Below are 121,896 nucleotides of genomic sequence, written 5' to 3' on the forward strand. Positions count from 1 at the left end.
CTTTCAAATGAATATATTTTTAAAACAATACCCAATATTGTCCTCAATGTCAAGGCTTGGAAAAGTGAAAACACAGGATGAAGCAAAGAGACACATGAGCAAACAAACGGGGATAGTACAATATGGATAGTGCCTCAGTTGAGTGAATTCTGAAAGAAATACTGAGAATAGGAATGAACCAATGATGACTGCTGTGGAGGATGAGAAAGAATCACTGTCACAGAAAAGGGGTTGATAAATCTGAGACTCACAGGTAGAATATAAGGATACTGAGCAGACGTTCTAGGGAACATAATGTGAAAAGGGAAGGAAATTGTGAAATAACATGGCCCACTTGGAGGAGAGCAGGTGTGTGGAATGACACAAAGCATGTGGTCACTGGCAGTTTGGGCGTGAGGGAGGAGGATCACAAGGTTGAGGCATGAAGTGCTTTGTGCCTGCCAAGGAAGCCAAGATCTGCATGTCCCGATGACTATTCTGACACTGTTGTGGACACTGGATGGAAGGGAGGCAAGCCTGGGGCATGAGTGTCTGGTATGAGGAGCCATGTATTGAGGACAGCAGCAGGAGTATAGGTAAAAATGCCTGAACATACGAAACCAGTACTGCGAGATGCAGCTGTGAGTGGGTAGGCCAGAGGAATGAAGCAGCATGTATTTTAACAGACACAAGGAATTTAGTTTACCTTCATCTTGAATGGTTTTAATTTTGCAAATAATCTATTGGTAATGACAGCCTGAAAGCTAAGTATAAAATACGAACCACCAAAAATCTAGAGCTAATGGGAGTTAAACTCCTATTGAGGATCCTTTAAGATACTGTCTCGTATAAAGATACTCGCCCTTAATCATTGTAAATTGTTTTTTTCCCTGTGTGAAGGGGACATGCATGGTAAGTCAAGGTAAGCAGTGAGCAAACTGTGGGCAGAAACTTTAGGCATTTACGGTGCTTGGGATGACCTAGTGAGATCTGAGAGTAGAAAACTGAAATGGTACCACAATGTGCAGACCATAGGACATACCTATCGGCCTATAGGAGAAAACAGAAGAAATCTGAAAGTTTGTGCTAGGACTGAATCTGAAGCAATCTGGTTTAATCAAATCAGTGATGAGTATGTCAAATGTGTATGCAGCTGGTATACCAGGTTATAACCCATTGTATAACAGAAGTAACTGGACTTTCCCTAGGAATTGGAGATTGTTGGTGAAGAATCTTGCTTGGGTCTGATGCAGGAGGGTCAGGCAAATCCCTGGACCTGATGTTCAAAGCTTTCTATCATCAGCCACAACCTACTGATTAAAAATTCCTTTTACTTGGATCTTAGTCTATTTGTGCTACTATAACCGAGATTGAGTAGTTTATAAAACATTGCAAGTTCCCTTTCTCTCAGTGCTTATGCCAGGAAGTCCAAGCTCAAGGGCCTACTGGTTTGCCGTCTGGTGAGGGCCTCTCTGTTTCCAGATGGCATTTTGTGGCTGTAACCTCCAGAAGGGACAAATGCTGTGGCCTCACACAGTGCAACAGTTCTAATTCCACCCATGAAGACCCCATATCCCAATGTAATTACTCACTAAAGGCTCTACTTCTTAATACTATCACATTAATAATTAAATATCAACATGTCTGTACAACTTTCTGTGACATACACAGCACCTTTGCACATCCTGTTTTATAGTCACAAGAATCCAATGGGACTGTCGGGTGGCTATTCTGCCATCTGCAACAATTAAAAAAAAAAAAGCAACTGAGAATGAAAAAACCTCTGACCAAACAACCATTAACAGGTAGCACTAGGACTGAACACTTTGTGCATTTATTTTCCAGATTTGTACTCACTATGATGCAGCCTTTGGATTCTTGGTAGTGGAATGCATCCTATCCTTCTTTCCTTCCTTCTTTCCTCCGTGTTTGCTCACACTTTTCTTTCTGCCAAGGATTTGCTACATTCCCACCTGTTCACATCTTTCTCAGGGCTCAGTAGCACTTCCTCTCTAAAGCTTTCTCTGCCACACTCCCCAAGTGATCAGCCAGAGCCATCCATCTCTCTATAGCATTTTTTTCTGGGCTTCTCTTTAGGTAACTATCACTTTATAGATTGTTATGATGTACACATCCTGGTTCCTCTACTGGACAGTAAGCACATAGGAAAGGTGCTTTCTTGTCATGGGTACAGGAGGATTTGTTGCCCCAAAACTCATGAGGCTGCTTAAACTCTAACATTTTAATGTTCATGGTCAATTGATTAAGGATGGAGACTTGATCTAATGCAGCGTTTGAGAGCAGGGTCTTATTGGAGGTTAGAGAGTGATTCTTGAAGAAGTATGATTAGCTGCTCTTTCTCTTCCACTGTGTGATCATGCCTCTGTACCCGCTGATGACTAGCCTCCAACTGACATTGCTTCCACCTGATCCTGTAACCTTCATCTGCAAGCGGAAATCTTTTCTTTCAAAAGAAGTTCCTCCCAGGTATGTTAGTTAAAGTGATTACAAAGTAAACCAATACATTTCCCATCTTTGAATCTTCAAAGCATTTAGTAAAGAGCCTTAAAAAATAATAAATTCATTTTATTTTTTATGATGTTTACATAGTTGAGAGGGATACATACTCATGTGGACCACTGATTACAGTGTGGAGGGTTGAGGAGTGGGCGAAAGTGGATGAGACAACTGCCTCCAATCTCTTTCTTGCTGTATCTAGAGAAGATGGGGAGAGGGCTGGTCCTAGCAGCTCATCCGCAGCAGTACTGGGAATGGGAGTTGATTCCAGTGTCATCCCAGGTTCCCCAGTGTGGAGCATTTTCTAAGCATATGGCTGAAGTGGTTTTGATAGTTGTGAGATGCTGTTGATTTCATTGCTCCAAGGTTAGGAAATCATTTCAAGGTCCATTGGCTGACATAGTCCACCTTAGAGTCTCCACTTGCCCACATACTCACTATCAGAGCTTGAGTGGGAGAGTCATCCAATTTGTTCTGCCCTCCATGGTACTAGATGTCCTCTACAGACATCAATGAACTGGTTCTCATGTCCCCATGAGCATCTGGGCATGCTGTCCACAGCACAGGCCTCAGCAACCATAGAGACCCAGTTTTGATACATGCACTCATGGTCAGACCACATATCCTGTGATTTTCACCATGGTTGGAGCTCTGAGTCCAGTGATCCATTGGGTTGTGGGTCCCCCAAAGAAACCTTGCTTAAGGTGACCCTGAGTTGACAACTCTGTGTGCCAGGCAGTGTGAGATCCAGCTCAGTCCATGACCCATATCAAGCTATATACATGTTGGTGGTTGCAGTCACCTGGTCAGTTCTGTCCCCATAGCTCCATCTCATATACAAATCAATGGATGCTATGGCCCAGCCTAACCCTGCCCACTACACACTCGACCCTCACACACACCAGTGGGAACTACAGTCTAGTTGGAGTGACTCCCAATAACCATCCCCTCCCAGGCCTGCCTCCCACCCTGGTTCCTGTACATGCTAATATGTACAGGAGACTGGTCCAGTCATTCTGTCCTACATCCCATTCAAGGGTGCTGCAGCCTAATTCAACCCAACTAACCTCACTATCCTGTCCATAGTTATGCTGTTGGGTGCCATAGCCTGTCCAGCCAGGCCCACCCCCAGCCCTGGTTTTCATGCTTGCCAGTGGAGTTGCAACCCATCAGAGGGGTACCCAAAGATTCCTTACCAAGCCACTACCAGATCTTGCACTATCCAGGTGGTTCTGTGGTCTACCATAACAGGACTTGCCCATGATCCCAGAACCTGCTAGCCAATGCTGTGGCAAAGCCCAACCAGCCTACCCTTACTCTGGCTCATGCATGTACCAGTGCATAAGGTCACTTAGCCCAGCCTGGCTCTCTCCCTAACTCAGCTGACATGCCCCTAGTCCCAGCTCTCATGCTCATCAGTGGGAGCAGTAGCTCAGCACAGGAGCCTCTGTAACCACCTTACTGGGCTCAACCATCCTGGGTTTTATGTGTGCTGGTGGGAACTGGGGCTCAGACTGTCACGGTTCACCTCACCTCAGCATTCACCAGTGGGTGCTGCAGCCTGGTTCAGCCTGGTCTGCTCCCAGTTCCAGCTCATGCTGGCAGGTGCTATAGCCTAGCCCAGCCCAGCCAGCTTCAGTCCCAGCCCTAATGTGAACTGGCTGGTGTTGTGACCCAACCTGGCTTGTCCTGCATCCCATCCTGGTTCTTAATATCTGCCAGTGGGTGCTATAAACCAGCACAACTTGCCCGCCCCCAAACCTGACCCATATTTCTGCTGGGCAGTACTATAAACTGGCATAGTCTGAACTGCTCCCAGCCTTGGTTCTTGCGCTCACCTGCAGGGACTATGTCCTGACAGAGTTGTTAATAGAGCCTTTTTAAATGGAGACCATGGTAGGTATTATTGAATGTTCAAATGAATGAAGTGAGGAAAGTGAAAGTTTCAGGAACATAGTCCTTGGAAAAGAAATGTTTCTAACTCATTCTTCTCTCCACAGTAATTTTTCTTTATTCTGGAGTTGCTACCAGAAAAAAAAAAAGTGCAACGATGTACATGTTGATCCAGCTTCCAGCTAATGCATACCCTGAAAGGTAGCAGAGGATAGCTCAAGTACCTGGTCTTCTACCACTGACGAGGGAGAGATGGACTGAGATCCTTGCTCCCTGTTTGGCCTGGCCAGCTCTGGCTGTCGCACATACATGTGAATAATGGACCAATGGAAGGAATAGACACTCTTCACATCTCTTCCTCACTCTGAATTTCAAACAAAAACAAAAAAGAATAATGACTGTGAGACCATGATGAGGAAAGTGTGATGACATTTTTCCAGTGTTCCTTTTTTTTTTTTTTCTCTACTGCTTCCTATTTTCACCTTTCTCAGCATGCAGGTGTAAGATCTATGAGGATGACTATCTTATAGCCTGGAAGGAAAGATCCCCATTGACAACATCTTTCTGTTTCTGATACCTGAAAAAAAGCAAATGTGTACAGTGCAGTGAGGCATGAAAATTGGGATTAGGTCCCCCAAACACCAGGAAATTTGTTTTCCTCTACTTACTGCAAGGGAATACCACTGCTTTGTAATTCTGAATAGCTCTCTACTAGTTAATGCTTAATCATCACCAAGATCACATGTAGCTAGAAAAGGAAAGGTATGCTTATGTCCTGTGAGAAGTGAGAGGAATTCTTTTTAACCTCATGAATAACCAAAAAACAAGACAAACAAACAAAAAAAACAGGTGATCACTGCAAAGAGCATAGGTCAAAAATATGAATTGTGAGGGTAGCATTTAGCTTAGCGGTGAAAACACCCGCGAGATGGCCCAGGTACGTGGGCCCTGGCCTCTTGTGTGGAAGAGCAAGACGGATTTGCTGCTGACTTTGGCCTGGCCCTGTGTGTTGTAGCCATCTTCAGATGGCTGGCACTATGGCTCAGCAGCTTAAGCTGCTGTCTTCAGTGCCAGCATCCCTATATGGGTGCCAGTGTGAGTCCTGGCTGTTCCTCTACCGATCCAGCTCTCTGCTGATTCACCTGGGGAAGCAGTGCAGCATGGCCCTGAACCCACAGGGGAGATCCGAATGATCTCCTGGCTCTTGGCTCTGAATCAGTTTGGCTATCTGGGGGAGTGAATCACTAAATGGAAGAGCTTTTCTCTCCTTTCCTCTTTTGAATTCTATTTATTTATCTCTTCTCTTCCTAACTCTGCCTTATAATTAATAACAATAAATAAATCTTCCAAAAACAAAGGCACCTGTGTCCTGTATGAAGTACCTGGGTATAAAGCCTGACCATGGCTTCTGACTAGCTTCCTACTAATACAGATCCCTGGAATTCGCTGTGCTTGCTCAAGTAATTGGGTTCCTACAACTCACATGGAGACCTGGATTGTGTTACTAGCTCCCGGCTTCAGCCTTATTCCAGACTGGGGCAGTTGCGGGAATCTGGGGAGTGAACCAACTGATGGAACTCTTGAATAGATAAATAAACTTTAAAAACATCAGAATCACATGTAGGGTTCGTCGCGATAGCATAGCATAGTCCTTGCTTTGAACACATACGCAGGGATCCCATATGGGTGCCCATTCTAATCCCGGCAGCCCTGCTACCCGTCCAGCTCCCTGCCTGTGGCCTGGGAAAGCAGTTGAGAATGGACCAAAGCGTTGGGACCCTGTATCCACGTGGGAGATCCAGAAGAGCTCCTGGCTCCTGGCTTCGGATTGGCTCAGCACCGGGCGTTGTGGCCACTTGGGGAATGAGCCAGTGGACAGAATATCTTCCTCTCTGTCTCCCCTCCTCTCTGCAAATCTGCCTTTCCAGTAAAAAAAAAAAAAAAAAAAAAAAATCTTTAAAAAAAAGAATATAGCTGGACATGTAGATATTGTTGCTGGATAAATGAGGGCAAAGGCATGTTGTTTCTCACGGTTCCATGTGCAGATCAATGGCAAGGCTTAGAAGGTCTTCACTTTCTAAAAAGATTTATTCATTTATTTAAAAAGTTACTGAGGGAGACGGTGTGTGTGAGAGAGACTAAGAGACAGAGAGAGAACTGCTATCCACCGGTTCACTCCCCAGGTAGCCTCAATGGCCAGACTAGGCCAGACTAGGCCAGACGAAAGCTAGGAGCCAGGAACTTCCTCCAGGTCTCCCACGTGGGTGGCGAGGGCTTCAAATCCATTTAAAATGCCCATTTAAAATGCCCAGATGGCACCTGTAATGAGATCATTCCCTAGTGTTATTTTCTCCCATCGACCTCCCTGGCTGTAGCTTCCCTTTTTCTTCATTTCTTCCGTGTACTGTAACCAGAGGCTAGTGCTTTGTAAACATGAAGAAATATTTTCTGCCCTAAGAACTCTGTGTGTATTAATACTTTTTCATATTTTATAATTTTTAATATTCAAGACATTTTAAATTTAAATTTTGAAGAAATTTAAAAAGCTTTGGCACGTGCACCTGTGTGGGGAACTGAGAAGAAGCTCATGCTTCCTGGGTTCAGACTGACTCAACTCCAGCCATTCCGGCAGCTTGGGGAGTGAACCATTAGATGAAAGATTTTCCTCTCTGTCTCTCTTCCTCTATATATATCTGCCTGTCCAATAAAAATAAATAAATCTTTTAAAAAATGAACAACAGGAAGAAAAATAGAAGTTTACACTGCCATGAAGTTAAATAACATGATGCTAGATTTGATATTCCCCATTGCAGTTCCTATAAATCTCCTTAAACGAAAAGCCACACACAAAATCAACAGGAAGAAACACAAAATAAACACCAGCATGAATTTAAAGAACATGCTACCAAATGACTGATGTGTCACTGAAGAAATAAAAAAAGAAATCAAGAACCTTCTTGAAGAAAATTATCCCACTGTATATGCATCAAGAAGAATTTAATCAGAAGAAAGTGTTTTGAAGAGATGAAATTAATAACAAAAAATGTCAAAATTCATGAGATATAGTTTCCGCTGATCTTTGTTGGTGAGATATGTGTCTTGTAGGCAACAAATAGATGGGTTTTGTTTTTTTAATCCAGTCTACTAATCTATGATGCTTGATTGATGAGCTTAACCCGTTTAATTTCAGGTTTAATACAAATGGGTGGTTTAATACAAATTTGGTTCTATCATTTTAGCAATGGGTTGCTCACTGAACTAGCCTTCTGTTGTTATTTTACTGTGATGTTTTTTATGTTTGCCTTTGGGTTTGGTGGGCGCTATTCCTCTTCTCTGTCAAGAGAACACCTTTAAGCATCATTTGTAGGGCAGGTTTGGAAGAGACATACTCTTTCAACTTTTCTTTACTGTGGAAGAATTTTATTTCATTTTCAAAGACAAAAAAAAAAGTTTTGCTGGGTACGTTATCCTGGGCCGACAATTTCTTGCTTTTAGAATCTGGAGTATGTCGCTCCATTCTCTTCTGGCCTGTAGAGTTTCCTGGGAGAGGTCTCCTGTCGGTTTAACTGGCATTCCTTTATATGTCAGTTGATTTTTTTCACGTGCACATTTAAAGATCTTTTCCTTATGTTCAATTGAAGTGAGCTTGATTACCACGTGTCTTGGTGAAGATCGCTTTTGGTCAAGCCTGTTGGGAGTTCTGTGCCCCTCCTGGATCTTGTTTCCCACTTCTTTCTCTACATTAGGGAAATTTTCCCTTACTACTTCATTGAATACACCTTTAATCCCAGTTTCTCTTTCTGCACCTTCTGCGACTCCCGAAACTTTACATAAGACGTCTTAATAGTGTCTTTCAATTGTTGAATACTTTTGTTGGCCTGGTCCAGCTCTGCCTCCAGCTTTCTGTTTGTTTCCCCTGGTGACAGAAATACTTTCTAATTGTGAGATTCTTTCTTCTGCCTCCTCCATTCTAGTTTGGAGACTCTCCACTGTACTTTTCATTTGCTCCACTGTACTCTTCTTTTCTGATATATCAGCTTTCATTTGATTCATTTCCAGTGCAACATATTCCTTAAATTCCTTGACCACTTGTTTTAGGTGCTTCTCATTCTTCAGAAGAAAGTTATATAGCAAGTGTTTTGAATTCTGTATCCTCCATTTTCTCGATGTCTTCCTCAGTTAACTCTGAAGTTGACAAAGGGTTTTGCTCCTTTGCAGAGGAGTCTTCAGTAATATTCACTGTGCCTCTTTTTTTTTTCTCTTGATCATTGTACTTCTGGTTATCAGAGTCTTCTCCTTGGGGCAGGTTTCTAAGCTCTGTCACCCACAGGTCTACAGTTTGATTTCACTTCTTGCAGTTGGTACATAGCTCTTTGTTTGCAGTCACTTGTGCCACTCCCTCTAGCGAGTGCCAGGTCTGGGTTCTTATGTTAGATTTCCACCATGGTCTCCATAGCCCCAGCTCCTGGCTCACCAGTCTCCACCTCCTGTGATCCCGTGCTGAGGCTGCACAGTTGTCTCTGCAACCTTTCTCCCACTTCCGGTTGGAGCAGCTCCCAGGATTAGAGAGGCAGACGCCAGGAAGGTGTCCTCTACAGCCAGGTTGTTGGTGGTGCTGACCTTGCTGGAATTTGTTGGCCGTTAGATCTGAGGGCCACACAGACCTATTTTGATCCATACGATGCCATACTAGGTATCATTTTCCTGCAGGACCAGTGCAATGCACTGAGCTCAGTGAGTCTCGCCAAGCTCAGCTCATGTGCAGCTCACTGTTGTCCCCTGCAATTGTAGAGCCTTTGCCACACTACAAAATGGCCTGATGTGCCACCACTAGAGTTCTTGATCTGCTGGCTGTCAGGTCTGAGGGGTACCTAGACCTGTCTTGAGTGGAACCTGTAGGATGCCACATTGTTGCAGTTCACTGAGTCACAAATGAGTTCACTCCCAGCTCAGTGCATGTGCAGTCCTGCCCCATAGCCCTTGCCTCCTTAACAAAATGGCATCTAACTCTGTCTCTGATCCTGGTCAAATCAAACAGACCGGCAGGACAGGCAGTTCTTTGTCTGGGTTCACCTCTGGAGCTCCCCGTAAACGTTCCTTTCCACTTTGTTGCTGGTGGAGTTCAGAGCGCTGGTGGCTCAATGATGCTTGGGTATCTATCACTGCAACAGCACACCGTTGTTTTCACTGCTTTCCTGTATCTGTCAGTCCCCAGGTACGCATCTGCTGTTGTTCCGTCCTCTCATATTTCCTCCAATGTGTCCCCTTTGCTTCACACTGGCTAATATTTCCCCGTCTGTTTAATGTGTCCTTACCCTATTCAGCCATCTTGATTCTCTAGTATTTACTTTAAAAGAGTATAATAAAACACATAGTCTAAATGTTTAAAAATTAGGGTGGCCTGGTGCAGTGGCCTAGCAGGTAAGTCCTCACCTAACACATGCTGGGATCCCATATGGGCGCCGGTTCTAATCCTGGCAGCCCCGCTTCCCTTCCAGCTCCCTGCCTGTGGCCTGGGAAAGCAGTCGAGGACGGCCCAAAGCCTGGGAAAGCAGTCGAGGACATCCCAAGGCCTTGAAATGTTTTTTTTTTTATTTATTTACATATATTTTTTATTGCATTTCATTTTATAACAACGTTTCTCAGGCTCTGATGATCCCCTCCCCATGCCCTCCCCCCATGGTGGATTGCTCCACCTTATTGCAGTATTACATTTCTTTTTTTTTTTGTAAAGATTCATTTTTATTATTTTCTCGTTGGAAAGGCAGATATACAGAGAGGAGAGACAGAGAGGAAGATCTTCCGTCCGATGATTCACTCCCCAAGTGAGCGCAACGGGCCTATACTATGCCGATCTGAAGCCAGGAGCCTCTTCCGGGTCTCCCACGCGGGTGCAGGTTCCCAAAGCTTTGGGCCGTCCTCGACTGCTTTCCCAGGCCACAGGCAGGGAGCTGGAAGGGAAGCGGGGCTGCCGGGATTAGAACCGGCGCCCATATGGGATCCCGGGCGTGCAAGGCGAGGACCTTTAACCACTTGCGCCACCGCGCCGGGCCTGCAGTATTACATTTCAAATCCAGTCTTGTTTCTTTCAATGCAAGCATGTACCATGCATAGAGTCCAGTATCATATTGCCTACCTGAATTCAAGAGTTTCTTGGGGAGACCAACTCTGATCTGAAGACATAGCTGGCAGAATATCGTTCCAACCAATTAAATGCCATAACATATCATCAACAACAGCTTTCAACATTATGGGGTTAATTAACATTGTATTGAGTGACTGATATGTTAGAAAATGCGAGTTCTTAACCGCATTCTGAGACTACTTCATTAACGTTTCAATTGTAGTTTGTATACAACTGGCTTCTATCTACCTTAAATTGGCTATAGGATACCATTCAGCTATCTCATGTCTATTTTCATTTTAGTATTTAGCAGTTTGTTGTGTTGAAGCATAATTTTTACTGAACTTGGCAGATTTTAGGATAGTCTAACTGGCTTATACCTTTAGCAAGGCATGTGACACCAGTTGAGGCATAGAACACTGTTGGGAGGGGTGTGCAGAGAAATCCTCCATACCCTTGTTAGGAGTAGTTTATTTTCATGTCCTACCTTGTAAGGTATGTGTGAGTTCCTTCTGATAGCTTCCTGTCTAATTCTAAGCTTTCCTTGTTGTTCTCTATTTTAATTTTTTTGTTGTTTTTTGTTTGTTTTGTTTTGTTTTGTTTTGTTTTGGGGAAGGGCTCCAGGGCGACCCTGATGGTCACTGCAAGAGAGGGTGGGGATCCAGTACTGGAACCAAACAAGGACCAGAGAAAGCTCCTCTCCCTGGTCTCGGAGGGAGTTTATTGTCCTTCTGTTTCTGTAGACCGCTCAGGGCTCCTGGCTGTTTTTCAGTGACATTGGGCTCTGCGAGGATGGATTTGGACTTCTTCTATCCCATGTGGGAGTGGATGACCTCAGAGTACTTAGCCTCCAAAGGCACTCCAATTCCCTGTGGTCTCCTTGGCAGTTGGGATGTAGTCCTTGGTGCCCATACTGATAGTACAAGGCCTTGAACTTACAGACAAGTGAGAAACTCAGAAAAGGCTCCAGGCCCCTGCCTTTGTGGGCTCAGCTCCAGCTGTTGCAGCCACTTGGTGAGTGAATGATCAGACAGAAGATCTTCCTTTCTGTCTCTCCTCTTCTCTGAATATCTAACTTTGCAATAAAAATAAATAACTCTTTTTTAAAAATTTAAGAAACTGGTAGTTTAATGTAAAACATTAACCTCTTTTAAGTTAATATTTGGCCATTCATACCACCTTTGTTATTAGTCTAACCAAAATAGAAGGAAATTTGTCAGTTCTTTAATTCTGGCTCTAGAAAATACAGTCCGAGTTTCAATATTTTTAAGGGCAAAAGTCACATATTCTGGATGCTAAAAACTGGTCATTTTTATCTTGAAATATGGTAAAAGACTAAGGACTTCTTTGTAGCATTTTAAATATCTATATTTTTTATTTTTAAACTGTTTTGATTTTACTTGAAAGGCAGAGAGAGAGAAAGAGAGAGGACTTCCATCCACTGTTTCATTTTCCAAATGCTCGTGACAACTAGGACAGGGAGCAGTGAGCCAGGAGCCCAATACAGGTGTTCTTGGGTGCCAGGGATCCAAGGACTTGAACCATCACCTGCTGCCCCCAGGGAGTACATTAGCAGGAAGCTGGACTTGCAAGAGGAATATGGATTCAAGCCTAGGCACTTAGACACAGGACACGGGCCTTCTAAGAGGCAACTTACTCACTGCACCAAACACCTGCCGACTGATTTTTTTAAAAAAGATTTATTTATTTTTATTGCAAAGTCAGATATCCAGAGAGAAGGAGATACAGAAAGATCTTCCATCACTGGTTCATGACCCAAGTGGCTGCAAAGGCCAGAGATGAGCTGACCCAAAGCCAAGAACAGGAGCTTCTTCTGGGTCTCCTATGCATAGGTGCAGGGTCCCAAGGCTTTGTGCCGTCCTCGACTGCTTTCCCAGGCAGGGAAGCAGGGCCGCTGGGATTACAATCGGTGACCATATGGGATACCTGCGTGTGCAAGGTAAGGACTTTAGCCACTAGGCTACTGTGCCAGGCCCGCTATAAATATTTTAAACTACAATATCTTTTAGTTGTTATACAACACTTGGACTTTTGCACTGTCACTCTAGGATGTCTGCCCACCCTTTTTTGGTTCCAATGACCTCTATTAAAAATAACTATTGGAAATTAGGTGGCATGATCTGTGTGCTGCAGGTAAAGGGGCACAGGGAATAAGTGAGACCTCTTACTGTTTTTGAATCACAACTTGAGGCTCATGAAATTGGCAGAATTTTCTTTCTTCTCCTTTTCTTTTTTTCATAAGTCTCCAACTAACCTCCTCATCCCTGCTGGCATCCTTCTCCCAGCATCTTCCTGCTCATATGAAGAAGGAGGAGGAAGAGGAAGAGGGAAATAGACCTTAAGAAGAGAGGAGGCAAGAGACACAGAGAGCAAGAGGAAGATAAAATGTAAAAAAAGATGGGGAAGAAAGAAGAACTGACAGGAAGAAGCTGTGTTAAACAGCTTCTGGCATTCTGTTGAATGTCCATTCATGGGCCACATTCCAGATCCACCCAATTGGCATCTATGAGAGTAGCATCATTTAACAGTAAATAAAAGGGTTTTAAAGAAGATGAGTACTCCCCTTTGTGTTAATATGATTTCCAAATCTGTGATTTTTATTTCAAATGTGCAAAGGCAGTGGTATGTTTAAGGGTGGGATAAAGAAAGAAAGAAGGAAAGAAGGAAAGAAGGAAAGAAGGAAAGAAAGAAAGAAAGAAAGAAAGAAAGAAAGAAAGAAAGAAAGAAAGAAAGAAAGAAAGAAAAGAAAGAAAGAAAGAAAGAAAGAAAGAAAGAAAGAAAGAAAGAAAGAAAAGAAAGGAAGGAAAAAGAAAAGAAAAGAAAATACTGTTTTTGCCTAAAAGGCTTTTTCTTATTTTTTTTCCTACACAACGGTTGATAGCATTGATGGCGTTACTTTACACAGAAAAGTGGGCGTATTTTCACACACATCAAAGCAGCTGAGACATCGCACTTTCCATCAAAAGGATCTGCTCTAATGAGAGTAGCAGGCTAATGTCAAATGTGTTCTCTCCTGCCTCAGGCACAGTGGTGTGGATGCAGGAAAACCCACACTCCACACAAGACAGGGTACTTGGCTTTTCCTTCAGGTGCTTTTGTTAGGATGTTTTTCACAGGTACAGCTCTTTCTTTGATTGTTAGGATTTTTCTTCGGGAGCTTGGTAAGACTTAGACTACTACCTGCCATGCTAGCAGTCCTTTTGAGAGGTCCTATCACTTCTCCCCTGTAGGGCTAAATCTGTTCCCACATTGTCTGTGGTCACATTTCTCTATGGCAGAACTGGCTGTGCCTAAACAACCAGCCTTGCGATGACTGCATCTGAGTGTACATGTGAAGGTAGGTATTACATAACGTGTCCCCAGCTGGCATTTCCTGCAGGGATGGTGGCTGCCGTTTGGAGGAGTGCAAGTTGCCTGGTGAGTTAGTCATGGCCAGGTTAGCAATCCACATTGAAAAGATCCTGCTGTGTACTGATCATGTTGTCTAACCTCACTGAATAGTGTTCCACTGGGTAAGTGATCATGTTGTGTATCCATTCTAGCTGGCTTGCTGTGATAGCGATCACATTGTGTGTAATTGCATCTCTACCCTGGGAATTTATTGATACAGATCAGGTAACATGGCAGAGAAGAAGCCAATAATTGTTCTTACTCAGGGCCATTAGCTGGACTGTGGGGAGGAAGCTTCCATTGCTGTGGTGGGAAACAAATCTTTGTTAAGAGATGGAAATGAAGTTGACATTTTCAATTCTAAGTATTTGGGGGCCAGTTCTCTCCCTTAAAATTTGTTTTTTTTTGGTTTTTTTTTTTTATTATTTGAAAGGCAGATTTTTACACAGAAAGAAGGAGAAACAGAAAGATCTTCTAACTGCTGGCTCACTCCGCAAGTAGCCACAACAGCCACAGCTGAGTTGATCTGAATCTGAGTGCTAAGAAATTCCTCCTAGCCTGCCCCATGGGTGCCAGAGGGTCAGGGGTTTGTGCCATCCTCCACTGCTTTACCAGTCCAGAAGTAGAGAGCTGGATCAGAAGCAGTGCGACCAGCGCATAAACCAGTGCCCATATGGTATGCCAGTTCTTGCAAGAGGAGGATCGGCCTACTATGCCATTATGCTGTCCCCACCATTTCCTTTCTTTTATTTGGTGTGGTGGCAATTAATTTATTAACTATGATAAAGTGACACCAAAAATGATGAATTCTATACAGACTTGAAAAGTTTCTTAAAATTAACAAATGAAACAAAGCTTGATTCAAACTTGCTGAAATAGAATGTCTTCAGAACTGTTCAAACATTGACAAGTTAATAAAGAATGAATATCTTGTCAGAAGATCCAGGATACTTTTTTCTTCCCAGTAAACCCTTGTTTGGAGAATTTTCTCCTTTCTTTATTTCTTCTTCTTTTTAAAAATCTGACTTCTCAATTCTTTATTTTTTGCAGGAAGACACTTTTACGATAAGGTTTATAATCTTAACTGTAAAATAACTGATGGTATATCATGATAAATTCTGAAACAGAAACCTAACAGAGTTGAAATGATTTCTCAAGGGACATTAGTCTCTTTATAGTTAAATATTATACCAAAACAAACACAAATAAAACAAACGCACATTTTTACTCTTACTCTGTATTGAATTTTATTATTTCTTAGAAGTTAGAAAAGATTGATAAGACCAAGATCACCTGTCTTAAATTTCCACAGAAATATCAAAAATATCAATGGATAACAAATAGGAAGGTCATTAGGTGATGGGCCTGGCTTAAAAAGCATACCAAATACACATATCCAAATCATCTTTGAAGTAGAGATGTGGGCAGGCTTCTGGTATTTGGGAAATCAGGCAAGAAGAAAGTCAGTAGAATACCTCCTTTCTTTATGACTCTTCCAAAAGAAGGAGCGCCTTGACTCAGGTGATTCACTCATGTTAGTCAGCAGGCTTGGTGGGTTGATGTCTGGCTTGTTATAAAACCAAGGTGGATGTGCAGAAGGGAGCACAGCAATGATTTGTTGAAAGCAATCACTCAAACATTTTTAATCATTTGTACATCTTTTCCTAAGACCTCCCTGCGGGTTACAGATGCTGTGTTACAACTCTTGGTATATCCTTTATGCTCTCACTTACAAAACAGAAAGAAGCTTCATTAGAACACAACTCAGACACAGCCAGTGCATGGATGGTGATGGGGCTTTACATGGTGATAGCCCATGCATTTCTGATTTTTAACAGGAGCTAACCATGTTGTTTTTCAGATAAAGCTGAAGATTTTTAAATTAGCTGTACAATTTTCTAAAATCAGAAGAATGGAGGAGAAAAGGAAGGAGAGTGGGAGGGGGAGAGGAAAGAAAGCTTCCTTTTAGGTCATATGATTTTTTCTCATCTAAGTTATTGATGAGAACTTGGAAAATAAGCAATACAGGTGACTTTTCAGAGATCCTGCTTAATATTTTGGATATGTTTCTCCTTAATATAACTATGACCTGTATCTGACCTAGCAGTCAAGACATGGGATGAAGAGTTATGTCTCACATTGTAGCAGAACTGAACTGCCTTCTGTTCCTGGATCCAGCCCCTGACTTTGGCCTTCTGCTATTGCACAGCCAGGGAGACAGCAGGTATGAGACAGGTTGACTAGGTTCCAGCTACCCATAGGCGAAACCTGGTTCCTAGCTTTCATGCTGTGCCTCACTTCACTAGCCACTGTGAGCATCTGAGAAACGAACTAGAGGATGGGAGTTCTCTGTCTCTAGAATAAATAAATAGATTAAAAAAAAAAGAGATCTTCCCATTTTTGGAGATCTACTGTCCTCTCTTTGGTATAGCCCTCTGGGCATGATGATTTGAGTAACAGTTCCACTCAAAACTGTGGGTGTTTGGCCAGGGCTTGGGGTATTCACTCAGGATGGTAGGGAGGGATAGTGTTGGTGGAGACACTCCAAAATGCCTTTTTAAAAAGACTTATTATTCTCTAAGATTCATTTATTTTTATTGGGAAGGCAGATTTACAGAGAGAAGGACTACGAAACATCTTCCATCCACTAGCTCACTCCCTAAATGACTGCAGTAGCTGAGCTGAGCTGGTCCAAAGCCAGGAGCCAGGAGCTTTCTCTGGGTCTCTCATGCAGGTACAGGGTTCTAAGCCTTTGTGTCATCCTGTGCTGCTTTTGCAGGCCACAAGCAGGGAGTTGGACGGGAAGTGGAACAGCTAGGACACTAACCAGCACCCACATGGGACACTGGTGCTTTGAAGGGAGAGGATTAACCATTTAGTTTATTTTTTAAATTATAAAAAATTTAAATGAACTGTAAAGAAGAATGGAAACTCAGGGGTTTCCTCATCTATGTGCCATAGTTCTAATTTTATCTAATTTTAATCACCCTGAGCCACGTAAACAAGAAGGCAGAACAAAAAGCAGCAGCCACAGTAGTTTTAATGCTTATTGAGTCTATCTAATTTGCCAGGGATTCTGTGAGCCGATTAGGATGATGTTATCTCATTGGCTTCTCCAAAGGAGCTTGTGATATAGGCAGCCACTGTACCAAGCCACAGAGGTCCACAGCGATGAAGCATCAGAACAAGGGGCGTGGAACACTGCAAGTCCAGCTTTGTTTCTTGGATTGCTCCATTGTCAGATAGTCCTTAAAACTTCACAACAGATTTTTTTTTTTAAGATTTATTTATTTTTATTGCAAAGTCAGATATCCAGAGAGGAGGAGAGACAGAGAGGAATATCTTCCATCTGATGATTCACTCCCCAAGTGAGCCGCAATGGCCGATGCTATGCCTATCCGAAGCCAGGATCCAGGAACTTCTTCCGGGTCTCCCAAACGGGTGCAGGGTCCCAAAGCTTTGGGCCGTCCTTGATTGCTTTCCTAGGCCACAAGCAGGGAGCTGGATGGGAAGTGGAGCAGCCGGGATCAGAACCGGCACCCATATGGAATCCTGGGCATGTTCAAGGCGAGGACTTTAGCTGCTAGGCCACGGTGCCGGGCCCTACATGACAGATTTTTTAAAAGATTTATTTTATTATTATTATTTTTTTATTGGAAAAGCAGATCTACAAGAGAGAACGAAAGAAAGATCTTCCTTCTGCTGGTTCACTCCAGAGCAGATTCGATCTGAAGCCAGGAGTTAGGAGCTTCTTCTGAGTCTCCGACACAGCTGCAGAGTCCCAAGGCTTTGGGCCATGCTCTGCTGCCCTCCCAGGCCACCAGCAGGGAGTTGGGTGGGAAGTGGAACAGCTGGGATAGGAACCAGCACCCATATGGGATCACGGCAGATACAAGGCAAAGATTTAGCCACTAGGCTATCACACCACGCCCATGACAGATTTTTTTAATCCTGTATATAGGACTATTATTTAATCAAATCATAGTTGTTTTTAAGGTAAAAAATAAGTAGTTTGCTTATTCCTGTCCTTTCCACTTGAAATATCATTTCTCTTCCTAAGCAGAATATATTAGTAAGATATTCCAGAGTTGTTCCTATGTCTCAAATAGGTTTTCAATGTTGTTTTCTTTGATTAACCACTCAGGTGCATTTCAAATGACTGGGGCTATTTCATACCTGGGCTGAGACATTATTTAGGCCATTTTCTACTGATGAGATAGAAAAATAATAGCAGAAAGAGTTCTCAAAGGCACTTGGGCCTTCAAACAGCAAGCTACAGTGGCCCCAAACGCAGTAGAGAGCATCAATCAATACAATGGCAAAAACTGACCCTCAAACCAACTCCACTGCAGTTATCTCAACCAGCTGGCTGGGCGAGCTATATGTCCTGGTTTATGTTCCAGCCCTTTTAAAGGACCAATGTGTAAGGCTGGGTAAGTACACACCAACATTATGATTAGGTATATAACATTTCCTGAATTACTCTAAGTGGCAGGGCAGAGGGGCAGTGGTTATTGTCCTTTAAAAGTAGATTTTTCTGGGCGCCAGCGTCATGGTATAGTAGGTTAATCCTCTGCCTATGGCACTGGCATCCCATATACCGGCATCCTATATACTGGCTCATTTACTTGCTGTTCTGCTTGCAATCCAGCTCCCTTTCGAAGGCCCAGGAAAGCAGTGAAGGATGGCTCAAGTCCTGGAACTTCTGCACCCACATGGAGGACTCACAGGATGTTCCTGGACCCTGGCTTCCGATTGGCTCAGCTCTGGCTGTTGCAGCCATGGATGGAAGACCTCTTGCACCAGCGGATGAAAGTCCTCTTTTTCTGTCTTTCCTTCTTTCTATAACTCTTCCTTCCAAATAAAATTTTAAAAAAAATTTTAAGTGGATTTCCTGAAATTCAGCATCATTCAAAACCAGCCTAGGTACAACCAACTTGGATACAAAAGCTGTCCAGAGCAAGGAACAGTCAAGGATAGGACCAATGAATGCACCAGGAGCAAGTCACAGCTAGAAATCAAAGCCAGCAAATAATAGGAACTGCCATCAAATGCAGGACAATATATACCAGAACACTCACTCCCCTCCACCCAAACCCCTTAGTGCCATTTCACCTGAGAAAGCAATGCAGACCTTGTTTACGCAAAGGTCAAATTACCTCTTGGCCCTGCCTATGGCTACCCTGTTAGCTCACTGCAGGGGCAGGGAGGGACAGCTTTCTTTCCAGACATTGGTCCTTGTTAAGTTCCTTTCCTTCCAGAAAAGACTGTTAACTCCATCCTCTACAGCATGGTCATTAAAGGCATGTGGTCATTTAAGGCATATGGCTGTGCCCTTAATTGGGCACTTAGAAGAGCCACACTTCAGGCCATTGTAACAGAGCACAATTTTGAGCTCTCAGCTGCACAGCTTATGTGGAGACAGTCCGGAGATTATTCAGGGAGGACTGCCTAAAGGACACAACGTCCATTCACATGCTCAGCTTTGCAGGGGGTGGGGCTCCAGCCTTGACCATCCAGACTCATTCTAATTTCCACAAGAGTATTTGTGCTGGGCTGCCTCTGCTGCCACTGGTTTAGACGGAGGACAGTTGCAAGACAACAGCCCTGGGAAGCCCCATCTGTGTCTTTTTTAAGGACAGTACGGCAAAACCTGTTAACATTACCTAGTTGTTTGGTTCATGAAGACTCATGCACATTACACTGAGGACTAGGAACAATGACAGATGACAATAACCGTGTTATTCAATGGACAATATGAACTTTGAAGTTGACAAGGTTTTTTGTTTTTTAATTTCATGCTGCTAGAAAATTTGTAGATCAAAGGCCAATTTAAAACACTGTAGCACTCTCACAAGTTACTTGAAGTTCTTTGAGACAAGGTAAGCCCTGCCGATGAACTAGTGAGTATCTAGGTAATGGCTGTGTTTTTTATTCCAACAATTTGTTTCTTCTCCTGCCAAAGTCACCTTTAATAGCTGACCAGAGAAGTAAACCTGTTTTCTAACTTGGAGACACAGAGTTGCTTTCTCTCTTGCTTCCTAACAAAGTCACTCTGGAATTCAGGGCACTCTCAATATGCTAATACCAGAACCTTCTCTTAGGAAATGGTCTATTTCATTCTGGGGAACAACAAAGATAGGATCAATACTGCATGACTCTTCCTGAAACAATTCACCCTTGTTCTTTAATTCAGGATCCCAGCTGCATATTCCATTCACAAATCTGCACTTATCACTTTTAGGCTTTTGTGGGTGGGAGAGAGAGAAAAAAAGCAGGTAAGGGGAATGGCAGCATCTTGGTTTCCTAGCAATAGTCTTCTTTCAGCTAACACTTTGGACCCTGCAAGCTCAGGGCTCTGAACCTGTGTGTGTCTTAGATGTGCCAGCAAATCAGTGAGGTGAGATTGCTTTCAGAGAGAGGGGGAGGAATTACCTTCCCAGTCACCTTTAAGAGATGCTTCAGGAGGAAAGGATAAAGGTGTGGAGCAGGCCAGCGACGGCAGCTGAGAAAATATGAGACCCTTCAAACATTCATGAATATGTGCACCCTGAAAAAAAAAAACATGTACGGTTTTTCAAAAGTATTTTGGCTTGAATGATCCTTTAATTCCATTTCCATAAGCATTTTGAAGTTCTTTCATATACGTCACACAAGACTAAACTGGTTAGGCATTCATAGCACCCAAACCTCAGGGATCTGCTCAGCAAGTCCCCACTGAAACATCAGAGGTCCAGCTCGTGGCATGAAGCTGACAGCGCCTGTGGCTGAAGGGCAGCTGTGTTGAGAACTGGTTTCCTCCAACTCTGGAATTTCTCGAGGGCAAGGTAGCTGGATTCGAAAGGATTCTATTTTACCTCTCACAGCTTTGCTCTAACAATTTCAGACCCAGCCACTTCAAAATCTCCCTATCATGCATTTGACTCAAATAAGATCATATTCCTCACCTCAGTGAAACTCCATGGCTCTCAAGAAGTCCTGAAACTGACTCTGTGGAACTTACCTACCCTTTGGGACAATTTGCCCATCAGCTTCTTTAGCTCCATCACAGGAGATACACTTCTCTCTGGTATTCTCATCTAAAGAACTATCTATTCCACATGGTAGGCTTTGGGTTTTGTTTTCCTGTCAGGGGTCGGGTAACAAACAAGACAGGCTGTCATGTGATTCAAAATTGAGTGTAGTGGACCCTCTGGAACTGTGTGTTTTCAAATCTGTTTCCTTCAATTACATCTGTCTCAGTTTTCCCTTGGTTAATAAAATGCAGAGGTTTGGCTCTGATTATTTTTGAGTCTCTCTGAATGGTTTGTGGAACTGAGAAGTAAATTGTCAGCTTATACACAAGGTGGCACCCTGTGATTCCAACCGGCTCTAGGAAGAGAGATGCTGCTAAAACAGAGCCACAGATACACATTTTTAGTTACCATCTGGTATTCCCACTGTGCTGGATGTAAAGGTGGAAGTCGGTGTTTGGCAGTATTTGGCAAGTCACCTTTCTGTGCCATCTTCGTCCCCAAATCTCCAAGAACAGAGCTATCTCTGTAAAGAGCACCGGAAACGTAGGACTGATTCCAGTTGATGGTGATGAATACAGACCTCCACAGACAGATTACATATGGAAAACAAGGACATTTTATTGGTAGGAGGCTCATTCCAGGGAACACAGGGGGGAGGGGTGGAGATGAAGGGAACACACTAACCCAATTAACTTTCAATTGGGTTTACAGAACTAGGGAGCCAATTAGAAAGAACGTGACATTTACAAAACTCTGAAATAGTTGAATAGCAACTGTGTTTACTAGTTTTAAGGTTTCTTTCAAAAAGCAATTTACCCATTATTTGGAAGCTGCCTGCCCTGACTGTAGTATTGGGAAATGGAAACTGGAATATAATCCTAGTTTCCTTATAGTTACTTGACATTTGTTCTAATTTAGACTACATTCAGATACTTCTTTTTATTTTTTGATATGGTTTGAAAGCTGGTTCTAATTTTGGGGTGTGTATATATCACATTTGATGGGCTAAATGTATACCATTTGGAATTGGTGCTGAACATATTTGAAGTGGATTGATTTAAAAATGATTATACTCAGCGCATTGTACATGGAAATTAAAATAGGCTATTAGACTGAACAACTGCTTGAAACAGATTTTAATAACTACATTTTATACTTTAAAAGTTGAAGATATATTTTCTGTTTCTAACACAATTACACAGGCATTCAACAAGTAGATTATAAAGTTTATGTAAAACAGTACTTATGTACAAATAAAAGCTACTTTCTGAATATGAAACAGAGGTAATTTGGACTTGGGCACTGAATTAGAAGTGAAGAAAACACAGGTCTGGGCTTGGTTGAAAAGAAAATTGTGTTATTTGCCTCTAACTGGTTTTATTCCCAGCTCTATAATCATTGTCTACAGGGCAAGAACAAAATGGAGATTTGGGGAAGGCATTTGTGGCACAGTCACTGTAAAAGAACAAAATTATGACTACAGCAAAAAAGAGTCCCTATAGTTGAATTTCAGGGTTCAAACATTTTCTTCTTTCCACTGTGTTCATTTGTCCTAAAATTCCTACAGCCAAAGGCAGGAATTTAGAGAACAAGGTAGGCCATAACAGCAAATAGGGGTAGCAATAGCTAGGTCAGCAAAGTATATGAAGTCCACACTGGAGTGGAATGGGGTCAGGTATCATTGTATTTTTTTGAGGGTCAGTCAACAAATGTAGTATTCAAAGCTTGCTATATCATGAGGCATAGGCCTTCAGCAAAGAGACAAGCAAAGCAGATGCTGCGCCTGCCTTCCTTGGAGCTCTGGGTTATACCTCTAGTGGTTGAGAGGTTTCAGAAATGAACTTTGGATCAGTCACTGTATTTGAACCTAGAAATTATTAGTAATATTAGTATATCAGTAATGAAACTTGACATTAATAATGGAGTATGAATCAGATGTCTGGGTCTGTTTCCTTATTGATGCAATTAAAACATTTTCTTCATAGTATTATAGAAGGAGTTCAGTAGGATTCATTTAATTGAGCTGGTACCTAGAAGCTAGTATAAGGGCTGACATGGATCAGTTGTTCTTTTCTTGTCTATGGTAACCAAAACAGGAAGTGCAGGAACTAGATGAAAGCTATCCTTGCTGGGCATCCAGAGAAAAGCCCGGATGATTCATTTCTCCAATCACTGCCTCCCCCCCCCCCCCCCCCCCCGCCCCATCAGACTTAAACCCAATGCTAACCCCCTAGCAAGAGCTTCTTTTTCCTCCTTGTGGCGGACTGGCACTGCTCCAGAGCATATAACACTTAGGGCAGAACGCCTGCCTAAGCTGCATGCAGGTACTGCTCACAAGAAGTGCGTCACATCTACCAAGTGGTGGTAAAACACTCAACCCCTATGAAGCAGTGCTCCAAGCTGTGCTGAGCCAAACTGGCTGGACTATTAAAGACACCCGCCATCAAGTCCCACTCACCACTATGCCCTCAAAGGAAAGGGAGAGAAAAGGGGCAGCAGGGAAGGGAGGAAGAGCGAGTTTCGATGTTCTATAAAAATGAATGCAGCGAGTTTAGCTGTCCTATAAAAATGAATGTAGCAGTCAGTGTTTTCACTGTTGGACATCAGTAAGTCGTTCATGTTTCTCCAACTAGGGTTTTGATGATTGGAAAATGGGACACTGGCTCCATGCCTCAGGATTGTGTGAGGAATCCATAATGCTTGAAGAGTAACCTGGAAATCCTTGGTTAAGAGATTGCTGACTCCAATAGCTGGTATTTACTTTAGTCAATTTGTCTTTCTGCCTGAGATTTTCATTTAACCTGTTCAAGTTAATGTCTTCGTTCTCTGAGGTTTCACAGCAATTTCTGGTTGTAGATGTCATTTGATAATTAATCACCAACTATTGTGTGTGTCAACTCCTGGGCAGTTTGCAAGTGTTTACACTTTATTCGGTTGACTCAGCGCCCCCCACCAACTGCTCTTTTATTCAATCTTTTCTGTCGCTTACTCATCACTCGTCTTTCCATCTACTCTAATGTGAAAACTTCATGAGGGCAAGAACCTTCTAGAGTTGCCATACCTTTTTACATACACCTGCCACTTTGGAAACATGGGTTGCTTTAGTTAGACGTCTTAAGCTGCACTTTTAAGGCCCTTTACCATTTTTTGATTTCGGAGAACTATCTATCATCCACTAAATAACTTAGCTGAAGTTTGAGGGACAGGTTCAAGTTCGAAACTTGTTGCATCCCGCAGCTGCATCCAGCGCCCTCACGGCGGCCGGGAGCAGGCGAGGACCAGCGAAGATGCCCTACCTTGGAGAGCTCTTCCGGACAGGTACTGAGGGGCGGATGCAGGGGACAGGGGCTGGGACGCCTAAGCGCTTTTCGGAGGCGGCGAGACAGGGTCAAGGGCTAGGCTTTTCGGAGCCTGCTGAGAGCACCGACCTTCCGCATCACCCGGAGTTGCGCGGCTGCGAAAGGCAAAGCACCCGTGTACGAGGCGCACAGAGATAAGCCCCGTACAAGTACAGGCTCCGGTGGTGCCTGTTAGGGGCTCTGGTCGACATCTTTTTTTTTTTTTTTCCGGGACTCACAGACTTGTGCCCGTACGCACAGCTCGGCGCGGCCGTCCCTGCCGCCCGGCTCCTTCCTCAGGGGCACGGGGCGAGCCGACTGCCGGCGCCGCGGAGGCAGAGACGCACGCTCCGAGGCGCGGGTCAAGTCGCGCACCTGGCACCTGCCACAGCGCGGGAGCGCCGGCCGGCCAGCCGAGGGGGGCCCAGCGCCGCCGCCCCCTCTCCCCGGAGCGGCCCGAGGCCGAGCACGTTCCCGCGGGCCGGCGGCGCCGCGGAGAGAGTGGGTGGGCAGGCGAGGGAGGGGAAGGGAGAGGAAGGAGGGAGGGAGAGGGCGAGGCGCGTGCCCGCGGCGGGGGCGCGCTCTCGCGCGGGCTGCCGGGATCGCTCGCCGCCGCTGTGGTAATGTCCGCCATGTTGGCCATGGCGCAGGGAGCGGATCGGGCGGGCGAGCGGCGGATCTAGTGTGTGGAAGCGGCCGCGGGCGGCGGGGGGCTGTTTTCGGGTGGGGTGGGCGCCCATGCTGTGGCCGGGGGCCTTGAGAAGGAGGAGGAGGAGCGGGCCGGCCGCGCTGCACTGAGGAAGGAGGTGGAGGAGGCGGCGGGAGTGCTCCCCCCCCCTCCCCGCCCGCCCCGCCGCCGCCGCCCGGGCTGTTCCTGTGAGGCGGGGAGACAATGAGTAAACTCTCCTTCCGAGCGCGGGCGCTGGACGCCGCCAAACCGCTGCCTATCTACCGCGGCAAGGACATGCCTGATCTCAACGACTGCGTCTCCATCAACCGGGCCGTGCCCCAGATGCCCACCGGGATGGAGAAGGAGGAGGAATCGGTAGGGACTCGAGTGTTTATTACCCCCCCTCCCTCCTCCCCCCTCCCCTTTGTCAGTCGGGCCTCGCCATTCACAGAGCGCTTTACGCTCGCTGGAGGGCGCCGCTGTCGCTCCAACGCACGGGCCCTTACGCTGGCGGAGTAGCGTAAACCCTCTCGGCCGGCGCAGCGCCCGCCCGCCGCCGCCATGTTGTTGCGTCCCAGTGTTGTGATTAGCTCGCGGCGCCGCTTACGCTGCCGTAAGGGGGCCTTGGCGTAAGCGGCGGCCGGGAATGGCGCAGGGGATGCGCTGGGCGCACTTGGCGTACGGCCTCTGTTTACCTTCAAAAACGTTTTTGTTTGTGCGTGATTTGGGATTAGTTAATAGCTTGGAGCAGGGGAGGAGGGAGGGAAAGTGTCTTCGGCGAGGACATTATATATATGTATATGTATGTTTGTATGCATGTATGTATATTTGCAGTTTTAAGTTTGGCTTAGCATCGGGTTCTTTTTGAAATGATTTAGGGAAAAGTAAAAGCGCTTTGAAAAACAAACCACTGTTCCCCTTCCACCTCCCGACCCCGGGGAGGTAACCGGGGGTTGGCGCGGCGGCGTGAGGCGGTGCAGGGCCGGACGGAGCGGGACGGACGCGGGGCGCCAAGCGGGCGGGCTCGGGCGGCATCGTCGAGGCACGGCGCGCTGCAGCCCAGGAGAGCCGGGGGTGCTCGGAGTCCGCCTCGAGCGAGAGATGGCACCGGAGGAGGGTGCTCCCTGTACAAGTAGAGGATCTAGTGCATCCAGGGTGACAGTTGTGTTTTTGACAGTATCGTGCCTCCGGGCGTAAAGCCTCCGTTCCCCCGGCCTAGAGGTTAATTTTTGCCTAAGGTTGTGTTTTCTGCTGGGCTGACAAGTGCTTAAGACTCCGGAGTGGTATTACTTGCCTGCGAAGTTCATAGTAACTGCATCTCAGAATTTCTTCAATGAACCGACGGTCCCGCCTTATTGTCAACCTCGGGTGTGTGTGGATTGGTTCTCATGCTTCGGTGACTGTCAAAAGAAAGCTCCAGATTTTCGTGATTGGCTTTCTCTTTTGACTGTTAAGATTACAGGAAATGCTTTTATGCCTTTGATTGGCTGTTTGAGTTCTGACCTCATTACGCTGTCCTGTCATTACTACTTCCCTCTGTGATTTAATCACATTTCTCTCTTGTGTTTGCTCACCTGAAAGTCTACTGAAAGTAGAAGATGAATCTGGCTGTGACTTCAGGAGGGATATTCACTTTTTAAAATTAAAAAGTAAATGATATTTTTAAAAACTCAACATTTAAGCTTAAGATTTAGAGCTGAATCGTGGGAATTTTATTTTTAAAAATAAGTTTTGTTCCTAATTAAACTTAGTTTTCCATGGGTACAGTAATTAAAATGAAAGGATAATATGTTAGTTAATTGAATTGAATTGTAAAAATAAAATTTGGGAATTTCTGTTAAATTTTCTTTCATGGATTTTGGCTCAAAAATAAAAGCAACCCCTGAGACTTAACTGATAGTGTGTAGAATTACTTCTATTATTTCAGAACCAGAGTCAGCTCATCCTCTGGGATGAACAGTTAATCCCTGGGACATTGCCTTTTTGCAGTCAGTCCTTACACCACTTCTGAGTTTTGTTACATATGTATTATTTTGTTTTAATTTAGGAAGAAAGTTGGAGGATTTTTTTTTAATGTTTTATTTAAAAATATGCACTTAACAAGCCTTGCCACAATTTGGCCATTAACTTTCAATAAAACGTGTGCTTTTCTCAATCCAACGCTTAAGTGCCTGTGTTTGTCTCAGATCGTCTCAGAAATCTGCTTCTACTGGCCAGTGCTAAGGAAGACGAAATCCAGTGTTGATGGAACTGGAGTTGAAATGGAGGATTCTGCTCACTGTTCTTTTGCCTTGTTTTAATGTTTCAAGTGAAGGTTTCTTTTAAAGCCAAAAGAAAAATGAACTAATCTTAACCCAGTTTTATAGACATTTCTAGAATGTAATTAGATAGGTCTTACTTTTTATTTTTCTTCTTAACCATACCACATGCATTGAAATACTTGAGCTCTTGTGACGGCCTTGATAAAACAGTTCTGAGGTGCAGTAAAGCATCATAAATTTCACAAATACTTTTGCACTTCTCTTCAATCATACTTCAGTTCAGTTTGCGGTATCTGGGTTTTCTTCTGTAAGTTTTTTTTTTTTTTTTTGGCAATCACATAGGATTGGTAATTTTTGCTTGTTGTTTCGGGACCATCCTTTCATGCTTGGTTGACAAAAATCCTTTGACTTTGTTTTGAAGCCTAAACATTTGTAGTGATTTCATTTTGAAGCCTAAGCCTTTGTAGATGGATCCTGTCCACAATACAATTATGGACCCCTCCCCCATAAAAACTAAAGACTCTTCCTCCGTGTAGCTGCTGGACAATAATTAAGACTGTGCAGTCAGTCGTTGACTCAGTTTTGAGTTATGTTTCACGCAGTGCCTGGTGTTGTAGGTGTTGTCCTTGCTTTCGTTGCTGAGTATCATAAGCCCTTTTGGACACGTCCACGTGGTTTACTTGTGCTCTTTCCTTGTTTTCGTCGTCATCTTCATAAGGTCTGCTTTGTCTCTGTAGTGTTCCTCAAGGCGCTTGGAATATGTCAGATACTATAAACATTTGTGTTTAGACTGAACCAGAAAAATTATGTCATCTGTGATCCTGTCACCTCTCCACAAGTGTTGTATATCCACCTTTGATGTTTCTAATAATACCCCTCGTTTATTGATAGTTCTTATGTCCCCAAATATCAACTTTTTGAAGTGTAACTTCTGGACAATTAAGTGCAACCCTTTACAACAGAGTTTAATGGGTTTAGATAAAGGTCTGTGCCCATGGAAATGAAGATACAGAATTTTTCCAAAGCTGGGATAGATCTTGTGTCCTCCTTCGCAATCTCCCCATTGCTAGTCCCAAGCAACTTTTACTGTAAATCAGTTTCTCTTTTCTAGAACCCCATATAAATTAAATCGGACTTACTCTCTTTTTTAAACTGTTTTTGTGTTAGCGTGATACACATTTAAGATTCATCAGTGATGTAGTGTCTCAATTCTTTTTCTTAAAAATAATGTTTATTATTACAAAGAGGAGAAAGGAAGATCTTCTGTCCACTGGTTCACTCTGGAACTGAAATGATCTGAAGCCAGGTGCCTGGAGGCTTTTCCGGTGTTGCAGGCAAGTGCAGGGTCCCAAGGCTTTGGGCCGTCCATGACTCCTTTCTGAGACCACAGTCAGGGAGCTTAATGGGAAGTGGAGCAACCAGGACAGAATGGGTGCCCAAAAGGGATCCTGACACATGCAAGGCAATCATATAGCCACTGAGCTGATGTGCCAGGCCTGTCAATTCCTTTTTATTGCTCAATAATATTCCAGTGGTTTGTCTTTTTTCTTTTTAAGATTTATTTTATTTTTATTACATAGCCAGAGATACAGAGAGGAGGAGAGATAGAAAGGAAGACCTTCCGTCCAATGATTTACTCTCCAAGTGAACACAAGAAGGAAGCTGTTGTGGCCTGGGAAAGCAGTCGAGGACGGCCCAAAGCCTTGGGACCCTGTGCACCCTTGTGGGAGACCCGGAAGAGGTTCCTGGATCCTGGCTTCGGATAGGCGCAGTACCGTCCATTGCGGCTCACTTGGGGAGTGAATTGTCGGACAGAAGATCTTCCTCTCTGTCTTTCCTCCTCTCTGTATATCTGACTTTGTAATAAAAATGAAATAAAATCTTTAAATTAAAAAAAAAAGAAAGAAAAGGAAAGCCAACATAATACCTGCTGTAGGTTTGTGTCTGTCTGTGACTCATTAGCAGGATTTGGTAAACTCTTCCAAGAATTCTCTGGTTGCTTACTTTGGTACCGTTTATGATTAAGTATTAAATGCTTTTTTTTTTCTACTGCTGAGTCAGAGACCTTTTTTTTTTTAAAAAAAAAAGATGTATTTTTATTGAAAAGTCAAATTTACAGGCAGAAGGAGAGACAGAAGGATCTTCCATCCGCCTGTTCGCTTCCCAAGTGACTGCAACGGCCAGAACTCGGCCAGTCTGAAGCCAGGAGCCAGGAGCTTCCTCTGGGTTTCCTGTGCAAGTGCGGGGTCCTAAGGCCCGGGGCCATCCTCAATGCTTTCCTGGGCTATAAACAGGGAGCTGGAAAAGCAGCGGAGCAGCTGGGACACGAACCAGTGTCCATATGGGATCCTGGCGGTTGTAAGGTGAAGACTTCAGCCACTAGGCTATTGCACCAGGGCCAAGTCAACCCCCCCCCTTTTTTTTTTTAAGATTTATTTATTTTATTACAAAGTCAGATGTACAGAGAGGAGGAGAGACAGAGAGCAAGATCTTCTGTCCGATGAATCACTCCCCAAGTGAGCCACAATGGACGGTACTGTGCCGATCCGAAGCCAGGAACTTCTTCCGGGTCTCCCACAAGGGTGCAGGGTCCCAAGGCTTTGGGCTGTCCTCAACTGCTTTCCCAGGCCACAAGCAGGGAGCTGGATGGGAAGTAGAGCTGCCGGGGTTAGAACAGGCCCATATGTGTTCAAGGCAAGGACTTTAGCCGCTGCGCCACGCCACTGGGCCCCAGACCCCTTTTTAAACAGAGGAATTCTTTTAACACAGAAGGAGGCTGCAGTATTAATCCTTATGTTATTCTTATAGAAATCTTTCTTTTCTTTCTCCTTTTGTTTCTTCTTTCCTCTTTTTTTTTTTCTTAAGATTTATTTGTTTTTATTTGAGAGGAGAGGAGATACAGTGAGGTCTTCCATCCTCTGGTGTATTCCCCAAATGGCTGCAACTGCCACAGCTGGTTGATCAAAGCTGGGAGCCAGGAGCGTCTTCCAGGCGTCCCACATAGATTCTGGTGCCCGAGGACTTAGATCCTCCTCTGCTGCCTTCCCAGTAGGGAGCTGGATAGGAAAAGGAGCATCCAGGACATGAACTGGCACCCAAATGGGATGTAGGCTCTATTTATAATGGAGCATTAGCCCATTCTGTCACCTCACCGGCCCCTTGGGATATTTCTTTATACCAGAATGAACAACTGTTTTTATGTCATCCAACTTATTTGTAGGAAATGACCATGAATCTTTTGAATTGTCACCTTTTCACGTCAGGCATTGCCGAATTTTTTCCTCATTATCTTTTATATTTTTGAAAGCAGAGAGAGGCAAAGGTGCCATTTTCTGGTTTCTCTCCCTTCTCCACCCCACGCTGTCCCCGCCTTTCCCCAGTGGCTGCGTTGGTGGCTGCGGGGCTGCAGGAGAGGTGGGATGTTAGAGGTAAGGATGAGGAAGTTGTGGGGCAAGTGAGAAAGCCAGAAATTGGGGATTCAGTCCAGCTTTCTGAAGTGGGCAGTAGGGATCCAGCCCTTGAACCATCAGTGCTACCTTGTAGAGTGAACGATAGCCAGAAGCTGAATCAGGAGCTGAGACCAGAACAGAGGATGATGGCGGTTACCGTGATGTGCAGTGTGGGTTTCACCACTGGTATTTCAGCAATTTGAATGATAGGATGGGGAGGAATATATTCAGTCTTAAGACTTAAAAATGTTACTTTCTGCACACAAAAATTTCATGTTTCAAAATAAAGAGGTTCTTAGAAAATATATAAAATGTAGCTTGGTAAATTGTTACTGTAAAAATATGATGTATTTCTCTGAACAGAAGTAGAGGACATGTCAGGTATTTAATGCCAAGTGCCATCTAAATTAGATACTGGGAGACAATTTAAAGGGATCTGTCAAAAACATACATAAGACTATGACTAAAGGGCCAGGACTAAAAGAAGATAGAGCCTTTGATTTCATGAAACTTATGTGAGTCATTCAGTTATAAAAACGTGCAGTATGTGGAAAGTTAGCAGAAACTGTTGGGCTAAGTCAACTTGATGGACATCAAAAGAGTTAAGTGTCATGATTAAGAGGAGAGAACACTTACTGGCGTGGACTGGTGTAGTAGTCCTGGCAAGAGTAACAACTTGGGCTTTCAGAATTGATTGACAGGTGTATGCTGAAGTAGGTACTTGATTGAGTAAGGGAATATTTCAAAAACGGTTTTGTGGATGTCAAGTCAACTAAAGGAGAGTTCATTGTGTTATGGGTATGCTACGATCCTTCTTCCCTTTTGGAGGAGGACTTCAGGAGGATTTCTTTTGGACACACCTTTTTTTTTTCTTCTCCTTTGTTAACCTGCTATATCTACAGCTCAAACATGGTTTAAAGGATAAAAGGCAGGAAACATTTACAGAATGAATAAATAAAAAATTATGAAGGTTGTATTGGAAAAATGGTAGAATTATCATTTGGAATGTTAGGTACAGGAGTTTTGAGTGAAGTAGAAGAAATATCACTTAGATAGGAGTGTGATGTCTCTGTTCCCAGACAGTATGGTTCTTTCAGCAGTCGTCCAGTTTAATTTGGGAGGTTGCCTCCTTGTTTATTACTACCATCACAGCTGACATTTATTGATCTGCGTTGGTGTATTACGTACGTGCCAGGAATTTTGGTAAATGTAGGAAGACTGAAATTTCACAGGAGTATAAACAAGGACTAAAAGCAGTGAGATGTCACAAGCTGTCTGTTTAAATTATGGAATTATGATTCCTTATGAAGGAATATACTATTGTAGCAACATGGGGAAAATCTGTCGTGGGGGGCAGTTAGGAGTTTTGGGGAGGGAATCCCAGTCTCTACGAAGTTGTACCATAAAATTTAAAAATTCAGTATAAAAATTTAACAAAAAAGATGTTTCTTTCATTTTTTGCAGCGTTTTATAGTCTGTATTAACTGCCACACCAAAACACGTATGGTATTTGTCTTTTGGGGCTGGCTTATTTCACTAAGCATAGTTTCCAGTGTCCATAATTTTCTGTTGTATCCACTTTGTTGCAAAAGATGAGATTCCATTTTTTTAAAATTCTGGTTGAATAGTAGTCCACTGTTTATATCCCACATTTTCTTTATCCAGTCATTAGTTGATGACATCTGGGTTTATTTGGTATTTTAGCTATTATGAATTGAGTTGCAATATGTACAGGGATACAGAATACTCTTTCATATGTTGACTTCATTTCATTTGGGTGAATTCCCAGGAGTGGAATGGCAGAATCATGTTAATCTATTTTCAGATTTCTGAGGAATCTCTCCATACTGTATTCCATCATAGTTGTACTAGTTTACATTCCCATGAATATTGTATTAGGATACCTTCTTCCCCACATTCTCATGAGCGTTTGTTGTTTTGGTTTTTGGATGATTGCCAGTCTAATTGGAGTAAGATGAAGCATTGTGATCTTTTTCTTTAAAGATATATTTATTTATTTTTATTGCAAAGTCAGATATACAGTGAGGAGGAGAGACAGAGAGGAAAATCTTTTGTCCGGTGACTCACTACCCGAGTGGCTGCAATGGCTGGAGCTGAGCCAATCTGAAGCCCGGAGCCAGGAACCTCTTCCACATCTCCCATGTGGATGCAGGGTCCCAAGGCTTTGGGCCGTCCTTGACTGCTTTCCTAGGCCACAAGCAGGGAGCTGGATGGGAAGTGGAGCTGCTGGGATTAGAACCGGTGCCCATATGGGATCCCGGGCTTGTTCAAGGCGAGGACTTTAGCCGCTAGGCCACACCGCTGGGCCCCTCTTTGCCCATTTCTTAACTGAATTGCATTGTTGTAGAGTTTCTTAAATTCTTTGTAGTTCCTCATATTAATTTGTTATCAGTGACATGTTTTTCTCCCATTCTGTTGGTTTTCTCTTCACTTTATTGAAAGTTTCCTTTGCAGTACAGAAGCTTAGTGTGATGTAATCCTGTTTGTCTGTTCTTGCTTTTATTGCCTCTGCTCCTGTGGTATTTCCCAAGAAGTCTTTTGCTTATGCCAGTGCTTTACAGTTTCCCGAATGTTTTCATCCTGCAGTTTGACACAATTTGGTTGTAAATTTAGGTCCTTGAACCATTTGCAGTTGATATTTTTGTACGAAGCATAAGGTACAGGTCTTAAAACCATTTCTCAGCATCATTTGTTGAAAAACTGTCCATTCTCCAGAGATTGGTTTTAGCTCATTTATAAGAGAGTAGTTGTTGTAGATTTATACTTTAATTTTTGGGATTTCTGATGTGTTCGATTGATCTACATGTGTATTTTTGTCAGTGCCAGGCTGTTGTGATTATATTGGCCCTGTATTTTGTCTTGAAATCTGTTTTGATGCCCTTGGCTTTGTTATGTTTTGTAAGATTGCTCTAGCTATTCAGGGTCTCTTGTATTTCCAAATGAATTCTGTCATGGTTTTTTTTTTTCTAGATCTGATAAGAATGTTGTAAGCGTTTTGATTGGGATGCATTGATTGTATGAATTGCCTTGAACAATACAGATATTTTGATATTATTTAATTTAAGAATATGGATTTTTTTTTCTTTTTGGGGGAGTGCTTTCTGATTCTTTAATGTTTTGTAATTACCATTGTAGGAATCTTTCACAGTCCTTCGTTACATTTATTCCAGAGTATTTAAAGTTTTTTGAGATTATGGTGAATGGTATGGATCTTACACGTTTTTTTTCTCAGCCATAACATTGTTTATGCATACAAAGGTTACCGGGTTTTGCCTGTTGATTTTATATGCTGCAGCTTTACCAAACTTTCCTTTGAGTTATAGTATTCTAATACTGGAGTCTTTAGGTTCCCCTTTGTACAGGATCATGTCATCTGTAAATGTGAATAATTTGAGATCCTCCTTTTAAATTTGTGTCTCTGTGATTTCTTTTTCTTGCCACATGGCTCTGGATAAAACTTCTAGAATTATATTGAATAGCAGTGTTGAAAGTGAACATTTGTATTGCTTTTATTTCATACGACTTGAGTTTAATTTTCTCATGCCTCATGCATGGAAGGTATGTGTTGGGGGGGTGTGTGCATGTATTTATTCATCTGAGAGAGAAAGAGAGAGAATGCTGAGAGAACTGAGTACCATAAGGGAAATATCATACCTAGTGCTAGTCAGGATAATTTGTGATAAGGTGTTCACCTGACCACATAGCAATTACGGTTGTATTTATTTTGATTATTCGACAGAATCTGAGTAGGAAAAGGTTAATGCATAGAGGACAACATGCGAAAGACTAATAGGAAAAAACTGTCAAGGAGCCCAGTATAGATAGCAGAAGGTCTGTCTGAATTATTTGGTTTTAATCTTATGCTGATCAAATAATCAATTTGCCTTGTCTATAATTTTTAATGGAGCAGAATTTGAAATTTACCCACCCCATCATTCAAGATTGTTGTGCATGGGATTCATGTTGGTCAACATGGCAGTCATTTCCAGATTCTCTGCAGTACCATTACCTTGTGTCTGTTACCTTTTAGGCTGCTTTTTTCCTGGCAGCAAGTATTGCTGTGAAGTTCCCAGAATGCAGAGTAGAAGAGTTAGCCTGTTTGGCTAACTCACTAGTTTATGTTTTTGGTTCTTGAATGCTTTTGTTTTGTTTTGTTTAAACTTTGGTGAGCAAATGACCTGAGAAATCAAGCAACAGTTTATTGTGCTGCTTATTTGATGAGGTTCGTAGAGTTTTGAAATGTTGTCTAAGGGTCAGATTTTGGGCTTCTGCCATTTTCCCAGTGGGCAAGGTAAATTACTTGAGTTCATTTAGTCCTATTTCTTATCTGTTTCATGAGAAGCATTTCAAAAGGTACTTTTAGAGATTTAAATAACTTAAAAGCCTTGCCAGTGCCTTGTACAGACAATTGCTATTTTTTATTATTAGTCATAGTTCTCTTATAATGGATAACAAATATGGAGTTTGGAAAAAAATTATTCTAAGATATAGTTTCACATTTTTTTCCTTCCAGTTTTCTCCAGTCAGTATTTTTAGCTGTCAAACTACACATTTTTTTCTTTCCTTCCTTCTGTTTTCTGAAAGAGCAGTTAATCAATTAAAGACTGAAAATTAGTGGCTAAGAAGCGAAATCTTTGGCTAATCCTGAGAATAATAATTGGATCCTCAATAATTGATAAGTGAATATTCTATTTGTTTTTCAGAGTTCTTTTTAAGGTTAGACATGTTAGTCATGGGAAGGACATAGATTTTAGTGATAAAAATCTATTCAGCACCTTCTAGTGCTTTGGAGTACCAGCGTGGATGTGGGACGGACTAGGCTAGGTCCCAACCTCAACTGAGCCATATACAAGCTATATGGGGGCATGGACGACCATGGCTGGGCTGAAACACTCTACAGCAAGAACCAGAACGGGATGATGGCCAGTTAGGAAAGGCCACTGTTCCTGCTAGGACAAGAGGCGAACTGGCACATGGACCCACTGATATGCGCGAAACCTGGCACATGGAGGGGATCTGATGGAGGAGCTCAGGCAACTCCTCTGGCAGGACGCAGACCCTGGAGGTCAGCGCAAGGAACATGGAAGGTAACAGCCAAGAGGTCATAGAAAGTGTCCCACTGGCATGCATTTGGCATGGGTCGGGGGCAGACCAGGCTGAATCTGTTCATGTCATCCACTGGTAAATCTGATCGCCAGAACAGAATGTGGGTCGAACCAGGTCCGGTCGTGACAAAAGCAACACACAAGTTGGAATGCCAAGGTGAGGTAGCCTGAGCCGGATGCAGCCGCAGCACCCAACCAACACACGTGAGAACCAGGAAAGGAGGAGGCAGAGCTGATGGGAATAAGGGGAGGTTCCCTAGCTGAACAGCAACTTACACTGAGGAGCGAGAGCTGGGTAGGGGGTAGACCAGACCAGGCAGGGACATAGCACCTGTGTACCTCACGTGGACCAGATTGGGTGAAAACCAGGCTGGGCTGACTATTCCCACTGGTGCAAGCTACAATCAGAGTTGGGGAGGATTGTTGGGGCTTAGTTGTAGCACCAGCTGGTGGAAGCTGGTACAAAGGGTTAGACACGTTGAGTTGAACCACAGGGCCAACTGGAGAGGGCACAACTGGAATGGGAGCGACCTGGGAGGGAAATAGTGGGCTCCTCCCTCGTGGGTCATCACCTTCCACGGGAGGGCATGGGAGCTAGGACAGGGGCTGGGGTGACTAGACAGACACCCAACAATATCCGTTAGGGATGGTAGGAGATGGTTGGATGGAAGTAGGTTGCAACACCTGTTGGCAAGTATATGAACAGAAGGGTATTTGGGTCAGACTGGGCTAGTATGCCATACATACTGGCAAGCCAGGGTAGGGGGTGGGCCTGGTTGGGGTTGCTGTGGGCCGCCCTGACTGGGCTGCAACTCCTACTGGTACATGCGAGGGACAAGTGCGTCCAGGGCGGAACCAGGCGGGACTGCAAGAGGACACGGGTGGAGACAGAACCGACCCAGCAACTACAACCACCAGCTGATGGGGCAATGGACTGTGCCGGGCCCTGTGCTACTAGAACATGCAGGAATCTGGACTGGGAATACCTCAAAATTTCTTCGAGGATCTCCCCATTCGAGACACCGGACTCAGAGTCCTAACCAAGGATAGACAGAACAAGTCAAGCAACAACCTCAGCTATCTGTTGGCAGCAAAACACTGGGCAAATGGAGACTCTAGAAGGGACTGTGTCAATCAATGGACTCTTCAACGACCACATCGTGCTTGGAGTGGTGAGACTGGCAGCGACCCATGAATGGTGAACTATTGGAACCACTTGATCGAGTATCTCAGAGCATGCCCCACATCCGGGACTTAGGGTGGGTGGGAAACTGGGTGGGGCTTCTTCCTCTATATCCCCCTTTAGGCCTTGAACCTTTTTTACCCCAATTAAATTTGTAAGAATTGTCAAAATAAAAAAAAATATATTAAAAAAAAGGAAAAAAAATCTTAAAAAGAAAAAAAAAATCTGTTCAATAGGTGGTACTGGAGAAGTGATTGGAAAAGGAGATTTAATTTATCAATGAACTCTGGAGTGAGCACTTAGCTTTGAAAGCTTTGCAAAGTATGGTACTGATGAGAATGTAGCTATTATTGCATTTAATTGGTTCTTGAGATGTTTGTCAACTGGGACAAAATTAGCATCCTATTTGTAGTTGTTTGTCAATGACTGTATTGGGCAAAATAGGCAGTTTATTTCATGTTTCACCTTGCATTTTTAGTAGCATTCCTGTTGTGATAGTGCAAAAACGCTTCCTTTCTTAATTAAAATGGGAGCTGTTTACCTTTCTAAAGTTTTTTTAAAGTTATTTATCTGAAAAAAAAAAAAACCGAAGTTGAGAGAGAGAGCAATAGAGAGAAATAGATGGTAGATGCAGAATCCAAGTACTTGGCCCATCGTCTGCTGTTTCCCAAGATGCTTTGGCAGAAAACTGAATGGGAAGCAGAGAAAATGCAAATAGTGGCTTGACTCACTGAGTCAGGACACCTTCCCCAGGGGCCTGTTGTTTCTCAACATTGTGTGTATGTGAGTATCCTGCAGTCTTTAGAGGGTTTAGTGAAACTTCTCAGAATGATTCACATATATGAAATAAAAATCAGATGAGCTAATTATTGTGGTGGTTATTAGCTTGGGCTTTGTGATACTATGGATAAGGCTGCTTTATAGGATGACTGCATCTTAGACTATATCCACATGTGAGTTTGAGGATTTGAGTCTGTCTCTGTTTCCATCGTAGCTTCCTGTTAAAGCACTTAGGAGATAGTGGATGTTGCTTTGTGCTTGGTGAAGTAGCTGATACCTTTCTTGTACTCTGCAAGTGAGCAATGTATGGTCTTCAGTTAGCTTCTGAGTCTGGAGTCATAAAGTCAGTCAATTCTGATTTTTAATTTCTTATCTTTAAAATCTCTAAGAAATTGGGAATTGACAGGTTATAGCTGACTGTTGTTTTGGGTTTGGATAGCTAACTTTAATGTGTAATTCCTGTGTTGAAATTGGGTTATCAGTAAAGCCTTGAATTATGCATAGGACTTTTTGTTTATTTTATATATCTTATATATATTAAATACATATTATATATAATACATATATGTATATATAGTGTAAACAAAGTCAGATTAACTGTTAAGAAATTTGTCATTTAGTTTCACCAGTACTCATTTATAGCCTGAAGTAGTAACTTAAAGAGGAAGAGCAACCACAAGGTTCTGTTCTGAAGACAGCTGTCTAATTTTGGGTTTTATGGTGGCAAGCCAGATATCCACACAGACTTCACTTTCTATCCTGTACTATTGTTTCTAATTTTAATTAATGATAGCTTCATAAACATAGGGATTATGTCAGTGTTTCTTTATTTTCCCTGTCATCTGATGTAGGGAAGGGTGTATGGTAGCTGCTCATTAAATATTTGTTGGCTGCGTGAGCAATACCTGCTATATGCTTTAGAGAGCAACTTCTAGTCCATAGAAGAAAGAATTAAACAGAGCAACTTTGTATGAAGTGTAACATAGTCATGTGGAAGTCATAATGGTGTGGAATTTATGTTGTGATGGACATGAGTTAAACTAGAGTACATATGAATTCAGGGATTACTGTAATATGGTGCTGAATTAATTTTTACAATTTGGTCTTAACATGATTTCTGTATACCAGAATGTCATGAGTTTTTAGAGCCATCTCATTACTTTCACAGCCAGAAAGGTGTAGTACCCAGTTAGATAATTGAAATCTTTTAAAAATTTAATGTAGATTTGTCTTTCTGGACATGCAAAATTATAAACAGTGCCTGTTAAGAGTTCTGAGAAGAAACTCTTTTGGAAGATGGCCTGAAAAACAGTGTTGCTAGAGTTTTATGCAAGCTATATGTAGATTTTTACTTACTTTATAATACAGGGGACATTTTCCATGCATTTGGAAGGTACTTGGAAGACGGTTGTCTATAGTAGGTCAATAGGAAATACCCTTCAGTTTTGTTTGAAACAACTCAGCCCAATCAGTAGAATTCATCAGGCTTTCAAAATATCACTAAAAGAAATATCAAAAAAGATTTAGGTCAGGGTTTTTAAACGTTAGCGTGCATCAGACTCAGCCTTGAAGAGCTTGTTTAAAACACAGGTCACTGGGTCTGCAAGTGTTATTCAGCAGGTCCTATTTTTCAGTGCTCAGATGATGGTGATACATCTTGTCTAGGGACTTAATTTTGAAAACTGCCAATTTAAGAAATAGAGTAATGATTCTTGGCCACACATCAGAATATCTGGGATGCTTTTATTTAGTATAGATGTAGGCATTATCCTGGTATACCAACCACATTACAATTTATGGGTCATTTTAATTCAGTAGGAATGATTTGTCTAGGTAGGTAGAAGAAAAGGATTGGTGTATGTGCTCATACTTTGTGTTTTTACCATTTTACTCATCCTTTACAGGTTTCTTTCCTTGTGCTATTAATTGACTTTAAGATTTTTTTATTTTTTTTACTGTAATTTGTGTGTGTATGTGCATAAACAAAATTAAGTGCATGTTGAGATACTCCCACATATACAAGACAGTCATTTTGCACTATCTGAGGTAGTTATGGTCTGTGAAGTCACCATGGGCACAGAATTACTAAGGCACTGCTCCTGGGGGAAATACAGAGTTAGATTTCTGTGAGCCTCTGGTCCCAACAGTTTATTCAGCTGATTAATGCATTACTTTATGTATGTTTCTGTTTAAAAATTATATGTTGTTGATTCATTGACATTGACCTCAGACCCAACAGCACTGAAACTCATGTCTGAATGAGGCTTATGTAACATTTTCTCTGACAAATGACAGTCTTCTTGTACATTGGAACACTTCACTGCACTTCACTGTGTTTGATGGTCCCTATGAACAGTGAAATCACAACACAAAAGGCACAAAAATAGGAAAACATGCGATAAAATGTGAAGAGGCTTCTTGTTTACGTTAACCACTGAAATAAGAAATCAGAGTATAATCCTAATTTCACCTCTGCTGGAAACAAGTGATTACATTTTTAAAACTTTTTTTTCCTGTGCTATGTGTGTCTATAAGTAGCCACGAAGATGCTGCTTGTATTAATTTTGGTGTCAAAAAGTAAAATTTAACAAGGTGAATTTTTAGATAACAAAGATCACACAATTTTCCCATTTTAGTTCTGTTTTGTTAAGAGTAATTTTGGTCATAAGCTACTGCATTGGTTTCATGATTTACTATTGGTCCAACCACTGTTTGAAAGACACTGATTTAGCATCATAGGTTATATGCTTATTTGCTACTAATATGTGGTAAGTTACATTAAACTATGTGATGTGTGTGTATTTTCCCTCATTCATTTATTAATATGTAGCATTTAATCTTACTGAGGAGCTAGAGTTTTTAAGATAGAGCATCAGACTTGTCTTGGGTGGATTGTGTAGTATGGTGGTGATGGCAGAAGGCTAGAGACAAAAAGCTAGTTACAAGTGCACTGGAAGTGTGATTTCTATCTATATGTTTTCCACATATTTATGACAGTAAAAACAATTTGGATATCTTGTGGATTGATGAATTTCTTTCAAGTTCTCTTTTTGTGGCAGGACTTTTAAAATTTTTATTGGAAAATCAGATATACAGAGAGGAGGAGAGACGGAGAGGAAGATCTTCTGTCTGATGATTCACTCCCCAAGCGACAGCAGCAGCTGGAGCTGTGCTGATCCAAGCCAGGAGTTTCTTCCAGGTGTCCCATGCGGGTGCAGGGTTTCAAGGCTCTGGACCATCCTTGGCTGCCTTCTTAGGCCAGAGAGCTGGATTGGAAGCACAGCTGTCAGGATTAGAACCAATGTCCATATTGGATCCTGTTGTGTGCAAGGCAAGGACTTTAGCCTCTCCCGCACTGAGCCTGTGTCAGGGTTTTTAACTGAGGTCTCTGATATCTAGGTAGGCTTAATTGGGTATTTAAAGTTTTAGTTTCAGTTTACTGATGGATAATGAAGTTTTCCTTACTGAATATTAGATTCCCCCCCCCCATGTGAAAAAATGCAGGGAAAAATCTGGTAACTTGATCAAGGAGGGACTTACTTTAACTTGGATTCACAACCCAGCAACATTTTAAAATAAGGACTGAAATATCAATATGGGATTCATTAGAGTAAGTAGTGAAAATGTACATTAGACCAACATCCAGTTACAGCAACAACATATTAGAACTGATGCTGAGCCCACAGGAGTATTAGTGAGTATACCTATACTTTAAAAAAAAATATGTGAAAGGCAAGTTACAGAGAAAAGGCAAGACAGAGCAAGAGATCTTCTATTTCTTTTTCTACTTCCTGTATCTGGGAAGTGGTGGGAGATAAGTGGAGAAGCCACACCCAGCCTCTCAACTGTATCAGCACTCGTGGATGGACAGATAGCCACTCAGTGCCATCCCAGGGTTCCCAGTGTGGAACATGCTTCAAGGGTTCTGCTCAGATGAAATGCTGTTGCTCTCACCCATCCAAGGATGAGCAAATCCCTTCCAGTGTCCATTGGCTGACATAGTGCACCGTGGAGTCTCCATTTGACCAGATATTTGCTGTCAATGCTTGAATGGGTAGTTGACCAATTTGTTCTGCCCTCCTTCCTTTGCTATGGTACTATATGTCCTCTGCAAGCTCCAATGGACTGCATATCCTCCATGTACATCTGGTCATGCCGTCTACCTGCTCCATCTAAGTCCCTGAGAAGGCCGAATTCTGACATGCATTTCACAGTCAAACCACAGATCCTGAGATTCTCCACATGAGCATTTCAGTTGGGAGGATTCTCAAAGAAACCTGTGTGAAGTGATTCCCAACCCTGACTCATGTATGCTTGCAAGTACGGGGGCGGCTCAGTTCATCACCCCCTGTCAGCCTACGCACACTCTGGTAGTTGAAGTTGCTCTGTCAGTTCTGTCTCCAACCCTGTCTCTTACGTAAATCAGTGGATGCTGTGGCCCTGCCTAACCCTGCCCACCACACTGCGCCCTCACATACAGCAGTGGGAGCTGCAGCTTAGTTAGAGCCATCCCAGAAACTCTCACTAGGCCCACCCCCAGTCTGGTTCCTATGCTTGCCAGTATGTACAGGAGACAGGTCCAGTCTGTCTCATATGCTCTTCAGCTCTCATAGATGTCAATGAGGTTGAAACCTAGCTCAGAGCAACCAACCGCACTATCCAGCCCACACTCATGCTGGGGGTTGCTACCACCTATCTAGCCAGGCCCACCCCTCGCCCAGTTTCTATACTGTGTCCGCTCCCAGATCTTGCACTCTCCAGGTAATTCTGCAGTCTGGCTTGGCAGGATTTGCCCTCAGTCCCAGCACTAAGCCATCTGATGCTGAAGCAAAGCTTAGCCAGCCTGCACTTACTCTGGCTTGCACATGCAATGAGTACAATCAGCCCAGCCTGGCTCTCCCCGAACCCAGTTCAAATGCAGGCCAACAGGTGTTGTAACCCTCTTCAGGCTGGTCTGCCCCCAATCCCAGCTCTCACACTCACTAATGGAAGCAGTGGCTCAGCAAGGATGCCCTCCACAGTTACCCTACCAGGCTCATACCTTCTTTCTCCCTTCCTTCCCCTGCAGGGGTTTCACATATACTGGTGGGTGCTACAGCCCAGTCTGACATGGCCTGCCTCACTTTGTCATTTACCACAGGGTGCAGCAGCAAATCCCAGCCCACCCAGTCCAAAGTCTCAACCCTAATGTGAACTGGCTGGTGTTGTGGCCTGACCCAACCTGTCCTGTACCCCATCCTGGTTCTCAAATCTGTCAATGGGTGTTATGAACTGTCCAACCCTGGCCTGTTCCCAGACATAACCCATACATATGCCAGCTGGTACTGTAACCTGGCTTGGTTTGGGCTGCTCCCTGCCTTGGTTCTTGTACTCACATACAGGGACTGCATCCTGACAGAGAAGTTCCCTAAGCTCCTCTATCAGGTCTCTTCCCCATGGCAGATCTTGCATCCACCATGGTGCTTGGCCCAGACTGACTTAATCTACCTCCTGTCCTGGCAGTAACAGTGGCCTTGCCCAACTGGCCCATACACATTCCATTTCTTACTGGTGGGTGCTATGTAGCGCAGCCATACCTGGTCCACACCCAGATCTAGCTCTCAGGTGATGCAGCAGGTACCAATTATTAGCCCAGCCTGCCCTACACTGTCCTTGGTTCTCATGAGCACCAGTGGGTGCTGGAGTCTAGCCCAGTCTGACATATCTCAGACCCAGTCCATCTCCATCCCGAGGAACACTACAGTCATGTCCAGCCCAGATTGCCACGCCCATTCTGGCTCTTACACTCACCAGTAGAAACCACAACCCAGCTGTGGTGTCCTCTTAGCTCTCCAATATAGCAACCTGGAACTCTGGAGCCTAACAAATAATTTCTTGTGGGCAAAACATACCCATCTGCATGTCTCTGCAACTTCTGTTACAATGAGTGTTTCTAGCTATGCATTTCTCATGTTTTTAGTCTCTTTCAATACCAGACACTGGAACCTGCTGAGGTAGCTTAGTGGGTAAAGTCCTTGCCTTGTATGCCCTGGGAACACATATGAGCATTGGTTCTACTCCTGGTGGCGGCTGCACTTCCCATCCAGCTCCCTGCTTATGTCCTGGGAAAATAGTAGAGGATGGGACAAAGCCTTGGGACCCTCCACCCACATGGGAGACCCAGAAGAGGTTACTGGCTCCTGGCTTCAGGATGAAACTGCCCAGGCAGTAGAAGATGCCCTAAAGCCTTGGGATCCTGCACCCTTGTGGGAGACCTAGAAGAAGCTCCTGGCTCCTGGCTTCGAATCAGTGCAACTCCAGCAATTGTGGTCACTTGGTGATGAATCATCAGATGAGAGATCCACCTGTCTAATTCTGACATTCCAGTAAAAAGTAAAATAAATCTTAAAACAAAAAAATCAAAACAAACAAAAAACCAGGAACCCTGATTTGTGACTGTTTTCATATGACTTTCTTGAAATTATCTGCATGGGTCATCTATCAACTCTTAGTATTCAAGGAATGCCATGTAATTTCAGAAGTTACTTTTGAAAAAATTCATAAAGATGGAGAGAGAATCAAGATGACCGAATAGGTTAAGGACACATTTAAATAGACAGGGAAATATTAGCCAATGTGAAGCATAGAAGGCACATTCCAAAAAATAGGAGAGGATAGATTAACAGCAGAAGGGTACCAGGAGTCTGACAGACATAGGAAATCAGTGAAAACAATGGTGTGCTGTGGCAGTGAGGGAAACCCCAGTGGCATTTAGCAAGTGGCAATATGAATTGCACTGGCAGCAAGGACTCCACCAGCAACAAAGTGGGAAGGGATGTTTACAGGGAGCTCCAGAGGTGAACCCAGACAGAACTGCCTGTCCTGCTGGTCTGTTTGATTTGACCAGGAGCAGAGACAGTTAGATGCCATTTTTTAAGGGGGCATGGGCTATGGGGCAGGACTGCACATGCACTGAGCTGGGAGTGAACTCATTTGTGACTCAGTGAACTGCAACAATGTGGCATCCTACAGGTTCCACTCAAGACAGGTCTAGGTACCCCTCAGACCTGAAGGCCAGCAGATTAAGAACTCTAGTAGTGGTACATCAGGCCATTTTGTAGTATGGCAAAGGCTCTACAGTTGCAGGGGACAACAGTGAGCTGCACATGAGCTGAGCTTGGCGAGACTCACTGAGCTCAGTGCATTGCACTGGTCCTGCAGGAAAATGATACCTAGTATGGCATCGTATGGATCAAAATAGGTCTGTGTGGCCCTCAGATCTAGCGGCCAACAAGTTCCGGCAAGGTCAGCACCACCAACAACCTGGCTGTAGAGGACACCTTCCTGGCGTCTGCCTCTCTAATCCTGGGAGCTGCTCCAACCGGAAGTGGGAGAAAGGTTGCAGAGACAACTGTGCAGCCTCAGCACGGGATCACAGGAGGTGGAGACTGGTGAGCCAGGAGCTGGGGCTATGGAGACCATGGTAGAAATCTAACATAAGAACCCAGACCTGGCACTCGCTAGAGGGAATGGCACAAGTGACTGCAAACAAAGAGCTATGTACCAACTGCAAGAAGTGAAATCAAACTGTAGACCTGTGGGTGACAGAGCTTAGAAACCTGCCCCAAGGAGAAGACTCTGATAACCAGAAGTACAATGATCAAGAGAAAAAAAAAAAAGAGGCACAGTGAATATTACTGAAGACTCCTCTGCAAAGGAGCAAAACCCTTTGTCAACTTCAGAGTTAACTGAGGAAGACATCGAGAAAATGGAGGATACAGAATTCAAAACACTTGCTATATAACTTTCTTCTGAAGAATGAGAAGCACCTAAAACAAGTGGTCAAGGAATTTAAGGAATATGTTGCACTGGAAATGAATCAAATGAAATCAAATGAATCAAATGAAAGCTGATATATCAGAAAAGAAGAGTACAGTGGAGCAAATGAAAAGTACAGTGGAGAGTCTCCAAACTAGAATGAAGGAGGCAGAAGAAAGAATCTCACAATTAGAAAGTATTTCCTGTCACCAGGGGAAACAAACAGAAAGCTTGAAGCAGAGCTGGACCAGGCCAACAAAAGTATTCAACAATTGAAAGACACTATTAAGACGTCTTATATAAGAGTTTTGGGAGTCACAGAAGGTGCAGAAAGAGAAACTGGGATTAAAGGTGTATTCAATGAAGTAGTAAGGGAAAATTTCCCTAATGTAGAGAAAGAAGTGGGAAACAAGATCCAGGAGGGGCACAGAACTCCCAACAGGCTTGACCAAAAGCGATCTTCACCAAGACACGTGGTAATCAAGCTCACTTCAGTTGAACATAAGGAAAAGATCTTTAAATGTGCACGTGAAAAAAATCAACTGACATATAAAGGAATGCCAGTTAAACCGACAGGAGACCTCTCCCAGGAAACTCTACAGGCCAGAAGAGAATGGAGCGACATACTCCAGATTCTAAAAGCAAGAAATTGTCGGCCCAGGATAACGTACCCAGCAAAACTTTTTTTTGTCTTTGAAAATGAAATAAAATTCTTCCACAGTAAAGAAAAGTTGAAAGAGTATGTCTCTTCCAAACCTGCCCTACAAATGATGCTTAAAGGTGTTCTCTTGACAGAGAAGAGGAATAGTGCCCACCAAACCCAAAGGCAAACATAAAGAACATCCCAGTAAAATAACAACAGAAGACTAGTTCAGTGAACAACCCATTGCTAAAATGACAGAACCAAATTTGTATTAAACCACCCATTTGTATTAAGCCTGAATGTAAACGGGTTAAGCTCATCAATCAAACATCATAGATTAGTAGACTGGATTAAACAACAAAACCCATCTATTTGTTGCCTACAAGAGATATATCTCACCAACAAAGATCAGCGGAAACTATATCTCATCGATTTTGATTTTTTTGTTGTTAATTTCATCTTTAAAAGATTTTCTTCTAAGACTATACTTTCTGGGATCATTTCTATAGTTCTCAAAACATTTTCTTCTGATTAAATTCTTGATGCAAAGAATATACAGTAGGCTAATTTTCTTCAAGAAGGTTCCTGATTTCGTTTTTCATTTCTTCAGTGAAACATCAGTCAGTCAGTAGCATGTTATTTAATTTCATTTTGTTGTTGATTTTATTTTTCTTCCTGTTGATTTTGTGTGTGACTTTTCTTGTAAGAGGATGTACAGTAACTGTAAAGGAGTCTATCAAATCTAGCATCATGTTATTTAACTTCATGGCAGTGTAAACTTCTATTTTTCTTCTTGTTGTTGATTTAGTTTTGTGTCTTTTCATTTAAGGGGATATATAGTAACTGTGTAATTGGAGACTATCAGATCCAAATGTGAGGCTGCAATGTGGCATGCATCTCTATTTCCAGACCAAAGATGAACTCCCAATGAAACTGTTTTGTATGTCTTGATAATAGCATGCTGGACTCTGCCATTGTCTGTGCCCACAATAATGGACATATGACTGTGTATGAAGAAGTATACTATAGCAATTATATAGGCAAACTCAGTGATGAGGGGAGCAATTGGGGAAGGAGGGGATAAGCGAAACCCTAGGGCCTATGGGACTGTAGCATAAAATGATAATAAAAAGAGATAAAATTTTTTTAAATAGTGTATAAAGTTAAACTGAAATGTCAGTAACTGTTTGCCTGTTTTGAATTCTCAGTGTTACTGCTCATTTTTGTTGTTGAGTGAATATTTAAGAGCAAACTTGATGTTGTTAGTGACACTTTCCTGAATTAGTCTAGGTGTTTGAAGATCATGTTAGTCAGCATTAGGAAATTCTCTGATTGAAGTGAGGTCTCAGACTCAGCAGATGAATGTGTGGACAGGAGGGTAAAAATTGTGGAACAAGTGTTTTACAATTTTTAGTTGATTCTCAAAACTGATTGAAAATTCTACAGTTACAGTGGATTTGATTAAATATTTTCTACACAAATAGTTGCTTTCATTTTTATATTTCCACTTCAGTGTTAGTTAAGCAGTCCAAAGCCTCCCACACTCACCTTTTCTGCATTCTCCTCTTACGGGTAGTTAAGATAGTGAAACCATGGATGATTTAGTCTTAGTCATTTGCAGATTGACATAGCTATTCCTTTATATCAGCCAGCAGTACCCTACTGTAAATTCTAGAGAGAATTTATGGCAAATAGCCACTTAGTTTAGTTGAAAAATGTCTTTAAAGACAGTTTTATAGGAAAAAAAAAGCCCAGAAACTTTAATGATGTGTTTATTTTAGTGATTTTTTAAAAAACAGTTGTTTCTTTTTTTTTGGAAAGTCAAATTTACAGAGAGAAGGAGAAACAAAGATCCTCCATCTGCTGATTAACTCCCCAGGTGGCTGCAGCAACTGGAGCTGAGCCAATCCTGAGCCAGGAGCCAGGGACATCTTCTGGTTCTATCACCTGGGTGCAGGGTCCCAAGGCTTTGTGCCATCCTTGACTGCTTTCTCAGACCACTGGCAAGGTGCTGGATGGAAAGTGGAGCAGCTGGGATAAGAACTGGCACCATTTGTGATCCCAGCAAATGCAGGCGAGGACTTCACCCACTAGGCTACCACGCTGTGCCCTATTTTAGTAATTTTTAACTAAAGCCACAAATGTGCTTTTTTGGGAATGCAAAGTTAGTTAAATCATATACATTATCTACAATAGCAATCATATACTTAAAATAAAATATTTGGGAGAAAGATGTTCCTTAGGCTAGTGTTTCTCAAATTGTGGTGAAAAAAAACAATTTTTAAAAAACTTTTAGGGGACCAGGCAATGTAGCTTAGTTGCTAAAGTCCTTGCATTGCACACATTGGAATGCCATGCGGGCATCGGTTCTGATCCCAGCAGCCTCACCCATCTTCCCATCCAGCTCCCTACTTGTGGTCCGGGAAAGCAGTCGAAGATGACCCAAACCTTGGGACCCTGCACCCGTGTGAGAGACTCAGAGGAAGTTCCTGTCTTCTAGCTTTGGATCGACTCAGCTCTGGTGTTTGTGGCCACTTGGCAAGTGAACCAACCAGTGGACAGAAGATCATCCCCTCCATCTCTCCTGCTCTTTGTATATGACTTTGCAGTAAAAAAAAAAAATAATAAATCTTAAAAAACAACTTTTAGGGATGTTACTTGGTATAATGGTTAAGATAACACTTGGGATGCCCATCTTTCGTATTGGAGTACTTGGTTCAGGTCCTGTCTTCCTGGTTCCAGCTTCGTTCTGGGTTGTACTCTGGGAGACAGCAGATGATGCTGTTGAGTCCCTTCTACCCATAAAGTGCGTGCCAGTTCCTAGCTTTGGCCGCTCTGAGTCCTGGCCCTTGTCAGCATTTGGAAAGTGAGTCAGTATTTGGAAACTCAGGCTTTCTTCTGTCTTTCTAATAATAAAATGAATAAAAATAAAATACTAAATTTAGTGAATACCAATACTTTTGTCAAGTGTAATAAAAACACATTAGGAAAAATTAAATGAAAATAAGGAAAACATTTTTTGTCATTAGTATAAACAGATAAAATTGCTCTCAAATTAGTTTGGCTTTCTAATGCTTGTGGTCACTTTCTACACTTTTTGGTCCACAGTATTAATAGTGTTGCCCTAAAGTATATTTTAAACTGTGTTCTGAAAGTACAGTTCCCATTTCACAGCATCATTATCCCATGAGAACTTGTTAGAATTACAGATTGTTTAGTTTCATTCCAAACTGCTGAATGAGTTGGCTCAGCAATTTGTTGAATCAAGACTTTAAGAAATACTGAGATGCCCTAAATTTTGAGAGATGCTGTTGGATTTTAAATGCTGATTATCTGGGTTATTTATTTATTTAAAAACGATTTTAAATATTTATTTGAGATGGCAGAGTTACACTGAGTGAGAGAGAGACAGAAATCTTAACCAGCTTGTTCATTCCCAAAATGACTATCATAACTGGGGCAGGCTGAAATCAGGAGCCTGGAATTCCATCTGGTCTCCCACTGGGGCAGCACTGAGCCATCTTCCACTGCTCTTACAGGTGCATTAGCAGGAGCAGCAGGAACAGCCTGTATGAGATGCTGGGGTTGAAGGCATCAACTTAACCTGTTGCCCTGTAACGCTAGCCCTAATCAAGCTTTTAAAAGTAACTTGCTTTTGCTTTTATCAGACACTTACCAAGCCTAAGCTTTCTTGGAGCATCAACTATGTATTTAAAAGACTAAAACAAAAGTGTGGTTATAAAGTTAGCTCTCCCACAGTTTCTTTAAATAGGAAGTAATATCTAATTAAGGGTGGATGTAGTAGAAGCATGTACTAAATGAAAAGGAAGATTCTAATGTTTTAGATAGCATGAGTATTGGTCATATAATTTAAAAATATGCTTGTAAGAGTGAAGAAATCTGATTTTGCTTTTTCCCAGATAAATGAAGATTTCTAGGTCAAAACTCTAGCTGTGAGACATCAGGACTCCCACAGCCACTGAATCAGATCTAAGTTGGATGTGTGGGAGGTTGTAGCAGCATATAAGAAATTAACACACTGTTATGTTTCAAATTGAAGGTTTCAGGGGTTTGTCTTGATGATTCTTTTGTTTAATATACTTCTTGTAGCTAGTACATAGGGATGTAGTTCATTTTCTTTATTTTTGTATATTTGTTTCCTGCAAAATAGCTGAATTCATTCTAGAGGGTTTTTATTTTCTTTTTGTAGAGTCCATCGATTTTCTACCATAGAGAATCATGTGATCTGCAAAATAAGTAAATAAAGAAGAAGAAGAAAAGAATACTTTTTACTTTTTTCCCTACCAAGATGTTTTCTGTGGAGTGGTTTTTGTCTACCCCTCCCCTCCCTCTGTTTTGTATGATGGTTCTACTGATAGAACCTTCATACAATATTGTAGTTTTCAGAGCTGACATTTCTGTTTAGTTTCTAATTTTAGGAGAGAAATATTTAGTATTTCACTCAAGTTTGATATTAACTGTGGCTTAATTTTGGCAGATGCCCTTTATCAATTAAAGAAATAACCTTTTAGTTTTCTGGAAATTGTTAGTATGGATGTTGGCTTTTTTCAGATGCCATTTCTGGATCTGTTTCAGTTTTTCTTTTTAAAAATGCATTAATATGGTAAATTATTGATTTCAATGTAAGCTAATTTGTGGATTCTTAAGATAAACTCCATTTTGTCATGTAGTCTTTTAATGCTGAATTTTGTTTGCTTTTTGTTTAGAATGATTGCATGTGTATTCAGAAGGGATATTTGGTTTTCTTTCTCTAAATGTCTTTTTCTGGCTTTAAGATCAGAGTAACACTGGCCTAATAGATTAAGTTGGGACATACTTCTTCTTACAACATTTGGTTAAGTTAACCAGCAAAGCAGTTTTTTCTGTTTGTGAAATTTCATAATATAACTTGCTTCTTTGTTTTTTTTTTTTTCCCTTTTTCATTATATTTTTTATAATCTTTACATAGTTAATTAGGGTAAAAAGGTTCAGGGCTACAGGAAAGGGGGTAAGACTATTATTTCCATATTGTTTCGTTCATATATCAGAGGTAAAGGGGGATATTGAGGGAGAAGCCCCACCCAGTCTCCCACCCATCCCAGGTCTCAGATACGGGGCATGCTCTGAGATTTCTTGCCCAAGTGGTTTTGATAGTTCACCAGTTATGAATTGCTGCCAGTCTTGCCACTCTAAGCACGATGAGGTCGGTGAAAAATCTACTAATTAACATGGTCCATCATAAAGTCTCTGTTTGCCCAGTTTTCCACTACCAGTATACAGCTGAGGTGGTTGATTGACTTGTTCTGTCTTTTCATGGTTAGGGTTCTAAGTTCAACATTTTCATTGGGGAGATCCTCAAAGAAACTTTGTCTGAAGTGTTCCCAGACCAGATTCTTGTATGTACTAGCAAGTACAGGGCCCAGCACAGTCCATCACCCTGATCAGCTGGTAGTTGCAATTGCTGGATTGGTTTTGTCTTCAGACTCGACTTCCACTGGAATCTATGGATGTTGCAGTCCAGCCTAGTTCTGCCCAGCACACACTCGACCCTCACATAAACCAGTGGGAGCTATAGCCTAGTTGGAGCGACCCACAATAACCCCCACCAGGCCCGCCCCCTACCGTGGTTTGACAGTATGTGTAGCAGACTAGTCCAGTCTGTCCCACATCCCATTCGGCTCTCAGACATGTCAGTGGGTATCAGAGCCTAGTTTCATCTAAACAGCTCAACTATCCAGGCCTCACAGATGTTGTTCAGTGCCTCTCTGTCTAGCCACCCTAGCCCCTGTCCTACTTTGTGTGCCCTCCCATGGGAGTGGTAACCCATGAGGGATGAGCCCACTGTTTCTCTCCCAGGTCTCTCCTACTCCTGGATTATGCACTCTCCAGGTGGTTCTGTGGTTTGACTTGACAGAATTAGCCCCCAGTGCCAGCTTCTGCCAGCTGATGCTGCGGCTAAGCCCAAACAACCCTCTCCCACTCTAATTTTGTTTGCACCAGTAGGAATAATCAGCCCAGCCCGGCTTTTCCCTGATGTGGTCCACATGAGGCGCACAGGTTTTGCAGCCCTGCTTAGTCTGCTCTTCCCCCATCCCAGCTCATGCTCTCCAGTGAGAGTAGCTGTCCAGCAAGGGAACCATTCCATATTCCCCCTGCCGGCTCTGCCCCCTCCCTTCCTGGTTCTCACGTGTGCTGGTTGGGCGCTGTGGTCATATCTGGTACAGGCAGCCTCACATTGGCATTCCGTGAACTGATTCAGCCTGGTCTGCCCCCGACCCATGCCAAATATATGCCAGTGGGAAACTTTCCCTGGCCTGTTCTGGGCTGTTTCCTATCACGTTTTTTGTGCTTACCTGCCGTGTCTGTGTCTTGCCAGAGGAGTTGCCCAGGCTTCTCCATCAGAACCTCTCCCAATGCCAGATTTCGCACGTACCAGGGGGTCCATGAGCCAGCCCTACTCAGTTCACCTCCTGTCCTAGTAGGAACAGTGGTTTTTCTTGGCTGGCCTTCAACCCAATCTGTTTCTTGCTGTTGGATGTTTCAGCTCAGCCACAATTCATCCATACTCACATATAGCTCACTCATGGCTCAGTAGGGGTTGAGACCTAGCCTAGTCCATCCCATATCTACCCTGGTCCTTCAGAACCCCAGATGGTGTTGGAGTCTGGCCTGGCTTGGTACATCCAGTCTCAGTCCACACTTGTGCCAAGGGAAACTACAACGGTAACCTGATCAAAACGCAGCCCCCATTCCAGCCTACGTGCCCCTTGGTAGGAACGTCAACCCAGCTAGGCTCTCCCCTTAGCTCCCCAACCAGTCCTGTTCCTAGCCATAGATCATTTGCATGTCAGTGGTTGCTCTGACTCAGCTTGGCTCAGCCCCTCACCTGTCCCAACCCCTGCCTTAGACACTGTGGCTTAGCATCCCTGGCTCATGCAGATCAGTAGGTTCAAGAGCCTAGCTCGGCATGACCTGTGCTCCATCCTGGTTTCTAGTTTTGCTTGTGGGCTAAGGTTTGCTCAGTCCTGCCTGGTACACCCTGTTCCATTGCCAATTCACACATTGGGCATTGGAGCTACTTTTCCCAGCTTTTCCGACCCCCAGGTCTGGACCACATGTTCACTGGCAGGAGCTATGACTTGCCAGGGGAGTTTCCCAAATTCTTCCACTTGATCCACTCCCAGACCCAGTTCTCATACATGCCATTGGGTTTTAGGCCAGGTGCCAACGTAGTCTGGCCTTCCATTTGGCCTTGTATGAGCTGGTGAATGTTGCAGACTGGCCCACCCCACACCCTATTCAGGATGCACAATCGGGTGCTGCTGCCTTGAGCAGTCTAGAATGTTGTGGGTTCCTTTACCTGTGAGTGATGGCAGGCTCCTTGGTCACACCTAGCTTAGTCCATCACCACCCCAACTCTTGAGCTAACCAATGGGGCTATTAATTCCACAGGGTTTGTCCCCCCCCCCCCCCCACACACACACACAATCTACCCCCGGATAAGGTTCTCTCAAGTGCTAGATAATGTCATGGCCCTGGATAATGTGACCCATCTCCTGATCCATCATCATGTCAGGTAATAGGATATGATCCTGCTAGACAAGGTCCGAACTTTAGCTTTTGCATGGACTGGTGTTTGGTGGTCAGCAATGTTCAGTGATTACAAGTTCTTCAAAGGAAAAGTTACTATGTCGTTGGGAATCTTTAGGATTGATTCACATCCTAGAAGCACAGTGGGTTCAACGTGGAACTTCCTAAGCAGCGATTCAAAGAATCAAAACCCCAGAGCTCCTGCTAGGCGGCCAGCAAGCGGAGCCTGGCACCAAATGGCGCACTGGCCACTGGGGACAGCTCACCACGTGCACATGGTGGCTGGAGTCAGGCATCAGAGCATGGAGACACCCTGGCCTGGCACCCAAGTTTCAACCCCCAGGTCCAAGGTCGCGCCCTTCCCCAATCCCATCCACTGCTCAGTGAGGGTGGTGGGTGGGCTCTGGACCTGCCCAGCCCCCAAGACTTACCCCTTGGTGTACTCACCCCAAAGGGAGCAACCTCTGGAGTTCAGGCAGACCCGGGGACAGCTTACCACGTGCACGAGGTGGCTGGAGTTAGGGATCCGAGCATGGAGACGCTCTGGCCTGACACCTACCAGCAGCCAGGAGGTTGCAGAAAGTTTCCAGCTCGCTTCTTTAATAAGTACAAAGCTATTCCAGTTATTAAATTCTTTCTGAGTGAATTTTGGTAGTTTGTTTCTTTCAGGATGTTGTTCTTCAGCTAATGGTGTTAAATTTATTGGCATAAGGGGTGGTGTTATGGTGTTGTCAGTAAAAGCCACTGCTTGCTATGCTGGTATTTTATATGGCACTGGTTCAAGACCCAGCTGCTCTACCTCTGTTCTAGCTCCGTGCTAATGAGCCTGAGAAAACCATGGGAATGGCCCAAGTGCCTGAGTCCCTTTCTGCACCCACATGGAAGGCCTGGCAGAAGCTCCAGACTGGTTCAGCTTCATTTGGGGAGTGGATCTGTGGATGGAAGCTATCTCTTTTCTGTGTCTCTCTCTCTCTCCCCGCCTCTCCCTCTCCCCCACTCCTCCTTCCTCCCTCTCTTCCTCCCTCCCTCTCTCTTTAATTCTGCCTTTCAAATAATTAAATCTTTGAAAATTTTAAAGGAAAAGGTTTGTTGTCATGATGTATGGAACATTGCTTAATATTTTCACGTATAGCACATAATTGAAATTGTCTATTTTGTTTCCCTCCTTGATCTGGCTAGAAGTTTATCGATTTTGTAGATTTTCTTAACAATGTCAGGATGCACTTAAATAGCAGAATCTTGGACTTGTGTTTTTGAAGGACTGTACTATTGTACTGATACAGGGGAAGTCTATGGAGGGAGGGAATATGGGGAGGTTGGGAGGGGAAATCCCTAAGCCAATGAAACTGTATCATACAAAGTAAAACTATAAAGGGTTAAAAAAAGATTTATTTTGAAAGGCAGAGTGACATGGGATTTGTGTTATGGTGCAGCCGGGCTGTGCCACCTCTTGGGAGGCCAGAGTCCTGTATCAGAGTACCAATTGGTGACCTCCCTGCTATGCTGCCAGTCCACCTCCTTGCTAATAAGCATGGGAAGGCAGTAGAAGATGGGTTAAATACTCGAGTCTCTGTCACCACCCATATGGGAGAGCCAAATGGAGTTCTAGGCTTTTAGCCTCAGCCTGGATTAGCTTCAGCTGTCACTGACATTTGCAAAATACCACAGCAGTTAAAAGATCTCTTTGTCTCTCTTTGCCCCTCCCTTACTTTCAAATAATGAAATAAATCCTAAACAAACAAGAAAAAAATACATTGGAGTACCATGTTTTGCTGATTACCCCACATCTGAAGCCAGGAGCCTGGAATATAAGTAGCAGTCTGAACACTTGAGCCTCCCAGGTGCACTAGCAGGAAGTTAAACCAGAAGTAGAGTATCAGACTCAGGCACTCACTTGTGAAATGCAGCCTGCAGCACCACACTGCTTCCCCCCCCCCCCCATCTCCTGTGATTTTGATTAGAACTGTGTTGCTTCTCAGTCTTCAGGAAAATTGACATTTGAAACTTTTCGGTCTGAGTCCATAAGCTTGTTAGCTTGGTATTGATGAAGAGGTTCTGGGTATATTTCCTTTATCTATCTCCAACTGTTTATAGTTGATAAAATATAGAAAGAGAATTGGGTTTTGAATATTGATCTGCAGTCTTATTATATTCACTCTGGTAGCTTTGTTGAAATTCCTCAGGATTTACTTCTGTGTGATCCTTTAGCTACAGAAATCAATTAACACTACTTCTTTTAAAATTCTGCATGCAATTTGACTTCTTTTGATTTTATTATTGTACTGGCTGTAACCTCAAGTAAAATATTGTCTGAGGTAAGAATAGGCATCTTTGGCTTATTCTTTATCTTAGGATGAAAACATTCTGTCTTTGGCCCTTAAATATGTTAGCTTTAGTTTTTTTCATGCTGCCGGTCCTTTTTTGGGTTCAGGAAGTTTTTGTTCCTCTCTGCATTTTTTATTATAAGTGTTCAAAGAGAGTTTTTTTCCCCCTCATTTTCAAAACTTTAAACTTTTGTGGTGGTGTTACCCTTTTTTTTTTTTTAAGATTTATTTAACTTTATTGGAAAGGCAGATCAGATTTATGGAGAGAAGGAAGACAGAAAAATCTTGCATCCGCTAGTTCATTCCCAAAATAGCTGTAACTGCCAAAGCTGAGCTGGTCTAAAGCCAGGAGCCAGGAGCTTCTTCTGGGTCTTCACACCAGGCTGCAGGGTCCCAAGAGTTTGGGCTGACCTCTACTGCTCTCCCAGGCCGCAAGCAGAGAGCAGGATGGAAAGTGGAGCAACTGGGACACAAACTGGCACCCATATGGGATCCAGGCATGTGCAAGGCGAGGGCTTTAGCCACTAGCTACTGCACCAGCCCCTGAAGATTTATTTTTATTTTAAAGGCAGAGTCACAGAGAGGATGAGAGACAAAGAGATTATCCATCTACTGGTTCACTTTCCAAATTGTAGTGGCCAGAGCTGATCAGGAGCTCCAAATCCAGGAGCCAGAAATTTCCTGCACATCTCCCACATGGGTGCATGGACCTACGGGCTTGAGCCATAACAAAGGAACTGGGTAGGAAATAGACCAGCTGGGTCTCAAACTTGAGCTGATGTGAGATGCTGGTGTCATATTTGATTCCCCAGTGCTTGTATTCTGTTGCCCTTCCTGCTGTGTGTCTGCAGTTCTTTGGTGCTACAGCAAGTTTGTTTTCTATTGCTGCCAGGTATGCAAGTATGTTGGTTAATTCGGTGCTTCAACATAATTAAGCATAATTGGTCCTTTGGGGCACTCTCTTGCAATGCCCAAAGAATGTGAGGTGTCCGTGCTGTTCTCCCATTTTCTTCAAAAGGAAAAAACCACAAGTTGTGCACTTTCTCCTAGTTGCAGCAAGTTGTGCCAGCTTCTGTCCGTAGTATTGCAAATTCTTTGCTGCAAGAAACTTTCTTCTGCTTTCAGCAAATCCAGGAATCTAAGTATCCTCACTCCCTCAGGCAAACCTTTGGAAAGCCAGGAACATTGGCACTGTGTTCTACTTTTGTTTACCTGCCAAAGAAGAAGCTTTGAATTAGGCCTTTCTTCCTAAATAAGTTGACCTATGCTGACTAGGTGGAAGTACCATCATGACAGAAGTGATTTTTCTTATCATTTTAATGTAGCTGTTCTTAATTTTGAGCTTACCAGAAAAGCTACAGCTTCTGGTTTCTGAATTTCTCAGTTTTTAGGTCTGCCTTGTCTGAAGTCTGGGTGACTGGGAAAATGAAATCTGGAGCTTACATTCCTCCCACCTTGCTCCCTGGTGGCCCATTTTGGTATATAATTTCATACAGACTTATATTCTCAGAATTTTTAAAAATATTATGTATGGTTTTATGTATTATTTTTGTTATCTTATTTTTTCAGGGGTTCTAATTATACAGATGTCATTGCTTCCTTGTCTGTTTCATATTCTGCCACCTTTCTAATTCTCTTTATTTTTTTGTTTGACCACATTTATGCAACACATGAGGAATGTGTTTTTTCCCCTGTGTAGTATCCAATTTCTTCTTTTATCTTTTTTTTTTTTTTTTTTTTTTGATGTATGTGTAGTTGATCAGGGTGGGAAGGATTCAGGGTTAGGGAGAAGTGGGTGTGATCTTGTTTCCAAACTTTCTGCTTCTTCCCATTTCTGAGGGGAGGGAAGAGTTATAAGGGGAGAGGCCATACCCAGCCTCCCAACCAACCCTGTATCCGGGGATGGGGAATGGCCACCTGATATCAACCCAGGGTCCCAATGTGGCACATTCTCTGAGGATTCTTTCCAGGTGGATGCAGTAGTTCTGAAGAGTGCTGTTGATCTTGCCAACCCCCTGCTGGATCCCCTGCCCTTGGGGCTGATGGACCTGACACCCACCATGTTGATGGGCCCCAGAACCTGGACCAGGCAATAAAAGCTCTGTCGGATTCCCCACCCATGGGGTTGTTAGACACAGCACATACCATATAGGCAAGCCCAAGGACCTGGGCCAGGCGGCCTGGGCCCCACCAAACCCCTCACCCGAGGAGTTTTTTTATGAGTTTATTTTTTTAAATCAGATATCACATAACTTTAGTCTGTATCTGTAATTTAATTTTTCTTTTTATTTCTTTCTTCAGTATTTTCCCACATTTCTCTCTGGATCTTTTCTGTTTTCTGTTCTTATTTTGAGTTTCTTGTTGTAAGTGATTTTTCATATCCTCGAATGTCTCTTCTGAGTATATATTCATAAATCGCTTAATAACTGAGATAAATTTTGGGAAATACATTATTAGACAATTTCACCATCATGGGAATACCATAGAATGTACTCACACAAACAGAAATTGCTGTGATGTTCCCAGGCAATGAAATTTTATGGGGGTCTGCCATTAAATGAAGGGTCTTCAGAGATTTCATGGAATGGACATTACCTTAAAACTCTAAAATCTTTTTTGTATAAATCTTTGAGGCCCTCACACATGTAGTGAATTGTTGACAAAAACATTGTTACATGGTGTGCAATTCTGTTTTTAAAAATTAATTTAGAGGATGGCACGTTGGCCGAACTGGTTAATCCTCTACTTCCGAGCACCAGTATCCCATATAGGTACCAGTTCATGTCCTACCTGCTCCACTTCCCATCCAGCTCCCTGCTTGTGGCCTGCGAAAGCAGTCGAGAACAGCCCAAAGCCTTGGGACCCTGCAGCCTGGTTGGGAGACCCAGAATAAGCTTCTGGCTCCTGGCTTTGGATTGGCTCAGCAATGGCCATTGTAGCCATTTGGGGAGTGAACCAGTGAATAGAAGATCTTTATCTCCATATCTCCCTCTCATCCTAAATCTGCATTTACTGTAAAAATAAATCTTTAAAAAGGGGCAACCTTTTCCTTCCTGTCTTTTTTGATGTATTTTTTTCTACACTTATACCACCATTGTAGTCTCCTCAAACTTGGCTTCCTTAGCTCTTGCAGGGGTGTTTGGGATGTGAATAACTGATCAAATTGATATATCTGAAGTTTGATTCTCATAATTATGCCACAAATAAGAGTATATTACCTCTTCAGTATAATTTATAATATATGTCTACACACACGCCAAGAATATGAGAGGGTTAAAAAAATTTTGAGAAGGTAATAAGCATGTGATTGTAAATGTGCCCTGAGAACTCTGTTATTAAATATCTGCAAGGTAGAATTATATATGGTAACATTTTCTGTAACTAGCAAGGAATACCACCAAATGATAAAAAGAAGCATGGGCTTAATGCTGGAAGTTACTCATTCAAGGTCTAGTTTCTTACCTTCTTGATGCTTTTTGTGTGTTGTTTCTATGTGATCTTCATAATTTCTTAGCTTGAAAGCTTTTCTGTTTGTGGAAAATGTATTTGATGTTCCAACTTGTAACCTTGTCCTATTTAAAAAAAAAACCTACACATGGGGAAACTTTTGAATCAAAGTCATTTCCTCTGTTATTTGCTTGTATTGAATGAGGCTTTGTCCATTTGGGTTTTTTTTTTTTTTTTACCACTAAATCCTAGTCATCATCAAACTCGCAATTAAATTTTTACTTTCTTTGGGCATCTGTTCCTGACCTTTCAAGATGATTGGTCTAATTGAGAAGGGACTTGCTTGTCAAGTTCAAACATGATTGCACACTTGGGTATTTCCTCTTGTGCGAGGTAAGTTCTTTAATAGCCGGGACTGACTCTCATGCTCTGTTACAGCTCTGAGTGACAGGATAATATTTGGTGTCTCACAGGTGTTCTAAAATATGTTGAGAGGATGACTGCTGATACTAGCATAATCAGCTATTTTTTTGTTTTACTCTGATGCATTTTTTAAAACTTGTGAAGTTTATTTATTTATTTTTATTGGCAAAGCAAATTTACAGAGAGAGGGAGAGACAGAAAGGAAGATCTTCCATCTTTGGTTCACTCCCAAAATGGCTACAGTGGCCTTACCTGAGCCAATCTGAAGGTCTAACATGCCAGTGCAGAGTCCCAAGGCTTTGAACCATCCTCTGCTGCTTTCCAGACCATAATCAGGAAGCTGGATTGGAATTAGTAGCTGGGACACAAACCAGTGCCCATATAGGATGCTGGGTCCAGCAGGTGGTAGGCCACCACATTGTCCCCAACTCTGGTGCATTTTTGTGTCTCAAGACCAAATATTTATTTCTTTTGAGGACCAATAAATGTTCACCTACAAGGCTTCCTTGGTGCTAAAGGACAAGAAGTATTTGTGCAGTCAGATTGATCACAGTTAACACAGATTGAGGGCACTTGAAAAGAGATGAGTCATATCAACCCAGACAGATATGTTGCTGACTTGAATAAAGAAGTGAGGGCAACAAAAGGTAAAGGAAATAAATGGAAAAGTCGACCCCCTGTAGAGATTTTCATGAGATGGAAGAACAAGCTTAATTGGTGGGAAGATGGATGTGAGCTCAGGAAAAGAATGAAGCTGTATGCAACAGAGAACTAGCCTCTAGAGAGAAAGTATGAAACCTATCCTGTTATTGGATTTAACCGCCAAGTTTGTTCTAAAGCAGCTTGCCTGGCAGACATGTTGTGCTGAAGTGGTAGATCAGACTACCTGAGAGGGGATCTGTTTCTCACACTCAGGGAATGAGACTTTATTTTGTATGTGATATAAACCTGCCCGTCTTTTAGTGCAGTATGAAGTAGAAGTTTGAGGTTCTACTGTGTTCAGGGTTTAGAGGCAATAGTGGGTGCAGGGTCCCAAGGCTTTGGGCCATCCTCAACTGCTTTTGCAGGCCACAAGCCGGGAGCTGGATGGGAAGTGGAGCCGCCTGGATTAGAACCGGCGCCCATATGGGATCCTGGCATGTTCAAGGCGAGGCCTTTAACCATTATGCCATCACGCCGGGCCCTTACCTCAGTTTTCTTATGTAAGAAATATAAATGATGTTACCTATCTCATGAGATTATTAACAAGATTAAGTAAGTTTTATTTGAAAGACAAGGAGAGATGTTCCAACTACCAGTTGCTGTTAAAATGACTAACTGCCAGAACTTCAGCCAGAAGCTCAGATCTCAGTGCAGGTCTCCCCTGGGATTGACAGGATACAAGCTAAAGCAGAAGCACTGGAGCTGGGAGGCGAGCCAAGAGGTCGAGTGATGTCCCGAGTGATGTCTGAAGTTGCTGGACCTATAGTGTGTCCCAAGTTAAGGCTTTCAGAGTAGTGCTTTTGGATAATAATTGTTACATAATGTTTGCTAAGACATCAGTATGTGTAAACTATTTCTTTTTGGATATGCTTATTTGTTACTGTGGCTCTTGTAGTTACTATTGGGCAAGTTAACCCTTTTGTACCATTTTTCATGCTTCCTTTCTAAACACTTTTTTTATTTTATTAATTACATTGCATTATGTGACACAGCTTTATAGGCACTGGTATTCCCCCACACCCCTCCCCAAAAACCCCATGGTGGATTCCTCCACCTTGTTGCATAACCACTGTGCAAGTTCAGTTGAGATTCTTTCATTACAAGCATCTACCAAGCATAGAGTCCAGCATCTTATTGTCCAGATAAGTTCAACGGTTTCTTGGGGAGACCATCTCTAGTCTGAAGGTAGAGCCGGCAGAGTATCATCCCGATCAATTAAAAGCCCCAACATAACATGAGCAACAATTTATAACATTATGGAATTAATTGACATAGTATTGAGTAACCAATATGTTAAAAATAAATGCAAGTTCTTAACCACATCCTGTGACTACTTCATTGACATTTCAATTTTAGTTTATATACAACCGGGTTCTATATATCTTAAAGTGGCTATAGATTACTGTTCAGCTGTCTCATGTCTATTTTCATTATAATATTTGGCATTTTATAGCATTGAAGCATAACTTTGCTGAACCTGGCTTTTTTTGGGTAGTCTAGATTGGCTTATAACTCTAACAAGACATATGTCAACAGTTTAGGTGCAGAACAGTTTTAGAAGGGGTGTGCAAAGAAATCTTCAATACCCTAGTGAGGAGTAACTAATCTTTGTGTACCACCTAGTAAGGTATAAGTGAATCCACGCTGACCTTTTCCTGTCTGTTTCTAGGCTTTCCTTGTTGTTCTCTGTCTATCTATTCTAGATTTTTTGTTTGGTTGGTTATTTGTTTGTTTTACGGGGTATCCAGAGCGATCCTGATGGTCATTGCAAGAGAGGGTGGGGACCCCAAGTTGGAACCAAGCAAGGACCAGAGAGAACTCCTCTCCATAGTTCCGAAGGGAATTTACTGTTCTTCTGTTTCTGCAGACTGCTCAGGGCTCTTGGCTGTTGTTCTGATGCTCTTGAATCCTGTGAGGAAGGATTTAGACTTCTTCCATCCCATGTGGTAGATCCAAATGGGGGTGGATGACCTCAGAGGTCTTGGCCTCCGGAGGCACTCCAATTCCCCCTGGTCTCCTTGGCAGTTGGGATGTAGTTGTTGGTGCTCATACTGATAGTCCTTGGTGAGGATCTGGGAGTCTGCAGGATTGGGATACAAGCCTCCTCCTGTCCCCCTGTTCCACTCTGGGGTCCCTCCCTGCTCTGTGCATATGGCCTCCTGTTAAGAGGTTGACAGGATCACTCTTGATTGCCCCTAAGTGTCTTTGTGGCTTAACTATTGTCTAATGCTGATTTGAGTCTGTTGTCTATGAGTTACGAGTTATGATCCTGGTAGGTTGTATTTCACGTCTTCCTCACACATTCTAGGGAGATGGAAGATTTCTCTGCTCTCCTGCCCCATTATGGAATAACATAGGGTATTAAAAGTATATTAGGTTTTACAATTCTTTGATGTAGGTCTTAAGCAGTCTGACTCGCATTGATTGTTGGTTCATTGGTTACTTCACCATATCTTATTGCATGTGAAATAGGCTGTTTGAGGTTGAGATAATATTACATTTTACAGGTACTGTTTTTCATATTGACATAATTTCATCTTAAATTAAGGCAAACGTGGTATCTAACCTTTTGGGATTGGCTCATTTCCCTTAGCATTATGGTTTCTAGTTGGGCCCATTTGGCCACAGAGAACTGTCATGCTTCCTTTTTAAAGCTTGACTTAACCTAGTCCTAGACTTTTATTCCTCCATTTCGATTGCATAGGCTTTTCCTTTACTGTGCTTGTATTTTCTTGATTTAAATATGCAAGATGTCAAAAAGATGCTGTTTGAGGTAGTATAAGATTTATTTTGGGGGAAAGCCAGTATGATTTGATGGACTCTAATGAGGTTTGCTGCTGTTATGAGTCTCAGTAGCTATCCTGCCTATATGTTCATTAGGCTTAAGAAACTCATTTCCCCGCTTTCTCATGATGTGTTTTGTTTTTGTCTTTGTATCCTCTGCTTCTCTGCTTGCCTTACTAGTAATGGGCAGCAAATCATGGAATTAATGTTATTCTTTGGTTGTCATTATTTGATGTCTATCTTCCATCATCCTACCTTCCTCTAACTTTCTATATCTTTAAAAATGTTTTTGTTTTAATTGAAAGGTGAAGAGACAGAGAAGGACAGACAGAAATCTTCATCTGGTACTTGTCTCCCTCAGTTCCCATAGCAGCCGGTCTGGGCCACACTGAAACCAGGAGCTTGATACTTAATCTGGATCTCCCATGTGATGACAGGAACCCAAGTACTTGAGCCATCATCTGCTGCCTTCCAGGGTGCAGGAGACTGGATCAAAAGTGGAGGAACTAAAATCTGGCATTCTGATAGGGGTAAAGGTACCCCCCCAAATCAGCAACTTAGTTGCTGGTCCAAAAGCGAGTCTACTACCTTCTTTTAAATTACTATGCTGATGATTATAATCAATTGCATATTTTTACATATAATGGATGCTCAGTTTAATTTTGTATGTGTTTTACTGTATATAAACTTTTCTTCTTGAGTCACTACAGTAGTTCTTTTGAGTAGTAGCATCTTACATACACTAAGGCTTGAATGAAATTAAAATAATCAAATTTATTAGACTGTGTAGAACTTAAAAAGGTTGGAGTAATATAAAATTTAAAAAATTTTTTAAGATTTCTTTTTTAATTGCAAAGTCAAATATATATGGAGAGAAAGAGACAGAGAATATCTTCCATACAATGAATTACTCCCCAAGTGACCACAACAGCTGGAGTTGAGCCAATCCGAAGCCAGGAGCTGAGAGCCTCTTCTAGGTCTCTCATATGGGTGCAGGGTCCCAAAGCTTTGGGTTATCCTTGACTGCTTTCCCAGGCAGGGAGCTGGATGGGAATCAGGGTTGCCAGATTAGAACCAGCGCCATATGTGATCCTGGCACATTCAAGGCAAGGACTTTTCCGCTAGGACACCACATTGGGCCCTAAAATTAAAATTAAAATTTAAAATTAAGCATATCCAAAATACATAATATATGATGTGTCTAATATATGATACATGTTTATGATAATGTGTATGTGTGTATATTGCAAGAAAGAGATAACTCCTACATTTGTTATCTTTATTTTTGTCACTTAGGGCTGTGTGCCTTGATTGAGTTTCCTTCCTTTGTCTCTTGTCTCTCTTCCCCTTTGTTGCCTTCTCTTCTCAACCTCTTTCCTTCCCCCCACCCCCTTTAAAGGTGAGGAGAGGCAAGACAGAGCTCCCATCTTTTGATTCTTTTCCCCAATGCCTGGTATGACATGGACTAGGCTGGGGTAAAGCTAGGAGCCAGAAATTCAGGGCAGGTTTCCTGTGTGTGGGTAGATGGACTCAAACTACGTGAGTAGCTAAGTGGAGCAGTTGTGCATCACCTGAGTGGAGGCAGGTTTCAACCAATGCACTTTTAAGTGGGAATGTGTGCTCTGTAACCAGCATCCCACTCATTAAGCCCAGTGCCTTTCCCTCAGTTCTGTTGTATGTACATTGTTTTTGCATAATTTTTATTTACAGTGGATACCCAGTAAATATCTCATTTATTAATTTTGTTAATATGTATTGAGCAGCATCTTTGTAGCAGTCACTTTATTGAAGCATTAGGAATATGGAAGTTAACTACAATGAGCAAAATAATTAGCATCTTGTAACTTTATGCTAGGGGGAGCAAAAAATACATGAGGTTTTTAATATGTCATATCAGATGTTGCTAAGTATATGGAGAAACAAAAAGCAGTCAAGGGTACTGGAGATAAGATATCGTTTTTGATAAGCAATGGAAGACCCCCCCTGTTGTAAAGGGATTTCAGAAACATGCTATTAGGCTAGTTGAGAATAGCAAATCGAAGCTGTGCAATTATGGTACAGGGTGGGAAAGTTGAGGGTTGGGGGATGAGGTCAAAGATAATGTTTTGTAGGTCATTGGTGATTTTTAATCTTACACTGAAGATGATTGGGATCCGTAGAGGCTGTAACATTACTTGGTGTGCTTTCCAAAAGGTAAAAGTGCTTTGTTGAGAATTGGCTAGATTCCAAGGGAGGAAGTAGGGAAAATATTTAGGAGCCTATTGTAATAAATTGTGAAAATAATGAAAGATAATTAGAACCTGGATGTATTTTGTAAGCACATTTTAGTCAATTTTTATTCCTGTCCTGTGAGTACTAAAAATTTTAATATGACTTTACCTGTATTTGAACTGTTCAGCATTCTGTACTGATGAAGTTTCAAGTATATACATACAGAAAGTAGTTAAAATCTGTGAATTAAATTCATTTTTCATGACTTGCATGTTTTTCTCAACTTGGCAATGGTGACAAAGACTAAATTTAGCAAATGAGACATCAGTTTTCTTTATTTGAATTTTTAATTTTGGTTTGTAAATGTGTATGTTAAACCCTGAAAAATTTCTGGTTATGAAAGTTGTGATAGTCTAAAATGATGTTAGTCTGAATTATAAATTTAAAGGGAGAGTAATTTTTTTTTCTATAGGTCTGTGATAAAGGGACTGGTTATAATTGATTCTTAAAGCAAGTTGGAGTTATTAAGCAAAGTAACTTTTGAAGAATTATGAATTGAGTTAATATCATTAAAGCAACTTATGTTGACCGCTTTGCATTTTGCAGGAACATCATTTACAGCGAGCAATTTCAGCACAGCAAGTGTTTAGAGAAAAAAAAGAGAGCATGGTCATCCCTGTTCCTGAGGCAGAGAGCAACGTCAACTATTACAACCGCTTATACAAAGGAGAATTTAAACAGCCCAAGCAGTTCATTCATATTCAGCGTAAGTTTGTTAATTCATTGTTTTTTTCTGTTGCATAAATTTGTGAATCAGTGAATTTGTGAATCCTTTGTTTTCTTTTGCACAGCCTAGTTTATAAATTAAAGTGTTAATGTTAAACATTAAAGTGTGACATCTTTTTATCTTTACATCTGAATGTGTAGCTCATTTAATTTTCAGTAGCATATTTGGTATATTTGATATTTATGTAGTTTGGGATTTAGTGTAGAACTTACATTTATTATACAATAGCCAAAATGTGGGTTGGCATATTCAAATGAAGGCTACTTTCAGAGACCCAGTAGTGGTAAAGCCCAGGAATAAGGAGTCTTGATATTTTTTCATTAGATCCTATAACTGTCTTCATCTCCTTTTTTTTTTTTTTTTAAAAATTCTGTCTCTCTTTCATATTATTTCCCTCCGATTGTTAACTACTTAACCACTCGTTTTCTCTTAATACTATTTCAATAATCTTAAATCCTTGAAACTGCTTCATTAATCTGTTATATTTACTTCCCTCTATCTTCCATCCTAGTGTGCTAATATGTCTTCTCCACAAGCTTACCTATACCCAAGTAGTCTTACTGAATGTCATCCTGGTCAAATAAAAATTATTAATCTTATCTTGATTGAAATTCCACTGTTTTTTATTGTCTATGCAAAGTAGAAGATTTCAACTGTGCATATAAAAGCTAGTGTCTTGGTATGCTGTCTATGATGGATGAATGGATAGATAAATTGAATATCTTATGAAAATAGATTCTAGGGGTTCTGTTTCACATTCTGCCTCTCTGAGATTTTCTGTCTAAATAGACTTGCTATGTAAATTTTTTGAAAGTTTCCTAGGTGATTCTGAAATGAGATTTAAAACAAACTCCTAAGATGGAATGTTTTCACTGATTATATGATACATATTTTTTTTGTCTTTGAAATGAGGTTACATCTTAAATTGTTCCTGTCTATTATTGAAGTTGTTTATCTGAGAAGGATGTGTTTGTTGTGGGCATCTGAGGACCAACCTGAGATCACTTAAAAGTCTTCATTTGTTTATTTAGTTTTGTATCATTCATTTGTTTTTTTTAAGATTTATTTATTTTTATTACAAAGTCAGATATACAGAGAGGAGGAGAGGCAGAGAGGAAGCTCTTCCGTTCAATGATTCACTCCCCAAGTGAGCGCAACGCCCGATGCTATGCCGATCCTAAGCCAGGATCCAGGAGCTTCTTCCGGGTCTCCCACATGGGTGCAGGGTTTCAAGGCTTTGGGGCTGTCCTCAACCACTTTCCCAGGCCACAAGCAGGGAGCTGGATGGGAAGTGGAGCTTGGGATCCCGGCGCATTCAAAGCGAAGACTTAAGCCGCTAGGCTACACTGTCAGGCCCCATTCATTTATTTTTGGATCATAACAATAGCTTTAATTCAGGCAGCACCTGGGAGTTTGCATCTCATGGGGAAAATGATTTTTGCTGTCTCTTTCTGCATGGTACACTTATTTTTTAATATTACACTGAAGAGATAACTTTTGTAATGTAGATTTATAAAGGAATACTCTATTAGACTTAACTTTTTTTTAAAGATTTATTTTAAGGGTAGGGGGAAAGGGAAAGAAAATGCCTTCTGTCCTCTGGTTCACTCCCTAAATGGCTTCAACAGCTGAGGCTGGGCCAGGCCAAAAGCCAGGAGCACAGAACTCTTTTTGGGTCTCCCACATGGGTGCAGGGCCCATCACTTGGACCATCTCCGCCTGAATCATAAGGATATGAGGCACACATTTTTGTTTCTCTCTTCATTGTGTCTCCACATTTCCCTGATTACCCTGTTGATATGCTGAGGAACACACTGTGTCTGTGTACTCAATGTTTGACAATCCAAGCTTTATTCCCAAGGACATGACTTTGCCTATATTTGAAAAAGTTATTTAATTTTTCTCTACCTTTTTAACTTAATATCTCAAAGTTTGAGTATCTTAGAATTCTACAAAAAGAGGGACTTTGAGATGAGTGGAATGAATGCTGGCATAACGTCCAATTTCACAAGTGTTCTAAAGTTAATTTGTATCTAGTATTTTGTAAAAAAATAAGATTTATTTGTTTTCATTGTGATTTATAGAGAGAAGGAGAGACAGAGAAAGATCTTCCATCTGCTGGTTCAATCCCTAAGTGGCTGCAACGGCCAGAACTAAACTGATCCGAAGCCAGGAGCTAGCAGCTTCTTCCGGGTCTCTCATGCTGGACCTGGGTCCCAGGGCTTTGGGCCATCTTCTATTGTTTTCCCAGACCAAAAACAGGAACTGGAAGGAAGGTGGAGATTCCAAGACACGAACCAAGACCCATCTGGGATCCCAGCACGTGTAGAGGACCTTTAGCCCATCTTTAGCCAGGCTTTATATCTAGTTTTGACTTCAGATGGTTCTACATAGCAGGACTCTGTCCTTTTTTTTTTTTTTTTTTAAATAAATACTCACTCATCTGTCATTCCCTTACACCTATACAGATTAGTGGACTGCCTCATCAGCTAAGTTGAGTTTGGGGAAAATCATAGGTTGGATTTCCTCTCTGTATTATGATATGTTAGACAAGAAAAATTCACACACAGGGAATTTATAGATTTACTTATTTTTTAATTGGAAAGTCAGATATATAGAGAGGAAGATTTTTTGTTCGTTGATTCACTCCCCAAGTGGCCACAATGGCCAGAGCTGAGCTGATCCAAAGCCAGGAACCAAGAGTCTCTTCCAGGTCTCCCACATGGGTACAGGGTCCCAAGGCTTTGGGCTGTCCTCCACTGCTTTCTCAGGCCATGAACAGTTAGCTGGATGGGAAGCAGGGCCACCAGGATTAGAACCAGTGCCCATCTGGGATCCCAGCGTGTGCAAAGCGAGGACTTCAGCTGCTAGGCTACCGACCTCCAGACAAGACTGGTAATAATACATGTCCTTTGCTAGCTCATAGCTCTCCACATCAAACATAGATCACAACCTCAGTGTTACCAAAGATGTCTCACTTGCTGCCTCAGTCCCACAGGTTCAGCATCAGGTTCCTCAGGAAGGGGATGTGGCGTTTTCGATGGTTTTATGGTGGTGCCCTGGTGCCAGATGTCACGGGCAGTGTAATTCCTCAAAGATGACAGAGTACATGCTGGTCTTTACTGACTTGCTCTTCCCCATCAACAGCATCTTTATGTGGCTGTGTAGGGACTTCCACCAATGGGGCTCTGCTGTGCCATCCAGCAAATTGAGAGTGTGAGATGGGGCAAGAAGGCCTTAGTGGGGCTGCTGGCTGGTGTTCCCTTGGAGGACAGTGCCTGGGCAGACAGCTGCAGCCCATTGGGAGTCTCGCCTTGCCAGTGAAATGAGCCAAAATAAATCTTTTTGAAAAAAATAATTAAATTTACCTGTTTGCTAGTCCATTTTTAGTTAGTTTTTGGAAAAATTTAAAGCCTTATGTCTAGATTTCATTTTTCATGTATGAATATTCAAACTCTAGTTGTTGATTCCTCTGCTCATCAGGATAGCCTCTAGTTTATTACTGTTGCAATACTTGATATAGGTTTTTTATAGAAGTGCTTGAGAAAAATTGTTCCCAATTGATTGAAACTTTTTGATTAAAAAGATCATTAGATTTGTTAAATGCTTTTTCTTTCTATTGATGTTTTCATATGATTTTTCATTTTTTAGCCTGGTGATGGATTAATTGATTTTCAATTGTTAAATGAGTTTTATATCCCTGGAAAAAGTACAGTTTGGTCTTATTGCATAATTCATTTTAAAATTCAGCTTGCTAACGGTTTGTCTAAAGTTTTTCATCTGATTATAAGAGTCATTGATTTGTATTGATTCTGTGTTGTAATGTCTCTGCTTTTGACATTAGGGTAATTCTGACATCAGAATGAGTTAAAAAATGCTTGCAGCAGGTCTTTTGTTCTCTGGCAGGAGTTAGAGTTTATTAATATTTGTTTCTTAGAAGATGAGTACAGAGCCTGGCCCAATAGCCTAGTGGCTAAACTCCTCACTTTGCATGTGAAAGGATCCCTTATGGATGCTGGTTCATGTCCTAGCTGCTACTTCCCATCCAGCTCCCTGCTTATGGCCTAGGAAAGCAGTGGAGGACGGCCCAAGCCTAGGGACCCTGCATCCACGTGGGAGACCCAGAGAAAGAGGCTCCTGGCTCTTGGTTTCAGATCAGCTTGGCTCTGACCATTGCAGCCATTTGGGGAGTGAATCAACGAGTGGGAGCTCTTTCTCTGTCTCCTCTCTGTATATCTGCCTTTCCAATAAAATAAGTAAATCTTTAAAAAAAAGAAAGAAAGAAAGAAAATTACCAGTGGTAGTCTTTTTTCTCATAGTACTTCATATGTTTTACTTGATTATGAGAAAAACATAGGAGGAAAATCACTTGTAATTCTTAAAGAACCTTTGCTTCAGTGTGGGTAAAAATTTTTTTTAGAAAATTTATTTTTAATATTGTTTACATGGTTGAGAGGGGTACATGTGCGTATGGGCCTCTGTTTAGGGTGGGGAGGTTCAGGTGTGGAGGAAGGTGGGTAGGACACATGTTTCAGGTGTGTGTGTGTGTTTAAGATTATGCCAGTGTTGACATTGTGCCTTAACAAGTTCAGCCATTGCCTGCAATGCCAGCATCCCAATGGGGACTGGTTCAAGTCGGACGCTTCACTTGCATCAACCACTGACCTGCCTGGGAAATTCGCAAAAAGATGGGACAAGTCTTTGGGCGCCTGCAGTTAGATGACAAACATGAATGAAGTTCCTGAGTTGGTCTAGCTCCGTCATGGCCATTTCAGCCATTTGGGAAGTGAACCAGGAGATGAAAGATCTCTGTCCTCTACTCTGCCTTTCAAATAAATAAAAAAAATTTTTCCCCAAATTTGTTTCCTCCTGGATTAAAGCTGTTTTTTCATCATCTCTCTCCTTTTTTCTTAATCTTTGGTTTTTAGTCTTTGATGTTTGAATATGATATGCCTATATGTAGTTTTTTCTTTCCCTTTTTTTTTTTTTTTTTTTGTAACAGACTTTATCCTGTTTGATGGTTTTGAACTTCCTGGCTCTGTGATTTGCTTTCTCGCATAATTTTGTTGCTTTGAATATTGCTTCTGTTCTTTTCTGTTTCTGATATTCCCATTATGCGTGCTTATGCCTTTTGCACTTGTCTGTTGTTGGATATTCTGTTTTTAACCCCAATATCCTTTCTTTGCTTTTCTTTTTTAAGATTCCCTATTGTCATAACCTCAAGCTTAGTGATGTTTGTCTAAGCTCTGTCCTGTCTAATGAGTCCATCAGAAGAATTTTTCAGTCATAGTAATTTTGATTCCTGTCATTTCATTTAATTTTTTAGAATTCCCATAGTTTTGCTTAAATTGCTCTGTTGACATGGTTGCTTTTTTTTGGAAGCTTTAGCATATTGTACTTTTAAGAATTCCTTGTTGGCAAAGTATAACTTTTACGTTACATCTGATTCTGGTTTTGGTGTTTAGTTTTGTCATACTGTTTTGTCTCATGGTTTTTTCCTTGAAAAGTAGTGAGGAATTACATTGGCAGACAGTAAATGATGCAGTACTGAGGTGTGTGTAGGGAGAAGGGCATTCCTATTGTCTTTGGTTAAGTCTGTCTTTGCTGAGGCAGTGTCTCGTTCACAGTCCTCCTCCTCTCTCACCCCCAGGGAAGACTAAAGGCGTTGGGAGTTCAGTTTTCTTCCAGGTAAGGTAGGCTGTGGTAAAAGTGTTTGGAGAGCTGCCTTTATTTAGAACAGAGGATCGCTAGCATAATTCAAAATACTTACCTTTCATTTCTCCCTGCTTGGAACACCATCTAATTTTTTTCTTTCAGTATTAACTGTGAGAATCTGATAACATTTTTCTGAAGGTAAAACTCAGAACTGTGAGGGCTCCCTGTGACTGGAATTTTTTTGTCTCAGACATGTCTGTACTTGAAACACCAGCAGTTTGTTCGTTGCCATTTGTTTTCCCAGCACCCTCTTTTCCCCATTGGATCACAAGTAAGTTTCTGCTAGTGGGTTTCTGCTCTTATGAGTTGTGATTCTCTGTGCTCACCTGTCTCTGTCCAGTTTAGAGATAGTGGTTTACTGAGTGGCCTCAATTTTCTAATTGAGCTGAAACTTTTTAATTTTTCAACTTACTCAGATTTTTACATGTTGGTAAGCTAGAGCACCAACTTCTAAGGTCTCTGCTTACTGACTGGAAATGAAAAGTTCCACAAAACAATTCTAATAACAATTTAATGCTCACTTGTTTTTCAGTAACTGACTTAATAATTTTTTATGTTGCATATTTTCAAGGATCAATACATAGTAATGACAGATTTCTACTAATTGAAATGAGGTTTTTAATTTTTGGAGGGACTATAATAATTTTACTTTTGAAAACATTTATTCTTGGAGAACTTTTATGACTATATCCTAAGTATCTTTTGTAGTAATAAATATTTACCTTTTGATACAATAGACTTCATTAAATTTTAGAAAATCCATTAAGAGCCAAATGTAACATTTTGGTTTTTAAAAAGTGTTGATTAGTAGTTCATTTCCAACTTAAAGGGCAGACAGAAATTTTCTGTCAGCTGATTTATTTTCCCAAATGCCCACAACAACTGAAGTTGAACTGGAACTGAACCAGTGCTCCCACATGAATGGCAGGGGCCCACACACCTGAGTCATCATCCACTGCCTCCCAGAGTGCATGTCAGCGGGAGCTGGAATCAGGAGTAGAACGGTCTCTCCAATCAGGCTCTCTGACATGGGAATGTAGGCTTCTCAAGTGGTGACCTAAATTAAGCACCCACTGTTGGCCTGCCACTTAATTTTACCTTTCAGTTTTTCTTTTAATTTTAATGAAATTAAAATTTCACTTTATGTTATGTTCTGAAACATAAAGTTTTAGGACATTAGTTTAAAAATTAGAGAATATTTTACTGCAGCTTATTTTAATCAATAGTAGTTGGCCCACAATGTGTGTATAACCTCAATTTGTTTTTTGTTTTTGTTTGTATGTTGTAAGATTTATTTATTTGGGCCCAGGGCGATAGTGTAGCGGTTAAGGTCCTCGCCTTCAATGCACTGGGATCCCATATGGGTGCCGGTTCCTCTCTGTTTCTCCTCTCTGTACACCTATCTTCCCAATAAAAATAAATAAATCTTTAAAAAAAATTCTTTATTTTTATTGGAAAGTCAGGGTTACAGAGAGGAAAAACAGAGATCTTCCACCAACTGGTACACTCCCCAAATGGCCACAATGGCTGGAGCTAGGCCAATGTAAAGCCAGTGCCAAGAGCTTCTTCCAGGTCCCCACGTAGGTACCGGGGGTCAAGAACTTGGGATATCCTCTGTTGCTTTCCCAGGCCATAGCAGGGAGCTGGATGGAAATTGGGGCAGCCAGGACATGAACCAGTATATATATGGGATGCTGTCATTTGCAGGTAGAGGATTGTTAGCTTGCCGAACCCTGCGCCAGCCAGAATCTGGAGCCATTTAAAGATCAGATTGTCAGTTGATAGAAGTTTAATCACTGTGTGACTGTGTAGTTACTTGTGTAATTTAGAATTTTTCTGCACTTTCCTTGTTTTGCTGGAGATGAGGACTGTGAATGCTGTGGCCATGTTTTACAATTCTGGAAAGTCTGGGAGAATTACCAACTTTGAGAATGTCTTGGTGCGGCATCTGCAGGCTAGACTTGTTTATCAGAACCTTGGAGAGCTCCTTATTGCTTTCTGAACTTGAGATTCTCAGACTTTTCAGTAATCTTTCAAAGTTATTTGAAGCCTGTGAATCTTAAAGATTTATAAAATTTTAAAGTTCATTGTGTTTTCTACTAGGCACAAGTAATATTTATACTGTTTTGTAGCAGATAATGAGTTTAGAGCAGTCTTCTTAAAACCTGTTCTAGCATCCCAACATCCAACAATTTGGTTTACAAACTGATAAGTATGTCTAGAAATCTGTTTCAACAAATCTTCTGATTTCTTCTGGTTAGTGCTAAAGTTTGAATAATAAAAAACTAGGGAAAGATACAAATATATTGTTTCAGGTAAGGTAAAGTATAAGAGGGAAATACCTGTGATCTGAAACTAGAATTCTTAATATTTTACATGTTTTTCTTCTACTTTCAGAAGAGGTTTCTATGACCCATATTTTAAGAAATGCTGTTTCTTTTTAACCTCTTTGCTTCAACAACTATCTTATTATTTGTTCTTTTTTTTAGTAAGATTTATTTTTATTTATTTATTTAACTTTATATTTGAATGAGAGTTTTAGGATTCTTTTAGAATACTGACTGCTTTTTCCTATAAAGGAATTATTTTGTCTTATTTCTGAGTGTCTGACAATGGTTTTTCTGGTTTGTTTGTTTGTTTTAAGATTTATTTATTTTTGTTGGGAAGGCAGATATACAGAGAAGGAGAGAGACAGAGAGGAAAATTTGCAGCTCATACTCCTTATTTCGGAAGTAGCCCTACCTCTCTTTCAGAGAGTAACCATTGACACCACTTCTTAGATGAGGAGAAATGTTCTGCTTTGTGTTGTTGGTCCCTTCCCCTGCTCACCCATTTTATATCTTACTATACTCTTGTCTGCTAGGTCATAACTTCTATAAATTTGAAAATTTTTTTACTTAATTCTTGTCTTCTGAGGATTTTAAAGATTTATTTATTTGAAAGACATATTTGCAGAGTGAAAGAGATACCTTCCATCCACTGATTTCACTCCCCATAATGGCCGTAAGAACAGAGCTGAGCCCGGCTGAAGGCAGAAGCCAGGAGCTTTTTCCAGGTCACCAGTGTGTTTACAGGAGCACTGCTTTCCCAGGCATGTTAGCAAGGAGTTGGATCACAAGTGAAGTAGCTGGGACTTAAACCCATGTTAATATTAGATGCTGCACTGCAGGCTTAGTTCTGGCCCCAGGGTAATCTCTTATGGAATGGGAGGTCACATAGTATCAAACATGGCCGAGGAGTTTCCAGGAATCAGCAGATGCAGTCATGTCTGTAGATGTGGATTTCTGTTTATGTGGTTTCTAAATTCACACAAATACGATAGGGAAATCACCAGTGTGTCTTTGCTGTTGTTATTGCAAAAAATCTTAAATTTAAAGTGATTTGATTGGTTTGCATGCATGTGCTATTTCTCTAGCTGTATAAATAACTAGAAAAAAGATGAGTGAAATAAATTCTGACTGTAGGGAAATATTGTCCAGAGTACATATCTTGGAAACTGAATTATAGATTGTTCTGGAGTAAAAATAGAGTGTAGCCACTTAGAAAATAAATGACGAAGTGTAGTCATAATATTGGTGTTTCAGGAAGGCAAGAACGTTCATTTCACTTTGGAACTGAGAAACATGCATAGGTACGTAAACTGTCAGCTCTATTATTAATGAAATCAGCTTGGAAGGTAAGATATAGTTATGGCCTCAGTGGACTTTTCTAATATTTATCCCCTGAACTAGATGAACTCGCCCCATCAGTAATTACTCACTGACCTCAAGCCTTCCCCTTCCAGATTCAGGGTCAGCCACTATTCCTCCCATGTCATAGAGCACTGATGAAAATTAGGTCTCTGTAAATGAAGGATGAAGCAAAGAAAATGTGTCCTCAGAAGGTGATTGACTGTTTAGATCCTTCTCCCTGGTACAGTCTTCAGTTTAAGACATTTGTTCATTGGCTGATGGAGTGAAGGGACAGAGAAGACTCAAAGTATCATTTCTATGCTTTTTCCTCCTGGAAGTTTGAGTGAAATGTGGCAAATAAGTGTTTCCCCTTAATATACAATATGTAATAGGCATAGTACTATGTAACAGCAGAAGTAACTCATATCCATAATAATAAGACAATACTGAGCAGTAATTGGCTCTAACCTGTATACTGCATTTTATTGACTGCTATTCATTTTGTGCCACAATTGGTAAGTCCTTTTAGTCTGAAATCATTTTGCTATCATTTGGCTCTGATTTTTTTTGGGGGGGTGTATTATTTCTTCTGCTGGTTTCTGTCAATTTCACTAGAACAGCTATGCTTGTTAGAAACCTCCATAGAAGTATTGAGGGTCTTTGAAAGGCACTTTAATTTAGAAATAATGTTTGCTTTACCAGCTGATTTTAGAATAACTACATATTCTCTAAATTATAAGGATTAATTTTGTGAATACTTTCTTATTCAAACAGTAGAGGTGTGATTGAATAGAATTAGTTGTCGCTTCTGGAGAGCAGTTTTTCCTCAGCTGTGAGCACGGCCTGATGGCTACTGCAAGCAACTTGGTTTCTTCCCACTTTGCTTTGTCAGAGTGAACTTGCACACTGTTAACCTCCTTTATTTTTCTTTGTTTACTGCTGAGTTAACCTCACTCTGGGAGGTCTGGTATGCACACACAGATACGTGCCCTGTTAATCTTGTTGTTATCTGAATTCTATATTGATCCACTGCATCATAAATTTTAAACCCCCCTGCCTTCCTTTAATGCAGACTAAGGTTCTTTTGTTTGGATGACTGCTCTGTGAAACTGATTCCAAGATTATCTGTTTATTTTTTTAAGCAGAAAAAAGCTCTCTGATTCTGAAAAAAATTAGAAAGTAATAAACTTACAGGAGACAGTATACTTGGAATTCAAAAGAAACTTCTTAAACTTATATATTTAAGAAATGCTGTTTTTATTCAGTGACTTTCAGAACATGATCTTTTTTTTCCTGCTAAATTCTATGTAGGGGGGGTATACGGAAATTACTAAAGTAATCACTGGTTTGGGGGTTTTTTGAAAAAACTTTTTTGTTTGTTAGAGTGGATAATGAATATAGTATGAGGTCATTGTCAGATCTCCTATCAATTCTCACTATTAATTTTTCTAAACTATTTCCCAGCTTTTCTTGTCCTTTCCTGTGCCTCACAAGCTGGGGTGCTGGCTTTTGTAAGAATAGAATAAGAAGATAGAGCAGATAGGAGGTGGAGGAACAAGAGGTGAGTAAGATTAGGTAGGTGTATAAAAGATGGTCATGCAAAATTTATATGTATAGCATTGCCCTTGATCTTACAAGGACATCTGTTTAACTAGAAATTTAGTTGGATTAGCTCTGCTTAATACTTTAAAAATCTGTCTCTAAAATGTTGTCTAGTTGTATCAAGCATCTGATTTTATTGACTATATGCTGTTAGTCTGCTGGCTAAATGCACAAAATTGGACTGTCATTTTGTACATTTAAAAATACAATCTCTGTGGAAAGAAGAGTAATTTCTAGTAATATATCATTCATGGATTCCACATAATCAGTTTGATGTAGAGAATATTGACGTGTTAAAGGAATACTTTTGAATTACTGATAGCCATGTGATTAAAACAATATATAAGAAATAAGGAAAGTATGTCTTATTTTAATTAGCATTTTAGATGAATTATATTTACAAAATAATGTTTGTCATTAGTTCACTAGTAATATACTGCTTTGATTTATCAGCTTCATTGTACAGTATTTAATAGAAGTTAAATACAGTGATGTTTAAAATGGTATGTAATATTCAAAAACACTTTTAACATTACTTAGTCCCTAATAAGTCTTATATACTTTACAAGTGCTAACATTTATTTTTGTTCATGTTGTTGTTAATCTAATGATGAATAGTTTTTAAACATTGAGTTCGGTTTTATGAAATGTAGTCATTAACTAGGAAACAAATGCTTGTAAATATTTTAGATACATCAGTACTGCCTATAGAACAAAGCTGATTTTGCCAAAATGATAAAAATACACAAATCTAGCTTGATTTCTGTGCAGTGTACTACATTAAGAATCTGAGACACATTAAATGAATGTAAAATATTCACTTGCATGCTGAAATGCGTGATTAGTTTCTCTTCTATTGCCTTGCTTTAATTTCAACATGAGATTTGTGGCAGCTTAGTTTCCCCACCTTTATATTTTAGTGAATGACCCACACTCTCTCTCTCTAACACACACACACACACACACACACTTGCTTAAATGCTGAATAATACAAAAGAGAATAAAGAGAAAATTTTAATTCCCTCTACCATACCTTTTCTCATAGCTCCCTTATCCAGAAGTAGAAACGCTATTACTAATTTCCTGTGTTTCCTTTCAAAAAATATTCAGTACCTTTACAAATGCCTGTATATGTATGAGTCCTTAGCTTTTTAAAAATATGTATTTTAATGCATGTATTTATTGTTCTACTTTTGACTTTTCACCTAAAAGTTTATAAAGATAGCAAGTAGAAAACTTGTGTACACACACACACATATATACATATCTTGCTTCTGTGTAATTCAAATTTGTCCATAGCATTAGTGCCTAGAAATACAATTTCCAAGTTCAAGAGGGTGTATTTTTAAAGAAATATCATTTTGTAATTTCATCCTCATGGTATATATTATCAGGTTTTAGATCAAGCCTATTTAATTAGTGAAACTTATTGTTTTTGCTTTTGATAGTTATTCTTCATGGAAATACCAATTTCTAAGCTAACTAGTTTGCTATTCTGAAAACATTGTTTATACATTTATGTTTATTTCAAATAGAGGGAGAGAGAAAGAAAGATAGCTATCTTCAGTCTGCCACTTCATTCTCCAAGTGCCTGCAATAGCCACAGTTAGACCAGGCCAATGCCAGGAGCCGGGAATTCAATCCAGACCTCTCATTTGGGTAACAGAAACCCAACTGCTTGAGCACCCCCAATACACTTACATACCTGTTGCCTCACAGGGTGCTTATTAGTGAGAAGCTGGAATCAGAACTGATCTAGGGCGCAAGTATTATGGGATAGCAGTAAAGCTTCCACCAGCAACATTGGCATCCCATATGAGCACCATTCTATTTTCTGGTTGCCCCACTTCAGATCTAGTTTCTTCCTAATGTACTTCAAAGCAACAGAAGATGGCCCAAGAGCTTGGATCAGGACACCCTTGTAGGAAACCTGGAAGAAGCTCCTGGTTCCTGGTTTCAAATCAGCCTACCTCTCCTACCATTGCAGCCATTTGGGAAGTGAACCATTGGATAGAGGAGCTCTCTTTCTCACTCACTCACTTGCTCTTTCTCTGTAATTTTTCCTTTCTTGTTTGTCTTTCTGTTTATTTTAAAGGGAAAAGAAGGAAGTGATCTGGGACTGCAGGGTGCTCTGACACATGATGCAGGCATGCCAAACAGTTCCTCAACTATTGTGCCAAATGCTCATCTCTATCACCTTCCAAAAAAAAGTTTAATCCTTACTGAATTGAAACAACATTTCTATCACAGGCTGTGCATTGTAGTTTTATTTCTGAATTCTTCATTCTGTTTCATAGCTTCTCACTATGCTACCAGACTAACATTGATATCTCCATATGTCGTAATTTTTTACAATTGCGATTTTATATTTGATGTGTCCGCAATGCTTGTTTTAAAATACATTAATTTCTTAGTTAATATTTCTTATTTCCTATTAAACTTTACATCACTTTTTTTTTCTATTGTTGTATAGCCTCTGAAACTAATCTGTAGGTACTTGTTAATGAACTCCTCATTGATCAGTGCATATGAGTTGAGAAGTAGCCTGTAATCAGATATGATAAACACTGTACAAATTCATAGCTCCTCAGTTTGAAGTATTTTTCTTTTCCTTTTCTAGCTTTTAATCTAGACAACGAGCAACCAGATTATGATATGGATTCAGAAGATGAGACCTTATTAAATAGACTTAACAGAAAGATGGAAATTAAGCCTTTGCAGTTTGAAATTATGATTGACAGACTTGAAAAAGCCAGTTCTAATCAGGTACAGTACTGTGTAAAAGTGTGTCTTAGCTTACAGTTAATAAATTTGTACCTTTATTTTGTATTTTCTTTATAACTATGCTCTTTTTTTTAATCTTGAATTTGCTAAAATTTCTATTTATAATATTCATTGAACAGAATACTTGTGTGTAATACATCTTGAGTAAGAATGCAAGAAATACTGTTTTTTCCTTTTTGGATAGAAATCATACTAGTTTCAATGCTACAGTATTTTCTGGGACCTTTTTTATATGACTTTGAATGTTCTGGTAATAAATTTGGTTGATTGAGTCAGGAACGCAGTCATATTAAGATTGCTGAGCAAGATTCCTCAGTTACTCAAGTTTATGTCAAGATTATTTTCAAATGGTAGTGGTTTACTACTAACATTTCAGTGTTTATTTATTTATTTGTAAAAGATTTATTTATTTTTATTGGAAAGCCAGATATACAGAGAGGAGAGACAGAAAGGAAGATCCTCCATCCAATGATCCACTCCCCAAGGGAGCACAACGGCCGGTACCACGCCGATCCGAAGCCGGGAACCAGGAGCTCCTCTGGGTCTCCCACACGGTTGCAGGGTCCCAAAGCTTTGGGCCATCCTCGACTGCTTTCCCAGGCAACAAGCAGGGAGCTGGATGGGAAGCAGGGTCGCTGGGATTAGGACCAGCTCCCATATGGGATCCCAGCGCGTTCAAGACAAGGATTTTAGCCACTAGAACACGGCGCCAGGCCCTATTTCAGTGTTTTAAATGTGTAAAAATTATTGATAAAGTAAAAATTTTCTTCAGTGAGGTATTTTATATATGATACAAAGGGGTTGCTATGGTAACGTTTCTGTAGAAGTGATTGGGCAGTGTATGTCAGGACACTTAAAATGCATCAAGCCCCTAAGTTGATAACCCCGTCTCTAGAAAGCATTCGTAAGAAGTATAATTACTGAAAAATTAACAGATTTTTGAACACTTACAGTCAAAATAATATTAAGTTGGATAAGACAGAATGCTAGCTTTAAAAATATTTTTATTGGAAAGGCAAATTTACAGAGGAGAGACAGACAGAAAGATCTTCCATCTGCGGGCTCACTCTCCAAATTACTGCAGCCGCCAAAGCCGAGCCATCCGAACCAGGAGCCAGGATCTCCCTTGGGGTCTCCCATGTAGTTGTAGAGTCCTAAGACATTGGGCCATCTGCTGCTGGTTTCCCAGGCCACAAGCAGGGAGCTGGACGGGAAATGGGGCAGCTAGGACATGAGCCAGCACCCCTATGGAATGCAGGTGCTGCAAGATAAAGGATTAGCCAGTTGAGCCATCACTCCAGGCCTCAAAATCATGATTTAAACATTATCCTAATGCCACAGAAAATGGTTCATTACATAATGCTACATTTGAGAAACAAGATATAATTGTGTGTATGGAAAATTCTGAAATTTGTTAAAACATTTTATACGTAGGCATGCTAAAATAACTAGAACAAAGTGACAACAATGGTCAGATCTGAAGGCTGAAATTATTGGTGATTGTTGTCTTAGCTCTGCTATGTTTTCCAAATTTGTTATAATTTGCATGTAGTGATTATAATTGTATTCCAAAAATAAATCATTTTGAAAATTATTTCTGGGGCCTGGTGATGTGGCATAGTGCATTAAGTCTCTGCTTACATTGTCAGCATCCTGGTTTGAGTTCCAGCTATTCCACTTCTGATTGAGAGGGTTTCTAATGTTGCTGGGAAAGCAGCAAATGATGGTCCAAATTCTTGGGCCGTTGCACCCACATGGGAGATTCCAAAGAAACTCCTGGCTTCAGACTGGCCCTGCCTCAGCCCTCGTGGCCTTTGGGGAATTGAAGTATGTAAGAGAAATAGCTCTCTAACAACTCTCTGTAGCTCTGGCTTTCAAAATTAAAATAATTCTTTTAAAAGATTTATTTATTTGTCTTACAAAGATTTACACAGAGGAGAGACAGACAGAAAGAGCTTCCGTCTGCTGGTTCGCTCCCCAAATGGTCACAGTGGCTGGAGCTGACCTGATCTGAAGCCAGGAGCCAGTTGCTTTTTCCATGTCTTCTATGTGGGTGCAGGGTCTCTAGGCTTTTGGTCATCTTTAACTGCTTTCTCAGGCCTCAAGCAAGGAGCTGGATGCGAAGTGTAGCAGCCAAGACACGAACCAGTGCCTACATAGGATCCCAGTGCATACAAGGCAAGGATTTTAACCAGTAGGCCATCACACTAGACCCAGAGTTAAATCGTTAAAAACATAAAAATGATTTTTGATGTAACTTGTATGGCATATTAATATGCTAATTGTTGATACCACAGAAGTTTCCAATTGTTAGAGTTATAATAAATCCTTTATAGCAACTGTTATATGGTAATATGGATGAGGGAGAATAATAAATTTGTACAGGAACACTAGTGGAAAGGTTTAAGTCCCTTAAATCCTTAAAACATACAGATTTTAATAGCAGTTTTCAAACCTTTTCATTGGGCAATCACCTTGCTAGATTTTCTACCAGTTCCCTCCCCACCCATCCCTCATCCCATGTTTTGATAGGAAAAATGTCTAAGGTGTTACCCAAAGACACTTTGAAACCTGAATTTTCTAAAATTCAACTTCTTGCTGGGAGATTATTGTTTGGGTGTTTTTTTTGTTTGTTTTTGTTTGTTTGTTTTTGTTTGTTTTTGAGAATTAAAAAGATTTTCTAGTTTATGCTGTAATTAGTACTCACAGTTTTCATATTATTATGATTACAAAGCTTGCAGATTTTCTTAAGGCTCATTTGTTTGAAAGAAATTACAAGGAAGGGGTTCACTCCCCAAGTGGCTATAAGCCAGATCTCGGTCAGGCCACAGCCCGTAGCCATGCGTGACAGGGACTCAAGTACTTGGGCCATCTTCCACTGCTTTCCCAGGCACTACAGCAGGAAACTGGATTAGCTGAGCAGTGGGAACTTGAACCTGCACTCTGATAGGGAATGGCAGCATCACAAGCTCTGATTTAACTTACTGAGCTGTAATGCCACTCACTGATTACAGATTTTCGTAGCAGTTTTTGCCCGGATCAGTCTTTTGGGCTTTCGGCTATTCTCTCTGATTACTGAGAAATTATTCACAGTTGCTAAGATTGTGTCATCAAAAGCCTTCAGCTCCCTGTTCTGTAACTTACTATCTTTTGGTAATATTTATTTAATATCCACGTAAATAAGAACAGTGATGTGTTGAAAAAGGCAGGTGAGAAAAGTTCTTCCTTATGGAGTTTGTTATCCAAGTTTGTTATCTGTTATGGCCCCAAAACACAAAAGCAAATATAGTATAGTTTATTGTTCATGTATGATCAGCACTGTCTTGCTCAGGGACATGCTCTTGCCCTAAAATAAGCAACTAATTAGGCATATAGCATAATAACCACTTTCAGAAGTGCAGGTTCTGCCATGGGAAAAGATGGTGGTCCTGTTGGAAGCAAGGATTAAAGACGCTGCAGGGGCTATCTTTGTTATAGTTCTCTCTGTCTTCATGGATGTCTTTATTTTTCCCTTTTGGGCTAGCATAGTACCAGATCCCAAAATAAGAAATCCAGTTTGTGGGGGACCTGGCACCATGGCCTAACAGCTAAAGTCCTTGCCATGAACGCACTGGGATCCCATATGGCCTCTGGTCCTAATCCCAGCAGCCCCGCTTCCCATCCAGCTCTCCACTTGTGGCCTGGGAAGGCAGTCAAGGATGGCCCAAAGCCTTGGGTTCCTGCACCCCCGTGGGAGACCCAGAACAGGATCTGGACTGCTGGCTCTGGATGGGTGCAGCACCGGCCGTTGTGGTCAGCTGGGGAGTGAATCATTGGACGGAAGATTTTCCTCTTTGTCTCTCCTTCTCTCTGTATATATCTGACTTTGCAATAAAAATAATAAATATTTTTTTAAAAAAGAAATCCAGTTTGTGATTAAACTGTATTTATTATGTTGGTAGAGAAAGACATGAGAAATGGACTGAGGCAAACCTTCTGCCTCCATCATTATGGGAGACTGCTTCGGTGAAGTTGTCATTGAAAGCCCCTGTTGCCAAATGCTGTGATTATTTTTAGTCTCCATCTGCTTATTTGATTTGTGCTCTTTGTGTGTTAAAATGCTCTTCATCTTTGTGGTGGATTTAAGATACAAATTGTATCAAAAGGAGTTTTTTTTGCTGTTTTGACTGTTTCTTACGCCTTTGCTTTCTTTTGCTGGCTCCTTTTCATTCAGTTCCTGGAAACCTGAGTTTCTTGAAATTCAGTTCTTTAAGAACTCTGTCTCTGGGTAGTATCACCTAGTGAGCATTTTTGTAGTTAGACTAGTCATGTGCCTTCTCAAGCTCCCGGTCCTCTCCTCCGCCGCTGCCCGCTTTCTTTGGTGTTGCCTCTGACAACTCCACCAAGAGGGAGGCCCATCAAGTTTAAGCTTTCCAAAACTGAATGTATCCTCTTACTCAAATTTCTTCTCTTTCTAGTAACTCCCCAGACTCAGAATCATCTCTTCTAGTTTGTTTTGAGCTAATCTTTAAAATATTTTTAGGTATGTCACTCAGTAATGGTAATACATTGTGATAATGCCTCTTGTGTGATTTTTGTTCTGTGAATATCGTTATGAATATACTTAGACAAACTAGATGGAATAGCCCAATACACATGTAAGCTGTTTGGTAGTCTGTTGCAACCTCATATAGGCAGTTGTGGTGTAATGGTATTTGTGTATTCAAACATATCTAAAAATAGAAAAGTATAATAAAAATACCACATGACAAGAGTTTTTTAGCTTCATCACAGTCTTAGGAAGGATCCGCTATTGTGCAGGTATGTCATTGATTGAAAATCATACTGTGGATGGTTGGTTCTGTGTGTGTGTAAAGGCAGAGAAAGCAAAAATGTTTAAGGAAAAATACATAAAAGCTCACAATAGGTGAGTGTGAGTCTACAGCATATCCAATTGTATTCCTGCAATTTCTGTGTGTATTTGAAGATTCTGAATCAAAAGTTTGATTTTAATCACAAGCCACTTTAAGTGACATTCTTTCATATAACTTCCTCTCAAATATTTTTTTAAGAAAACATTGTCTTAAGTAGAAGTTTTAAAATGTTTTGTAAAACCATCCACATTTTCACTTATAAGCCCTTACTATTACCTTCCTAAGCCATCTGGTGCCCTGTGTTCATGTGTTTAATACTGCTCTCCACTTACCACACATTCCCCATGAAAGGCTGTCTAGACTGTATTTACTCCCCACCTTCTATGACAGTGTTTCTTCTAACACTGCAAATTACATCATTCGTGAATTACATCATTCATAACATCAGTGAATTGCTTTGTTTTCCTCCCCCTCATATCTCTTTTCTTTTGTTTTTGTTGTTATTGTTTGTTTGTTTTAGGGTTTATTTGTGTTTATTGGGAAGTTAGATTTACTGAGAGGAAGAGAGAGAGAGAAAAAGATCTTGCATCCACTGGTTCACTCCCCAAATGGCCACAACAGCTGGAACTGAGCCAGTTCAAAGCCAGAAGCAAGGATCTTCTTCGAGGTGCAGGAACTGAAGACTTTAGGCCAGCCTCTGCTGTTTTCCCAGGCCATAAGCAGGGAGCAGGAAGGGAAGGGGAGCAGTCGGGACACCAACTGGTGCCTATATGGGATCCTGGTGCTTGGAAGTGGAGAATTAGCCAATTGTGCTATCATGCCCCGCCCACAATTATAAAAAAATTTATTAGAAGCATCATGACAAAGAGTGGAAGCCCTTGTAGCATATCACAGCATTGTTTCCTTTGATCTCCAGAATACCTCAGAGCTGCCACTGATGCTGTACTGCTGTCAGAATGAGGTAGGATTTTGAGATCCAGAAAAGTTTTACTGTCCTGTTAGACATTGGAGTGTACATCACCATTCCAGCAAATTTCAGCTAACAAAAGGAAGGCATCCATCTAAATGTGATTTGGGGAAATGCTGATTATTTTGGTTTAATTTCATATTCCAAACACTGCCCTTCCACTTTGAAGACAAAAGTTATTCACCTTCTCAGACGTGTTTAAGCTTTCATCTACTGAGATGCTGATAACCAAAGAATGCAACTTACTATTTTACAGCAGTTTATGTAATTATCACATGTGCTAGCATACTTGTGTCGACGTAGTCAGTGTATTCTGTTCCAATGGTCAAGCTGTCTTGCATCCAAATTATAATCAATTAATTCTAGAAGTCATTGTCATAGAGCTTTCAGTCTGGAGAACAGTTTACTTATTCAATGGCATTGCACCAACAGGAGTAGTAATCATAATGAGAAATTTATTTGATGTGTCAAGACTTATTCAGATGATTTCTCATAATGTGCCAGATCAGTTTTATATTGATGTTAAAATTTTGATGAGAAAAATTTCCTTTTCATTTCCAAGTTCTAGGGAAATATTTTTAGGAAATATGACTACTTGTTATGAAAATGAGTCTATCTCCAAAATGACAAGGAATTGGGATTGTATCACTTCTCAGCCATAAAATAATATCTTTCTCCAAAGTTGAGTGTGAACAGTTGTATAACCCTCATTCTGTCTTGATAATGCTCATTGGCTTACTTGATCCTCTGAAGGAACAAGGCAGCAAATATGAGCAAATCTTTATGAACCTTAGTTTCAGCTGTGTTGGTATCATGCCAATTGGCTGCTTTGTGAAAAGAGAGTAGGTCCCTGAGATAACATGTTAACGCTCCCAAAAGAACAATGCTTGGAGCTCTTACTCCCAGCATGACAACGTCATTGGCAGAATGAGTGTTAAGAAAAGGATTTTCTAGTACTTAACCAGCTTGGATAGAGAAATTGCTTTTATATGTAACTGATACAAGCAACTTAAACTGCCATAATTGAAACATGTTAGAGACATGGTACTGTTGATTGCTTTTGTCAGTAACAAAACAACATAACTTAGTAAGATACAACATATTAGAGAATGCCTATCTTTTAGTTTGGAGGCAGGTGAAATTTATATATCTTTTAGTTTCAATTAAAAATCTATAGAAACAGTATCAGAATTTTGAAGAACATAGATGTCTTGTAGTCCAAGATTTACTTGTGTCTTTCCAACTTTGGCTTACCTAGCCTCAAGTATTTTAAGCAGTGGTACTCACTCACAAACTCTTGGGGCAAAGTACTAATTGGGGAATGAATTTAATGAATCCTTTCTTGGATTGAATTATATCCCCAAATGGCATAATATCTAATCATTGTTAAAGTTAATCATATTATTTTACCCTATAGCAGTTGTTTAACTTTGATTTCTCTTTTTAAATGTTTTTAATAGATGACATTTTATGTTTTTAATTTAGCTTGTAACACTTCAAGAAGCAAAATTGCTGCTAAACGAAGATGATTACCTTATTAAAGCTGTATATGACTACTGGGTGAGAAAACGTAAAAACTGCAGGGGGCCATCCCTCATTCCTCAGATAAAGCAAGAGAAAAGAGATGGCTCTACCAACAATGACCCGTATGTTGCATTTCGGAGAAGAACAGAGAAAATGCAAACTCGAAAGGTAATGTACAAATTAGACTATAGCTTTGGTAGTGTCTTAAGATCAATAATTTTCCTTTTTCATATAACTTGAATAAAGTTAGAATAACTTGAACGTGATGAACACTAGTGACAATGATGAATTTTGTGAATTTTGTTCTTCTGTAACTTCAATGGGCCAGCTGCTTACAGTGTGTACCTGCTATGGAAGCTGTTTGTAAGTGAATGAAATTGTATTGTCCTTATGCACTTTGATGTTTTGGATCTCTTCAATGAACCATATGTTTTATCCTAAATATCCTCTGTTTGGAAAACTGAGAATTTAAAATAATACTGCTTTTCCTTAGTGATCACTTAGGAACTTAAAGGTTGTTTGAAATTCTATTCTGATATTTGTAAGTAAAAATGATCTTGCAGGTAGTTACTTTGGAGTCTTGAAAAATAAGAGAAGGTTCATTTTTCAGGCCAATCTGGCAGCAGTCAGAAATAACAGTAAAATCTTTTTTTTTTTTTTTTTAATTTTTAAATTTTTATTTTTGATGACAATTTCGTAGTTGATCAGAGTGGGAAGGATCTGAGGTTAGGGAATAGTGTATGTTAAAGGAAGAAACCATAACCAGCCTTCCAAAGCACTCCAGTACCCAGTGATGGGGAACAGCCATCCAATATCAACCCAGGGTTCCTGATATGGCTCATTCTGTGAGGGTTCTGCCCAAGTGCCTTAGCTAGTTTTGAAATGCTGTCAATCTTGCTGATCCAAGGGTAAGGATCCCCTTCCAGTGTCCATTGGTTAACATAATTGAGCTTTGAATCTCCATTCGCACAAATATTTGCTGGCATCATTTGGCTGCAGTATCTCTCCAGTTTGTTCTTTCTTCCTTCTTCTGCTATGATACCAGATGTCCTCTGCAGGTTGCAGTGGGCTGCCATATCATTTGGGCCAGCTGTCCACTGCTCTGTCTTTTCCGCTGGGGAGGTCCAGCTCTGATAGATGAACTCCATGGTCAGACCACCAATCTTGGATGTGAGACCCCAGATCCCTCACATGCCCCGACCTGTGTCATCACCAGACCCCTACAAACCCATACATCAAATCTCCACAAGTGTGTTCCTGAGTAGCCAGTGAGTTTTCCCAGTGCCATTGGTACCCCAAGCTATCCGACCAGGGCCCTCAGTACCCATGCCCCCAGGACTCACAAATCCAGCACCCACCATGCAGGTGGGTCCAAGCACCAGGTCCAGACAGACCAAACCCAGCAAGAACCTCGCCTCTGGGGCTCACAGACCCAGCAGCCACCACACAGGCTGGCACAAGGACCCGGGCCATGCAGCGCAGGACCTGCCAGAAAATCTCCATTTTGTTGTCAGTTATATTAGATTTAAGTTGATGAACTTGTCCCCATCTGGCTTTCAGAAGCGATATGGACTAGCATTTTAAGTAAAAGAAAAAAAATCTCATGCTTTAGAATGCTGCAGTTTGAAGAAAAGCTTCCTTACAGGGAGGTGGCCCTTGTCTTCCATTTCTACTAGCTAACAGTAAACACCACACGTGGGAAAAGCAACAGGAATATATAAACGTGAGAACTGTGAAGAATTAACAATTGAAGGCAAAACATTTTCTGTACATTCTTTGAAACAGCAATGTTGAAAACTTGTTCTGGCAAGCTGTTAATATAATAACTGTGGAGCATTACAGTTACCAGGGTGAATGTAGTTTAGGAGAATCTCTGTTACTGGTTAATAGTCAAAATTTTCTTAACATTTTCCATTAATGTGATTTTCTTAAATGTCTTAAAATTAATTTCCCAACCATAGATGGCATTCGCTAAACCAGACTGAGTTTTTGATTCTGTGTTCTAATTCTTAGCTGAGACAGTCTAGTACAGTTTGTGATGATTTAGCACCTGGCCTAGAGAAGAGATGCAACTGTAAATACAATAACTAAAGACTGTTGAACATGAGAAAGGAAAGGTTTATCTGAACCAATGGGCAGTCAGATCTACCAGTTACTTGTTTAGAAGCTCTGTTTGATTCAGATCCATTTCAAACCATAGGCCATTACTAATGCGTTTTAAAGGAAAAGCACTGTTATGGTTCCTTTAGTGAATGGATATGAATTACTTACAAGCCAGCCTTGTTTACTAATGACATATTAATATTCTTAATGTTAAAATAGGCCTTATTTTTTTCTAATCAGTGTCTACTGAGAATTGCATTAAGTGATTCTTCAATATTGCATGATCATTAGTGAGTTCTTCTTGACTTCTTTGTTAGTTTCTTATTCCTTTGCAGAGTGCTACATTTTCTTTTTCAATACTCTGTACTTTTATTTGTGTACTTATTATTACTAATAAGAAATGTTTATATGTTACAAAAGGGAAAAAGGTGGAAAAGCACTCAGCAATAATGAATAACCCCTAGGTGTTCAGGAAGTGGAAGAGTATGCAAAACTGAATGCAGCTAACAAAGTCAGTCTTTGCTTTTCTCTTCCCACAGATTCAGAGGCTTAACTAGAACACCTGAAACACTTGAATGGTAGTCTAGAATTTAGTTCACTAGACTAATTTTTAACTTGCAAGTGCATAAGCACTGTTGAGTAAAATTTGTAAGGAGTCATAAATTTGCACTGAGCCCAACAGACCAATATAGAGTTAAATCGTGGTAACTAAGGGCCATGTAGCCAGTAAGTCATTTGACTGTGTAAGTTGTTTGACTTAACAGCAACTGTAAGTTAACTATTCAGCTATGGTGTATTAGGTTGTTTTCTGTGCCTGACTTCCATTTTCCCATAAAGTTATCTGATCATGTTGGCAGCGTTCTCAGGAACTATTCTGGGTTTGGAAACTGCTCGATTCACTTTTGTTTTGCTTTGCTCAGATAAACTACTAAATTTAATTGGTGTAAGAATTTTTTGTTTTTAGAATTTTTTTAAAGATTATTTCCTTAGAAAGTCAGATTTCTAGCAAGATGGGCTTTAAGAGAGACAGAAAGATATTCTATCCACTGGTTCATTCACCAAGTGGACAAAATGACCAGATCTGAGCTGATCCAAAGCCAGAATCCAGGAGCTTTTTCTGGGATGGCTTTGGCCATCCTCTACTGCTTTTCCCAGACCACAATCAAGGAGCTAGATGTGAAGTGGAGCAACTGGGATTTGACCCATTGCTCATATGGGATCCTGGTGTATGCAAGGCAAGGACTTTAGCCACTAGACTACTGCTCCATGACCAAGAAATTTTTATTTTAACAGTATCTTGGACATGCTTAAATGTTCAGTGTGTCTGGATACACTGATTGGGAATCCCTAAATCAGCATGTATATATGTTTATTATATTTAACTTTGTCTACCTTATTTAACTACATAAATACAACTTCTCGTATCTGTGCCTTCTCCCCTTCCTCTGTGTGGCCTACAAGTAAGATAGAAGAGCTTCCTGGCTCAGTGGTACTCAATTCTGGCTCTAACAGTCACCTGTGAGTCATCCTTTGATATGAAAAGATCTATAGTAGGTTGTAACATGCAGCATTTTTTTTTTCATTTATTTTATTTGAATGGCAGATTCTTGCAGGGAGAGAAAGTCCTTCATCTACTAGTTCACTCCCTAAATGGACACAAAGGCCAGAGCTGAGCTTTCTAAAGCTGGGAGCCAGGAGCCTCTTCCAGACCTCTCAAGTGGGTACAGGGTCCCAAGGACTTGGGCCATTCTCCACTGCCTTTCTTGGCCATAAGCAAAGACCTGGATTGAAAGTGGAGCAGCTGGGACATGAACCAGCATCCAGATGGGATGCCATTACCACAGGGCAGATTATTATGCTATACCACCACACCTACCTCTAAAGTGCATCAGTTTGAGAACCAGTGATAGGTAACAATTATAAGAGGTAGCTGGCATAGGAAGAAAGGAGTTGGCTTGAAACAGAGACTGTTATGAAAAGGGCTAAAAAGCTTGAATACAGACAATTAAGGTCATCTCGGGCCCAGCACAGTGGCCTAGCAGCTGAAGTCCTTGCCTTGAACACACTGGGATCCCATATGGGCGCCAGTTCTAATCCTGGCAGCTCTACTTCCCATCCAGCTCCCTGCCTGTGGCCTGGGAAAGCAGTCAAGGACGGCCCAAAGCCTTGGGACCTTGTCCCCACATAGGTGACCTGGAGGAGGTTCCTGGCTCCCAACTTTGGATTGGCGCAGCACCAACCATTGTGGTTACTTGGGGAGTAAATCATTAGACAGAAGATCTTCCTCTCTCTCTCTCTCCCCTCCTTTATATATATCTGACTTTACAATAAAGATAAATAAAAATAAAGAAAATTAAGGTCATCTTAAAAGAATGAAAGTATGAACTTACAGTTTTAAATATTAATATAGCTAGAAATATAGATCTGTCTGTGTATGTATGAATGTATATATTACACATTTACTTCCTAACTCTTTTCACTGAAGAGCTGTAGAACCAGTGACACCCAGGGGTATGTTTAATTTATATTACAGAAAACCTAGTTGTATAGTTCATAACCTTTTTGGCAGAAAAATAAACTCATTTTCAGTTCATTTTTTCTTAGTAGACTGTATACCTTTTAAGAGGAGGGAAGTTGTGAGCAGTACCCTGAACAGATTAGCCACCTTAATATTTGTTGTCAGTAATAATGTGGAATCATCTTAGAAGATATTGTTACTGCCTGTTTGACAAAACCAGATTGTTTACAACCAAGCTTTTGAGTTTGCCTAATTTCACATAGTATTGACTGAGAGGGGAAGAATGAACTTACTTTTGGATTGACTTACTCTTGGATGACTTTCTAAGCATGTTAAAATATTTATTCTTGAAGTTAAAAACTAATTAATAGTATTCTGAAGTGTGTAAGTTTTGCTATATGCCTTCTGCTCTGCAGTGAGGTATTATTATTATGTTAGAGCTTGATAATCCCATTTCTGGAGATGCTTGCTAACCTGCTCTTGGCTTTAGATCAGTTTCTGACATAAGCCTTTGCTTGCACTGTTCTTGTTTACATTGTAGGATGTTTACTGCTTCATTCCCCACTTGTAGAAGGAGATGGTTATTTTGGGGTACTTTGATCTCGATATAAGTGGAATTCAGGTTTTTTCCAAGTGTATATTTTTTCTTCTTTCTTTTTTATTGTTATCATTTTCCGTAATACAGTTTTGTAGGCATAAAGATTCTTCCCTCCCCACTTCTCCCTCCTTCCCCAAGTGGATATCTAAAACACCTTTCCCTTAGAATTATCTTCCATGCGATTGCGTCTTTCAATAGCTGATGTTGTGTTTTTTCAGAATATTTATTGAAAGTTACTTAATTACACTTCTCTTTTCAGAATAAATAGGTTCCCTTACATAGTTGTGTTTAAATGATTTATTTGATGTTTTTGCGTTTAACATTTCCTTCTTATTGGCTATAATTTGGTTTGGATAATGTTTTGCTGAATGGAGTTGAAAATGTGGATAAATGGGTTGTTTATTCCAAAATTGTAACTGTTTTTAATAGAACCGTAAGAACGATGAAGCCTCTTATGAAAAGATGTTGAAACTGAGACGAGAGTTTAGCAGAGCCATAACAATTTTGGAAATGATTAAGAGAAGAGAAAAAACAAAACGAGAATTGTTGCACTTAACCTTAGAAGTTGTGGAAAAAAGGTAACATTGCTACTGTTACATACTAGTAGAAAAATTAGCCAAATGAGGGCCCAGATATCAAATATAATCAAAGGTTTTAAGATTTGTGATGAAATTATTGATTTGAAATGCTTTAAGAGTTTAGTATAGACTTCTAAAATATTTTTAAAGTATCATTACATACTAATTCGACAAGAATCCAGAGAACTTTTTGTCCAGTGCTCTGTGTTAAACGTTACTGTTAAAGAACACATCAGATAAATGAAGGCTTGATTTTATTCTGATTAGGTGGACAAAGCTCTTTGTTTCAGCTTTTTTTTTCTTTGAAATGTGGCATTTCCTTCATAATTAAATCTTAACAAGATTCTATATGATTTCCAAGGTAAACAGTCTAAACATCATTTCTCAGTATTTGATTTTCTCTGCACCTTAGACATTTTTTAAGGTTTTTTTTTAAAAATATTTTTATTGCATCCCAAATAAATGTGCTTTATCACATGTTTGCCTTTTGAAAATAATCTAATAGGTATTTGCCTTTATTTGATTAGGTGTTTTCTAATTCATTGAGATGCCCTTTTTCCCATTATTGTTAATGTGATTTTTTTTCTATTTTGTTACCTTTTTAAGATACCATTTGGGAGATTATGGTGGCGAGATCCTTAATGAAGTAAAAATAAGCAGATCAGAAAAAGAGTTATATGCCACTCCAGCAACTCTTCATAATGGAAACCATCACAAAGTCCAAGAATGTAAACCTAAGGTGAATATCCTCTGGAGAGACACGTGTGGTAATATTGATCAGTGGGTTACTTATTTTTGCATATGTCTGAACAAAATTTGGTTAAGGAAGAAACTAATTAAGATGCATTTAGTTCTTACTATTTGCCAAGTACTTTGGTCTAATGGTCTCCTAAAGGTCTCTACTATGTACATACCAACTCATTAATCTTCGCAACACTCCTTGAAAGTTGCTTTTACCTCTGTGTGACTTCTGTGTCATAGGTAGTTAGTGGCACCTTCAAGATTTGAATCCAGGTGTAACACCACAGCACATTCCCTTCCAATATGCTTTCTGCTTTCCTGGTGAATAAGGATAAATTAAGCTTAGTTATCGCTAGCCTTAGCAAATCCTGCATCGTAGCCACAGGCATCGATCTCTAATATTAAAATTTTGTTCATTGAGATTATTCAAAGTTATCGTCATAGTCATCATTGGCAGGTTGGCAATTATATGCTGTTACCTCCTTTGACTCACTTGAGAAATCCTCTAACTTCTGCATCACTATTTCTTTCTGATAAAACAGATTTCTTAAGAATTGATAAAAAAAAAAAAAAAAGTGGGGGGAACTCTGAAATTCTGGCAGTGGTTATCCAGAATTTGTTCTTAGAATAGTACTGGTGCGTGCAGTCTGCTAATCCATCCTCCCTGAGTGCTGTATACACACACTTAAAGCTTCAAAAACGAGCGAGAGCTTCAAAAATGAGAAAACCTGACCCAGTGGTTATTTTAATTTCTTGGACTAAATAATAATTATTTAGTACTCTTTGGTACATTAAAGTATTTCATTTGGATATATGAAAATTAATAAAACTTCTAATTTTGAGGAATTTATCTATAAATAAGAAACGCATCTAGATAAGGTAGCCTAACTCTGTAGAAAGTTTTAGAAAGTAACTTAAGGTGTTTGTGGAAAATTCATCTTTTAAAAATGTACAGAATATTTCTTTTTCATGGGTTTGTTCTTAAATGTCAAGGAAGAGTATGGAGCAGGAAGACTCCTCTTTTTAACTTATGTCAATTTAAACACCAGAGTTCTTATTAATCACAGGCATCTAGCCCACCTACATGATTTCCCTTAAAATCACACTTGCTTCTACAGCCAAAAACTTTGCAATGTTATTTTGTTGTAAAAATCCTTTTTATAATATTCTGTGTGAAGCATAAGGATATGGATATTTTAATCCACAGTTAGTGATACAGTCAGATTTTATTGTCCAAGCTAATTGTTACTTTAGATTTTCTCTAGGAGTTATCAGCCTATTTAAATAATTTTAGAGACAGGATAGGATCTGTTTGTCCTGCTTCATTACATAGAGTTGATTATTAGCTTTGTCATACATCCTATCTTAAAATGTGGAAAGTTTCTGAAGTTGGAGTCTTCTTTATAACACGACAAAACTCATAAAAAATTTATATCTCACTAAAATATGATTTTCCTTTAAAGCAGCATATTATAGTATGTGCTGCTTTTGACCGATTTTGTATTTTTAACATGGGACTACATGTAGAAATGTGTAACTTATTAAATACTTTTATGTTTTTCATAGTGTTAGTACATTGGCATCCAAAACAGTCATTTCAAATCTTTTCAAGTGGTAGATTTCTCTTTGTTGAAGTAATTGCTGGTGTGTTCAAACAAAAACAGAGCTGCTTTGTTTGTGGAGTGCAGGTGGGCACTGGAGCCTACCCCTTCAAAAAGTCCCCTTGCTTGGTGACTTCTTAAGGATCTCCATGGATCCCCAGAGTACTTGGAGACAGTTTGGTGGTTGTTCAGGGGAGGTAGTGCAATCTAAAAAGTAGAGTTTATTTTTTTCCTGGTTAGTAAGCTTATTTTTGTTAGAAAATGACTACCTACAGACATTTTTTAAATTTGAAAATAAGCATTGAAATAAATTGATGAATTCATGATCTAAGTTAAATTATCTTAACAATAAATTGCTAATTTTAATATTAATACAATGGATTTAAATAAGAGTTTAAATATATTTAAATATTGGATTGCATAGTAATAGAGCAATCTAGAAAATGGCTTAAGTATTATTAATGGTATAAAAAGCAAATTTAAATAATTTTTCATTGTAACTTGGCACAAAGTAAAACGTGTTTCGTTTTATGATTATAGAATAATTTTTTCATATTAAAAGCAATAAACAAAATTCACCTCCTGGATAAGAATGTATGCTTTTTAAAAGAACAGTATAGTTTTTATGATTTCTAAAATGATTTTCATTTCTTCCTTTTGGGGGAAAAATCCTCATGTAAACAGCACTCTCATCATTTGTCTTTGAAAGAAGAGGCTTCTGATGTGGTTCGTCAAAAGAAGAAGTACCCAAAGAAGCCTAAAGCAGAGGCTTTGGTAACATCTCAGCAGCCCACTCCTGAGACATTGCCTGTGATCAATAAGAGTGACATTAAGCAATATGACTTTCACAGCTCAGATGAAGATGAATTTCCACAGGTGCTGGTTTTAAAACTATTTTCAAAACATTTCCTCCTACTTTTTTATATTGTTATATTTTTAAAACATAATTGACATCTTAAGAGTTTTGATTCTTTATTCATTTAATGTTATACACATTTTCCACATTATATATATATATATACACACACATATATATAGCTCTGAAATGACATTTTCTATTACTTTCCATCTTGTAGATGGAATTTTTCTATTGTACAATACTTGGGTGGTTTTCAATTTTTCACCGAATTTCCCCATTTGCATTTTTTTCCAGTATTTAAGATGGAAATGCAATTGCTACACCAAAGACCTTTAATCATAATTGTAAATAGTGACTGTCAGAAATCCCCTATTATTCTACCAATGTTTTAACAAATGTGACTGTTTCGTTAAGTATTTGATCCTAAAGAGTTAAAATTGATTTTAAATTGATTGGTTTTAATTCATGGGAATAAGCCTTTGATTCATATTCCAACAGTTTTTCAGCATAAATGCTTACAATTTGAAATTTTCTAGTTGTGACCAGCACTGAGATGCGTTGGTTTAAGCCAACATTGGTGACACTGGTAATGCTTAACAAAGCAGTTCCGGCTGCTCCACTTCCAATCTAGCTCCCTCGTGTACCTAGGAAAGCAACAGAAGATGGTTCAAGTACTTGCGCACCCACAAGGGAGAATTTGATGAAATTCCAGTCTCCTGGTTTCAGTCTGACCCGCTGATGGTTGTTGGCAGGGAGTGAAGGGGCGACCCACCGGGTAGAACATCTTTGTCTGTGTCCCTTTTCTCTCTTTCCATTATTCTGCCTTTCAAAGAATTTTGTTAACTTTTTAAACTTTATTTTCATGGATGCTATTTTTAAAATAAGCTTTTGTCTGATAAAATATGAATGTTTTTTGAATAATTGTTTATCAACTGGCTGGCTTCAATTTTTTTCCTCTGTGGTATTAGAATTTTAAAAATACTCCTTTAAAAAAACTTGAAACTACTTTGAGCTTTTTTATATATCAATATTTTTACATTTTTGTTAAAAGAAATTTTCTGCTTTAAATATTTTTAAAATATTTATTTATTTACTTATTTGAGAGAAGGAGATCTTTTCCCTGGTTCACTCCCTGAGTGTATAGAGCAGCCCGAAGTGGGGCCAAGCTGGGAGCCAAGAGCTCATTCCTACTCTTACAGATATCTGGAACTCAAATTCTTGAGCCCTCCCTGTTGCCTTCCAGGGTCTGTATTAGCAGTATGCTAGAACACTGGAGCCAAGTGCCAAACCAGGTACTTAAGCAGGACACAGGCATCATTTAGTAGACAAAATGTCCACCCAAAGGAAATTTTTTTTCAAAAACCAGCATAAAAATAATGTTTGGAAGTAATACTTTATAGAATCCTTTATTGGTATAATTCTTTAAAATCTAGATGAAATCTAGAGCTTGCATAGAATGTGCTCCTTTGGCTAGCTTGTGTTACTTTTTACTCATACTGATTTAGTTTTCCTGCCCTAGATAATATTGTGGTGATCATGTGCATTGTAACAAGTGCACAAAGTTGATGGGCGGACAGTACTTAATAAGATGATTACTTTGCCAGAGAATCACCCAGTTAAACTCAGGCTGGGGTTTGAATAACAATGGAACATTGATCAGATGGTCTTTTAGAAGGAATTAGGGATGTGATGCCCTAACACAAAGTAGTTTGCCAGATAGTATAAGGTAGGACATCAGGCAGAGAAAACAGTGTTATTAAAAGGAACTGCAAGCAGTGTAGCATTCCTAGGACACAAAATAACAGAAGAGAAGGAATGTATAAAAGAAATGGCAAATGGCCTCTCTACATTAAACATAGGGGAAATTATTTTAAATTGTAAAATCATTGCATGATTAGATAAAGTATAGAGAAAATTGGTGAGATTAATGCCAACCTAGAACATTTTGCTCTACATCCCCAGCTCTTGAAATACTAGGACCCATAGAATCTCTTCTAGAATTCTAGAATGTACTCATTCATCCTGAGAGTAAGGGCTCACTCAGATTTTACTAGTCATGTATTCCTCATGCATTAAAAGAGCATGTTTCTGCTGCAGTTTTTTTTACTCATTCATACATATGTAGCCCTCAAACCTTGTCTTTTACGTGAAAGTTGAATTTTAAGCTTAGAAGTTCCTGTGAGTCTTTGACTAGGTTTTAGACAACACGCATTAGTTTCTGTGGTTTTCTCCTGTTGCTGAAGAGTAAGTATTTACCAGTAGTTAGAATCATTAGTGAGGCAGCTAAGAATTAACTCTCACTAAGAATGTATTGCTAAAAAGATTAAGTAATGAGGTACTGTTTCACTGTCTAGTGAACAGGGAGTAGGGAGCCCCAAGAGAACGTTTAACCAGGCGTAGCCAACTGGTTTGCAGCAGAGCAGAACTGAAAAGTGAAACCGTTCTTTTTTTCTGATTCTCCTGACATCATCTTTCAGGGTGTATGTGTGTGTGTGTGTGTGTGCGCACGCACGCACGCCATCATCTTTTGGGCTGTGTGTGCGTGTGAGAGAGAACAATTTTGGGGGGGTGGAAGGAGTGTCTCACATTTTTAATGTTCCCAGGAACCCACCCCTGGGGAATTGTAGTCAAATAGTAGAAGTGATGATATTAAGAATTTCTGAAACTTTGTGATACGTTCCGTGTATATCTTTAAAAAGGTGGGTAATTGGCAAAGGAACCCAAGTACAGAATTCACATTTGGATTTCCTTGCAAATTTCAAGTTTTGGGCTTATTTCCGCAGGAGTGAGTCACCCCCAACTCACTGCTTCTGGATCCCCCTACATAGTGTTGGTGAGGTACATTGGAACCTCAGATACTTTTTTCCTCCTCGATGATCCTGCCATGGGGATTACCACAGTTTGGAAATGTGGAGAAAGTTCATTTCCCCCCCTCAAAATAAGAAGACAAGGACTTATGAGAGTCAAAAATTCCAGCATTTTGCAGAAAGAGAATGTTAACTGCAAAGTAAAATTATAAGGAAACTGAAATTTAAAGTACCAATTTTTTTAAATGCTTGACTATTATGGGAATATATAATCTAAAATACTGAATTTAACATTTTCTAGCACTTAATTTGTATTTACTTTAGAGTTATTTTTTATCTATTTGAAAGAATTACAGAAAGAGGGGGAGAAATAGAGAATCATCTTACTCCTCCAGATGACCTTAACTCACTGGGACTGGACTGGGGCAAAGTGCAGAGATTCTTCCAGATCTGCCATGTGGGTGCAGGGGTCCCAGCACTTGGGCCATCTTACACTACATTAGCAGGGAGTTGGATTGAAAGTGGAGCAGCCAGGAACCAGCACCCCTAAAAGGCTGCTGCCGTCACAAGTGGAGGCTTAAGTTGCCATGCCACAATGCTGGCTTCAGCTGATTTACTTTTAAAACTTTACTTGTTTTTTGCAAAGGATTACAAGAGAGAGCGTAATCCAAGTCTCTCACGTTGATAATAGAAGCCCAAATACTTACACCATCTTCTGCTGCTTTTCTCATGCCATCAGCAGAGAGCTGGATGGGAAGTAGTCGGGACTTGAACTGGTTGCTGTATGGAATGCAGGTATCACAGGCAGGTGCTTTATTTGCTCTGCCACTACACCAGTCCTTAACCTGTTTGATATTTATTAAATCTGCTGTGATGGTATAATATATTTATGAAATCTGCTGCGATGCCCCAGCAATCCACTCAGACTGTAGAGGGCTGCATGACCTAATATCCCTTGGCCTAGGCAGAATGCTTTTTCATTATATGACAGTTTTGAACATCTTTGTTCCTTTTGTTCTCTGCAGCCAGTCTTCTTACCTTCAGCAAATCTTTGTTTCTTTCCTGATTTTGTGCATCTGACCTGTCAGATTTAAAAAATAATTTTTGAAAAAGTAAGTGGGGAGCAGTGCGTAGTGAACCTGGTGTTAATACGCCTGAGTTTCCTATCACTGTGCTGGAATTTGATGAGTGATTCCAGCTCCTGAAACGGCTGAAGCAGTCGGATTGCTCCCACTCAATATGGGATTGAGACAGCTCCTGGCCTTCAGCTTACCCTGGCCCGTCCTCCAGTGCTATGGGAATCTGGGGAGTGAACAAGTGGATAAGAGTTGTCTATTTACCTCTCTGCTTCAAAAATACATATTTCAATAAAATCTTTAAGGGAGGAAATAAAAGTCACCTTTCGGCTAGACCTTTATGGGAGGTGGAATTGATAGCCATTTTTTTTTAACTTCCCAGCTTTTGGTTTTATTGAAAGCAAGTGAAGTTAATGGGCAAAAGAAGCCTAATTGATGTTTCAGCATATATATGTATACGCTCACATACATTATTTACAGAATTTTGGTGGGATATATATATATAAAAAATACACTAATTCTTTTTAAAACTTGTACCACTTTGTACCACTTAATGTTCAAGACAGTTGAACAATGCTAGGTGCCCTTAACTGTTACAAACTGCATTTAAAATAAGAACTTTAGACTGTAAAAAATTATAGTCATTAAATATCTGGGGGCATTTATTGCTTGCCTGCCATAAGTAATACAAGAATGATTTACTGTCTGCACTCAGCCTTTGTTTTTAGATCACTGTGCACATTGATCTGTTGACTTGTGGTAACCTTCTAAATGGAATCCCTCCTCTGGCTAGGTACCATCTCCAGTATCAGAGCCTGAAGAAGAAAATGATCCTGATGGCCCCTGTGCTTTCAGAAGACGGGCAGGATGCCAGTATTATGCTGTAAGAATTTGATGTCTGTGTGCGTGTGTAGTGTGGTGCTTTTATGAACTGGAATTAACAGGAAACTCTTATCAGGTGACTTAGTCTTGATCTAAATATGGGAAGTGCACCAGCATTTTTTATTAACCTCCTCTAAGTGGATGTCAGTGAAAGATGCTGAAAGATACTGTGTTCTTTACTTGAAAATTGGCAATTCCTTATAGTTCAGAAATGTAATTTCACTTTGGGTTTTAATTATAGCTTCAGCAGTGTGCAGAGATTGCTTGGTGTGTGCTTGCTAGAGTGAGAGCTAAATCTGGAATCACTAAGCATGCTTTGGAACCTTTGAGGACATTGTGCAAGCCCATCCTTGTGTGCACATTCTCAGCAAATGTCAGACACAGCAATAATTTTTTAACTTCTCTCACAACAATATTTTGTCTAACAGTTATATTCTTAACTCTGGTACATTTACAAATTGCTCTGTGATATTAAGCTTCTGTACAACATTATATGAAGAGATGACTCTGATGTTGTGATTTTCAAATAAGCTACAACTGTAGAGTTATAAAGGATGGCATTAGCTTTCTTGCATAGGTTATGGAGACCATTTGTTTGTTACATTATGTGGACATATACACTGACTATTTTAGCTGGGTCTATGTATTTAGAGTTGGAGATAAAGAGATTTCTTTACAAATTACACTGATGAAACGAATTATGAAAGGGAAGTGATACGGAAAGAAAAACAGAATGATGAAAGAAAAGCATGAGCAAAGAAATAGGCCGAATGTTTCTTGTAAACAAGGCAGCTTCAGTTTGACCTATGTATGTTTATAGCGCAATTTCTGGTCCGCAGAAAATTTTCTTCTGATTTGCTTAAATAGGAAACCTACAAACTACTGATTAATCTAACTCTTCACAGTGATATTAAAAGAATATTATTCTTTAAAGACATATGCCTTATAAAACATCCCCTAGATATATTTGGTAAAGTAATTTAGTTTAGGTAATTTTGATAAGTGAACTTTGGCTCAACTTTATAAAATTCAATCAAAATAATTTAAACTGCAGATTTACAGTTTTACTTCTATCTATAAATTTTTCAACCAGCTGATAGCTTACTTTTTATCATAACCCACTGTGTCTATTTGAAATTTACTTCCTGGGTTTTCTATTTTTTTTCCTTCTTTTCCCATTTTACAGCCTCGTTTGGATCATGGTGACCATTCATGTGAAAACCCAGAATTGGCAGAATTGGCTAAGTTGAGGTATAGGCATTGCCTTACAACACTTACGGTCCCAAGAAGATGTATAGGATTTGCAAGAAGGCGCATTGGCAGAGGTGGAAGGTAAACCATTTGTTCTAATGTGGTTTTTGGTTTGCAAGCTGGTAGGGAATGTAAAAAAAAAATGTTAGTCTATCCCAATTTACATCTGGTTTTATATTCTTTATCAGGATCATAATGGACCGAATATCCACAGAACATGATCCTGTCTTGAAACAAATAGACCCTGAGATGCTGAATGGTTTCGCAAGCTCTTCCCAAATTATAGACTCTTCTTCTAATTTCTCCCGGACCAATGCTTCCAGTAAACATTGCGAAAATAGACTGTCTCTTTCTGAAATATTAAGCAATATTAGATCATGTCGACTACAGTGTTTCCAGCCAAGGCTACTGAATTTACAGGACAGTGATAATGATGAATGTACCTCAAGAAAACCAGGGCAGACTGTGAACAGTAAAAGAGTTTCTGCAGCATCTGTAGCTTTTTTGAACACCAGCAAGAACGGCATATCAGGTAAGCTATCTCTGTCTCAAGTGTTTATCAGTATATTTTCTCTGTATTTTTCATTTGTACAAAATAAACTATCCTGGTAAGTTTTGAAAGGTTTATTTTCCTGATTTCACTCAGAAAACAAATTTTACCTTAGTGCATGCTCTTTCAGTCTAAAAATAATCCTATTGTGGATCACTTTTTTACCAGAATATGCTGATGTCTGTGAAGCCACTGATATGTTATGATGGATTGATTTAACACTATTTCAACTTTAGGATGGGGTACAATAAAGCAATATGCATTCGTCAGAAGCTATACTTTAAAGATTTGTGTATTTGAAAGCATTGCAGAGGAAGAGGGAGAGGCACAGAGATCTTCACTCCCCAGAGGGCCACAATAGCCGGTTCTGGCCAGTCCAAACCTAGGAGAATCATCTGGTCCTTCGGCGTGCTGTAGGGGGTCCAAACACTTGGAGCTGTCTTCTGCTGCTTTTTCTAGACCCTTAGCAGGGAGCTGGATCAGAAGTGGGGGTAATGGGGATAGCCATTTAGGACACCAACTTCACAGGCAATGACTCTACCTACTTTGCCGTAACGCCCCTAAATTTTGGGCCCAGAGCAGAAGCATGTGATCAGATAAGCTATTGTGAAATGTTGGGCCAAATCTGTAGATTGGTTCACACAAAGAGGATGTTTATCCAAGCACAGGGATAAATAGCCAGTACTCTATAAAGAGTCCTGTTTGGGCAGCATGTTGCTGTTTTAAATGCAGTTCAACTTCATGAGAAGTTCATTGAGATGTAACCCTGACATAAGTCAAGACTCCATCTGTAGTTGAAAGGTGTGTGCATTGAGTGGTGTTGCAGGTAGAATGCTTAGGGAGTTCCTTATGAGTAAACTGCTAATAATTTGCCCCCAGATCCATTACAGCATAAAATTTTCCCTTTTGTAAATTAACTTGCTGAAATGTAAGAATTTCTCCTTGAACGTACCATTGAAAACTTCCTTTCTGACCAAAGAAAATTATTTTTAGGAGGCTCCCTTTTGTGAGTAGATATAAATTTTATCTGAAACATTACTTCTATTAGATCAGAAAGCTTTTTCTTTTTTTTTTTTTTTTCCCCAGTCATCCTCTCCCTTCCTTCCTCACCCACACACCCCCCACCCTCAATTTAAGGGACATTCCACTCAAATATCAGGCAGCCATGCTATGGTATTTTTGAGAGATTAGTTCCAGGAAAATGTCAAAATCCATTGATGTCCCTCATATAAAACAGGTAGTTTTTGCATCTGATCCTTGGATATACTTTAAATCATGGCTAGATTACATGTAATACCTAACATAATATGAATGTTTTGTAAAATACTCATTAAATTGTTCCTGGAATAATGACTTAAAAATGGCCAATATGTGCTCAGTACAAACTCAGCTTTCTTTTTATCAAATATCTTGTTGTTGTTTGAGCTTATGGATTTGGAGTCCATGAAAACGTAGGAACATTTATATTTTTATATTATTTACATTGTAAATAATGTGTAGTATCAAGTAATTTAAAAGGTAGATTTGATTTGCTTTTATATTGTTTATCATATGTATGTAAATCTTAAATGTTCTCATAATACATTACAAATAGTGTATCAAGAAACAAAGGTAATATGATTTGACTTAAACTGCTGATGTTCTTTCTATGTAAAAATAAGTTTTCAGAATTATTTCCTGGATGATGCACTTCAGGATGCAAAATTACTTTAAATGCATTTATACAATGATTTTACAGCTTTTTAACTTGAAATCTAGTGTCAGTAACTTTCCATCATTTTCAGTTACTGAACTGCCTATTTTCAAACTTAGACATTTATCTGTTTAAAGGTTATAATGGAAAATTGGATTTGTTTGAATGGTTGGAAGTTGGCATGTCATTTCACCATATTAGTTGGCTTATTTTCTCCTAAATGAATTTAGGTAAGGAGAAAATGGCATCACATTATATAAAGTTCATGAGCCCATGAAGTTTAATGAGATTTTGAACCTGAAATATATACCTAATATAAATTGAGGAAAAAAAAACTTTTAGGAACCTAAAGATGGTACAAAGTTGACAGATAAAGGGTCAAATCTTTATTCAGTCAACTCTAAAGCATAGCTCAAATTATTTAAGTAAACGAGAATTCCTGTACCAAATATCATTCAAAAGAAGTAGATACATTTGTGGTTATATTTGAACAGAGCTGCAATTTCTTCCCTATTGGTGTGTATCCTATTTTGAAAGTGCTTGGTGTGTTCCTTCTCAGTTTGAACATGGCCAAATATTTGTAGCTTTCTACTATACATTCCAGATGAACCCTAGGCTTGGCTTGATTTTTTTCTACAAAATGTACCAATGTATACATGTTAACATATCATTGATATTGTATCTGTATTGATGTAAAATATAATTTAATATAGCAAATAATCCCAAGATAATCAGCTCTACAATTCTATGATACTCTTCTATATCAACATAAAATATTATTTAAGATATTATCTGAGTCATTCATGCGCTTCTCAAATGAACTTGAAGCATACATGCGTAGTGTTAAGATATTACCAGAAAGGGCTTTTTGCATGTTTACCTTTCCTATGTCATCAAAAAAGTCGTCTTGGTCTATTTACGCTTTCTTGCCTTTTTGAACAGATTTCCTTCACTAAGGTGTAAGTTTAAGAAACAACTGAGGTCAACTTGAAGTCTGTATTTTGAAAGCAGGTCTTTCATATTTAATCATTTGATACTAGAATACAGAGTTTGATTTAAAGGGTTTTTTTTTTTTTTCTATGTACTGTGGCCCTGCTAGTCATTGTAGCCACAGGATTTTTATTTTTAACAAATCTATTTGAAAATATTATGCATGAGTCTAAATGCATGATAAAAACTAATTTTTAAGTATTCATTTTTACCAGTTATAATCATTACCTAGTTTTCTTAAATAAATTTGAATGAGTTTTGTTATGAATTGGTAAATCCCGGTATAAATTCCTGATGTACATAAAGAGAAAGATTAAGAAGGTTGTTTGTTTTGTTTTAATAAAGTTGTGTTGTTACTTTTGGTGTACATAAACAGAAGAATGGAATCTTTGCATATTTGGTTTCTTTTAATCTAGCTATTTTTTTAAAATATATTATTGTTTTCATTGGAAAGTCAGATTTACAGAGAGGAGGAGACACAGAGGCAAAGATCTTCCATCTGCTGGCTCACTCCCCAAGTAGAATCAGCCATCAGAACTTAGCTGATTCAAAGCCAGGAGCTTCTTCTGGGTGTCCCATGCGTGTGCAGGGTCCCAAGCATTTAGGCCATCCTCAACTGCTTTCCCAGGCCACAACAGGGAGCTGGATGGGAAGTAGAACAGCCAGGACGTGAACCTGGTGCTTGCAAGACAAGCACTTTGAGCCACTAGGGTACAGTGCTAGACCCCTAAACTAGCTATCTTTAATGCTTTGACCTTCTGTTAATTTAGCATGCTTGGTTATGAAAGCATGTATGTTTAAGACTAACAGACCTGACACCGGACCATGTTCTTACCTGGGAAAGTATCACTGAACTATACAAATTATTCTTGCTGAATGTTTTTTTTTAGAACTAGGAAATCCTAACAAAGGCTTTAAGTAGAAATAAAAACCTAAAATACTCAATAATAGTTTGCTTATACACAGTTCCTTAATTTCTTTTTTGAGAAACAATTAAAAAAAAAAAAAGGTTGCATCGTTTGTAAACTTGAGGGCTGATTAAGAGTTTGCTTACTGTCACTGTTAAATAATCCTGAATGTTTGCTAAGTTGTGAACCTTATATCTCAGTTACATTGTGTTTATTATTTACTTAAAGGAAAAACCTGTCTTAAGCTAATCATTTTGAAGTGAAAAGATGTGTTTTATTAACTACTAGGTAAAATAAAGGTATTTCAAAAATAAAAGAACAGATAAGAAAAATTGTTCTAACCAGCAAATGTACAACCAAGGAAAATTGAGTTTATATAAAATTATTTAGGATTGATTATATACAAAGCACTGTGTTAATATGAAACTTGCTAAATTTTAGATAGAAATCTTTAGCTTCAAGGAGTTTAAAGTACATAGCTAATACTATATTCTTTAAAATCTTTAGTCCTTCCAAACTACTGTATCTTTTAACTGTTCTTTGAGATAATGTTCCTAACTACAAAGCCCAAGAAAATAAGTCAGAGTTCATGACTAAAAATTATTTGCTGTTCAGATGAGCAGGACCAGAGTAATAGATATTTGATCTGGCATTCACTAACTCACAGTTGCAAATTAGCATGATTTGCTTTCTCTGCTTTCTCACCTATGTCAATACACTGGATTGATAATAGCCTTTTTTAAAAATCAACTCCAGTTGTTTGTAAAATCATGGACAGTCTGTTCAGCATTTCCAGAGAAATTCCTGATTTTTAATTTGCTTTCTCTTCCTGTTTCTTTTTTTTGCCATAAAATATTTGCAAGCATAAAATGTTAGAATGGTTAAAACTGCTTTAATGAGCAGCTAATGTACTCATAGGATTTATTTGGGCAGATGAGGGTTGCTTTCAAAGAAGAGAAATTCAAATCAAAGAGATAAGAAAGCTTCAGTTTAATTACTAAAAGAAATTGTGATGAAGTTCCAGTTGTGACTGTTTAGCTTGAATGTCAAGAGTTTAAATGGATTTTTAGCTTGTTTTTTTATCTCAACATAAAGTTGTTTTTTCCGTCCTGGCTCTTCTTACCTTCCCACTCCCCACCCTGGCAGTTTTGTAGTTTATTCTTTCGTTTTTGCCTTCATCTGGTAAGGGTTAGAGTTGTGGGATATGTGTAGTTCCAGTCAGGTGGTCTCAGTCATTCTCTATTAGAACATTTATCTTTAACTTCACTGGTTTATGCAAACTTTGCACCTTGCTTTCTACTGTAACCTGGAATATTTGGATTAGAATTCACTGCCCTCCACTCCCTAGTCCAGTAGCCCCAAGTCTGTCCTTTAAAACTAACAAGCAAAAAACCTCGAAAACATTAGCATTATTTCAGTTGTCAAGTATCTAGAGACCCAGAAAGATCAGGGACTTTAGTGAAAAATAGCCTGTTATGTATATATACACTGTGTCTCTAAAAGCATTTGAATGTGCCCTAGTACAGAATGACATAGTTGAATACATAGAAGAGAAAATTGTGCAATAACTATACTATTCTATAATAACTATGCGGTATGTTAGAATGTTACTACCCATCTAACTAAAGTAGTAAAATATTGTTACCTTTACAAAGCAATCAAATATATGATTACTTTGCAACTGATAGGACAGTTCTGAGGCAGAAGATGGGATACATTCAGATTTATTTGTTAAGAAAACTTGGCTTAGACATAAGCAAGAAAAGCAAAGATCTCTCTTGTGCACATCTCCACATCCCCTTTATTACCACCTTCCCATCCCATTCCCAGTCCCTCCTTGCATCTCATTCCTAAGCAGATTTGTTCATTTTGCGACTTCCTCTTTGTGCCTTTTTTATGACCCAAACCAATGTAAGAAATCTCTTATGGAACTATTTCAGTAACTTTTGAGGGGAAAAATAATACAGAATGTACTTTCCATCAGATTTCCGCCCCCCACCCACCACAAGGTTAGCCTTGAGACAGCAGTTCAGTAAAACCATACATACTTTTTCTCATCTCACAGTGATAAAGGAGGCAAAAGAGTGTTCTCTCTGCATTCCAAGTTGGTGCTATGATTATTACTTGCTATTTTTGTCTAAGGAGTTGAAATAATGTTAACGGTTCTCTAGAAAATTCTTGTTTCCAACAAAGAATACGTTTAGTATTAGAGAGACTTAAAATGTTACAAATGAATGTTTAACATGCTGAGATTGAACTGTTAAAGAAGATAGGAAATGATTTTTAAAAATATATCCATGTTAGAGAATTAAGTTCACATCACTGGTTCTCCACCAAAAGTGGGATTTGAGATTAAATTTTTGATATCAAAGCCAACCTAAGTTTACAAAGGTTGAGAAACACTAACCACTGAAACTGAACAATTTAAAAGTGTATTAGGTTCTTTTGAATGTTATATAAAAAGAAAGGCAAGGGATTCCTGAGCAAATTTGTGGCTTCAATAAGAAAAGGCAATAAATGTAGATAAATGAAAAAGTAGCTATATATTTTTAATTTTACTATTTTTTTAATTTTATGGTACAATTGCATAGGGTCAGAGACTTCCCTACTTCCTTCCCTAATTCCCACTCCCTGACTGATTTATAGTCCTTTATAAACAATCATTTGTCCATTAGTCTGTCCTTTAAGAGTGTCCTGACATTGCTGGTACAGACAATTCCAGATAATCTAGCAGTTTCATTTGAAGTCCATCATTGATTTGAAAGTACAGATGCATACTGTATTGTATCTTCACATCTGGATATAACAATTTCCATTATGCATCACTATGCTTTTCCCTCAAATGAGAAGCCATGAGACAAATTCAACAATAGGAAATAAGCTTAAAGAAAATATCTGCAGCACTATGGAGTTAAACAATGTGCTAACCAATGTATCAATAAAGAAATGTAAAAGAAAACACAAAAAAAAGCTTTTTAGGTAAAAGGATGCTACTGTGTGATCTACAAGTTGGTGAAGAATTTGGTAAGCGAAAATAAACTATTTGGAAGAAACAAAAATTTAAAAAACATCAAAATACATGGGTTGTAGCAAAAACAGTATGGAAAGGGTCATTGGTCTTGTGTGAAGCTTACTTTATATCAGAAAGAACATATGGTATTTGTCCTTTTGGGATTGACTTATTTCACTGAGCACAGTGGTCTGGTTGGGACCATCTTGTTGCAGATGGTATAATTTCATTCTTTTTAGTGGCTGAGTAGAATTCCATGGAATAGATGTACCACAGTTTCTTTAACCATTCCAAAAATAGCTATGTTTTTCAAAGATTTGGAGAAAAGATTCATACTTCTTAGTTCTGAAATAGCCCCTGAAATACTACTTCTTTGGTTTTTTCTGCAATTCAAGTTAATCCCTGTTACTCCGACCTTTTCACCACAGCATTAAGCTCAACTCTGGACCAACTCTGGGCTGTCCTAAAAATGCCAGGTTCCATTTCCATTTCTTTTGAATTGGTGCATTCCTTATGTACATAGATCCTAAACAGATCGGTTTCAGATTTCCCCTTCCTACCTTGGTCTCTGACAAACCATTTTTCATCTGATCACTCAAAACTTTGAGTTCATGGGCACTTCATCTTTTTACTTGATTTTGAAGATTATAATTTGGAATTAAAAGTATTTTTCATTTAGGAACAAGTATGCTATGAATTTAGTATATGCAGAGAAAAGCAGTCGATCTTGTTGATAACACAATAAAATAATGTGTATTTCAAAAACACAGATTCTGAACTAAAGTTTTAGCATGAACACTGTATCCTTGTTGCTTCTGAAAATACATATGAGCTGTTTTGTCTTCACAACAGAAGATAAAAGTTTATATAAAGCCTTATTCGTGTATGGGGGGCTAAGCCCCACTTTATAGAAAATGGTCTATACTAGGCAATATCCCAAATTTATCACCTTTTTTTCTTTTTTTATTCTTTCATTTATGATTCCAGAAAGTAGAAAACTAGGGGAATTAAGAAGCTTGGGTCGAGCATAGACTCCAAAATAAATTCCCTCACATGAGATTGATTGGATTCTTCCATTTTATGTAAAGGTTGTTGTGTCTTTGCTTCCCAACTACGCTACAGTACTTTCCTCTTCATTTATTTTGTTCCACAGTCATCGGGATTCTTAGCACAGCCCAGTACATCAAGTCAGCAGTAAACACTTACGTCTTAGGTGAAGTAGCTGGGAGAGCAGAAAGGAAGAAACAAAGAAAACCAAAGCAGAGTTAACTGTGGAGTGCATATATTCTGTAGTGAGTTAATAGAGCTCAACTCTAATAATAGCACTTCTGAGGAAATAGCTGTTGGCGAACTACTTACAAATACAGATGAATAAATTTTTGTTTAAGAAAAGTTATCCCTGTTATAAATATCCTGATAATTGAAATTTTAATTGTGTTGAAACTCCCCCCCCCCTTTTTTTTTAATTTATTTGAGAGGACGATAAAGTTGGTTTACCCCTCAAATGATTGCTAATGCTCCAGCTGTAACTGAATCCTTGAGGCATAGATTCAGTACAGATGTGCCCCCCAGGGTGGAAGGAACCCTGTCCTTTGAGCATCACTGTTGCCTGCCAGGGACCATTAGTAGGAAGCTAGAGTCAGGAGGGGAGCTGGATGTTGAACACTGGCACTTTCATATGTAGGACGTGGGTGTCCTAACCCACCTTTTTAACTGCAGGTTTGAACACCTAACCTTCACTTCCCATTAACTTAGGTAACAGCATAATTGATTATATCCAAGAATGCTTTTATATGTTTAATTTTAGGAATACTTTATCCATTTAGAATTTTTTTTTTACAAATAGGATTTGTTTTAGGCATTGAGTTGCCTAAACTATATTCTGTGATTATGTTAGGTGAACATCTTTGCTTTCTAATTTGTAAGAGTATTTTCAATATCATGAAAAACAGCAGTCTTGTTTTCTTATCAAGACTGTAACCTACTATTATTATTGTCATGATTATTATTATTACTAATCCAAGTTTTTCCTCATTACCTGATCAATATAATGTAGGGAATTCAGAGTGATTTCAAAGATACCAAGTCTGAATGAATAACAGTATTCTCATGTTAGTAATATATGGTATAATAAAACTATATATAACTTCTTAAGCAGGTGATATTTTAAAAGATTGCATTTATTGATTTGAAAGGCAAAAGTATTTTTCATCTGCCAGCTCATTCTTCAAATGACCACAACAGCCAGGTCCAAGCCTAGCAGGCTTAATTCAGGAGCCTGGAACTTCACCTGAGTCTCCTACATGAGTGGAAGTTTCCATGTACTTGAGCCATCTTCTGCTGTTTTCCCAGATACATTAGCAGGGTGCTGGACCAGAAGGGGAATGGCAAGGACTTGAACTGGAGCTCATATGTGATGCCACAGAACTAACTCAGCCCACTACACCACAGCACTGTCCCCAGTGACATATTTTTCTATATCCTACAGAAAATAATTGCCACTAGGAAAAGGTGTCCATAGATACTGTTAAATGAAGACACAATTGGCCGAAAGCGTGTGATGTTAAAGATTCATGGATATCAGTGTATGAATACTTATGACCAATGGGATTTGTCACTTCTGTTGGGTTCTTTGCTGATGGATGTGTATTTTATGTATAATTGTCTCTCATCTTAATTATGCAATGTTATCACATTCTGCTTATTACTAAAAATACTTAAACATATTTATTTTTGAAATTACTGTCTTTGCCAGTATCAGGGGGTATCACAGAAGAGCAGTTTCAGACACATCAGCAGCAATTAGTTCAAATGCAAAGGCAGCAACTTGCCCAGCTTCAGCAGAAACAGCAATCTCAGCATTCCTCACAACAGACACATCCAAAAGCACAGGTAAGCCTGTTTTTTGAGTCATGACTTTTGTTCCTGTCTTTTGTGATAATTTTGTTGATTTAGTTTTAGTTGAGAAGAAAATTTGGGGGATTCTTACCTGAACTTCTTTGCTTTACATAATTTTTAAAGAGCTACTTTTTTTTTTCAGTTTTTTAATTGGAAAGACAGATACACAAAGAGAAGCAGAGACAGAGAGAAAGGTCATCTTCCATCCACTGGTTCAGTCCCCAAGTGGCTGCAGTGGCTGGAGCTAAGCTGATCCAGGGAGCCAGGAGCTTCTTCCTGGTCTGCCACCTGGGTGCAGTGTCCCAAGGCTTTGGGCTGTCCTCAACTGCTTTCCCAGGACACAGACAGGGAGCTGGATAGGAAGTGGAGCAGCCAGGACAGGGACTAGCACCCATATGGGATCCCAGCACATGCAAGGTGAGGACGTTAGCCACTAGGTTTCCATACCAGACTCCTGATTTACATAATTTTAAGTGACCAACTTTAAAGGCTAGTCTTTGAATATTTATTACTACTTTTGAGGGGAAAGTTATTGAGAAAGTTATCTAATTATGCATTATCAAGTGCATCATCTCTTGGGGCCGGCAGAGTGGCATAGTAGCTGCTGGTTTGAGTCTCAGATGCTCCACTTCCCAATCTAACTCCCTGCTTATGACCTAGGAAAGCAACAGAGGATTGTACAAGTCTTTGGGCCCCTGCAACCACATGGGAGACCCAGAAGAATTCCTAGCTTCATATCAGCTCAGCTCTGGCCATATCCCATAGAAAATAATTGCCTCTAAGGGAAGGTGTCCATAGGCACTGTTAAATGAAGACCCAATACTAGGGATGGGTATACAAACACTGCATAGCACCCTGGTTTCCAGAAGGACCCAGCTCTGCCACCACCTTGAAATTAGTCCTGTAAGGCTCACCATGGGCTTGGACCTCTAGAGAGCTGTATGAGAATAAATTGCTATTCTGGAAAGCCCTCCAAAGTAAAACAGTATATTTTAGACTTGAGTCACCTGAAAAAGACACACAAACCCTTTTCCAGTGTACTATTTTATTTCTCTATAATAATGGAAAAGTTTATAATTCCTAAGATTAACTAAACTTCTTTTTTAAATGACAGTTGACTAGTGTGGGAAGGATGGAGGGTTATGGAAAAGTGGGTGAAATCGTTTCCAAATTCTCTATTTCTTCTTGTCTCTGGGGGAAGGGTAAAGATAAAAGGGGAAGACACACTCAGCCTTGCAGATGTCCCAATACCCAGGGATGGGGAGCTATCACCCAGTATCAACCCAGGGTCTCAATGTGGTGCATGTTCTGAGGGTTCTGACCAAGTGTTTTGGATATTCTGAAATGCTGTTGATTTTGCCAATCCAAGGGTAAGGCAACCCTCCCAGTGTCCACTGGCTGACATAGTTGAACTCAGGTCTCCATTCACCCAGACTTTTGCTATCATTGTTTGCTGGGATAATTGTCCAATTTTCTCTGTTCTCTTTCCTATGTGACAATACCAGACAGGTTGCTTTATTCATCATGTGCATCAGGGTCTGTGTCCACTGCTCCACCTTTTTCACTCACGGGCAGGTCAAAGAACCAGGATCAAGTACCTGAGCCCCTCCGGATCCCCTGCCCCCAGGGCTCACGAACCTGGCATTTACCTTGCATGTGAACTTTAGGACCCATGTCAGGCGACCCAATCCTCACTAGATTCTCTGGCCTATGACTCATGAACCCAGCACCTACTGCTCAGGCAGGCCTCAGGACGTGGGCCAGGCGACCCAAGCCCTGTCAGATCCCCCACTTCTAGGGCTCACAAAACCAGCACCCCCTTTGCAGGCAGTCCCCAGAACCTGGGCCCGGTGACCCAGAACTAAATCTTACAATATTCTGTGAGCCTAGGCCAGTTCATTCTCAAAGAGTGAATATATCTCCCTAGAAGATACTGAGTCCTGCCCGTGACATCTCAGTCATTCTGTGACACATACAGAGTAGTGCCATTGGCTTTAGTAAAAGATAATACTGGCTTTTAATGAATAAAGGAAAACTGCCCATTAAACTTGCCTGTCTTAGCTTTTGCTGAGTCTCTTGAACAAGCAACATAAACCATTTTTAGCCTGCTCAAGGTTAGGCCAACTCAGGGTTTTACTCTGACAAAAATGATGAGCCATTCTTAGTTTCATGTTACCTATATAAGCCAGTTGGTCATGCTTTGTTGTTGTTGTTGTTTTTAGGTTTCATTTTTCTTATTTCAAAGGTGAAGTGTAAAGAACCACAGGGAGAAAGAGAGATCTTTTATCTTCTGGTTCTCTCCACATGTGGCCATTATGGTTGGAGGTAGAAAAGGCTGAAGCCAGGAACTGCATCCGTGTCTCCCATATGGGTAGTGTGAATGCAGTCCCTTACGGTGCTTTCCTAGACACATTATTAGGAAGCCAGATCGGAAGTAGAACAGCTGGAATTCCATCTGCTTTCTCTTGTGGGATATTAGTATCACTTGCAACGACTTAACCAGCTACACCATTGTGCTGGCCCCAGGAGTGCTTCTTTTTTTTTTTAAACAAAATTGATTTTATTAAACTACACTGTGGCCATCATCCATGCTTTTAAGATAAAGCACCTTGTCTAAGAACACTTTTATATTCCAAAATGCCAGGGTGACAAAGCTCTTGGAACAAAGGCTAGGATATGCAGACTTTTGTTAATCATGATCTTGGATGGTTTTCCTATGTTAATTATTGAAGAAAACCAAAAAGGAAGAGCAACATAGCCAACTTGAACAAAGGGAGATAGCCTTGAGGTTGGGGATCATCATCCGTAATTTATTACCCATTTACAACAGGAGGGAGACATGAAGAAGAGATGGCATTGGACCTGATTGCTCCAAGATACCAGGTGTTCTTGGTTTGTGATAAACATCTAGTCCATAGACATTGTCGGTTCCTTCATCCCCAGGAGTGCTTTTAAAAAATTGTTAATTTCTGTTTGAAAGGCAGATTTTACACAGAGAGGAGAGGCAGAGTGAGGTCTTCAAACTGCTGATTTACCCGCCAAATGGCCAGATCTGGGCCAATCTGAAGCCAGACGCTTTCTCCAAGTCTCCCATTTGAATGCAGGGGCCCACAGACTTGAGTCTTTCTCCCCTGCTTTCCTAAGCAGATTCGCAGTGAGCTGAATCTGGAATGGAGTAGCTGGGACTAACCAACACCCATATGGGATTATGGGATGCCAGCACCACAGATGGAGGTTTAATATATACTACATGCCTCAGCAGCAGGCCCACATGGGGTGCCTTTAAAAATGCTTTATAGGCCCTGTGCAGTAACGTAGTGGCTCAAGTCCTCACCTTGGATGTGCCTGGATCCCAAATAGGTGCCAGTTTATATTCCTGCAGCCCTGTTTCCCATCCAGCTCCCTACTTGTGGCCTGGGAAAGCAGCAGAGGCAAATGTCGCAAAGCCTTGGGACCCTGCAGGCGTGTTGGAGACCTAGAAGAAGCTCCTGGCTCTTGACTTTGGATCAGCTCAGCTCTGGCCTTCGTGGCCACTTGGGAGTGAGCCAGCAGATGGAAGATCTTTCTCTGTGTCTCTCCTTCTCTCTGTAAATCTGACTTTCCAAATCAAAAAAAACAAATCTTAAAAAAATAATAAAATAAGATAAATGCTTGATAACGGGTCAACAATGTAGCACAGAGAGTAAGCTGATGGCTACAATGCTGGCATCTCTTCTGAGTGCCAGTTCAAGACCAGGCTGCTCCTCCTCTGATCCAGCTCCCAACTACTGCTCCAGGAAAACAACAAAAGATGACCTGAAGACTTGGGCCCCTGCTGCCCATATGTGAGACCCAGATACATATCCAGTCTCTTAGTGTAGGCTTGACCCTGTCCTGGCTCTTATGGCCATCTAGGGAATGAGAGAGCAAGTGGAAGATCTGTCTCTTCCTCTCTCTCGCAGTAATTCTGCCTTTCAAATAAATAAATAATATCTTTGAGAAAAATTAATAAAACATTTAAAATTACAGTTTTTTGATCCCATACTCTCTCAGAAATAATTCCTTGCCTGTATTTAGTCACTTGGCTGTCCCTTATGCCCAAAATAAATCTACACAGTCCTATTGCTTACAGTGCGTAAACACTTGTACCTGTTGAAGACTAGGTAATCGGCAGCTTTTTGGACTTGGCTCACTGTTTAATATGTTTATGAAATTGCAATAAAAATAAAAATTGAAAATTTAGGGCTCAATATAGTGTCCTAGCAGCTAAAGTCCTACCTTGCATGCACCGGGATCCCACATGGACAGACACACATTCTAATCCTGGCAGCTCGGCTTCTCATCCAGCGCCCTGCTTGCAGCCTGGGAAAGCAGTCAAGAATGGCCCAAAGCCTTGGGACTTTGTACCGCATGGGAGACCCGGAAGAGGCTCCTGGCTCCTGGCTTCGGATCGGTTCTGCTCCAGCCATTGCAGTCACTTGGGGAGTAATCCTTGGACAGATCTTTCTCTCTGTCTGTCCTCCTCTCTGTATATCTGACTTTCCAGTAAAAATAAATAAACCTTTAAAAAAAATTGAAAATGCAACTTTGTTTTCTAGGGCTCAAGCACCTCTGACTGCATGTCTAAAACACTTGACTCAGCCAGCGCCCACTTTGCTGCCTCTGCAGTGGTCAGTGCTCCTGTTCCTAGCCGCAGTGAGGTGGCCAAGGAACAGAACCCTGGCCACAACAACATGAATGGTGTTGTCCAGCCTTCAGGTATGGCTGAGATTTCACATAATATAAACTCACTTGAAGTTGGAACTCACTGAGTTGTGGTATGGTCTTTGTTTTCATATTCTCAGGAAAAATGTGTCCCAGCAATTAGTGCGCTTTAGAATTTCTTTGGAAATATAAAGAAGAATGTGCTAGGTATTTCTAGAATTCACATCGAATGCATTCCCTGTTTCCTCTGTACACAATATCTGCCTATAAAGCCCCTTCTTATTTTCACGCAGAAACTGGCGGTTGCTTGTCAGTTTAGGAAATTCACCAAATTAGTTACTGTTGAATTATCCATGTATTAACTAAGTAGATGATATTTAATCCATGAAAGTTGACTGACCTTCCCACTCTTACATGTGCATAAGCATACTTTATCTGACTCCTGTTGAGAATATTGTGTTACCATGCACTTCTCACACTACTGAGTCCTCAAACCCTTGCTGTCCCATCCTACTCCAACTGCCTCACAGACCCTAGGGCTTTCTGGTTGCTTTGAACCTGATTGTCCATCTTTACCAGTGTCCATGCTTGTGTAAATTTTTAAGGAAGCTCAGCTGTCATTTCCATCTGTCATATTACACTGTCATTCAAAGTCTACGTATAAAGGCACCAAAACATCTTGCAAAAGTCTTTTATAAGCAAAGCAACAGAAAGACGGTGTTTGGAGTTGAAACAGGTTAGTGCATTGTACTTACTGATCAGAAACTGTTTGAAGAGAGCTGAATGTAGAAAGTTAATCTGGTATTTAATTGTAATATACACGTTTGCATTAATTTAACTCCTAATTTTTTCTTCAAGAGTTATATTACTGTCCTATGACGGTAATTTTTTTTCTCTTCCAGGAACCTCTAAAGCGTTATACTCTACCAATATGGCTTTATCATCTAGTCCAGGGATTTCAGCTGTACAGCTTGTAAGGACAGTTGGCCACACCACTACAAACCACTTAATCCCAGCATTGTGCACAAGCAGTCCTCAAACACTTCCCATGAACAATTCCTGCCTGACAAATGCAGTGCACCTCAATAATGTCAGTGTTGTTTCTCCAGTCAATGTGCATATCAACACACGGACTTCAGCACCCTCGCCAACAGCCTTAAAACTCGCCACAGTTGCTGCCAGTATGGACAGAGTGCCAAAGGTTACTCCCAGCAGTGCCATCAGCACCATAACAAGGTGTGTGTTCATGTGTGGGTGAGTTTGAAAGGTGTTGTCCGCCCCCATTTGCTGCTGGCTTTCCTGTGGGAGGAAGACTGTTTTTACAGCTCAGACAAAAGAGTGCATTGACAGACTTGCTTTCCTATAGATGTTGAGGATGTTTAGAAGAATGCTCTGATTTAGATTATTTACTAGAGGTCCCTGGTCAGATGCTTAAATGCCCACTAGGATTCTAAAAACAAAGGCAAAATGGCAAATACATCAGAAAATATTTTAGGAGCAGCAGCAGTTACTCTTTTGTTGTCTTTCTGGCAAGTTTATGTAGTTTGAAAAATTGAATTTGTTATTATTCCATACCAGAGTTTAGATTTAAAATCAAAATTAATGTTTTCTTCAATTTCCTTACACGCAAGGTGGAAACAAATTACTGTGGTAATATGTTAAAATGGAAAATGTTCTAGAATTAACCAAATCTATAGTCATGAGTTGCAGGGAGTGTTTTTATATTTCTAAGTCTAATACAAGGCTAACAGTGAATCACAAGTAAGGATTTAAAAATGACCTTAAGACAGTAGCATTAAGCTATTGTGAAGATTATGTTGTGATCCTAATGATGATTATTCTCCTTAAGTGTTATATGTTCCATGTATTGTTAAAAACCTGGATTGTCCTTTGTATTAGTATTTCATACATAATTTATCACTGGTTTCAACTGAAATACTGTGTTAAATTATAATCTTTCCTCAATTAAGTAGTGGTAATCAAGTAAGTAATTAGGAATTAGTGAAGACCTCCTTTCTAGAAATGAGAAATGTCTTCAGAAATCATATTTACTTATATTAAAAATGTGTCTGTAAATACTAAGTGATGGCATAATATTGTAGAGACTATTAATGTTTATTTCACTCTTTGCCTTATTATAGAGAGAACCATGAACCAGAAAGATTGGGTTTAAATGGAATAGCAGAGACAACAGTAGCTATGGAAGTGACATAACCTAAAACATGTGGCTTTGACCTGTGCTGATGGTGTGCAGTCATTCCTATTCCAGCTGAATACAAAAGGCGACACTCTGGGTCACAGAGTGTAACAATGGACCTAAATGGACTACAGTATATCGGATGTTAAATCGATATATGATGTATATTTTGTAAAATTGGGAAAATCACTACCTTGTAAAATAGTTTATTTGTATCATCAATATTATTTCTGTTACTTGAATAGTAGATATTCATCATCATGCTTTTGCACTTGAATTTGCAACTGAATGGATTTTAAAAAATAATTCTTTAATGGGATCATGAGCATGAAATGGGATCCTGCATCACTTGTTTTAACTATTTATTTTGCCATGTTTACATTTTGTATCTTGTAAAAATAAATCCAACTTTGTGTCTAAAAAGTTAAAGATTCATAGCTAGAAAATGAAATTCTTGTAATTTTTTTCTAAAGGAACTGTAAAGTTTTCACTTGGTTCATTTTGTTTCACACTTTGACTAGATGGACTTTTTGGTAAATACTTTAGTGGCATTTCACTGTCAAATATGAAGTTCAAGGCAAAATAGTATTTTCTATTACTGTGCAGGGGAAAGGGATGGATCGATACATGCAAATTTAATGTAGTAACTCACTTTTCCATATATTTTGAATGTATATTTCTATTTATAATACCAGTTTATAAAAAATAATTACACAGAAAAATGGACTAGGAAAAATTATGCATCTAGCACATTTACTGTGCAGATATGAAAATTTTTCAAGGATTACATTTTCTCTGAAACTACATATTTTAACTGGCTTTAAAACTGTAACACATCACATAAAAAATATTTTACCAGGTATGTATTGCATTATATCATTGCAATAATTATTGGAAGTCTAGCTATCGAGCCATCCCAGGTGTTGGGAGGGGGGAGGGTTGTGGCAAGATTGTCTTTTCAATTTTGGAGAGTTTTCCTGTGGCTACAAGGCAAGTAACGGGTTGGAAAAAGTCTGACTGTAAGTGTTGGACACCTTCATAGTGTAGTGTTTTAGTGACTTTTTTTATACGGTTCTTGTAAATTAGATACGTGTAGTGGTGTTTCAGAATGTTTGTTTATGCACTAGTTCAGACAACTTTCCCTGTTACTTGTTCTTGATAAGTGAAAACTGCAGGGAAATAAAAAAATACATATCAAACATGGACATGCTGCATATGTGTTTATTTCACAATGTGCACACAGTGGAAGTAAAGATTCAAGGGAGGTGATCGCACTGAACAGCACTTTGCATTTTCACAGTGCTTTCCAAGCATTAATGAAAAGAAGTATATGAAGCTCATCTGTGGGCGTTATTGGGTTTCAGATAATCCAATATAAACTACCTTTGGTGAAAAGTTCTTAAAATATTTTACAGAATGTAAGTACTTTGCAGTATAGCAGTCGTTGAAATCTCATAAATGAGCCTCATTTTATAAATAAAAAGTTTAGAATAGAATTTATTGCAAGGGGGGTTTGTGAAGCAAGTACTGGGAAATGTACATATTTTTAATGAATGAGATGAAAACCATTTCAAACTTACATAATTTTATACTTCACTTTTTTATACCTGCAGTCATGAACGTTGTAAATTGCTATGTCAGTTGAATTAATGGACCAGGATTTCTGCTGAGAGTGGTTTTTATTCGGGTCCTAAATGTGTAACGCAGTTGATCGTCAAAACCATAGGAAAAAAAAAATAAATTTAATTTCTTCACGGGTTGTGACCTGATAGATCCATGCTCGTCTTTGCCATACTACCTCTGGAGTTCTCATTGCTAATATATAAAGGACGTGTTTTTTATTTGATGTATTATGATTGTGTTCATTCTGCTTATAGATGGATGTGTGTCCTTTCTATTAAGAACTTAAAACTGTAGTGCCAATTTCAGAGAAAGCTTTCTTTCCCATTTTCCTCAAGTAAAGCATGACGTGAATTTGCCTTATGTGATATGTTATAAATGAGTAAAACAAAAGAAGTATCCATGTGTACAGTTTCTGGAGACGTTGGCAAATCCAGAACTTATCAAAAACTGATAACCAGTTTGTTCCATTTGAAGTAAAATAGAAAAAAGAAGCCTTCCTTATCTTGGTGGTTGTAACTGTTTCATGGATGGCATTTCAAGCACTTGCAAACATGTTTTTTCAGTATGTTGCATAATCTTGTGCAAATCAAAGGAAACACAAAAATACCTGGAATACAGATGTTTTAAGATACACATACATGCACATACATCCCGCCGTTCTTTTTAAAGGGAGCACAGTAGTGCCCAGTGTCCCTAGTGTTCCTTCTCACATCCCTTAGGGTGTTGGAGGGTTGGGTGGGGGAGAACAGTAAGGAGAAC

The 121,896-nt window shown here is 40.2% G+C and overlaps 1 protein-coding gene across 2 annotated transcripts; it reads left to right on the plus strand.

Annotated features, from left to right (window-relative positions):
* The first annotated feature begins 24,897 nt into the window (after positions 1-24,897).
* Positions 24,898-121,493, plus strand: EPC2 (enhancer of polycomb homolog 2). 2 transcript variants are annotated; one of them, XM_040971553.1, is made up of 15 exons: positions 25,037-25,323; positions 66,275-66,434; positions 80,064-80,209; positions 85,997-86,041; positions 87,533-87,739; positions 93,220-93,368; positions 93,975-94,107; positions 96,395-96,586; positions 101,246-101,335; positions 102,521-102,666; positions 102,774-103,117; positions 112,492-112,628; positions 117,212-117,371; positions 118,220-118,553; positions 119,459-121,493. In XM_040971553.1, exons 1-15 carry the CDS (start codon positions 25,171-25,173, stop codon positions 119,529-119,531), a joined length of 2,469 nt encoding a protein of 822 aa, XP_040827487.1. In that variant the 5' UTR covers positions 25,037-25,170; the 3' UTR covers positions 119,532-121,493. The 2 variants fall into 2 exon arrangements, with proteins under 2 accessions (XP_040827488.1, XP_040827487.1); XM_040971554.1 differs by lacking the exon at positions 85,997-86,041 and having other exon boundaries at positions 24,898-25,323.
* Positions 121,494-121,896: the final 403 nt, after the last annotated feature.

The sequence above is a fragment of the Ochotona curzoniae genome, unplaced genomic scaffold, assembly GCF_017591425.1.
Source record: "Ochotona curzoniae isolate NIBS_2020 unplaced genomic scaffold, NIBS_Ocur_1.0 contig_2210, whole genome shotgun sequence".
Taxonomy (NCBI): Eukaryota; Metazoa; Chordata; class Mammalia; order Lagomorpha; family Ochotonidae; genus Ochotona; species Ochotona curzoniae.

Excerpts from the sequence above, each read along its gene's own strand:
- EPC2 (XM_040971553.1), top strand. The coding sequence starts at position 25,171 with ATGAGTAAACTCTCCTTCCGAGCGCGGGCGCTGGACGCCGCCAAACCG. Across the intron at positions 112,629-117,211 it reads AGACACATCCAAAAGCACAG|GGCTCAAGCACCTCTGACTG; the intron begins GTAAGCCTGTTT and ends TTTGTTTTCTAG. Across the intron at positions 118,554-119,458 it reads GCCATCAGCACCATAACAAG|AGAGAACCATGAACCAGAAA; the intron begins GTGTGTGTTCAT and ends GCCTTATTATAG.